Source organism: Schistocerca gregaria, unplaced genomic scaffold, assembly GCF_023897955.1.
Source record: "Schistocerca gregaria isolate iqSchGreg1 unplaced genomic scaffold, iqSchGreg1.2 ptg000066l, whole genome shotgun sequence".
Taxonomy (NCBI): domain Eukaryota; kingdom Metazoa; phylum Arthropoda; class Insecta; order Orthoptera; family Acrididae; genus Schistocerca; species Schistocerca gregaria.
The window spans coordinates 41,922-173,026 of record NW_026061707.1 but is presented as its reverse complement, the minus strand read 5'-3'; the positions used below and the strand labels follow the sequence as shown (position 1 = coordinate 173,026).

Below are 131,105 nucleotides of genomic sequence, written 5' to 3'. Positions count from 1 at the left end.
ACGTCCTCGACCCTATTGGCAGTGACCATCTCCCTGTCCTTCTTACCGTATCAGAAGGTCGTCGCCCCCGTCCCGATCCTCGCCTTGACCCTCCCCCCAAGTATGTCCATGATTACTCCCGCGCCGACTGGAATGCATACCGGGATACCCTTACTACCCGAGTCGATAGCCACCCCCTCACCTACCACCGCCCACATGACATAACCCATGCCACATCCTTTCTCCAGCAGACCTTGTCTGAGGCTGTGGAGGCCCACATCCCTACCGTCGCCATCCACCCGCACCGTCCCACTTTACCCCCACAGGCCGTCCTCCTCCTTCGAGAATCCCGTCGTCTCTACCGTGCCTTCCTCCACACGCGTGACTGGGACACACTACAACGCCACCGGCAACTCCAGAGACACATCCGGAACTTGCTCGCAGCTAAGAAACGCCGGGACTGGCGACAGACATGCACCCGTCTTAATGCTACCCTACCTATTAACTCGTCCAAATACTGGTCAGCCTTCCGCCGCCTTACTGGATCAAAACCCCCCCCTTACTATCCTCTCCTTCATAATGACAATCCCTTTCCTGACAACCTTAGTAAGGCCAACCATTTTGCCTCCTACCTCACCGATGTCTTTACCGTCCCTGACGATCCCCAGTTCGATTATTCCCTCTTCCCCGATGTCCGCGATCGAACTGACACCTCTATCCCTCCACTAGCTCCTGGCTTCCAGTACTTGGACAACATTACACACACTGAACTCAATAACCCTATAACTACTCAAGACATCATCGATATACTCCGCACCAAACGCAACACTGCTCCTGGTCGCGACCGTGTTACTTACCGTCACCTCCGTGAAGCTCCCGCCCCCTTCCTCTCCACCCTGGCCAGGCTGTACAATGTGGTCTTGTCCACCGGCTTCTACCCCGACCTGTGGAAAACCTCCCGGATCCTGATGTTCCTCAAACCCGATAAACCACCTTCCGCTGTCTCCTCCTACCGTCCTATAAGCCTTACCTCGGTCTTCAGCAAGGTCCTGGAATCCATTCTAACCCGCCGCATCCACCAGCATCTCCACCGGCACCGCTTCCTTCCCTCCACCCAATGTGGCTTTCGACCATCCTTCTCTGCCGATGACCTTCTCCTTCACCTCACTCACCTCCTCTCCGAACAACTCAACTCCCGTCGCTCTGCCATATTCCTCTCCCTTGACCTTGAACGCGCCTATGACCGTGTGTGGCATTCTGGTCTCCTCTTCAAGCTCCAAACCTTTGCTCTTCCTATTAACTACGTCCGTCTGATCGCCTCCTTCATTTCCCACCGCCCTTCCTATGTCACTATCCACAACACTGATTCCTACACCTTCTACCCCTCTGCTGGTGTGCCCCAAGGTTCCGTCCTTTCCCCTCTTCTTTACCTTCTTTATACGGCGGACATGCCTCCACCTGCACCCCCCCTTCACCTTCTCCAGTACGCCGATGACACCGCCTTCCTTGCCCTTGCCCCCACCCTGCTACGCTCCCAACACCTTCTCCAATCCCATCTTGACCGGTTCACCTCTTGGTGTAACCAGTGGTTGCTCAAGGTCAATCCTTCCAAGACCCAGGCAATCATCGTAGGCAAAACCACCCCTTCCTTCCGTCTCCTTGATTTCTATCTTACCATTTATGGCCGTCCTATTAACCTCACACCCACCCTCAAGTACCTTGGCGTCACCCTTGACCGTCGCCTCTCCTGGACCCCTCATCTCCGGACAATCCAAGCCAAGGCACGCTCCCGACTCCACCTCCTGAAGCTCCTTTCTGGCCGCACATGGGGTCTGGACCCCTCCACCGTCTTCCATACCTATAAATCTCTCATCCGCCCTATCCTCTGTTATGCCCACCCCGCCTGGATCTCTGCCCCGCCTACCTTTTACAAATCCCTTCAAATCCTTGAACGGCATGCACTCCGCCTCGCCTATCGCATCCGCCTCCCTTCCCCCACGCGGCTCCTCTATGACCTCATCCCCTTCCCACACCTCCTCCTCTTCCTCCAACGGATACGGATCCTCTACACCTCCCGCAAGCTTGATCCTCCCCACCCGCTTGTCTCTTCCATCCTCTCCCACCCCAACCCACTGCCGCGCCTGTACTCCTGTATCCCACCTGCTCTCCATCTTCTCACTCTCCACACCCTCTCCCAAGGTGGCTTCCGCCGACTCCCCCTCCCGGATGATGCCCTCCTCCCCTCCATCTACCCCTCCTACCAACTTTGAGCCTTGCCTTCCCCTCTCCTCTCATTTTCCTGTGGGCACCCTCTCTCCCTTCTCTCCCTCCCTCTCTCCCTCCTTCCATCCTTACCTCCCCTCCCCCTCTCCCTGGGCTTCCACCCCCCTCTTTTCGTTTTCTCCCCTCCTCCTCCCTGGCATCCTATCTCCCCCTCCCTCCTTCCCTCACCCTGTTTTTTCCCTTGGCAGGCCCCCAGCTTTTCAGTGTGGACAGTGCCCCTGCAAGCGCCGAAGCCCATCTCCGCAGTGTCCGTGTCTTTCGTCCCGTCTGTGCCTCGAGTGTTTCTTCGTTTTCTGCTCCACCGTTCACCTGTGCTAGTGTTCTCTGTTCCGTGCTGTGCTGCCCGTTTTTTTAAAACTGAAACAGTGCTGCGTTGGTGAACGACTTCAATTCTTTTTATTCTCTGTTGTCCTCCATGTCTGTGTTTTGAGATTATGTCTTCCTGTTTTTATCTCTTGTATGTTTCTTGTGGCCGAAGAGCGGCATATTAGGCCGCTGCCGGCCTACCTTTGTAGGTATAAAATGACAATAAAGGAAAAAAAAAAAGGTACAGCATAAGGTGGGACGAGGCAGTCTGAATTACATTTTATAGATGTATTTTTCACATATGTCAGAGCCTGTCGTCGTCGTCGTCGTCGTCGTCGCCGCTTCTGCTGAGTAGGATATGGCCATCGTTGAAATGTGGCGAGGGACGCCCTGCCTTCGATTCCGAATGCACAAAGTGTGTGGTCTGGTTTTCCAGTCTATATTTGGTCGGTCCCGTAAGAGGTTGAATGTAACGAACGGGTGGGAAAGAGCAAGGTGCAGCGGCTGTGTAGAACGGAAACACAAATCATCAGGGGTGTGAGCGTTTCGAGATGTGTCGTATACAAGTTGCACTTGGTCGTCAGTGACTGTGTGGCCTAATGGATAAGGCGTCGGTCTTCGGATCTGAAGATTACAGGTTCCAATGCTGTCACGCTCGTGTTTTTTCAGTTCTGAAAAAGAAACATACCGTTTTCATCTAGCAATTGAGCAGTACGAAACCGTCTCAATGTTGCTGTTAACCATTTTCTGCTCGGAGATGCTCTTAAGCTTGAAACACACACAACAAGACCGGTGTTAACTAGCGAAATGGTTGGCAGAGTGCCGTCACCGCGAGTATTTACTGGCACTTGCACATCTAAAACAACGTCGGAAAGTAACTCGTTCGCCTTTTGACGCCACTAGCTCTGCAGGTTGTCATGCAATTCCTTTACTTCTCAGAAATGATTATGAAATAAAAGTGTAGTACGTGACGAGTGTGACGTTAGGAAAACATTAGGCAGCATGGAGAGATTCTGTATGGGACCACCCAACCCAAACGAGTACTGTGTGACGTGCTACCCGGCAAGTATTCACCGAAGCAGCATGCCTAGCTCAGTCGGTAGAGCATGAGACTCTTAATCTCAGAGTCGTGGGTTCTAGACCTACGGTGGGCGGAACGGAACTTTGTTCCGCTGCAGATGTAAATTACCGTTTCTCTGATTAACGTGATGTAATGGAAATAGCAACTTTAAACTTTGCCTATGTCTCTGTCAGTCGCAAGGAAACTGTCTTTGAAGGTGAAGGTGATTTTGTAGACATGTGTGAAAGACATGTTCTGAAAAGCAAGTGTTGTTGTTTGGAGAGCACATCGGTTACGTGTCAGATGTGTAGCCGAGCAGTAATGGGTCGCCATAGATGCAAATATTAGTCGGTAATATGAAGTGTTGTCAGCTGAAGTCTGATGATCCAGACGACCGTAAGGACGAAGTACGCAAAAGTACCGCTAGGCCGCGCCTCTGTAGCTCAGGGTCGTGAATTCCATCCTCAAAGGAGGAAGTCGAATTTTGGAAATCAGTTGCGCGTGGTGGCGGTATAGCAAACAGTATCTGTGATGACCAACAATTAGCGACATGCCTTTTATTAAGAATTACCCTCAGATGTGATTAAGGCGAATGGCGCAGATAAAGCCTTTGCCAAAGTGGTACAGCATAAGGGGGGACGAGGCAGTCTGAATTACATTTTCTAGATGTATTTCTCACATATGTCAGAGCCTCTCGCGGTCGTCGCCGCCGACGCCGCTTCTGCAGAAGTAGCAAATGGCCATTATAGTAAATGCGGCGAGGGACGCCCAGCCTTCCATTCCGTATGCACAAAGTGTCTGGTCTTGTTTCCCAGTCTATATTTGGTCGGTCACGTAAGAGGTTGAATGTAAAGAATGGGTGGGAAAGAGCAAGGGGCAGCGGCTGTGTAGAACGAAAACACAAATCATCAGGGGTGTGAGCGTTTCGAGATGAGTCATATACAAGTTGCACTTGGCAGTCAGTGACCGTGTGGCCTAATGGTCAGTTCCGCTTCAGACGCCGTGCAGTGTGGACATTCCTACTCTTCCGCTCCGCCGTAGCGTTACGTATAGTGGGATATCGTTTGTTTACGTGTAGAGTTGTACCTTCTGTAAGTTTTTCTCCGTCGTTGTTTCGTTCCTTGTGTAACTTTCTGTGTGTATTTCAGTGTTTTTTGTGTAGCGGTTTAGACCGCGTAGTTTTTGAAAACTTCGTCTCAGGTTATTCCTCGTCAGGCTACAGTTAGTTTTGCTTTCGACAAGTCCACCCGCCATGTGCAACCTAGTTCCCTTGAGATTCATGATTGGTTAGTAGATACCTTTGGCATTAATTCGGATCAGGTGCACACTGCATATTTTGATATACAACTCTATGTTTTCTTTTTTAAATTTATTAACCCCCTTCAGGTTGATAAAATTATTTCCAAATTTGGTCATCAGGTTCTCTTTCGGCATCGGGATGATTCTGTCAGTACCGTACTGCTTTCAAATGCTTCCATTACGTACACCAGTGTTCGTGTTTACAACCTTCCGCCGGAGGTGGATAATGTGTATCTTAAGGAGGGTTTACTCAAGTATGGTGATGTTAAGAGTATTCGCCTTGAACGCTGGTCCAGCCAACATCGCCTGCAGTGTTACAGTGGCATTCGTTCTGTCGAAATGCACGTGAAGCAGAATATTCCCTCGCACCTGCAGATCGGTGGATATCGTGTCCATGTAACATATAGTGGTCAGGTTGGCACCTGTTTTTTGTGTAATGAGAGTGGCCACGTGCGTACCAACTGTCCGCGGAGGGTTTTTGTGTTAAAAAATTCTCTCCAACAGCGTCGCAAGTTAACGGTCGCTGACCTCGTTGCAGGTGGTTCTGCTCTTGGTGTCGAACAGTCCAGTGGTAGTAGCGCCCAGCCGCAGGTTGTGCATGCCCCTGACACAGAATTTCCTCTTTTACGTGCCAAATCTGATGTTGTTCAGTCGGTTCCTCAGGTGGGTGTGCCGCTTTTGAATAATAAACGGCGTCGCGCACAAGATGGAAATAGTACGGATGAGGATCTCCCCGAGATGCCCCAATCCGAGGGACCGACATCCTCCGAGCCACAGAGTAGTGTAGATGCTCCCTGTTCCCCAGAAGTAGCTGTAACGGTAGCGGCTGCTGACGCCCCTCCGGCTTCCGACACGGCTTCTCTCGAGTCGGCTCGTCGCTCGGGCCTATTGGCGCCGCCTTCCGAACCGACTTCGTTGTCACAACAATTTGAGTCGCAACAACTTCCTGCTTCGCTGCCCCACACCTCTGCCAGCGGAGCTGCTCCGCTTCCTTCCAACTTAGCAGTTTCTGAGCTTCCTGCTCACGTTTCGCCTCCGTGTAGTCCATGTTTGCCGGAAGCTAATACTGGTGTAGACCAGACCGTTTCGTCGGATGTCTCCCCCGCGACCCCGGACCCTGACTGTGGACCGGCGCGGGTGTTGTCAGATACAGAACTTGACCCTCCTACGTCATCGGCGGCTGCCGCTTCCTTGCCCGTCAGCCGACGCAAGTTGCGCGTTCAGCCGAACGTCAATGCTGTTCGTAAAAAACCGAAACGTAAGGGATCCGCGGAAGGGGGTAGCAGTCCCCCTCCCTCGGATGCCTCCGTCTCCCCTGCTATGGACTGTGATGTTGGTGCGTCGGTGTAGGTGATTTCTTCCCTCGCTTTTCTCTCCATGGTTCAAACATACACCTTTCTTACCTTAAATGTTAACCGTATTGAGTCCGATGTTCGCATGGCCTCTTTGCGGCAGTTTCTTTACGACTCCTGTGCGGACGTAGTATTTTTGCAGGAAGTATTGTTTTCTGATCTCTCTCTACCTGGATTTCAAACTGTTTTTAATGTCGCACCGGAGAATTCAACAGGAACTGCCCTTTTCTTTCGAGAAGGTATTCCTATTACTGACATTGAATTCCTTGACTCTGGCCGTGGGATTGATTGTCGTCTTTTTGATCTCTGCCTAGTTGTTTTGTATGCCCCCTCTGGTTCGGTTCGCACTGTGGCTCGATCGCGCTTTTATAAGGAAGAGCTTATTTATCTTTTGCGCAAGAGTCCTCGGAGTCTCCTGCTCGGAGGCGATTTTAATTGTGTTTTACGCCCTGAAGACCAGTCCCCCAATTTTAATTATTGCCGAGATTTACATGACTTGGTTCGTACGATGCACCTGCGTGATGTTTGGGAACACAAATATCCAACCCTGGTGAAATTTACGTATTTTACCGCGTCCTCATGCAGTAGACTCGACAGATTCTACTTCTCTGATTTTTTATGTGATAACATTCTTTCTGTCGATGTTATTCCTACTAGTTTTTCTGACCATTGTGCTTTTACTGCAACTGTAAATCTTAGTCACCAACCAGCAAAACTTTATCGTTCCCAGTGGATGTTAAATGTTTCCCACCTTGCCGACAGTGCCATTGATCAAGTTGCAAGTGCCGTGTGGGAGCGATGTCTTCGCTCTGTCCCGCGTTACCCCTCCTTGCTTGTTTGGTGGACTGCGTTTGCCAAGCCCAAGATTCGTCAGACTTTGATTTTTTACTGTGCCGCAAGGGCGCGTGATTTTAAGAACACGTATGAATTTTACTACTCTGTCCTGCGTGAACTGTATGACGCGGCGGGTCCTTCTCCTCTGCGGATCCATGATGGTCGTCGTATTAAAGCCAAGCTCTTGACCCTCAAACGACGACAGTTGGATGGTCTGCGAGTAAAGTCGAAACCTCACTCTCTTGTTGAAGGTGAACTGACTTCTTTGTACCACCTGCTGCGGCATCAGACTCGACGTCGTCGCTCCTTCATCTCTTCTCTTATGGTGGATGATGGACGACAGCTTATTGCACACGAGGAAATGACTCGTGCTCTTCATCAGTATTACGCTAGTCTCTATTCTGCCGATGATTCTGGTGCGTCACTTTCTGATGATGTCCTTGAGGATCTTCCTGCGACGATCACGCCTGACGCGAACGGCGACTTTCTCCGGGAGTTGCAGGTAGATGATGTTTTTGACTTTATTGCTCACTCTCCGTCCGGTAAATCGCTGGGTCCAGACTGCCTGCCTAAAGAATTTTATCTCCGTTTTTGGCCCCTTTTGGGTGGCATTTTTACGCAGATTTTAAATGAGATTGTCAGGGGGATGGATGTGCCTGCCGATTTTAAAGTAGGGAAAATTGTTTTAATTCCGAAGTCCACTGGTCGTTTATCTACTGCCAATCTTCGTCCGCTCACATTGCTGAACTATGATTACAAGACAGCTGCTAGAGCACTCAATAGTCGATTGTCTTCACTGCTTCGGGGTGTGATTGATGCACATCAATGTTGTTTTCCTGGTAGATCTATTCTGACCCCAGTAGCCGAATATCGGGATGTTGTCTCGGTTGCGGCGGTTACAAACGTTCATTGTGCCTTTGCTTTCCTCGATTTTTTAAGGCTTTTAATCACGTCAGTCATGTGTTTTTAGATCATGTTTTAGATACAATAGGTTTTAACGCTTCATCACGTGGTGTTCTTGGTAATTTGTATAGGGGAATAACTGCTCGGGTGTCAGTCAATGGGCAGCTGACGCCGCCCTTTGCTATCCGCCGAGGGGTACCTCAGGGTAGTCCGCTCTCTATGTCGCTATTCATATTGTCCCTGGAACCGCTGCTTCGGACTCTTGCTTTCAAGCTTCAGGGTATGACCCTCTCTGGTGGGAAGCTCACTGTTAAGGCGTACGCGGACGATGTCGTTGTTCTCCTCTGTCAACGTGATGATATCACATTGTTGAAAGGGGCAGTCGATGCATACTGTTGTGTCTCAGGAGCGCGTCTTATTCAGGGTAAGTGTAAGTTCCTTGATATTCGAGGGTTTCGTCATGCTGATGTTCCTTGGGCCACTTTTGTCCATCGCCATACGTCATTGGGGATTACCATTGATCGGTGTCCTATCAAAATGGCAGCTCTTAATTGGAAATCTGTCACCGAGAAGATACAGGGGGCTCTGATGGTCCATGAGCAGCGCTCTGCTACCATTTTGCAAAAAATCAAAATTTTAGTCACATACATGTTATGTAAAGCCTATTATGTTGCTAAGCTGTTCCCCCTTCCCATTATGGTGGCGAAACGGTTGCGCCAATTGTCTAGCAGGTTTATGTGGAAGGGTCATCTATTCAAGTTGCGTTACGAGGTTATGACGAAACCGCGTATCTCCGGAGGCTTGGGCCTCACTGACACTACTCGCAAGGCATCTGCCTTGTACGTTCGCCGTACGACTCTAATTGTTACGCAAGAAGTGACTTCAATTACATCCAGACTTTTTACTGTTATGCGTCCGAAGAGCCTTGCTCCACCTGTCGACGTCGGTCGCCTCAATTTTAAGTTGAAACACGTCCGGGAATTTTATATTGCGGTTAGTTACCTCGGTGACGTCTTCTTGCGACGACCGGTGCCAACGACCAAGAGCTGGATTGCCCGTTGGGAGGGGCTGGCCGGTCCCAATCCAATCGAACTGGCGTCTCCATCAGTGTCATGGAAGAACGTCTGGAAGAAAGTCTGCCGATCCACACTATGGCTGTGGCGTCCACGTGGTGTAGGGTAGTTAATGGTTTGGTCCCCACCAACGTACGACTGCACCGTATTGGTCTTTCTGACACGGACAACTGCACTCGGTGTGGTCTCCTGGACACACTTGAGCATCGATTCACCTGCAGTGGGCACCTTGCTAATTGGATTTGGCTCAGGAAACAACTGGCTTTTGTCACTAGGACTGCCGAAACCGCTTATACCATTGACATCATCGTACGGCCCGATTCTTCCTTTTATCCGCGAACGAAGCTCAATACCGTTATGTGGTTGATCGGACACTTCGTACATTTTGTTATTAGTTGTCATGAAGAGGATGAACACCTAACGTTTCGACAGTACATTCTTACTGCTTACTGGAACCGATTGCGCATGCCAGGACTCCGTGAAGATTTTGTAAATATGCTTAGCCTGACATTTGAAAGGGAGGGTGTTGGCTAAGGTCGCCTTCGTTAGCCGATTTCCTATATACTGTTTCTGGATTTGCCACCTTTCTGTAAACTACTTTTCTAAACCTGGACTGAAGTTTTCGTGGATATTTAGGACGAACAAGAAAAACAAACGTGAGACCAAGAACCGAGACAGTAGGGGAAAGTACGACGCCGTAGTACAGGTGCCATTCGGAAACAGGACGGTGGAGTCATCGTGGCCAGGCCTCGGGTTTCGACCCCTGCCCGCTTTGTTTCCGCAGGCCTGAATCTGAGTGTCACCCCTAAATTTTAAACTATGGCATATCAAGTAATACAAAAAAAAAAGAAAGGAAAAATAAAATGAAACAACATGCAAAACATGGAAGACAAAAAAAAAATGGATAAGGCGTCGGACTTCGGATCTGAAGATTACAGGTTCGAATGATGTCACGCTCGTGTTTTACCAGTTCTGAAAAAGAAACATACCGTTTTAATGTAGCAATTGAGCAGTACGAAACCGTCTGAATGTTGCTGTTGACCATTTTCTGCTTGGAGATGCTCTTGAGCTTGAAACACACACAACAAGACCGGTGTTAACCTGCGAAATGGTCGGCAGAGTGCCGTCACCGCGAGTTTTCACTGGCACTTGCACATCTAAAACAACGTCGGAAAGTAACTCATTCACCTTTTGAGTCACATCAAGTATGAGTGTTAATTTTGACGCCACTAGCTCTGCAAGTTGTCATGCAATTCCTTTACCTCTCAGAAATGATTATGAAATAAAAGTGAAGTACGTGACGTGTGTGACGTTAGGAAAACATTAGGCAGCATGGAGAGATTCTGTATGGGACCACCCAACCCAAACTAGTACTGTGTGACGTGCTACCCGGGAAGTATTTACCGAAACAGCCTGCCTAGCTCAGTCGGTAGAGCATGAAACTCTTAATCTCAGAGTCGTGGGTTCGAGCCCCACGCTGGGCGGAACGGAATTTTGTTCCGCTGCAGATGTAAATTACCGTTTCTCTGATTAACGTGATGTAATGGAAATAGCAACTTTAAACTTTGCCTATGTCTCTGTCAGTCGCAAGGAAACTGTATTTGAAGGTGAAGGTGATTTTGTAGACATGTGTGGAAGACATGTTCTGAAATGCAAGTGTTGTTGTTTGGAGAGCACATTGGTTACGTGTCAGATGTGTAGCCAAGCAGTAATGGGTCGCCATAGCTGCAAATATTAGTCGGTAATATGAAGTGTTGTCAGCTGAATTCTGATGATCCAGACGACCGTTAGGACGAAGTACGCAAAAGTACCGCTAGGCCGCGCCTCTTTAGCTCAGTCTCATTCTGGCTCTAGCTGCCGACGCGAACGGAAGTGTCACCGTTGCTGCGTGTAGTCAGTGTTTTGCCAGTGTTTACCATTGCGTTTCGGTGTTTTTGAGTTTTGTGATTTTCTTCGTGTGTAACTCGTGTTTTTTCTGCCTCCTTTGTTCTGTTTTTGTGTTTTTCTACCGACGATTATTTGTCGTTTGTGGAGTTTTAGGTAATTACCGGAATCTCCCCTTGATTACTTCATACCATGGCTACAACTGTGAGGAAGAATACGCTGGTTTTTGCCTTCGCTAAGGAAACACGACGTGTTCAGCCGACTCCTCTGGAAATTCATGATTGGCTTGATCAGGTACTTGGCATAAATTCTGATATGGTTCATACCACTCAGCTAGATACTGACAACGACTGTGTTTTCATAAAGTTTTTATATCCCGTTTCGGTCGATAAAATTATTGGAAAATTCGGGTATCATGTCGAATTTTTTCATAGAGACGGCACTACAAGTAAAGTGGCTATCAGGAGAGCTGATGCTCTTTATAGATCTGTGCGGGTGTTAAATTTACCTATCGAGATAGATAATGAGAAAATCAAGGTTGCCCTGTCTCAATATGGTGAGGTAAAGGATATAGTTAACGAACGTTGGTCGAAGCAATTTAAAATTCAGAGCTTCAATGGTATTCGTTCGGTAGAGATGGAAGTAAAGACGAATATCCCATCTCATATAACTGCTGACGGGCATAAAGCACACGTGATTTATAGTGGTCAAACCCCTACGTGCCATATATGCAATGAATCGGGTCATTTAAGGCAGGACTGTCCCCGTCGTGTCTTTGTACTAAAAACAAATTTAGTCCAACGCCGCAAGATGACCTTGAGCGAAGTTTTGGCAACCGATAACACGGCCAAACAGGGTGAGGGTTCGGATCCTGTACCTAGTATTGGCACTATTGCTGTTGATGGCAATGATTTTCCACCCCTGGTAACACGCTTCAATTGTGATTTCTCTGCCCGTGAGTTAGACGTACTAACCAAGAATCGACCACTTGAACATACAGATGATCATTCTGATGATGACACCTCCCGACAATCTCCTGCTGTACGTAAACAGAAAGCTGGCGAAGAAAATCTGCATGTGCCCCAAGACGGAATGCAAGTAGATTTAATTGCAGTTTCTGATACATCTCGCTCACTGCCAGAAAATGCAACGGCAGCTGCCGACAGCGAGAAAGTAGAAGTCCCCCAAGCAGTGACAACTTGCCCAGCTGTAAACAGCGATAATCAGCTGTTTACCGACGGGAAGTTCGCGGAAGCGGTAGAACAACAACACCGCGACACCGCAACAGCACAGCAACCGGCACCAGAGTGTAAACAAGTGAAAGTGTTTACTCCTGAACCGGAAAATAAGCAAACACCGTCGCAAGCGTCACAACAACCGAAGGTAGCATGTAAACAGCAGGCAGTGTTTACAAACCAGGTCTCTCTAGACACTGCTGCTGAAGCGGCCGCGTCGAGTGTTGCCACAACAAAATCAGGTCAGGGTTTTCAGGGCGTCCACCGCCGTACGCTAAAACCACAACCGAATCTTACTGTTTCTCGCACCCAAGCCAAACAAAAAGCGGACAAGTCGGACGTAAAATCACAGAAAAATATACGATATGAAATTGTCAGAGAAGGTGCTCCAGATGAGCCTCCTGACACACTCAATGTCGAACAGCCCCTCAGTACTAAGGTGCGTGATGACAATGGCAGACACACTAACGTTTAGCGACCGTGTTACTAGGACTGCTACCAAGATCTGAATGACTGTAGTTCTAAACCGGATTTCAGCATACCAAAAGTACAACAGTTTTTTTTTTTTTTTTTGACCAACTTTGTCCGTGGCCAATAGCAAGTTAGGGATGCAAGCATACTCTATCACAACGATCAATATAAATAAAATTCGAACCTCATTAAAGCTAGCTGCTCTCAAGGAATTTTTGTATGACTCTGGAACCGATATCGCTTTGCTACAGGAGGTTGTAACGACGGAATTTGTAATACCAGGATACACCGCAATTGTTAACGTATCTTGTGACACACATACAGGAACAGCGGTTCTGCTCAGGGAAGGGATTCCCGTATCTCAAGTGGAGCGGTTGGAATCTGGAAGGGCAATTAGTATTAACGTTTTAGGTACCACATTGATTAACTTATACGCGCCCTCAGGAAATAGTAATAGACAGGACAGGGCAGCATTTTATAAAGAGGAACTTATATATTTATTACGTCGAAACCCAAACAGTTTTATAATGGGCGGTGATTTTAACTGTGTGTTAAATCGTAAAGATCAACAACCACATTTTAACGGTTCTTTAGAACTTAAACGCCTAGTAACCGACCTAAAACTTAAGGACGCATGGGAACTAAAATATCCAACGAAGGTTGAATATTCGTATATAACACAGACTTCGCGTAGTAGAATAGACAGAATCTATGTTTCCCAAAACTTGGAAAGATGTCTACTAAATTCAGAAATTTTACCTGTATATTTTAGTGACCACTGCAGTATGAAGGCGTGCATTAATTTAGCTCCACAGCCGATTCAGATTTTTAGGAACCAGTGGCATCTAAATGTCTCTCTCTTAAAAGAGCAAGATTTGGCAGACGCGGTATCGGATGCGTGGACCTTATGTCTGCGATCGATCGAGAGGCACCCCACAGTATTAGACTGGTGGATTAAGGTTGCAAAGCCGAGACTGAGAAAAGTGTATATCAGATACAGCAGAGAAACAGCGTGGGAGTTAAAAAACAGTATGGAATTTTATTACAGTTTGTTGCGAGACCTCTATGAACAGGCAATCGTGTCAACCATTAGATTACAAGACATCAGACACACCAAAGCGAAATTACTCGCCATTAAAAGACAACAGATGGAAGGTTTAAAACTGAAGTCAAAGGCGAAGTCGGTGGTAGATGATGAAACAACATCCTTATATAATCTGCTTCGGCATGCAAAGAATAGGCGACGCAATGTTATTAGTGAACTTAAAACCCCCAATGGGACAACACTGACGTCTCAGAAGGAGATTCTAAATGCAGTATACCAGTACTACTATGCATTATATTCCTCCAGCCCACCTCACGAGGGGTCTCTGCAAGAGTTTTTCAGTGTTTTATCCCCACAATTGACAAGTTCTGAAAACGACGAAATCCTTTCTGAAGTCAGTAACGAAGAGGTTCGTGAGACAATAACCAAGTCCCCGGTGAATAAATGTGCTGGACCCGACGGACTCCCTGTAGAATTTTACAGAAAGTTCTGGTTTTTAATTGGTGACACGTTTACATGCATTGCAATGAGATTTTTAACGAGCAGACGATACCTGCAGATTTTAAAGACAGCAAAATTGTACTTCTACCGAAAAACAAAGGGACAAAAAGTTTAAACAATTACCGCCCTATTTCACTTTTAAACTCTGACTACAAAATACACTCCTGGAAATGGAAAAAAGAACACATTGATACCGGTGTGTCAGACCCACCATACTTGCTCCGGACACTGCGAGAGGGCTGTACAAGCAATGATCACACGCACGGCACAGCGGACACACCAGGAACCGCTGTGTTGGCCGTCGAATGGCGCTGGCTGCGCAGCATTTGTGCACCGCCGCCGTCAGTGTCAGCCAGTTTGCCGTGGCATACGGAGCTCCATCGCAGTCTTTAACACTGGTAGCATGCCGCGACAGCGTGGACGTGAACCGTATGTGCAGTTGACGGACTTTGAGCGAGGGCGTATAGTGGGCATGCGGGAGGCCGGGTGGACGTACCGCCGAATTGCTCAACACGTGGGGCGTGAGGTCTCCACAGTACATCGATGTTGTCGCCAGTGGTCGGCGGAAGGTGCACGTGCCCGTCGACCTGGGACCGGACCGCAGCGACGCACGGATGCACGCCAAGACCGTAGGATCCTACGCAGTGCCGTAGGGGACCGCACCGCCACTTCCCAGCAAATTAGGGACACTGTTGCTCCTGGGGTATCGGCGAGGACCATTCGCAACCGTCTCCATGAAGCTGGGCTACGGTCCCGCACATCGTTAGGCCGTCTTCCACTCACGCCCCAACATCGTGCAGCCCGCCTCCAGTGGTGTCGCGACAGGCGTGAATGGAGGGACGAATGGAGACGTGACGTCTTCAGCGACGAGAGTCGCTTCTGCCTTGGTGCCAATGATGGTCGTATGCGTGTTTGGCGCCGTGCAGGTGAGCGCCACAATCAGGACTGCATACGACCGAGGCACACAGGGCCAACACCCGGCATCATGGTGTGGGGAGCGATCTCCGACACTGGCCGTACACCTCTGGTGATCGTCGAGGGGACACTGAATAGTGCACGGTACATCCAAACCGTCATCGAACCCATCGTTCTACAATTCCTAGACCGGCAAGGGAACTTGCTGTTCCAACAGGACAATGCACGTCCGCATGTATCCCGTGCCACCCAACGTGCTCTAGAAGGTGTAAGTCAACTACCCTGGCCAGCAAGATCTCCGGATCGGTCCCCCATTGAGCATGTTTGGGACTGGATGAAGCGTCGTCTCACGCGGTCTGCACGTCCAGCACGAACGCTGGTCCAACTGAGGCGCCCGGTGGAAATGGCATGGCAAGCAGTTCCACAGGACTACATCCAGCATCTCTACGATCGTCTCCATGGGAGAATAGCAGCCTGCATTGCTGCGAAAGGTGGATATACACTGTACTAGTGCCGACATTGTGTATGCTCTGTTGCCTGTGTCTATGTGCCTGTGGTTCTTTCAGTGTGATCATGTGATGTATCTGACCCCAGGAATGCGTCAATAAAGTTTCCCCTTCCTGGGACAATGAATTCACGGTGTTCTTATTTCAATTTCCAGGAGTGTAGTATGCAGGATTTTAAAAAAGAGACTTTCCCCTCTGACCGACAAATTAATTAGTCAACATCAGTCATGTGCAGCAAATAGAAGTATTTTTAATACGATTTCTGAATATAGAGACATCATCGCCTTAGCATCGGTTTCCAATATCAAACGTGCTTTACTTTTTATAGATTTTACTAAGGCTTTCGACTCGGTGAATCACCGCTTCCTATTTGAGGTACTGACAAAAATGGGACTCGTCCACAAAACAGTTAATGTTATAAAAAACGTTGCTACTGGTCTGAACGCTAAATTAGCTGTCAACTGTCAGCTGACGCGGCAAATTCAAATAAACCGCGGCATCCCACAGGGAAGTCCATTATCTATGTTTTTGTTTGTTGTGTCGTTAGAGCCCTTTTTAAGAAGTGTTCATGAAAGTTTAAAGGGCATAACTATAACTGGCAGGAAAACTGTAGTTAGAGCCTATGCTGACGATGTTGGTGTCGTCATAAGAGGGCAAGATGATGTAATTCCACTAGGGGCCATTCTTCAAAACTACTGCCACGCATCGGGTGCGACAACAAACGAAAATAAAAGTACAATCCTGCGAATGCGGGGTCTTGAACGGATACAAATAGATTGGGCGAAGTCAGTTACCACACATAAAACCCTGGGGACAATCCTGACGGCATGTCCAATGAGGATGACAGCCCTCAATTGGAAAGAGGTTTTAACAAAGATTCAAGGGGGACTTATTGAGAACTCACAACGACTTATGAACCAGGTTCAGAGGGTCAGGTTCATTAACTTATGCATTCTCTCAAAGGCATTCTATATGGCACAAGTTTTTCCCTTGCCGAAGTTGATAGCTCAGAAAATAATGTCGAGGGTTGCAAATTTCTTATGGAAGCTGGAAATCTTCAGGGTTAACCTAAGAACTGCGACTTTACATCCTAGAAATGAAGGCCTCGGACTGGTAGACATACGCAATAAAGCTTCTGCGCTTTTCATAAAAAGGTCTTTAAACATATTTCACGCCAACCCCGGCAGTATTACTACACAATTGTTTAAATGTGTCCAACCAGAAAGCCTTCAACCACCGGCAGACGTACAAAAAATTAACCCCCGACTGCGATACGTTAGGATCTTGTACACAGAATTGAGCTATGTTAACGAGAAACTCAGAACTTCACTGCACATTACAGCCAGAGATATCATGAGACAAAGACAACAATATGAAGGACAAAATAAAATTGCCACGAAATATATGAGTCATAACTGGGATGCAATTTGGGAGAATATTAGTTTTAACGGGCTCAATTCAGATGTGGTAACGGCATGGTACAAAGCCGTCAATAATATTGTCAGCACCAACGAGCGGCTTTATAAAATTGGGAAAGCTGAAACCCCCTTATGTCAGAAATGTAAACTAGTTGACACTGTGATTCATAGATTTACGTGTGCTGGAAATCTCAACAATTGGCATTGGCTCAGGAAAAGTCTTGCACTACTGCAACGAACGTCACCCAATTCCATTACTCCTATGGTGCTTTTCGGACCTGAAACTAAATATTACCCGAAAACCAAAAATAATGCAATACACTGGTTAATGGGACAGTTTGTCCATTACATTATCAATAAAATAGGTGGTGACGACGAAACGGAATTCAAGCTTTTTATGCAAATGGAGTACAGCAACATTCAGCAATATGCAGACCACAGGAAAATGTATGGAAACATGTTGATCATTTTTTTCGAACGAATAGGTGTTGGTTAAAGCGCACAGTCTAACACTAAATGTACTATTTAGGGGTAATGAAGAAGTGAAGTATGAATCTACGTTCAAGATGAAGGAAATGCCTCTTCTTTTATCCATTCATGTTACGTCTGCCCCCCAATAAGTGTCTCATAAATGCTCGCTGTATATGGCAGTATAATCACATGTTTCTTACTCGAATGTCTGTTGACTGAAAACTCGAATGACGGCTTTGCAGTGGGATCTCACCCCCAGATGTCGTACAACCAGTGCTCCTTACCACAATAAAGAGAGCAGGCGAAAAATATACACGACTATACCCGCTTTTCTATAACAATTAAAATGCACTGAAGGAGCCATTCGGTAGCAGTGATGGTGGGGGCATCGTGGCCAGGCCTCGAGTTCTTTGACCCCTGCCCTCGTTGTCCCCGTCATGCGCCTACTGATATGCATCCTTATAAAAAACAATAAAAAGCGGTCCAAGGCGCCAGACTAAAGGAAAAGGGGCTAGGATACCTGGCTTTAAAAAAATGAGAAACAAAATTGGTTAAAAAAAAGTGGTAGGGGAAAAAAAACAGTGATTAAGGCGTCTGACTCGACATCAGATTCCCTCTGGGAGCGTAGGTTCGTATCCTACCGGCTTCGTGCGATTTTGCGTACAAACGAGCAGAAAGTTTCGCGCACATGTGACATGCATGGATGAATAAAATTAAAAATAAAAATAAAAAATAAGTCGGTAGAGCGTGAGACTCTTAATCCCAGGATTGTGGGTTCGAACCACACGCTGGGCGGAACGGAATTTTTCTTCCGCTGCAGATGTAAATTACAGTTTTTCTGATTAACATGATGTAATGTAAATAGCAACTTTAAACCTTGCCTACGTCTCTGTCAGTCGCAAGGAAACTGTAAAAAAAAAAAAATGGATAAGGCATCGGTCTCCTAAACCGGGGATTGTGGGTTAGAGAAAAAAAAAAGTGGTAGAGCGCTAGTCTAGTAAACTAAAGGTCGTGAGTTCCATCCTCAAAGGAGGAAATCGAATTTTGGAAATCAGTTGCGCGTCGTGGCCGTATAGCAAACACTATCTGTGATGACGAACAATTATCGACATGCCTTTTATTAAGAATTACTCTCAGATGTGATTAAGGCGAATGGCGCAGATAAAGCCTTTGCCAAAGCGGTACAGCATAAGGTGGGACGAGGCAGTCTGAATTACATTTTATAGATGTATTTCTCACATATGTCAGAGCCTCTCGTCGTCGTCGTCGTCGTCGGCGTCGTCGCCGCCGCTTCTGCAGAAGTAGCAAATGGCCATCGTAGCAAATGCAGCGAGGGACGCCCTGCCTTCGATTCCGTATGCACAAAGTGTGTGGTCTTGTTTCCCTGTCTATATTTGGTCAGTCACGTAAGAGGTTGAATGTAACGAATGGGTGGGAAAGAGCAAGGGGCAGCGGCTGTGTAGAACGAAAACACAAATCATCAGGGGTGTGAGCGTTTCGGAATGAGTCATATACAAGTTGCACTTGGTGGTCAGTGACCGTGTGGCCTAATGGATAAGGCGTCGTACTTCGTATCTGAAGATTACAGGTTCGAATGGTGTCACGCTCGTGTTTTATCAGTTCTGAAAAAGAAACATACCGTTTTAATGTATTGCGATTGAGCAGTACGAAACCGTCTGGATGTTGCTGTGGACCATTTTCGTGTCAGATGTGTAGCCGAGCAGTAATGGGTCGCCATAGATGCAAATATTAGTCGGTAATATGAAGTGTTGTCAGCCGAAGTCTGATGATCCAGACAACCGTAAGGACGAAGTACGCATAAGTACCGCTACTCCGCCCCTCTTTAGCTCAGTGAAGTTCCGCTTCAGACGCCGTGCAGTGTGGACGTGCCTAGTCTTCCGCTCCGCCGTAGCGTTACGTATAGTGGGATATCGTTTGTTTACGTGTAGTGTTGTACCTTCTGTAAGTTTTTCTCAGTCGTTGTTTCGTTCCTTGTGTTACTTTCTGTGTGTATTTCAGTGTTTTTTGTGTAGCGGTTTAGACGGTGTAGTTTTTGAAAATGTCGTCTCAGGTTATTCCTCGTCAGGCTGCAGTTAGTTTTGCTTTCGACAAGTCCACCCGCCATGTGCAACCTAGTTCCCTTGAGATTCATGATTGGTTAGTAGATACCCTTGGCATTAATTCGGATCAGGTGCACACTGCATATTTTGATATACAACTCTATGTTTTCTTTGTTAAATTTATGGACCCCCTTCAGGTTGATAAAATTAATTCCAAATTTGGTCATCAGGTTCTCTTTCGGCATCGGGATGATTCTGTCAGTACCGTACTGCTTTCAAATGCTTCCATTACGTACACCAGTGTTCGTGTTTACAACCTTCCGCCGGAGGTGGATAATGTGTATCTTAAGGTAGGTTTACTCAAGTATGGTGATGTTAAGAGTATTCGCCTTGAACGCTGGTCCCGCCAACATCGCCTGCAGTGTTACAGTGGCATTCGTTCCGTCGAAATGCACGTGAAGCAGAATATTCCCTCGCACCTGCAGATCGGTGGATATCGTGTCCATGTAACATATAGTGGTCAGGTTGGCACCTGTTTTTTGTGTAATGAGAGTGCCCATGTGCGTACCAACTGTCTGCGGAGGGTTTTTGTGTTAAAAAATTCTCTCCAACAGCGTCGCAAGTTAACGGTCGCTGACCTCGTTGCAGGTGGTTCTGCTCTTGGTGTCGAACAGTCCAGTGGTAGTAGCGCCAAGCCGCAGGTTGTGCACGCCCCTGACACAGAATTTCTTCCTTTACGTGCCAAATCTGATGTCGTTCAGTCGGTTCCTCAGGTGGGTGAGCCGCTTTTGAATAATAAACGGCGTCGCGCACAAGATGGAAATAGTACGGATGAGGATCTCCCCGAGATGCCCCAATCCGAGAGACCGACATCCCCCGAGCCACAGAGTAGTGTAGATGCTCCCGGTTCCCCAGAAGTAGCTGTTCCGGTAGCGGCTGCTGACGCCCCTCCGCCTTCCGACACGGCTTCTCTCGAGTCGGCTCGTCGGTCGGGCCTATTGGCGCCGCCTTCCGAACCGACTTCGTTGTCACAACAATTTGAGTCGCAACAACATCCTGCTTCGCTGCCCCACACCTCTGCCAGCGGAGCTGCTCCGCTTCCTTCCAAATTAGCAGTTTCTGAGCTTCCTCCTCACTTTTCGCCTCCGTGTAGTCCATGTTTGCCGGAAGCTAATACTGGTGTAGACCAGTCCGTTTCGTCGGATGTTTCCCCCGCGACCCCGGACCCTGACTGTGGACCGGCGCGGGTGTTGTCAGATACAGAACTTGACCCTCCTACGTCATCGGCGGCTGCCGCTTCCTTGCCCGTCAGCCGACGCAAATTGCGCGTTCAGCCGAACGTCAATGCTGTTCGTAAAAAACCGAAACGTAAGGGATCCGCGGAAGGCGGTAGCAGTCCCCCTCCCTCGGATGCCTCTGTCTCCCCTGCTATGGACTGTGATGTTGATGCGTCGGTGTAGGTGATTTCTTCTCTCGATTTTCTCTCCATGGTTCAAGCATACACCTTTCTTACCTTAAATGTTAACCGTATTGAGTCCGACGTTCGCATTGCCTCTTTGCGGCAGTTTTTCTACGACTCCTGTGCGGACGTAGTATTTTTGCAGGAAGTATTGCTTACTGATCTCTCTCTACCTGGATTTCAAACTGTTTTTAATGTCGCACCGGAAAATTCAACAGGAACTGCTCTTTTCTTTCGAGAAGGTATTCCTGTTACTGACATTGAATTCCTTGACTCTGGCCGTGGGATTGGTTGTCGTCTTTTTGATCTCTGCATAGTTGTTTTGTATGCCCCCTCTGGTTCGGGTCGCACTGTGGCTCGATCGCGCTTTTATAAGGAAGAGCTTATTTATCTTTTGCGCAAGAGTCCTCGGAGTCTCCTGCTCGGAGGCGATTTTAATTGTGTTTTACGCCCTGAAGACCAGTCCCCCAATTTTAACTATTGCCGAGATTTACATGACTTGGTTCGTACGATGCACCTGCGTGATGTTTGGGAACACAAATATCCAACCCTGGTGAAATTTACGTATTTTACCGCGTCCTCATGCAGTAGACTCGACAGATTCTACTTCTCTGATTTTTTATGTGATAACATTCTTTCTGTCGATGTTATTCCTACTAGTTTTTCTGACCATTGTGCTTTTACTGCAACTGTAAATCTTAGTCACCAACCAGCAAAACTTTATCGTTCCCAGTGGATGTTAAATGTTTCCCACCTTGCCGACAGTGCCATTGATGAGGTTGTAAGTGCCGCGTGGGAGCGATGTCTTCGCTCCGTCCCGCGTTACCCCTCCTTGCTTGTTTGGTGGACTGCGTTTGCCAAGCCCAAGATTCGTCAGACTTTGATTTTTTACTGTGCCGCAAGGGCGCGTGATTTTAAGAACACGTATGAATTTTACTACTCTGTCCTGCGTGAACTGTATGACGCGGCGGGTCCTTCTCCTATGCGGATCCATGATGTTCGTCGTATTAAAGCCAAGCTCTTGACCCTCAAACGACGACAGTTGGATGGTCTGCGAGTAAAGTCGAAACCTCACTTTCTTGTTGAAGGTGAACTCACTTCTTTGTACCACCTGTTGCGGCATCAGACTCGACGTCGTCGCTCCTTCATCTCTTCTCTTATGGTGGATGATGGACGACAGCTTATTGCACACGAGGAAATGACTCGTGCTCTTCATCAGTATTACGCTAGTCTCTATTCTGCCGATGATTCTGGTGCGTCACTTTCTGATGATGTCCTTGAGGATCTTCCTGCGACAATCACGCCTGACGCGAACGGCGACTTTCTCCGGGAGTTGCAGGTAGATGATGTTTTTGATTTTATTGCTCACTCTCCGTCTGGTAAATCGCCGGGTCCAGACGGCCTGCCTAAAGAATTTTATCTCCGTTTTTGGCCTCTTCTGGGTGGCACTTTTACGCAGATTTTAAATGAGATTGTCAGGGGGATGGATGTGCCTGCCGATTTTAAAGTAGGGAAAATTGTTTTAATTCCGAAGTCCACTGGTCGTTTATCTACTGCCAGTCTTCGTCCGCTCACATTGCTGAACTTTGATTACAAGACAGCTGCTAGAGCACTCAATAGTCGATTGTCTTCACTGCTTCGGGGTGTGATTGATGCACATCAATGTTGTTTTCCTGGTAGATCTATTCTGACCCCAGTAGCCGAATATCGGGATGTTGTCTCGGTTGCGGCGGTTACAAACGTTCATTGTGCCTTTGCTTTCCTCGGTAGATCTATTCTGACCCCAGTAGCCGAATATCGGGATGTTGTCTCGGTTGCGGCGGTTACAAACGTTCATTGTGCCTTTGCTTTCCTCGATTTTTATAAGGCTTTTGACCACGTCAGTCATGTGTTTTTAGATCATGTTTTAGATACAATAGGTTTTAACGCTTCATCACGTGGTGTTCTTGGTAATTTGTATAGGGGAATAACTGCTCGGGTGTCAGTCAATGGGCAGCTGACGCCGCCCTTTGCTATCCGCCGAGGGGTACCTCAGGGTAGTCCGCTCTCTATGTCGCTATTCATATTGTCCCTGGAACCGCTGCTTCGGACTCTTGCTTTCAAGCTTCAGGGTATGACCCTCTCTGGTGGGAAGCTCACTGTTAAGGCGTACGCGGACGATGTCGTTGTTCTCCTCCGTCAACGTGATGATATCACATTGTTGAAAGGGGCAGTCGATGCATACTGTTGTGTCTCAGGAGCGCGTCTTACTCAGGGTAAGTGTAAGTTCCTTGATATTCGAGGGTTTCGCCATGCTGATGTTCCTTGGGCCACTTTTGTCGATCGCCATACATCATTGGGGATTACCATTGATCGGTGTCCTATCAAAATGGCAGCTCTTAATTGGAAATCTGTCACCGAGAAGATACAGGGGGCTCTGATGGTCCATGAGCAGCGCTCTGCTACCATTTTGCAAAAAATCAGAATTTTAGACACATACGTGTTATGTAAAGCCTATTATGTTGCTCAGCTATTCCCCCTTCCCATTATGGTGGCGAAACGGTTGCGCCAATTGTCTAGCAGGTTTATATGGAAGGGTCATCTATTCAAGTTGCGTTACGAGGTTATGACGAAACCGCGTATCTCCGGAGGCTTGGGCCTCACTGACATTAGTCGCAAGGCATCTGCCTTGTACGTCTGCCGTACGACTCTAATTGTTACGCAAGAAGTGACTTCAATTACATCCAGACTTTTTACTGTTGTGCGTCCGAAGAGCCTTTCTCCACCTGTCGACGTCGGTCGCCTCAATTTTAAGTTGAAACACGTCCGGGAATTTTATATTGCGGTTAGTTACCTCGGTGACGTCTTCTTGCGACGACCGGTGCCAACGACCAAGAGCTGGATTGCCCGTTGGGAGGGGCTGGCCGGTCCCAATCCAATCGAACTGGCGTCTCCATCAGTGTCATGGAAGAACGTCTGGAAGAATGTTAGTCTGCCGATCCACACTATGGCTGTGGCGTCCACGTGGTGTAGGGTAGTTAATGGTTTGGTCACCACCAACGTACGACTGCACCGTATTGGTCTTTCTGACACGGACAACTGCACTCGGTGTGGTCTCCTGGACACACTTGAGCATCGATTCACCTGCAGTGGGCACCTTGCTAATTGGATTTGGCTCAGGAAACAACTAGCTTTTGTCACTAGGACTGCCGAAACCGCTTATACCATTGACATCATCGTACGGCCCGATTCTTCCTTTTATCCGCGAACGAAGCTCAATACCGCTATGTTGTTGCTTGGACACTTGGTACATTTTTTTATTAGTTGTCATGAAGAGGATGAACACCTAACGTTTCGACAGTACATTCTTACTGCTTACTGGAACCGATTGCGCATGCCAGGACTCCGTGAAGATTTTGTAAATATGCTTAGCCTGACATTTGAAAGGGAGGGTGTTGGCTAAGGTCGCCTGTGTTAGCCGATTTCCTATATACTGTTTCTGGATTGGCCACCTTTCTGTAAACTACTTTTCTAAACCTGGACTGAGGTTTTCGTGGATATTTAGGACGAACAAGAAAAACAAACGTGAGACCACGAACCGAGACAGTAGGGGAAAGTACGACGCCGTAGTACAGGTGCCATTAGAAGCAGGACGGTGGAGTCATCGTGGCCAGGCCTCGGGTTTCGACCCCTGCCCGCTTTCTTTCCGCAGGCCTGAATCCGAGTGTCACCCCTAAATTTTAAACTATGGCATATCAAGTAATACAAAAAAAAGAAAGGAAAAATAAAATGAAACAACAAGAAAAAGATGGTAAAGGTGAAGCAAAATTTTTAAAAAAATGGATGAGGCGTCGGACTTCGGATCTGAAGATTAGAGGTTCGAATGCTGTCACGCTCGTGTTTTTCCAGTTCTGAAAAAGAAACATAACGTTTTAATGCATCAAAAAAAAAAAAAAAAAAAAGTGGTAGAGAACTGATCTAGTAAACCAGGGGTCGTAAGTTCAATCCTCAGAGGAGGAAGACGAATTTTGGAAATCAGTTTCGCGTCGTGGCCGTATAGCAAACAGTATCTGTGATGACGAACAATTAGCGACAGGCGTTTTATTCAGAATTACTCTCAGATGGGATTAAGGCGAATAGCCCTGATAAAGCATTTGCCAAAGCGGTACAGCATAAGGTGGGACGAGGCAGTCTGAATTACATTTTATAGATGTATTTCTCACATATGTAAGAGCCTCTCGCGGTCGTCGTCGTCGTCGTCGTCGTCGTCGTCGTCGTCGCCGCCGCCGCCGCCGCCGCCGCCGCTTCTGCAGAAGTAGCAAATGGCCATCGTGGCAAATGCGGCGAGGCACGCCCTTGCCTTCGATTCCGTATGCACAAAGTGTGTGGTCTTGTTTCCCAGTCTATCTTCGGTCGGTCACGTAAGACGTTGAATGTAAAGAATGGGTGGGAAAGAGCAAGGGCAGCGGCTGTGTAGAACGAAAACACAAAATATCAGGGGTGTCAGCGTTTCGAGATGTGTCATATACAAGTTGCACTTGGTCGTCAGTGACTGTGTGGCCTGATGGATAGGGCGTCGGACTTCGGATCTGAAGATTACAGGTTCGAATGCTGTCACGGTCGTGTTTTATCAGTTCTGAAAAAGAGACATACCGTTTTAATGTAGCATTTGAGCAGTACGAAACCGTCTGAATGTTGCTGTTGACCATTTTCTGCTTGGAGATGCTCTTGAGCTTGAAACACACACTACAATACCGGTGTTAACTAGCGAAATGGTCGGCAGATTGCCGTCACCGCGAGTTTCCACTGGCACTTGCACATCTAAAACAACGTCGGAAAGTAACTCGTTCGCCTTTTGAGTCACATCATTTATGAGTGTTAATTTTGACGCCACTAGCTCTGCAGGTTGTCATGCAATTCCTTTACCTCTCAGAAATGATTATGAAATAAAAGTGAAGTACGTGACGAGTGTGACGTTAGGAAAACATTAGGCAGCATGGAGAGATTCTGTATGGGACCACCCAACCCAAACGAGTACTGTGTGACAAGCTACCTGGCAAGTATTCGCCGAAGCAGCCGGGCTAGCTCAGTCGGTAGAGCATGAGACTCTTAATTTCAGAGTCGTGGGTTCGAGCCCCACGCAGGGCACAACCGAATTTTGTTCCGCTGCAGATGTAAATTACCGTTTTCCTGATTAACGTGATGTAATGGAAATAGCAACTTTAAACTTTGCCCACGTCTCTGTCTGTCGCAAGGAACCTGTATTTGAAGGTGAAGGTGACTTTGTAGACATGTGTGAAAGACATGTTCTGAAATGCAAGTGTTGTTGTTCGGAGAGCACATCGGTTATGTGTCAGATGTGTAGCCAAGCATTAACGGGTCGCCATAGCTGCAAATATTAGTCGGTAATATGAAGTGTTGTCAGCTGAAGTCTGATGATCCAGACGACCGTAAGGACGAAGTACTCATAAGTACCGCTAGGAAGCGCCTCTTTAGCTCAGTGGTAGAGCACTGGACTAGTAAACCAATGGTCGTGAATTCCATCCTCAAAGGACGAAGTCGAATTTTGGAAATCAGTTGCGCGTCGTGGCCGTATAGCAAACAGTATCTGTGATGACGAACAATTAGCGACATGCCTTTTGTTAAGAATTACTCTCAGATGTGATTAAGGCGAATGGCGCAGATAAAGCCTTTGCCAAAGCGGTACAGCATAAGGTGGAACGAGGCAGTCTGAATTAGATTCTATAGATGTATTTCTCACATATGTCAGAGCCTCTCGCGGTCGTCGTCGTCGTCGTCGTCGTCGTCGTCGTCGTCGTCGTCGTCGCCGCCGCCGCTTCTGCAGAAGTAGCAAATGGCCATCATGGCAAATGCGGCGAGGCACGCCCTTGCCTTCGATTCCGTATGCACAAAGTGTGTGGTCTTGTTTCCCAGTCTATCTTTGGTCGGTCACGTGAGAGGTTGAATGTAACGAATGGGTGGGAAAGAGCAAGGGCAGCGGCTGTGTAGAACGAAAACACAAATTATCAGGGGTGTCAGCGTTTCGAGATGTGTCATATACAAGTTGCACTTGGTCGTCAGTTACTGTGTGGCCTGATGGATAGGGCGTCGGACTTCGGATCTGAAGATTACAGGTTCGAATGCTGTCACGGTCGTGTTTTATCAGTTCTGAAAAAGAGACATACCGTTTTAATGTAGCATTTGAGCAGTACGAAACCGTCTGAATGTTGCTGTTGACCATTTTCTGCTTGGAGATGCTCTTGAGCTTGAAACACACACTACAATACCGGTGTTAACTACCGAAATGGTCGGCAGATTGCCGTCACCGCGAGTTTCCACTGGCACTTGCACATCTAAAACAACGTCGGAAAGTAACTCGTTCGCCTTTTGAGTCACATCATGTATGAGTGTTAATTTTGACGCCACTAGCTCTGCAGGTTGTCATGCAATTCCTTTACCTCTCAGAAATGATTATGAAATAAAAGTGAAGTACGTGACGAGTGTGACGTTAGGAAAACATTAGGCAGCATGGAGAGATTCTGTATGGGACCACCCAACCCAAACGAGTACTGTGTGACAAGCTACCTGGCAAGTATTCACTGAAGCAGCCGGGTTAGCTCAGTCGGTAGAGCATGTGACTCTTAATTTCAGAGTCGTGGGTTCGAGCCCCACGCAGGGCAGAAACGAATTTTTTTTTCGCTGCAGATGTAAATTACCGTTTTCCTGATTAACGTGATGTAATGAAAACAGCAACTTTAAACTTTGCCCACGTCTCTGTCTGTCGCAAGGAACCTGTATTTGAAGGTGAAGGTGACTTTGTAGACATGTGTGAAAGACATGTTCTGAAATGCAAGTGTTGTTGTTCGGAGAGCACATCGGTTATGTGTCAGATGTGTAGCCAAGCAATAACGGGTCGCCATAGCTGCAAATATTAGTCGGTAATATGAAGTGTTGTCAGCTGAAGTCTGATGATCCAGACGACCGTAAGGACGAAGTACTCAAAAGTACCGCTAGGAAGCGCCTCTTTAGCTCAGTGGTAGAGCACTGGACTAGTAAACCAATGGTCGTGAATTCCATCCTCAAAGGAGGAAGTCGAATTTTGGAAATCAGTTGCGCGTCGTGGCCGTATAGCAAACAGTATCTGTGATGACGAACAATTAGCGACATGCCTTTTATTAAGAATTACTCTCAGATGTGATTAAGGCGAATGGCGCAGATAAAGCCTTTGCCAAAGCGGTACAGCATAAGGTGGAACGAGGCAGTCTGAATTAGATTCTATAGATGTATTTCTCACATATGTCAGAGCCTCTCGCGGTCGTCGTCGTCGTCGTCGTCGTCGTCGTCGTCGCCGCCGCCGCTTCTGCAGAAGTAGCAAATGGCCATCGTGGCAAATGCGGCGAGGCACGCCCTGCCTTCGATTCCGTTTGCACAAAGTGTGTGGTCTTGTTTCCCAGTCTATATTTGGTCGGTCACGTAAGAGGTTGAATGTAACGAATGGGTGGGAAAGAGCAAGGGCAGCGGCTGTGTAGAACGAAAACACAAATTATCAGGAGGTGTGAGCGTTTCGAGATGAGTCATATACAAGTTGCACTTGGTCGTCAGTGACTGTGTGGCCTAATGTATAAGGCGTCGGACTTCGGATCTAAAGATTACAGGTTCGAATGCTGTCACACTGGTGTTTTATCAGTTCTGAAAAAGAAACATACCGTTTTAATGTAGCATTTGAGCAGTACGAAACCGTCTGAATGTTGCTGTTGACCATTTTCTGCTTGGAGATGCTCTTGAGCTTGAAACACACACTACAAGACCGGTGTAAACTAGCGAAATGGTCGGCAGAGTGCCGTCACCGCGAGTTTCCACTGGCACTTGCTCATCTAAAACAACGTCGGAAAGTAACTCGTTCGCCTTTTGAGTCACATCAAGTATGAGTGTTAATTTTGACGCCACTAGCTCTGCAGGTTGTCATGCAATTCCTTTACCTCTCAGAAATGATTAAGAAATAAATGTGAAGTACGTGACGAGTGTGACGTTAGGAAGACATTAGGCAGCATGGAGAGATTCTTTATGGGACCACCCAACCCAAACGAGTACTGTGTGACAAGCTACCTGGCAAGTATTCACCGAAGCAGCTGGGCTAGTTCAGTCTGTAGAGCATGAGACTCTTAATCTCAGGGTCGTGGGTTCGAGCCCCACGGTGGGCGTAACGGAATTTTGTTCCGCTGCAGATGTAAATTACCGTTTTTCTGATTAACGTGATGTAATGGAAATAGCAACTTTAAACTTTGCCCACGTCTCTGTCAGTCGCAAGGAAACTGTATTTGAAGGTGAAGGTGATTTTGTAAACATGTGTGAAAGACATGTTCTGAAATGCAAGTGTTGTTGTTTGGAGAGCACATCGGTTATGTGTCAGATGTGTAGCCAAGCAGTAATGGGTCGCCATAGCTGCAAATATTAGTCGGTAATATGAAGTGTTGTCAGCTGAAGTCTGATGATCCCGACGACCGTAAGGACGAAGTACACAAAAGTACAGCTAGGCCGCGCCTCTTTAGCTCAGTGCTAGAGCACTGGACTAGTAAACCAAAGGTCGTGACTTCCATCCTCAAAGGAGGAAGTCGAATTTTGGAAATCAGTTGCGCGTCGTGGCCGTATAGCAAACAGTATCTGTGATGACGAACAATTAGCGACATGCCTTTTATTAAGAATTACTCTCAGATGTGATTAAGGCGAATGGAGCAGATAAAGCCCTTGCCAAAGCGGTACAGCATAAGGTGGGACGAGGCAGTCTGAATTACATTTTATAGATGTATTTCTCACATATGTAAGAGCCTCTCGCGGTCGTCGTCGTTGTCGTCGTCGTCGTCGTCGTCGTCGTCGTCGTCGTCGTCGCCGCCGCCGCCGCTTCTGCAGAAGTAGCAAATGGCCATCGTGGCAAATGCGGCGAGGCACGCCCTTGCCTTCGATTCCGTATGCACAAAGTGTGTGGTCTTGTTTCCCAGTCTATCTTCGGTCGGTCACGTAAGAGGTTGAATGTAAAGAATGGGTGGGAAAGAGCAAGGGCAGCGGCTGTGTAGAACGAAAACACAAATTATCAGGGGTGTCAGCGTTTCGAGATGTGACATATACATGTTGCACTTGGTCGTCAGTTACTGTGTGGCCTGATGGATAGGGCGTCGGACTTCGGATCTGAAGATTACAGGTTCGAATGCTGTCACGGTCGTGTTTTATCAGTTCTGAAAAAGAGACATACCGTTTTAATGTAGCATTTGAGCAGTACGAAACCGTCTGAATGTTGCTGTTGACCATTTTCTGCTTGGAGATGCTCTTGAGCTTGAAACACACACTACAATACCGGTTTTAACTACCGAAATGGTCGGCAGATTGCCGTCACCGCGAGTTTCCACTGGCACTTGCACATCTAAAACAACGTCGGAAAGTAACTCGTTCGCCTTTTGAGTCACATCATGTATGAGTGTTAATTTTGACGCCACTAGCTCTGCAGGTTGTCATGCAATTCCTTTACCTCTCAGAAATGATTATGAAATAAAAGTGAAGTACGTGACGAGTGTGACGTTAGGAAAACATTAGGCAGCATGGAGAGATTCTGTATGGGACCACCCAACCCAAACGAGTACTGTGTGACAAGCTACCTGGCAAGTGTTCACCGAAGCAGCCGGGTTAGCTCAGTCGGTAGAGCATGTGACTCTTAATTTCAGAGTCGTGGGTTCGACCCCCACGCAGGGCAGAACCGAATTTTTTTTCCGCTGCAGATGTAAATTACCGTTTTCCTGATTAACGTGATGTAATGGAAATAGCAACTTTAAACTTTGCCCACGTCTCTGTCTGTCGCAAGGAACCTGTATTTGAAGGTGAAGGTGACTTTGTAGACATGTGTGAAAGACATGTTCTGAAATGCAAGTGTTGTTGTTCGGAGAGCACATCGGTTATGTGTCAGATGTGTAGCCAAGCAATAACGGGTCGCCATAGCTGCAAATATTAGTCGGTAATATGAAGTGTTGTCAGCTGAAGTCTGATGATCCAGACGACCGTAAGGACGAAGTACTCAAAAGTACCGCTAGGAAGCGCCTCTTTAGCTCAGTGGTAGAGCACTGGACTAGTAAACCAATGGTCGTGAATTCCATCCTCAAAGGACGAAGTCGAATTTTGGAAATCAGTTGCGCGTCGTGGCCGTATAGCAAACAGTATCTGAGATGACGAACAATTAGCGACATGCATTTTATTAAGAATTACTCTCAGATGTGATTAAGGCGAATGGCGCAGATAAAGCCTTTGCCAAAGCGGTACAGCATAAGGTTGGACGAGGCAGTCTGAATTACATTTTATAGATGTATTTCTCACATATGTCAGAGCCTCTCGCGGTCGTCGTCGTCGTCGTCGTCGTCGTCGTCGTCGTCGTCGCCGCTTCTGCAGAAGTAGCAAATGGCCATCGTGGCAAATGCGGCGAGGCACGCCCTGCCTTCGATTCCGTATGCACAAAGTGTGTGGTCTTGTTTCCCAGTCTATATTTCGTCGGTCACGTAAGAGGTTGAATGTAACGAATGGGTGGGAAAGAGCAAGGGGCAGCGGCTGTGTAGAACGAAAACACAAATTATCAGGGATGTGAGCGTTTCGAGATGAGTCATACACAAGTTGCACTTGGTCGTCAGTGACTGTGTTGCCTAATGGATAAATCGTCGGACTTCGGATCTGAAAATTACAGGTTCGAATGCTGTCACGCTCGTGTTTTATCAATTCTGAAAAAGAAACATACCGTTTTAATGTAGCATTTGAGCAGTACGAAACCGTCTGAATGTTGCTGTTGACCATTTTCTGCTTGGAGATGCTCTTGAGCTTGAAACACACAATACAAGACCGGTGTTAACTAGCGAAATATTCGGCAGAGTGCCGTCACCGCGAGTTTCTACTGGCACCTGCACATCTAAAACAACGTCGGAAAGTAACTCGTTCGCCTTTTGAGTCACATCACGTATGAGTGTTAATTTTGACGCCACGAGCTCTGCAGGTTGTCATGCAATTCCTTTACCTCTCAGAAATGATTATGAAATAAAAGTGAAGTACGTGACGAGTGTGACGTTAGGAAAACATTAGGCAGCATGGAGAGATTGTGTATGGGACCACCCAACCCAAACGAGTACTGTGTGACGTGCTACACGGCAAGTATTCTCCGAAGCAGCCTGGCTAACTCAGTCGGTAGAGCATGAGACTCTTAATTTCAGAGTCGTGGGTTTAAGCCCCACGCTGGGCGGAACGGAATTTTGTTCCGCTGCAGATGTAAATTACCGTTTTTCTGATTAACGTGATGTAATGGAAATAGCAACTTTAAACTTTGCCCACGTCTCTGTCAGTCGCAAGGTAACTGTATTTGAAGGTGAAGGTGATTTTGTAGACATGTGTGAAAGACATGTTCTGAAATGCAAGTGTTGTTGTTTGGAGAGCACATCAGTTATGTGTCCGATGTGTGGCCAAGCAGTAATGGGTCGCCATAGCTGCAAATATTAGTCGGTAATATGAAGTGTTGTCAGCTGAAGTCTGATGATCCAGACGAGCGTAAGGACGAAGTACGCAAAAGTACCGCTACGCCGCGCCTATTTAGCGCAGTGGTAGAGCACTGGATTAGCAAACAAAGGGTCGTGAGTTCCATCCTCAAAAGAGGAGGCTGTATTTTGGAAATCAGTTGCGCGTCGTGGCCGTATAGCAAACAGTATCTGTGATGACGAACAATTAGCGACATGCCTTTTATTAAGAATTACTCTCAGATGTAATTAAGGCGAATGGCGCAGATAAAGCCTTTGCCAAAGCGGTACAGCATAAGGTGGGACGAGGCAGTCTGAATTACATTTTATAGATGTATTTCTCACATATGTAAGAGCCAGTCGAAGTCGTCGTCGTCGTCGTCGCCGCCGCCGTTTCTGCAGAAGTAGCAAATGGCCATCGTGGCAAATGCGGCGAGGCACGCCCTGCCTTCGATTCCGTATGCACAAAGTGTGTGGTCTTGTTTCCCAGTCTATATTTGGTCGGTCACGTAAGAGGTTGAATGTAACGAATGGGTGGGAAAGAGCAAGGGGCAGCGGCTGTGTAGAACGAAAACACAAATTATCAGGGGTGTGAGCGTTTCGAGATGAGTCATACACAAGTTGCACTTGGTCGTCCGTGACTGTGTTGCCTAATGGATAAAGCGTCGGACTTCGGATCTGATGATGACAGGTTCGAATGCAGTCACGCTCGTGTTTTATCAATTCTGAAAAAGAAACATACCGTTTTAATGTAGCATTTGAGCAGTACGTAACCGTCTGAATGTTGCTGTTGACCATTTTCTGCTTGGAGATGCTCTTGAGCTTGAAACACACACTACAAGACCGGTGTTAACTAGCGAAATGGTCGGCAGAGTGCCGTCACCGCGAGTTTCCACTGGCACCTGCATATCTAAAACAACGTCGGAAAGTAACTCGTTCGCCTTTTGAGTCACATCACGTATGAGTGTTAATTTTGACGCCGCTAGCTTTGCAGGTTGTCATGCAATTCCTTAACTCTCAGAAATGATTATGAAATAAAAGTGAAGTACGTGACGAGTGTGACGTTAGGAAAACATTAGGCAGCATGGAGAGATTCTGTATGGGACCACCCAACCCAAACGAGTACTGTGTGACCTGCTACCCGGCAATTATTCAGTGTAGCAGCCGGGCTAGCTCAGTCGGTAGAGCATGAGACTCTTAATGTCAGGGTCGTGGGTTCGAGCCCCACGCTGGGCGGAACGGAATTTTGTTCCGCTGCAGATGTAAATTACCGTTTTTCTGATTAACGTGATGTAATGGAAATAGCAACTTTAAACTTTGCCTACGTCTCTGTCAGTCGCAAAGGAACTGTATTTGAAGGTGAAGGTGATTTTGTAGACATGTGTGAAAGACATGTTCTGAAATGCAAGTGTTGTTGTTTGGAGAGCACATCGGTTATGTGTCAGATGTGTGGCCAAGCAGTAATGGGTCGCCATAGCTGCAAATATTAGTTGGTAATATTGAGTGTTGTCAGCTGAAGTCTGATGATCCAGACCACCGTAAGGACGAAGTACGCAAAAGTACCGCTAGGCCACGCCTGTTTAGCTCAGTTGTAGAGCACTGGACTAGTAAACCAAGGGTCGTGAGTTCCATCCTCAAAGGAGGAAGTCGTATTTTGGAAATCAGTTGCGCGTCGTGGCCGTATAGCAAACAGTATCTGTGATGACGAACAATTAGCGACATGCCTTTTATTAAGAATTACTCTCAGATGTGATTAAGGCGAATGGCGCAGATAAAGCCGTTGCCAAAGCGGTACAGTATACTCTCCCTCGGTGGCTTCCGTCAACTCCCCCTCCCTGATGATGCCCTCCTCCCCTCCATCTACCCCTCCTACCAACTTTGAGCCTTACCTTCCCTCTCCTCTCCTTTTCCTGTGGGCACCCTCTCTCCCTTCTCTCCCTCCCTCCCCTCCCCTTTCTCCTTGGGCTTCCACTCCCCCTACCCTCCCCCTTCTCCTCCATCCCTCTCCTCCACTGGCATCTTCCCCTCCCCCTCTCTCTCCTCTTCCCCACACCTTTTCCCCTTGGCAGGCCACGACTCTGCTGTCTTCCATCAGTTACTTTCATCGTCCTACGCCGAAGACCATCGCATGTGTTTGTGCCTCGACTCTCCTGCAGTGTGTTTGTGTTTCGTCGTTTGTGCTCCGCTGGTTCACGTGTGGCCATCTGCCATCTGCGTTTGTGCACCGTGTTTCTCCGCTTTTATCCATTGTGCTACGCACGTGACCGACTCCGTTTTAACTCTGTTTTGTCTACTGTTTGTACCCCGCCGTCTTGATTGTTTTTATATCTCACTCATCTCTGTTCTGTGTATACTCTGAGGCCGAAGAGCGGCATACTTGGTCCGCTGCCGGCCTACCTGTTTGTCACAGGTATTAAAATCACAATAAAGGAAAAAAAAAAAAAAAAAAAAAAAAAAAGGTACAGCATAAGGTGGGACGAGGCAGTCTGAATTACATTTTATAGATGTATTTCTCACATATGTCAGAGCCTCTCGCGGTCGTCGTCGTCGTCGTCGTCGTCGTCGTCGTCGTCGCCGCCACCGCTTCTGCAGAAGTCGCAAATGGCCATCGTGGCAAATGCGGCGAGGCACGCCCTGCCTTCGATTCCGTATGCACAAAGTGTGTGGTCTTGTTTCCCAGTCTATCTTTGGTCGGTCACGTAAGAGGTTGAATGTAACGAATGGGTGGGAAGAGCAAGGGCAGCAGCTATGTAGAACGATAACACAAATTATCAAGGGTGTGAGCGTTTCGAGATGAGTCATATACAAGTTGCACTTGGTGGTCAGTGACTGTGTGGCCTAATGGATGAGGCGTCGGACTTCGGATCTGAAGATTACAGGTTCGAATGCTGTCACGCTCGTGTTTTATCAGTTCTGAAAAAGAAACGTATCGTTTTAATGTAGCATTTGAGCAGTACGAAACCGTCTGAATGTTGCTGTTGACCATTTTCTGCTTGGAGATGCTCTTGAGCTTGAAACACACACTACAATACCGGTGTTAACTAGCGAAATGGTCGGCAGAGTGCCGTCACCCCGAGTTTCCACTGGCACTTGCACATCTAAAACAACGTCGGAAAGAAACTCGTTTGCCTTTTGAGTCACATGAAGTATGAGTGTTAATTTTGACGCCACCAGCTCTGCAGGTTGTCATGCAATTCCTTTACCTCTCAGAAATGATTATGAAATAAAAGTGAAGTACGTGACGAGTGTGACGTTAGGAAAACATTAGGCAGCATGGAGAGATTCTGTATGGGACCACCCAACCCAAACGAGTACTGTGTGACGTGCTACCCGGCAAGTATTCACCGAAGCAGGCGGTTTAGCTCAGTCTGTAGAGCATGAGACTCTTAATCTCAGGGTCGTGGGTTCGAGCCCCACGCTGGGCGGAACGGAATTTTGTTCCACTGCAGATGTAAACTACCGTTTTTCTGATTAACGTGATGCAATGGAAATAGCAACTTCAAACTTTGCCTACGTCTCTGTCAGTCGCAAAGAAACTGTATTTGAAGGTGAAGGTGATTTTGTAGACATGTGTGAAAGACTTGTTCTGAAATGCAAGTGTTGTTGTTTGGAGAGCACATGGGTTATGTGTCAGATGTGTGGCCAAGCAGTAATGGGTCGCCATAGCTGCAAATATTAGTCGGTAATATGGAGTGTTGTCAGCTGAAGTCTGATGATTCAGACGACCGTAGAACGAAGTACGCAAAAGTACCGCTAGGCCGCGCCTCTTTAGCTCAGTGGTAGAGCGCTGGACTAGTAAACCAAGGGTCGTGAGTTCCATCCTCAAAGGAGGAAGTCGTATTTTGGAAATCAGTTGCGCGTCGTGGCCGTATAGCAAACAGTATCTGTGATGACGAACAATTAGCGACATGCATTTTATTAAGAATTACTCTCAGATGTGATTATGGCGAATGGCGCAGATAAAGCCTTTTTTTTTTTTTTTTTTTTTTTTTAAAAAAATTCTTTATTTCCATAAACAATGTTAATTTTACATCTAGCCCACTGCCTTATTTGATTAGTGGGCCAAGTTAGTTATACAAGGGTGATTAGCAGCTAATTCTAAGTTCTATGTAGTAACTAGTTAGTATATAAGTGAACAGTAAGCAATGGGCAACATTATTGTTAGTCTACTGCAAACATTTAATCTTTAGACTAGTTACTAATCCTACAGCGTTACAGTTGTGTCAGCTAATTTATATAAACCTACTATAGAGCCTTGCTCATTGAGCTAACCCCAATGAGCGTGCCCCTGACACTGGGCAGGCCGAGATGGTGATCGCTGCAGGTTACTAATAATAATATCTAAAAACTAAGTCCTACAACTAACTTATCCTAATGTCAAGTCCGGTGCGTTGTCTGGTTTGGTAAGGCTGCACCCCACCCCCCCAGAATCCTGTGGCGCGGCGGATTCAGACTGAGGAAGTCGGCCTTTCCGCGCCCAGGCGGTTTGGGAGTAGGGTATCATACTCTATCTGTGTCCTGGTTTATCTCTTTTTGTGCTACTATAGGTCTTTCAGGTAGTCCTTTAGGACTTTCTGAGATACCGCGTTAGCCAGTTTGTTTACGATGTCGAAAGTGTCGCGATGTCTGATTAGTCTAAAAGTGTCGTTGTGTGGTAGTTGGTCCCGCAGTACTGAGGCCACATCATTGAAAAGGGGGCACTCGTAGACTACATGGTCAGGAGTACCCTCCGGAACACCACAGTCACACGCAGGTGTCGCCTTTTTACCAAATCGACATAGATATGTCGAGTACGGTCCATGTCCAGTGAGGAAGTGGATGAGTCCCCGGGATGGATCGAAATGTGACATTTCCATCCTTTCCCTAACATCTGGTAGGAGCTCAAAGGTACGACGCCCTGTTTCTTCGGTTTCCCACGAGAGTTGCCATAGCAGCTCCCCTTTTTTCCTAATTTCTACTTTATTTTCTGTCCTGCTGCCCAGAATTTCCTCGGTTTTTTCCAAATTCCCCTTTTTAGTCCAGTACCAAGCGGCCTGCTCCCGAATTTTGATATCCAGGGGGCAAAGCCCCATAATAACTAACAGGGCTCCTCCCGGTGTAGTTCTGTATGCCCCCACTGATCTCAGGATCATATTTCTCTGCACTCTCCTCACTGTCATGGCGGGCACCACCCTCGTGAGCCTGTGTGCCCAGACTCCGGATCCGTAACCCACTATGGATGTTAGTATACTGTTATGATAGAGTTTGATGAGATGTGGTGGAAGATGAAACCGCTTATGCCCAATGGAGATGAGGTTGTTGAGTACCTGTAAAGCTCTTTGAGTTACGGTTTCAATGTGTCTACTAAAAGTCCACCTTTCATCAATGATGATACCTAGATAGCGTGTCTCACGTCGCCGGAGAACTGGTGATCCATCTATCCTAACAGTTGGGTTACGAGCTAATTGTCCCTTTAGAAGAAGATAGGTAGACTTGGCCGGTGAAATTGTCATTTTTGTCTTGCGGCACCACAGTTGGAGTGTGTTTATTGCTCTCTCGATCTTAGGCTCTATGTCCTCTCGGCTACGGCCGCCGACCAGTAGGAGGAGATCATCTGCGTAGGCTATCACCTCCAGCACTTCGTCACTTTGTTGTAATGTATCTAGTAAGGGTTCCATGTGGATGTCCCAGAACAGCGGACCCAGTACGGAACCCTGGGGACATCCCTTGGTGATAGTTTTCCTTACTCTTGTGCTAGCAGATGATAGCCAGACCTCCCGATCTTCACAATAGCTCCTCAGACAGCCATATAGCGGCCCTGGACACTCCTTCTCCCTTAAGCAGGAGAAGAGCGAAGGCCACCACAGGTTGTCGAAGGCGCCACTTATATCCACCATGATGCCAACAACGTACTTGTACGGGGTAGAGCCGCAGACCTCGGCCGCCAGGGCGATTGCATCAGATGCCGATCGTCCAGACCTGAAGCCAAACTGCCTGTTGCTCATTCCGCACAGCACTCGGTGTGCCGCCAGTCTATCAGCCAGAAGTCTCTCCAGAATCTTCCCAAGCAGATCAAGCAGGCAGATAGGTCTATAAGATTTGGTTTCTGCTGGGTCTTTGTCAGCCCCTTTCTTTATAATTACCACATTTGCCCTCTTCCATATTCGAGGGAACTTTTTCTGCTTGAGGCATTCGTTATATAAATGAGTTAGAGGGGCGACTATCTGGGTGGCCAGGAATTGCACCACTTCCGCCACAATACCGTCTGGCCCGGGAGCTTTTCCTCTCTTCAGGGAATTTATGTGGCCAGCTACCTCTTCTTCTGAGAATGGGTAGACTGCCATATCATTTTCATACGCATTGTTGTTATTCTCCCGCAGCTGCCGTTGTTCATCTGTCTCATCCGCTGTATCATCAGGCAACAGGGAGTGGAGAAGGACCTCAGCAGTTTCCTGCCAAGACCCCGTCATCCGGTCCCCATGCCTGACGGTTGAAAGCTCCATCGGAGAACGGATCTTTTCCCGGACAAGCCTGTAGGGAACTCCCCATGGGTCTAATGCTAGTTGGTTCAGAACAAAGTGTTCCCAACTTTTTGTTCTAACTTCCCGTAGCTGTTTTTGGAAGTTATCTTTGGCTTCCCGGTAAAGCTGCAGCCATCTTTGTCTTTCTTGCCAGACGACACTGCGCTGGTAGTGCCTCCTGAGCCTTCTGACCGACCGGCGCATCTCCTCTAGTTCAGCAGACCATGGTGATGGAGAGGCCGCCATGGCCCTCCTCCTAGTAGGTACGGCTGCCTTGACTGCTCGAGTTATTACTGAGACCAGTTCTTCGGCTCTGTTGTCAACGTCAAAGTGTCTGTGGTCGTCACCTTCTGATATCGGAGGAATGTCGCACTCCCCAGCAAGTCTCTCCCAGTCGGCTCTATTGTAATTGTATTGTATTTCCCACCCCATGGCCCAGCGGCTCTCGCCATCTCCTATGTTGAAAGTAATGAGATTGTGGTCACTTGTAGTGGCATTCTCAACTACTTTCCATTGCTGGATTAGGTATGCTGCGTTTGGCGTAGCCAGGGTCACGTCGATGTTTGTGCCTTGGCCCCCTCCCGCCGCATAGGTCGGAGGGTTGCCTGGCTTGTTAGCCACTACAAGCTGCAAGGCCATGATGGCTTCTTCTGCCTTCTCTCCATTGGGATCCCTGGTGCCGCTGTACCATAAGGGGGATTTGGCATTCATATCGGCAGTCGCAAATGTTTTCCGCCCCCGCAACGCCGTGATAGCTGTGGTGAGATGAGCTAGGTGTCTTTCAATATCATCACCATATTGGAAGTACGTGTTGATCATAATAATAGCTCCTGCTGGAGATTGCAGCTCCACGACGTTGCAGTGGCTGGTTGTGAACTGCGTTAGAACTGTAGCCCTTATCAGTTTGTTAGTGATAATAATTGCCGCTTTTGGGTCTTCACCTCTGCAGACGACTTGCCAGGTCGCAGCTGTGAAAGCTATCTTCCCGTTTAGGGAGTACGGCTCCTGCAGGCAGACCACATCCAGTCTCCTCTCCTCCACTTCCCTTCGCAACTCCTGCATGACAAGTCTGCTGTTATGGGTGTTTAGTTGGCCAATGGTGATTTCCGTCATGTAGTTGTCTATGGAGTGTATGTGTGAATCCTGTCATGAGGCCATGTTTTGTTCCAGTCAAATGTGATACGTCCATTTGCCAGAACAGCTTGTCGATAAATTTCATTCAGGTCGAATTTTTCTCCACGTCTGTCAAAGACTTTCTTTAGTAGGTCACGCAGGGCTCCGAAGTCAGTGGGGAGATTCACTGACTTGAGTTGAATTCTGTCCACAGCCTCCATTACCGAGAAGGTGACTCTCTGTCTATATTCATGTCCCACCCGAACCACATGTCTCAAGGCAGTGGTCAGGGTAGTCGGCTGCTCCAGCCTCGCCAGTTGCATGGTGAGTTCCAGGTTTGGATAGACTCTGACTGGATCGACAGGTGGCAGTCTCACTACAGGATCTTTTATTGCATCTGGTTCACTTGAACTAGTTATTTTATTTTCTTGAACTGGTTGTTTTGTTGTTATATTTAATTCTGCTGAGACTGCCACCGTCTCTGGTACAGGATGCCGTTGCCGTAGGTGTTTAGTCGGCCTTGTTTCCCTGCTTGGGGAGGAGGGGAGCGTGACTGCCAGAGGCCTCGTTTGTGTCCCTCTATCCGTAGTGGTAGAGTCGGTTTGAGTGCTTTTATCTACGGTTCTGGTTGTGGTGCCCATGTGCAACCTCAAGAAAAGCTTGAAAGCACTCGCCCTCAGGGCATCCCTCCTCCTTTTGCTAGGGGATTTCCTTTTGGGCATCCTGTTGGCTTTGGTTTGATCAGCCATAGTCTATTCTTGAAATAAGCCTTTGTTCCAGAAGTCTGTAGGTGGGGCAGCTACGTCCCGTGGTACCACAGGGCTTTTTACCCCGTCTCTTGCAGGGGATACAAACCGCCGCAGCCCTACAGTCCTTCCTGACGTGGCCATCCTCGCCACATTTCGAGCAGGCCGACCCCCTGGTACAGTGCCTCAAAACGTGGTCGAGATCTCCACAATTGTGGCAACGCGGTACGACCAGAAAGTCGCGTGTATTAATGGCGTGAAAGCCGACATATAGTCTGCCCATTGCTGTAATTCTTTTCCACATGTGAGCGGAGACCTCGGCAACGTGATGGACCACATCACGGTCCCGAGGCCCGGTTTTGAATCTCAAATTGAAGTTTGCTTTAAATTCTTCTTCTGTCATATCATCAAAATTCTGAGCCTTTACAGATTTTTGCAGTCCTTCATTCGTCATGACTGTTGGTACATCATACAAGATGACCAATGGGTTTCTTTTCCTCGGTGGCTCGCATTTGACCACCGAGTTTAGTTTTGCATTACTTAACAGTTTCTCTTTGTCTTCTTCTGAAGCTACTTCAACAATGACAGAGTTTCTGCTGGGTTTTACCTTATTTATTTTAATTTTGTCTTTAGCTGGATTGATAGTTGTCGTAAGCAATTCCTGTATTCTTTATACGCTAGTGTCTTGACCTGGTAGGGTTCTTAGGAATACCGTTGTGTCAGATCTTTTAGTAACTTTTGCAATGGTATCCTTTGTAGTCTGCGGTTTTGGTGGCGCTTGTGCGACCACCGCCGCCCAGGTCTTTCCGGGTTGTTTCCTTAGTCTCTCATTTTCTTTTGTAAGTTCTTCCACTCGGCCCTCAACCTTGGCGTTTGCGATAGCCCACGCCGCCAGTTCATTTTTGATTATAGTCAGAGCCGCTTGACTAATTTTACCATTTTTAATATGTTGCTCGAGGAGCAATGATATTCTCGTGTGTCTTTGTAGAACGTTTTCCTCAGTTGCCTGTCCCGACTCGTCCTGAGGAGCGGGTTCAGACATCACGGAAGCTCGCGTTGGCGCACTCGAATCACTCTTTTCTGGTGTAGCCATGATGAACGAGTGATAAAAAAGGGGTGGGAGCCCGTCTCTTGCCCCGGACCGGCTCCTCTGGCATGGGGGGGGACTTCTGCAGCTCGCTCACCGACCTCGCCCCTAGGTCAAGAGCACTCCAGAGCTGCTGGGTTCAGCGCGCCGTTTCCAGCGCACTGGTCCCCCTCGGTGACTTCGTCATCGGCGATTTCACGCGACGCACCCCGGCAACTGCACCCCGCACTCCGGAGAGGCGGATGCACCTCTCGCCCTTCGCCGCCTACTTGCACGAGTTTCCACCTCTCGGCCAGGGACCCACTCCTACTCAGGTGGCGGGCCGGTCCCCCAGGCGTTCGGCGGTCTGGACCCATCTAACCTGGCCCAGGCGATGTTACCACCACCTGGGTTTGGCAGAACACGCCCCGGATACCCAGGGGCGCGGCGAAGCACCCTTGCCGACACGCGCCGCGATCCCACGCCGACAAACGAGATCGCCGGCATGCAGAGCACCTGTTGTTCTGTGCCCTGCGAAAAGAAGGGACTGATGTATGGTCCCTCGACACAGCTCCCCCTGTGCCATGCACCCTTCGCTTTCGCATCGGGTTGGGTCGCAGCTCTCCCTTTTGTCGCAAGGCAAAAAGCCAAGCTTAACGTCTGGCACCACGGGAAGGCGGAAAGAGCCACTTGGGAAGGAGAGGCTATAAGAGACGCGTCACTTCCCCTGTGAGGACTGCCGCGGCACGCCCGTCTGGAAGCGATACGCCCCAGTGCGAGCCTCCGTGCCTTACGGCGCGCCGGCTACGGGCGGGCCCGCGCCGAACGCGCCGTCGAGCGACCGACCTCACGCCAGACAGATAAAGCCTTTGCCAAAGCGGTACAGCATAAGGTGGGACGAGGCAGTCTGAATTACATTTTATAGATGTATTTCTCACATATGTCAGAGCCTCTCGCGGTCGTCGTCGTCGTCGTCGTCGTCGTCGTCGTCGTCGCCGCCGCCGCTTCTGCAGAAGTAGCAAATGGCCATCGTGGCAAATGCGGCGAGCCACGCCCTGCCTTCGATTCCGTATGCACAAAGTGTGTGGTCTTGTTTCCCAGTCAATCTTTGGTCGGTCACGTAAGAGGTTGAATGTAACGAATGGGTGGGAAAGAGCAAGGGCAGCGGCTGTGTAGAACGAAAACACAAATTATCAGGGGTGTGAGCGTTTCGAGATAAGTCATATACTAGTTGCACTTGGTCGTCAGTGACTGTGTGGCCTAATGGATAAGGCGTCGGACTTCGGATCTGAAGATTACAGGTTCGAATGCTGTCACGCTCGTCTTTTATCAGTTCTGAAAAAGAAACATACCGTTTTAATGTAGCATTTGAGCAGTACGAAACCGTCTGAATGTTGCTGTTGACCATTTTCTGCTTGGAGATGCTCTTGAGCTTGAAACACACACTACAATACTTGTGTTACCTAGCGAAATGGTCGGCAGAGTGCAGTCACCCCGAGTTTCCACTGGCACTTGCACATCTAAAACAACGTCGGAAAGTAACTCGTTCGCCTTTTGAGTCACATCAAGTATGAGTGTTAATTTTGACGCCACTAGCTCTGCAGGTTGTCATGCAATTCCTTTACCTCTCAGAAATGATTATGAAATAAAAGTGAAGTACGTGACGAGTGTGACGTTAGGAAAACGTTTGGCAGCATGGAGAGATTCTGTATGGGACCACCCAACCCAAACGAGTACTGTGTGACTTGCTACCCGGCAAGTATTCACCTAAGCAGGCGGGCTAGCTCAGTCTGTAAAGCATGAGACTCTTAATCTCAGGGTCGTGTGTTCGAGCCCCACACTGGGCGGAACGGAATTTTGTTCCGCTCCAGATGTAAATTACCGTTTTTCTGATTAACGTGATGTAATGGAAATAGCAACTTTAAACTTTGCCTACGTCTCTGTCAGTCGCAAAGAACCTGTATTTGAAGGTGAAGGTGATTTTGTAGACATGTGTGAAAGACATGTTCTGAAACGCAAGTGTTGTTGTTTGGAGAGCACATCGGTTATGTGTCAGATGTGTGGCCAAGCAGTAATGGGTCGCCATAGCTGCAAATATTAGTCGGTAATATGGAGTGTTGTCAGCTGAAGTCTGATGATCCAGACCACCGTAAGGACGAAGCACGCAAAAGTACCGCCAGGCCTCGCTTGTTTAGCTCAGTGGTAGAGCACTGGACCAGTAAACCAAAGGTCGTGAGTTCCATCCTCGAAGGAGGAAGTCGTAGTTTGGAAATCAGTTGCGCGTCGTGGCCGTATAGCAAACAGTATCTGTGATGACGAACAATTAGCGACATGCCTTTTATTTAGAATTACTCTCAGATGTGATTAAGGCGAATGGCGCAGATAAAGCCTTTGCCAAAGCGGTACAGCATAAGGTGGGACGAGGCAGTCTGAATTACATTTTATAGATGTATTTCTCACATATGTCAGAGCCTCTCGCGGTCGTCGTCGTCGTCGTCGTCGTCGTCGTCGTCGTCGTCGTCGTCGTCGCCGCCGCCGCTTCTGCAGAAGTAGCAAATGGCCATCGTGGCAAATGCGGCGAGGCACGCCCTGCCTTCGATTCCGTATGCACAAAGTGTGTGGTCTTGTTTCCCCGTCTATATTTCGTCGGTCACGTAAGAGGTTGAATGTAACGAATGGGTGGGAAAGAGCAAGGGCAGCGGCTGTGTAGAACGAAAACACAAATTATCAGGGGTGTGAGCGTTTCGAGATGAGTCATATACAAGTTGCACTTGGTCGTCAGTGACTGTGTGGCCTAATGGATAAGGCGTCGGACTTCGGATCTGAAGATTACAGGTTCGAATGCTGTCACGCTCGTGTTTTATTAGTTCTGAAAAAGAAACATACCGTTTTAATGTAGCATTTGAGCAGTACGAAACCGTCTGAATGTTGCTGTTGACCATTTTCTGCTTGGAGATGCTCTTGAGCTTGAAACACACACTACAAGACCGGTGTTAACTAGCGAAATGGTCGGCAGAGTGCCGTCACCGCGAGTTTCCACTGGCACTTGCACATCTAAAACAACGTCAGAAAGTAACTCGTTCGCCTTTTGAGTCACATCAAGTATGAGTGTTAATTTTGACGCCACTAGCTCTGCAGGTTGTCATGCAATTCCTTTACCTCTCAGAAATGATTATGAAATAAAAGTGAAGTACGTGACGAGTGGGACGTTAAGAAAACATTAGGCAGCATGGAGTGATTCTGTATGGGACCACCCAACCCAAACGAGTACTGTGTGACGTGCTGCCCGGCAAGTATTCTCCGAAGCAGCCCGGCTAGCTCAGTCGGTAGAGCATGAGACTCTTAATCTCAGCGTTGTGGGTTCGTGCCCCACGCTGGGAGGAACGGAATTTTCTTCCGCTGCAGATGTAAATTACCGTTTTTCTGATTAACGTGATGTAATGGAAATAGCAACTTTAAACTTTGCCTACGTCTCTGTCAGTCGCAAGGAAACTGTATTTGAAGGTGAAGGTGATTTTGTAGACATGTGTGAAAGACATGTTCTGAAATGCAAGTGTTGTTGTTTGGAGAGGACATCGGTTACGTGTCAGATGTGTAGCCAAGCAGTAATGGGTCGCCATAGCTGCAAATATTAGTCGGTAATATGAAGTGTTGTCAGCTGAAGTCTGATGATCCAGACGACCGTAAGGATAAAGTACGCAAAAGTACCTCTAGGCCGCGCCCCTTTATCTCAGTGGTAGAGCACTGGACTAGTAAACCAAGGGTCGTGAGTTCAACCTCAAAGGAAAAAGTCGAATTTTGGAAATCAGTTGCGCGTCGTGGCCGTATAGCAAACAGTATCTGTGATGACGAACAATTAGCGACATGCCTTTTATTAAGAATTACTCTCAGATGTGATTAAGGCGAATGGCGCAGATAAAGCCTTTGCCAAAGCGGTACAGCATAATGTGGGACGAGGCAGTCTGAATTACATTTTATAGATGTATTTCTCACATATGTCAGAGCCTCTCGCGGTCGTCGTCGTCGTCGCCGCCGCCGCTTCTGCAGAAGTAGCAAATGGCCATCGTGGCAAATGCGGCGAGCCACGCCCTGCCTTCGATTCCGTATGCACAAAGTGTGTGGTCTTGTTTCCCAGTCTATCTTTGGTCGGTCACGTAAGAGGTTGAATGTAACGAATGGATGGGAAAGAGCAAGGGCAGTGGCTGTGTAGAACGAAAACACAAATTATCAGGGGGTGTGAGCGTTTCGAGATGAGTCATATACAAGTTGCACTTGGTCGTCAGTGACTGTGTGGCCTAATGGATATGGCGTCGGACTTCGGATCTGAAGATTACAGGTTCGAATGCTGTCACGCTCGTGTTTTATCAGTTCTGAAAAAGAAACATACCGTTTTAATGTAGCATTTGAGCAGTACGAAACCGTCTGAATGTTGCTGTTGACCATTTTCTGCTTGGAGATGCCCTTGAGCTTGAAACACACACTACAAGACCGGTGTTAACTAGCGAAATGGTCGGCAGAGTGCCGTCACCGCGAGTTTCCACTGGCACTTGCACATCTAAAACAACGTCAGAAAGTAACTCGTTCGCCTTTTGAGTCACATCAAGTATGAGTGTTAATTTTGACGCCACTAGCTCTGCAGGTTGTCATGCAATTCCTTTACCTCTCAGAAATGATTATGAAATAAAAGTGAAGTACGTGACGAGTGGGACGTTAGGAAAACATTAGGCAGCATGGAGTGATTCTGTATGGGACCACCCAACCCAAACGAGTACTGTGTGACGTGCTGCCCGGCAAGTATTCTCCGAAGCAGCCCGGCTAGCTCAGTCGGTAGAGCATGAGACTCTTAATCTCAGCGTTGTGGGTTCGAGCACCACGCTGGGAGGAACGGAATTTTCTTCCGCTGCAGATGTAAATTACCGTTTTTCTGATTAACGTGATGTAATGGAAATAGCAACTTTAAACTTTGCCTACGTCTCTGTCAGTCGCAAGGAAACTGTATTTGAAGGTGAAGGTGATTTTGTAGACATGTGTGAAAGACATGTTCTGAAATGCAAGTGTTGTTGTTTGGAGAGGACATCGGTTACGTGTCAGATGTGTAGCCAAGCAGTAATGGGTCGCCATAGCTGCAAATATTAGTCGGTAATATGAAGTGTTGTCAGCTGAAGTCTGATGATCCAGACGACCGTAAGGACGAAGTACGCAAAAGTACCTCTAGCCCGCGCCCCTTTAGCTCAGTGGTAGAGCACTGGACTAGTAAACCAAGGGTCGTGAGTTCCATCCTCAAAGGAAGAGGTCGAATTTTGGAAATCAGTTGCGCGTCGTGGCCGTATAGCAAACAGTATCTGTGATGACGAACAATTAGCGACATGCCTTTTATTAAGAATTACTCTCAGATGTGATTAAGGCGAATGGCGCAGATAAAGCCTTTGCCAAAGCGGTACAGCATAAGGTGGGACGAGGCAGTCTGAATTACATTTTATAGATGTATTTCTCACATATGTCAGAGCCTCTCGCGGTCGTCGTCGTCGCCGCCGCCGCTTCTGCAGAAGTAGCAAATGGCCATCGTGGCAAATGCGGCGAGGCACGCCCTGCCTTCGATTCCGTATGCACAAAGTGTGTGGTCTTGTTTCCCCGTCTATATTTCGTCGGTCACGTAAGAGGTTGAATGTGACGAATGGGTGGGAAAGAGCAAGGGCAGCGGCTGTGTAGAACGAAAACACAAATTATCAGGGGTGTGAGCGTTTCGAGATGAGTCATATACAAGTTGCACTTGATCGTCAGTGACTGTGTGGCCTAATGGATAAGGCGTCGGACTTCGGATCTGAAGATTACAGGTTCGAATGCTGTCACGCTCGTCTTTTATCAGTTCTGAAAAAGAAACATACCGTTTTAATGTAGCATTTGAGCAGTACGAAACCGTCTGAATGTTGCTGTTGACCATTTTCTGCTTGGAGATGCTCTTGAGCTTGAAACACACACTACAATACTTGTGTTACCTAGCGAAATGGTCGGCAGAGTGCAGTCACCCCGAGTTTCCACTGGCACTTGCACATCTAAAACAACGTCGGAAAGTAACTCGTTCGCCTTTTGAGTCACATCAAGTATGAGTGTTAATTTTGACGCCACTAGCTCTGCAGGTTATCATGCAATTCCTTTACCTCTCAGAAATGATTATGAAATAAAAGTGAAGTACGTGACGAGTGTGACGTTAGGAAAACGTTTGCAGCATGGAGAGATTCTGTATGGGACCACCCAACCCAAACGAGTACTGTGTGACTTGCTACCCGGCAAGTATTCACCTAAGCAGGCGGGCTAGCTCAGTCTGTAAAGCATGAGACTCTTAATCTCAGGGTCGTGCGTTCGAGCCCCACACTGGGCGGAACGGAATTTTGTTCCGCTCCAGATGTAAATTACCGTTTTTCTGATTAACGTGATGTAATGGAAATAGCAACTTTAAACTTAGCCTACGTCTCTGTCAGTCGCAAAGAACCTGTATTTGAAGGTGAAGGTGATTTTGTAGACATGTGTGAAAGACATGTTCTGAAACGCAAGTGTTGTTGTTTGGAGAGCACATCGGTTATGTGTCAGATGTGTGGCCAAGCAGTAATGGGTCGCCATAGCTGCAAATATTAGTCGGTAATATGGAGTGTTGTCAGCTGAAGTCTGATGATCCAGACCACCGTAAGGACGAAGCACGCAAAAGTACCGCCAGGCCTCGCTTGTTTAGCTCAGTGGTAGAGCACTGGACCAGTAAACCAAAGGTCGTGAGTTCCATCCTCGAAGGAGGAAGTCGTAGTTTGGAAATCAGTTGCGCGTCGTGGCCGTATAGCAAACAGTATCTGTGATGACGAACAATTAGCGACATGCCTTTTATTTAGAATTACTCTCAGATGTGATTAAGGCGAATGGCGCAGATAAAGCCTTTGCCAAAGCGGTACAGCATAAGGTGGGACGAGGCAGTCTGAATTACATTTTATAGATGTATTTCTCACATATGTCAGAGCCTCTCGCAGTCGTCGTCGACGTCGTCGTCGTCGCCGTCGCCGCTTCTGCAGAAGTAGCAAATGGCCATCGTATCAAATGCGGCGAGGCACGCCCTGCCTTCGATTCCGTATGCACAAAGTGTGTGGTCTTGTTTCCCAGTCTATCTTTGGTCGGTCACGTAAGAGGTTGAATGTAACGAATGGGTGGGAAAGAGCAAGGGCAGCGGCTGTGTAGAACGAAAACACAAATTATCAGGGGTGTGAGCGTTTCGAGATGAGTCATATACAAGTTGCACTTGGTCGTCAGTGACTGTGTGGCCTAATGGATAAGGCGTCGGACTTCGGATCTGAAGATTACAGGTTCGAATGCTGTCACGCTCGTGTTTTATTAGTTCTGAAAAAGAAACATACCGTTTTAATGTAGCATTTGAGCAGTACGAAACCGTCTGAATGTTGCTGTTGACCATTTTCTGCTTGGAGATGCTCTTGAGCTTGAAACACACACTACAAGACCGGTGTTAACTAGCGAAATGGTCGGCAGAGTGCCGTCACCGCGAGTTTCCACTGGCACTTGCACATCTAAAACAACGTCAGAAAGTAACTCGTTCGCCTTTTGAGTCACATCAAGTATGAGTGTTAATTTTGACGCCACTAGCTCTGCAGGTTGTCATGCAATTCCTTTACCTCTCAGAAATGATTATGAAATAAAAGTGAAGTACGTGACGAGTGGGACGTTAAGAAAACATTAGGCAGCATGGAGTGATTCTGTATGGGACCACCCAACCCAAACGAGTACTGTGTGACGTGCTGCCCGGCAAATATTCTCCGAAGCAGCCCGGCTAGCTCAGTCGGTAGAGCATGAGACTCTTAATCTCAGCGTTGTGGGTTCGTGCCCCACGCTGGGAGGAACGGAATTTTCTTCCGCTGCAGATGTAAATTACCGTTTTTCTGATTAACGTGATGTAATGGAAATAGCAACTTTAAACTTTGCCTACGTCTCTGTCAGTCGCAAGGAAACTGTATTTGAAGGTGAAGGTGATTTTGTAGACATGTGTGAAAGACATGTTCTGAAATGCAAGTGTTGTTGTTTGGAGAGGACATCGGTTACGTGTCAGATGTGTAGCCAAGCAGTAATGGGTCGCCATAGCTGCAAATATTAGTCGGTAATATGAAGTGTTGTCAGCTGAAGTCTGATGATCCAGACGACCGTAAGGATAAAGTACGCAAAAGTACCTCTAGGCCGCGCCCCTTTATCTCAGTGGTAGAGCACTGGACTAGTAAACCAAGGGTCGTGAGTTCAACCTCAAAGGAAAAAGTCGAATTTTGGAAATCAGTTGCGCGTCGTGGCCGTATAGCAAACAGTATCTGTGATGACGAACAATTAGCGACATGCCTTTTATTAAGAATTACTCTCAGATGTGATTAAGGCGAATGGCGCAGATAAAGCCTTTGCCAAAGCGGTACAGCATAATGTGGGACGAGGCAGTCTGAATTACATTTTATAGATGTATTTCTCACATATGTCAGAGCCTCTCGCGGTCGTCGTCGTCGTCGCCGCCGCCGCTTCTGCAGAAGTAGCAAATGGCCATCGTGGCAAATGCGGCGAGCCACGCCCTGCCTTCGATTCCGTATGCACAAAGTGTGTGGTCTTGTTTCCCAGTCTATCTTTGGTCGGTCACGTAAGAGGTTGAATGTAACGAATGGATGGGAAAGAGCAAGGGCAGTGGCTGTGTAGAACGAAAACACAAATTATCAGGGGGTGTGAGCGTTTCGAGATGAGTCATATACAAGTTGCACTTGGTCGTCAGTGACTGTGTGGCCTAATGGATATGGCGTCGGACTTCGGATCTGAAGATTACAGGTTCGAATGCTGTCACGCTCGTGTTTTATCAGTTCTGAAAAAGAAACATACCGTTTTAATGTAGCATTTGAGCAGTACGAAACCGTCTGAATGTTGCTGTTGACCATTTTCTGCTTGGAGATGCCCTTGAGCTTGAAACACACACTACAAGACCGGTGTTAACTAGCGAAATGGTCGGCAGAGTGCCGTCACCGCGAGTTTCCACTGGCACTTGCACATCTAAAACAACGTCAGAAAGTAACTCGTTCGCCTTTTGAGTCACATCAAGTATGAGTGTTAATTTTGACGCCACTAGCTCTGCAGGTTGTCATGCAATTCCTTTACCTCTCAGAAATGATTATGAAATAAAAGTGAAGTACGTGACGAGTGGGACGTTAGGAAAACATTAGGCAGCATGGAGTGATTCTGTATGGGACCACCCAACCCAAAGGAGTACTGTGTGACGTGCTGCCCGGCAAGTATTCTCCGAAGCAGCCCGGCTAGTTCAGTCGGTAGAGCATGAGACTCTTAATCTCAGCGTTGTGGGTTCGAGCACCACGCTGGGAGGAACGGAATTTTCTTCCGCTGCAGATGTAAATTACCGTTTTTCTGATTAACGTGATGTAATGGAAATAGCAACTTTAAACTTTGCCTACGTCTCTGTCAGTCGCAAGGAAACTGTATTTGAAGGTGAAGGTGATTTTGTAGACATGTGTGAAAGACATGTTCTGAAATGCAAGTGTTGTTGTTTGGAGAGGACATCGGTTACGTGTCAGATGTGTAGCCAAGCAGTAATGGGTCGCCATAGCTGCAAATATTAGTCGGTAATATGAAGTGTTGTCAGCTGAAGTCTGATGATCCAGACGACCGTAAGGACGAAGTACGCAAAAGTACCGCTAGGCCGCGCCCCTTTAGCTCAGTGGTAGAGCACTGGACTAGTAAACCAAGGGTCGTGAGTTCCATCCTCAAAGGAAGAGGTCGAATTTTGGAAATCAGTTGCGCGTCGTGGCCGTATAGCAAACAGTATCTGTGATGACGAACAATTAGCGACATGCCTTTTATTAAGAATTACTCTCAGATGTGATTAAGGCGAATGGCGCAGATAAAGCCTTTGCCAAAGCGGTACAGCATAAGGTGGGACGAGGCAGTCTGAATTACATTTTATAGATGTATTTCTCACATATGTCAGAGCCTCTCGCGGTCGTCGTCGTCGTCGCCGCCGCCGCTTCTGCAGAAGTAGCAAATGGCCATCGTGGCAAATGCGGCGAGGCACGCCCTGCCTTCGATTCCGTATGCACAAAGTGTGTGGTCTTGTTTCCCCGTCTATATTTCGTCGGTCACGTAAGAGGTTGAATGTGACGAATGGGTGGGAAAGAGCAAGGGCAGCGGCTGTGTAGAACGAAAACACAAATTATCAGGGGTGTGAGCGTTTCGAGATGAGTCATATACAAGTTGCACTTGGTCGTCAGTGACTGTGTGGCCTAATGGATAAGGCGTCGGACTTCGGATCTGAAGATTACAGGTTCGAATGCTGTCACGCTCGTGTTTTAAACACTTCTGAAAAAGAAACATACCGTTTTAATGTAGCATTTGAGCAGTACGAAACCGTCTGAATGTTGCTGTTGACCATTTTCTGCTTGGAGATGCTCTTGAGCTTGAAACACACACTACAAGACCGGTGTTAACTAGCGAAATGGTCGGCAGAGTGCCGTCACCGCGAGTTTCCACTGGCACTTGCTCATCTAAAACAACGTCGGAAAGTAACTCGTTCGCCTTTTGAGTCACAACAAGTATGAGTGTTAATTTTGACGCCACTAGCTCTGCAGGTTGTCATGCAATTCCTTTACCTCTCAGAAATGATTATGAAATAAATGTGAAGTACGTGACGAGTTTGTCGTTAGGAAAACATTAGGCAGCATGGAGAGATTCTGTATGGGACCACCCAACCCAAACGAGTACTGTGCGACAAGCTACCTGGCAAGTATTCACCGAAGCAGCTGGGCTAGCTCAGTCGGTAGAGCATGAGACTCTTAATCCCAGGGTCGTGGGTTCCAGCCCCACGGTGGGCGGAATGGAATTATGTTCCGCTGCAGATGTAAATTACCGTTTTTCTGATTAACGTGATGTAATGGAAATAGCAACTTTAAACTTTGCCCACGTCTCTGTCAGTCGCAAGGAAACTGTATTTGAAGGTGAAGGTGATTTTGTAGACATGTGTGAAAGGCATGTTCTGAAATACAAGTGTTGTTGTTTGGAGAGCACATCGGTTATGTGTCAGATGTGTAGCCAAGCAGTAATGGGTCGCCATAGCTGCAAATATTAGTCGGTAATATGAAGTGTTGTCAGCTGAAGTCTGATGATCCAGACGACCGTAAGGACGAAGTACACAAAAGTACCGCTAGGCCGCGCCTCTTTAGCTCAGTGGTAGAGCACTGGACTAGTAAACCAAAGGTCGTGACTTCCATCCTCAAAGGAGGAAGTCGAATTTTGGAAATCAGTTGCGCGTCGTGGCCGTATAGCAAACAGTATCTGTGATGACGAACAATTAACGACATGCTTTTTATTTATAATTACTCTCAGATGTGATTAAGGCGAATGGCGCAGATAAAGACTTTGCCAAAGCGGTACAGCATAAGGTGGGACGAGGCAGTCTGAATTACATTTTATAGATGTATTTCTCACATATGTAAGAGCCAGTCGAAGTCGTCGTCGTCGTCGTCGTCGCCGCCGCCGCCGCCGCTTCTGCAGAAGTAGCAAATGGCCATCGTGGCAAATGCGGCGAGGCACGCCCTGCCTTCGATTCCGTATGCACAAAGTGTGTGGTCTTGTTTCCCAGTCTATATTTGGTCGGTCACGTAAGAGGTTGAATGTAACGAATGGGTGGGAAAGAGCAAGGGGCAGCGGCTGTGTAGAACGAAAACACAAATTATCATGGGTGTGAGCGTTTCGAGATGAGTCATACACAAGTTGCACTTGGTCGTCAGTGACTGTGTTGCCTAATGGATAAAGCGTCGGACTTCGGATCTGAAGATTACAGGTTCGAATGCTGTCACGCTCGTGTTTTATCAATTCTGAAAAAGAAACATACCGTTTTAATGTAGCATTTGAGCAGTACGAAACCGTCTGAATGTTGCTGTTGACCATTTTCTGCTTGGAGATGCTCTTGAGCTTGAAACACACAATACAAGACCGGTGTTAACTAGCGAAATATTCGGCAGAGTGCCGTCACCGCGAGTTTCCACTGGCACCTTCACATCTAAAACAACGTCGGAAAGTAAGTGGTTCGCCTTTTGAGTCACATCACGTATGAGTGTTAATTTTGACGCCACTAGCTCTGCAGGTTGTCATGCAATTCCTTTACCTCTCAGAAATGATTATGAAATAAAAGTGAAGTACGTGACGAGTGTGACGTTAGGAAAACATTAGGCAGCATGGAGAGATTCTGTATGGGACCACCCAACCCAAACGAGTACTGTGTGACGTGCTACACGGCAAGTATTCACCGAAGCAGCCTGGCTAGCTCAGTCGGTAGAGCATGAGACTCTTAATTTCAGAGTCGTGGGTTTAAGCACGACGCTGGGCGGAACGGAATTTTGTTCCGCTGCAGATGTAAATTACCGTTTTTCTGATTAACGTGATGTAATGGAAATAGCAACTTTAAACTTTGCCTACGTCTCTGTCAGTCGCAAAGAAACTGTATTTGAAGGTGAAGGTGATTTTGTAGACATGTGTGAAAGACATGTTCTGAAATGCAAGTGTTGTTGTTTGGAGAGCACATCGGTTATGTGTCAGATGTGTGGCCAAGCAGTAATGGGTCGCCATAGCTGCAAATATTAGTTGGTAATATTGAGTGTTGTCAGCTGAAGTCTGATGATCCAGACGACCGTAAGGACGAAGTACGCAAAAGTACCGCTAGGCCACGCCTGTTTAGCTCAGTGGTAGAGCACTGGACTAGTAAACCAAGGGTCGTGAGTTCCATCCTCAAAGGAGGAAGTCGTATTTTGGAAATCAGTTGCGCGTCGTGTCCGTATAGCAAACAGTATCTGTGATGACGAACAATTAGCGACATGCCTTTTATTAAGAATTACTCTCAGATGTGATTAAGGCGAATGGCGCAGATAAAGCCTTTGCCAAAGCGGTACAGCATAAGGTGGGACGAGGCAGTCTGAATTACATTTTATAGATGTATTTCTCACATATGTCAGAGCCTCTCGCGGTCGTCGTCGTCGTCGTCGTCGTCGTCGTCGCCGCCACCGCTTCTGCAGAAGTCGCAAATGGCCATCGTGGCAAATGCGGCGAGGCACGCCCTGCCTTCGATTCCGTATGCACAAAGTGTGTGGTCTTGTTTCCCAGTCTATCTTTGGTCGGTCACGTAAGAGGTTGAATGTAACGAATGGGTGGGAGGGTGGGAAAGAGCAAGGGCAGCAGCTATGTAGAACGATAACACAAATTATCAAGGGTGTGAGCGTTTCGAGATGAGTCATATACAAGTTGCACTTTGTGGTCAGTGACTGTGTGGCCTAATGGATGAGGCGTCGGACTTCGGATCTGAAGATTACAGGTTCGAATGCTGTCACGCTCGTGTTTTATCAGTTCTGAAAAAGAAACGTATCGTTTTAATGTAGCATTTGAGCAGTACGAAACCGTCTGAATGTTGCTGTTGACCATTTTCTGCTTGGAGATGCTCTTGAGCTTGAAACACACACTACAAGACCGGTGTTAACTAGCGAAATGGTCGGCAGAGTGCCGTCACCCCGAGTTTCCACTGGCACTTGCACATCTAAAACAACGTCGGAAAGAAACTCGTTTGCCTTTTGAGTCACATGAAGTATGAGTGTTAATTTTGACGCCACCAGCTCTGCAGGTTGTCATGCAATTCCTTTACCTCTCAGAAATGATTATGAAATAAATGTGAAGTACGTGACGAGTGTGACGTTAGGAAAACATTAGGCAGCATGGAGAGATTCTGTATGGGACCACCCAACCCAAACGAGTACTGTGTGACGTGCTACCCGGCAAGTATTCACCGAAGCAGGCGGTTTAGCTCAGTCTGTAGAGCATGAGACTCTTAATCTCAGGGTCGTGGGATCGAGCCCCACACTGGGCGGAACGGAATTTTGTTCCACTGCAGATGTAAACTACCTTTTTTCTGATTAACGTGATGCAATGGAAATAGCAACTTCAAACTTTGCCTACGTCTCTGTCAGTCGCAAAGAAACTGTATTTGAAGGTGAAGGTGATTTTGTAGACATGTGTGAAAGACTTGTTCTGAAATGCAAGTGTTGTTGTTTGGAGAGCACATGGGTTATGTGTCAGATGTGTGGCCAAGCAGTAATGGGTCGCCATAGCTGCAAATATTAGTCGGTAATATGGAGTGTTGTCAGCTGAAGTCTGATGATTCAGACGACCGTAGAACGAAGTACGCAAAAGTACCGCTAGGCCGCGCCTCTTTAGCTCAGTGGTAGAGCGCTGGACTAGTAAACCAAGGGTCGTGAGTTCCATCCTCAAAGGAGGAAGTCGTATTTTGGAAATCAGTTGCGCGTCGTGGCCGTATAGCAAACAGTATCTGTGATGACGAACAATTAGCGACATGCATTTTATTAAGAATTACTCTCAGATGTGATTATGGCGAATGGCGCAGATAAAGCCTTTGCCAAAGCGGTACAGCATAAGGTGGGACGAGGCAGTCTGAATTACATTTTATAGATGTATTTCTCACATATGTCAGAGCCTCTCGCGGTCGTCGTCGTCGTCGTCGTCGTCGTCGTCGCCGCCGCCGCTTCTGCAGAAGTAGCAAATGGCCATCGTGGCAAATGCGGCGAGCCACGCCCTGCCTTCGATTCCGTATGCACAAAGTGTGTGGTCTTGTTTCCCAGTCAATCTTTGGTCGGTCACGTAAGACGTTGAATGTAACGAATGGGTGGGAAAGAGCAAGGGCAGCGGCTGTGTAGAACGAAAACACAAATTATCAGGGGTGTGAGCGTTTCGAGATAAGTCATATACTAGTTGCACTTGGTCGTCAGTGACTGTGTGGCCTAATGGATAAGGCGTCGGACTTCGGATCTGAAGATTACAGGTTCTAATGCTGTCACGATCGTCTTTTATCAGTTCTGAAAAAGAAACATACCGTTTTAATGTAGCATTTGAGCAGTACGAAACCATCTGAATGTTGCTGTTGACCATTTTCTGCTTGGAGATGCTCTTGAGCTTGAAACACACACTACAATACTTGTGTTACCTAGCGAAATGGTCGGCAGAGTGCAGTCACCCCGAGTTTCCACTGGCACTTGCACATCTAAAACAACGTCGGAAAGTAACTCGTTCGCCTTTTGAGTCACATCAAGTATGAGTGTTAATTTTGACGCCACTAGCTCTGCAGGTTGTCATGCAATTCCTTTACCTCTCAGAAATGATTATGAAATAAAAGTGAAGTACGTGACGAGTGTGACGTTAGGAAAACGTTTGGCAGCATGGAGAGATTCTGTATGGGACCACCCAACCCAAACGAGTACTGTGTGACTTGCTACCCGGCAAGTATTCACCTAAGCAGGCGGGCTAGCTCAGTCTGTAAAGCATGAGACTCTTAATCTCAGGGTCGTGCGTTCGAGCCCCACACTGGGCGGAACGGAATTTTGTTCCGCTCCAGATGTAAATTACCGCTTTTCTGATTAACGTGATGTAATGGAAATAGCAACTTTAAACTTAGCCTACGTCTCTGTCAGTCGCAAAGAACCTGTATTTGAAGGTGAAGGTGATTTTGTAGACATGTGTGAAAGACATGTTCTGAAACGCAAGTGTTGTTGTTTGGAGAGCACATCGGTTATGTGTCAGATGTGTGGCCAAGCAGAAATGGGTCGCCATAGCTGCAAATATTAGTCGGTAATATGAAGTGTTGAAGGCTGAAGTCTGATGATCCAGACGACCGTAAGGACGAAGTACGCAAAATTACCGCTAGGCCACGCCACTTTAGCGCAGTGGTAGAGCACTGGACTAGTAAACCAAGGGTCGTGAGTTCCATCCTCAAAGGAGGAGGCCGTATTTTGGAAATTAATTGCGCGTCATGGCCGTATAGCAAACAGTATCTGTGATGACGAACAATTAGCGACATGCCTTTTATTAATAATTACTCTCAGATGTGATTAAGGCGAATGGCGCAGATAAAGCCTTTGCCAAAGCGGTACAGCATAAGGTAGGACGAGGCAGTCTGAATTACATTTTATAGATGTATTTCTCACATATGTCAGAGCCTCTCGCGGTCGTCGTCGTCGTCGTCGTCGTCGTCGTCGCCGCCGCCGCTTCTGCAGAAGTAGCAAATGGCCATCGTGGCAAATGCGGCGAGGCACGCCCTGCCTTCGATTCCGTATGCACAAAGTGTGTGTTCTTGTTTCCCAGTCTATCTTTGGTCGGTCACATAAGAGGTTGAATGTAACGAATGGGTGGGAAAGAGCAAGGGCAGCGGCTGTGTAGAACGAAAACACAAATTATCAGGGGTGTGAGCGTTTCGAGATGAGTCATATACAATTTTCACTTGGTCGTCAGTGACTGTGTGGCCTAATGGATAAGGCGTCGGACTTCGGATCTGAAGCTTACAGGTTCGAATGCTGTCACGCTCGTGTTTTATCAGTTCTGAAAAAGAAACGTACCGTTTTAATGTAGCATTTGAGCAGTACGAAACCGTCTGAATGTTGCTGTTGACCATTTTCTGCTTGGAGATGCTCTTGAGCTTGAAACACACACTACAAGACCGGTGTTAACTAGCGAAATGGTCGGCAGAGTGCCGTCACCCCGAGTTTCCACTGGCACTTGCACATCTAAAACAACGTCGGAAAGTAACTCGTTCGCCTTTTGAGTCACATCAAGTATGAGTGTTAATTTTGGCGCCACTAGCTCTGCAGGTTGTCATGCGATTCTTTTACCTCTCAGAAATGATTATGAAATAAAAGTGAAGTATGTAACGAGTGTGACGTTAGGAAAACTTTAGGCAGCATGGAGAGATTCTGTATGGGACCACCCAACCCAAACGAGTACTGTGTGACGTGCTACCCGGCAAATATTCACTGAAGCAGCCGGGCTAGCTCAGTCGGTAGAGCATGAGACTCTTAATCTCAGGGTCGTGGGTTCGAGCCCCACGCTGGTTGGAACGGAATTTTGTTCCGCTGCAGATGTAAATTACCGTTTTTCTGATTAACGTGATGTAATGGAAATAGCAACTTTAAACTTTGCCTACGTCTCTGTCAGTCGCAAAGAAACTGTATTTGAAGGTGAAGGTGATTTTGTAGACATGTGTGAAAGACATGTTCTGAAATGCAAGTGTTGTTGTTTGGAGAGCACATCGGTTATGTGTCAGATGTGTGGCCAAGCAGTAATGGGTCGCCATAGCTGCAAATATTAGTCGGTAATATGGAGTGTTGTCAGCTGAAGTCTGATGATCCAGACCACCGTAAGGACGAAGCACGCAAAAGTACCGCCAGGCCTCGCTTGTTTAGCTCAGTGGTAGAGCACTGGACCAGTAAACCAAAGGTCGTGAATTCCATCCTCAAAGGAGGAAGTAGTAGTTTGGAAATCAGTTGCGCGTCGTGGCCGTATAGCAAACAGTATCTGTTATGACGAACAATTAGCGACATGCCTTTTATTTACAATTACTCTCAGATGTGATTAAGGCGAATGGCGCAGATAAAGCCTTTGCCAAAGCGGTACAGCATAAGGTGGGACGAGGCAGTCTGAATTACATTTTATAGATGTATTTCTCACATATGTCAGAGCCTCTCGCAGTCGTCGTCGACGTCGTCGTCGTCGCCGTCGCCGCTTCTGCAGAAGTAGCAAATGGCCATCGTATCAAATGCGGCGAGGCACGCCCTGCCTTCGATTCCGTATGCACAAAGTGTGTGGTCTTGTTTCCCAGTCTATCTTTGGTCGGTCACGTAAGAGGTTGAATGTAACGAATGGGTGGGAAAGAGCAAGGGCAGCGGCTGTGTAGAACGAAAACACAAATTATCAGGGGTGTGAGCGTTTCGAGATAAGTCATATACTAGTTGCACTTGGTCGTCAGTGACTGTGTGGCCTAATGGATAAGGCGTTGGACTTCGGATCTGAAGATTACAGGTTCGAATGCTGTCACGCTCGTGTTTTATCAATTCTGAAAAAGAAACATACCGTTTTAATGTAGCATTTGAGCAGTACGAAACCGTCTGAATGTTGCTGTTGACCATTTTCTGCTTGGAGATGCTCTTGAGCTTGAAACACACACTACAATACTTGTGTTACCTAGCGAAATGGTCGGCAGAGTGCAGTCACCCCGAGTTTCCACTGGCACTTGCACATTTAAAACAACGTCGGAAAGTAACTCGTTCGCCTTTTGAGTCACATCAAGTATGAGTGTTAATTTTGACGCCACTAGCTCTGCAGGTTGTCATGCAATTCCTTTACCTCTCAGAAATGATTATGAAATAAAAGTGAAGTACGTGACGAGTGTGACGTTAGGAAAACATTTGGCAGCATGGAGAGATTCTGTATGGGACCACCCAACCCAAACGAGTACTGTGTGACGTGCTACCCGGCAAGTATTCACCGAAGCAGGCGGGCTAGCTCAGTCTGTAAAGCATGAGACTCTTAATCTCAGGGTCGTGGGTTAGAGCCCCATGCTGGGCGGAACGGAATTTTGTTCCGCTGCAGATGTAAATTACCGTTTTTCTGATTAACGTGATGTAATGGAAACAGCAACTTTAAACTTTGCCTACGTCTCTGTCAGTCGCAAAGAAACTGTATTTGAAGGTGAAGGTGATTTTGTAGACATGTGTGAAAGACATGTTCTGAAATGCAAGTGTTGTTGTTTGGAGAGCACATCGGTTATGTGTCAGATGTGTGGCCAAGCAGTAATGGGTCGCCATAGCTGCAAATATTAGTCGGTAATATGGAGTGTTGTCAGCTGAAGTCTGATGATCCAGACGACCGTAAGGACGAAGTACGCAAAAGTACCGCTAGGCCGCGCCTCTTTAGCGCAGTGGTAGAGCACTGGACTAGTAAACCAAGGGTCGTGAGTTCCATCCTCAAAGGAGGAGGCCGTATTTTGGAAATCAATTGCGCGTCGTGGCCGAATAGCAAACAGTAACTGTGATGACGAACAATTAGCGACATGCCTTTTATTAATAATTACTCTCAGATGTGATTAAGGCGAATGGCGCAGATAAAGCCTTTGCCAAAGCGGTACAGCATAAGGTGGGACGAGGCAGTCTGAATTACATTCGTCGCCGCCGCCGCCGCTTCTGCAGAAGTAGCAAATGGCCATCGTGGCAAATGCGGCGAGGCACGCCCTGCCTTCGATTCCGTATGCACAAAGTGTGTGTTCTTGTTTCCCAGTCTATCTTTGGTCGGTCACGTAAGAGGTTGAATGTAACGAATGGGTGGGAAAGAGCAAGGGCAGCGGCTGTGTAGAACGAAAACACAAATTATCAGGGGTGTGAGCGTTTCGAGATGAGTCATATACAAGTTTCACTTGGTCGTCAGTGACTGTGTGGCCTAATGGATAAGGCGTCGGACTTCGGATCTGAAGATTACAGGTTCGAATGCTGTCACGCTCGTGTTTTATCAGTTCTGAAAAAGAAACGTACCGTTTTAATGTAGCATTTGAGCAGTACGAAACCGTCTGAATGTTGCTGTTGACCATTTTCTGCTTGGAGATGCTCTTGAGCTTGAAACACACACTACAAGACCGGTGTTAACTAGCGAAATGGTCCCCAGAGTGCCCTCACCGCGAGTTTCCACTGGCACTTGCACATCTAAAACTACGTCGGAAAGTAACTCGTTCGCCTTTTGAGTCACATCAAGTATGAGTGTTAATTTTGACGCCACTAGCTCTGCAGGTTGTCATGCAATTCCTTTACCTCTCAGAAATGATTATGAAATAAAAGTGAAGTACGTGACGAGTGTGACGTTAGGAAAACATTAGGCAGCATGGTGAGATTCTGTATGGGACCACCTAACCCAAACGAGTACTGTGTGACGTACTTCCCGGCAAATATTCGCTGAAGCGGCCGGGCTAGCTCAGTCGGTAGAGCATGAGACTTTTAATCTCAGGGTCGTGGGTTCGAGCCCCACACTGGGCGGAACTGAATTTTGTTCCGCTGCAGATGTAAATTACCGTTTTCCTAATTAACGTGATGTAATGGAAATAGCAACTTTAAACTTTGCCTACGTCTCTGTCAGTCGCAAAGAAACTGTATTTGAAGGTGAAGGTGATTTTGTAGACATGTGTGAAAGACATGTTCTGAAACGCAAGTGTTGTTGTTTGGAGAGCACATCGGTTATGTGTCAGATGTGTGGCCAAGCAGTAATGGGTCGCCATAGCTGCAAATATTAGTCGGTAATATGAAGTGTTGAAGGCTGAAGTCTGATGATCCAGACGACCGTAAGGACGAAGTACGCAAAAGTACCGCTAGGCCACGCCTCTTTAGCGCAGTGGTAGAGCACAGGACTAGTAAACCAAGGGTCGTGAGTTCCATCCTCAAAGGAGGAGGCCGTATTTTGGAAATCATTTGCGCGTCGTGGCCGTATAGCAAACAGTATCTGTGATGACGAACAATTAGCGACATGCCTTTTATTAATAATTACTCTCAGATGTGATTAAGGCGAATGGCGCAGATAAAGCCTTTGCCAAAGCGGTACAGCATAAGGTGGGACGAGGCAGTCTGAATTACATTTTATAGATGTATTTCTCACATATGTCAGAGCCTCTCGCGGTCGTCGTCGTCGTCGTCGTCGTCGTCGCCGCCGCCGCTTCTGCAGAAGTAGCAAATGGCCATCGTGGCAAATGCGGCGAGGCACGCCCTGCCTTCGATTCCGTATGCACAAAGTGTGTGGTCTTGTTTCCCCGTCTATATTTCGTCGGTCACGTAAGAGGTTGAATGTAACGAATGGGTGGGAAAGAGCAAGGGCAGCGGCTGTGTAGAACGAAAACACAAATTATCAGGGGTGTGAGCGTTTCGAGATGAGTCATATACAAGTTGCACTTGATCGTCAGTGACTGTGTGGCCTAATGGATAAGGCGTCGGACTTCGGATCTGAAGATTACAGGTTCGAATGCTGTCACGCTCGTGTTTTATTAGTTCTGAAAAACAAACATACCGTTTTAATGTAGCATTTGAGCAGTACGAAACCGTCTGAATGTTGCTGTTGACCATTTTCTGCTTGGAGATGCTCTTGAGCTTGAAACACACACTACAAGACCGGTGTTAACTAGCGAAATGGTCGGCAGAGTGCCGTCACCGCGAGTTTCCACTGGCACTTGCACATCTAAAACAACGTCAGAAAGTAACTCGTTCGCCTTTTGAGTCACATCAAGTATGAGTGTTAATTTTGACGCCACTAGCTCTGCAGGTTGTCATGCAATTCCTTTACCTCTCAGAAATGATTATGAAATAAAAGTGAAGTACGTGACGAGTGGGACGTTAAGAAAACATTAGGCAGCATGGAGTGATTCTGTATGGGACCACCCAACCCAAACGAGTACTGTGTGACGTGCTGCCCGGCAAGTATTCTCCGAAGCAGCCCGGCTAGCTCAGTCGGTAGAGCATGAGACTCTTAATCTCAGCGTTGTGGGTTCGTGCCCCACGCTGGGAGGAACGGAATTTTGTTCCGCTGCAGATGTAAATTACCGTTTTTCTGATTAACGTGATGTAATGGAAATAGCAACTTTAAACTTTGCCTACGTCTCTGTCAGTCGCAAGGAAACTGTATTTGAAGGTGAAGGTGATTTTGTAGACATGTGTGAAAGACATGTTCTGAAATGCAAGTGTTGTTGTTTGGAGAGGACATCGGTTACGTGTCAGATGTGTAGCCAAGCAGTAATGGGTCGCCATAGCTGCAAATATTAGTCGGTAATATGAAGTGTTGTCAGCTGAAGTCTGATGATCCAGACGACCGTAAGGACGAAGTACGCAAAAGTACCGCTAGGACGCGCCTCTTTAGCTCTGTGGTAGAGCACTGGATTAGTAACCAAGGGTCGTGAGTTCCATCCTAAAAGGAAGGAGTCGAATTTTGGAAATCAGTTGCGCGTCGTGGCCGTATAGCAAACAGTATCTGTGATGACGAACAATTAGCGACATGCCTTTTATTAAGAATTACTCTCAGATGTGATTAAGGCGAATGGCGCAGATAAAGCCTTTGCCAAAGCGGTATAGCATAAGGTGGGACGAGGCAGTCTAAATTACATTTTATAGATGTATTTCTCACATATGTCAGAGCCTCTCGCGGTCGTCGTCGTCGTCGTCGTCGTCGTCGTCGCCGCCGCCGCTTCTGCAGAAGTAGCAAATGGCCATCGTGGCAAATGCGGCGAGCCACGCCCTGCCTTCGATTCCGTATGCACAAAGTGTGTGGTCTTGTTTCCCCGTCTATATTTCGTCGGTCACGTAAGAGGTTGAATGTAACGAATGGGTGGGAAAGAGCAAGGGCAGCGGCTGTGTAGAACGAAAACAAATTATCAGGGGTGTGAGCGTTTCGAAATGAGTCATATACAAGTTGCACTTGGTCGTCAGTGACTGTGTGGCCTAATGGATAAGGCGTCGGAATTCGGATCTGAAGATTACAGGTTCGAATGCTGTCACGCTCGTGTTTTAAACAGTTCTGAAAAAGAAACATACCGTTTTAATGTAGCATTTGAGCAGTACGAAACCGTCTGAATGTTGCTGTTGACCATTTTCTGCTTGGAGATGCTCTTGAGCTTGAAACACACACTACAAGACCGGTGTTAACTAGCGAAATGGTCGGCAGAGTGCCGTCACCGCGAGTTTCCACTGGCACTTGCACATCTAAAACAACGTCAGAAAGTAACTCGTTCGCCTTTTGAGTCACATCAAGTATGAGTGTTAATTTTGACGCCACTAGCTCTGCAGGTTGTCATGCAATTCCTTTACCTCTCAGAAATGATTATGAAATAAAAGTGAAGTACGTGACGAGTGGGACGTTAGGAAAACATTAGGCAGCATGGAGTGATTCTGTATGGGACCACCCAACCCAAACGAGTACTGTGTGACGTGCTGCCCGGCAAGTATTCTCCTAAGCAGCCCGGCTAGCTCAGTCGGTAGAGCATGAGACTCTTAATCTCAGCGTCGTGGGTTCGAGCCCCACGCTGGGAGGAACGGAATTTTCTTCCGCTGCAGATGTAAATTACCGTTTTTCTGATTAACGTGATGTAATGGAAATAGCAACTTTAAACTTTGCCTACGTCTCTGTCAGTCGCAAGGCAACTGTATTTGAAGGCGAAGGTGATTTTGTAGACATGTGTGAAAGACATGTTCTGAAATGCAAGTGTTGTTGTTTGGAGAGGACATCGGTTACGTGTCAGATGTGTAGCCAAGCAGTAATGGGTCGCCATAGCTGCAAATATTAGTCGGTAATATGAAGTGTTGTCAGCTGAAGTCTGATGATCCAGACGACCGTAAGGACGAAGTACGCAAAAGTACCTCTAGGCCGCGCCCCTTTAGCTCAGTGGTAGAGCACTGGACTAGTAAACCAAAGGTCGTGAGTTCCATCCTCAAAGGAGGAAGTCGTAGTTTGGAAATCAGTTGCGCGTCGTGGCCGTATAGCAAACAGTATCTGTGATGACGAACAATTAGCGACATGCCTTTTATTTAGAATTACTCTCAGATGTGATTAAGGCGAATGGCGCAGATAAAGCCTTTGCCAAAGCGGTACAGCATAAGGTGGGACGAGGCAGTCTGAATTACATTTTATAGATGTATTTCTCACATATGTCAGAGCCTCTCGCAGTCGTCGTCGACGTCGTCGTCGTCGCCGTCGCCGATTCTGCAGAAGTAGCAAATGGCCATCGTATCAAATGCGGCGAGGCACGCCCTGCCTTCGATTCCGTATGCACAAAGTGTGTGGTCTTGTTTCCCAGTCTATCTTTGGTCGGTCACGTAAGAGGTTGAATGTAACGAATGGGTGGGAAAGAGCAAGGGCAGCGGCTGTGTAGAACGAAAACACAAATTATCAGGGGTGTGAGCGTTTCGAGATAAGTCATATACTAGTTGCACTTGGTCGTCAGTGACTGTGTGGCCTAATGGATAAGGCGTTGGACTTCGGATCTGAAGATTACAGGTTCGAATGCTGTCACGCTCGTCTTTTATCAGTTCTGAAAAAGAAACATACCGTTTTAATGTAGCATTTGAGCAGTACGAAACCGTCTGAATGTTGCTGTTGACCATTTTCTGCTTGGAGATGCTCTTGAGCTTGAAACACACACTACAATACTTGTGTTACCTAGCGAAATGGTCGGCAGAGTGCAGTCACCCCGAGTTTCCACTGGCACTTGCACATTTAAAACAACGTCGGAAAGTAACTCGTTCGCCTTTTGAGTCACATCAAGTATGAGTGTTAATTTTGACGCCACTAGCTCTGCAGGTTGTCATGCAATTCCTTTACCTCTCAGAAATGATTATGAAATAAAAGTGAAGTACGTGACGAGTGTGACGTTAGGAAAACATTTGGCAGCATGGAGAGATTCTGTATGGGACCACCCAACCCAAACGAGTACTGTGTGACGTGCTACCCGGCAAGTATTCACCGAAGCAGGCGGGCTAGCTCAGTCTCTAAAGCATGAGACTCTTAATCTCAGGGTCGTGGGTTAGAGCCCCATGCTGGGCGGAACGGAATTTTGTTCCGCTGCAGATGTAAATTACCGTTTTTCTGATTAACGTGATGTAATGGAAACAGCAACTTTAAACTTTGCCTACGTCTCTGTCAGTCGCAAAGAAACTGTATTTGAAGGTGAAGGTGATTTTGTAGACATGTGTGAAAGACATGTTCTGAAATGCAAGTGTTGTTGTTTGGAGAGCACATCGGTTATGTGTCAGATGTGTGGCCAAGCAGTAATGGGTCGCCATAGCTGCAAATATTAGTCGGTAATATGGAGTGTTGTCAGCTGAAGTCTGATGATCCAGACGACCGTAAGGACGAAGTACGCAAAAGTACCGCTAGGCCGCGCCTCTTTAGCGCAGTGGTAGAGCACTGGACTAGTAAACCAAGGGTCGTGAGTTCCATCCTCAAAGAAGGAGGCCGTATTTTGGAAATCAATTGCGCGTCGTGGCCGAATAGCAAACAGTATCTGTGATGACGAACAATTAGCGACATGCCTTTTATTAATAATTACTCTCAGATGTGATTAAGGCGAATGGCGCAGATAAAGCCTTTGCCAAAGCGGTACAGCATAAGGTGGGACGAGGCAGTCTGAATTACATTTTATAGATGTATTTCTCACATATGTCAGAGCCTCTCGCGGTCGTCGTCGTCGTCGTCGTCGTCGCCGCCGCCGCCGCTTCTGCAGAAGTAGCAAATGGCCATCGTGGCAAATGCGGCGAGGCACGCCCTGCCTTCGATTCCGTATGCACAAAGTGTGTGTTCTTGTTTCCCAGTCTATCTTTGGTCGGTCACGTAAGAGGTTGAATGTAACGAATGGGTGGGAAAGAGCAAGGGCAGCGGCTGTGTAGAACGAAAACACAAATTATCAGGGGTGTGGGCGTTTCGAGATGAGTCATATACAAGTTTCACTTGGTCGTCAGTGACTGTGTGGCCTAATGGATAAGGCGTCGTACTTCGGATCTGAAGCTTACAGGTTCGAATGCTGTCACGCTCGTGTTTTATCAGTACTGAAAAAGAAACCTACCGTTTTAATGTAGCATTTGAGCAGTACGAAACCGTCTGAATGTTGCTGTTGACCATTTTCTGCTTGGAGATGCTCTTGAGCTTGAAACACACACTACAAGACCGGTGTTAACTAGCGAAATGGTCCCCAGAGTGCCCTCACCGCGAGTTTCCACTGGCACTTGCACATCTAAAACAACGTCGGAAAGTAACTCGTTCGCCTTTTGAGTCACATCAAGTATGAGTGTTAATTTTGACGCCACTAGCTCTGCAGGTTGTCATGCAATTCCTTTACCTCTCAGAAATGATTATGAAATAAAAGTGAAGTACGTGACGAGTGTGACGTTAGGAAAACATTAGGCAGCATGGTGAGATTCTGTATGGGACCACCTAACCCAAACGAGTACTGTGTGACGTGCTTCCCGGCAAATATTCGCTGAAGCGGCCGGGCTAGCTCAGTCGGTAGAGCATGAGACTCTTAATCTCAGGGTCGTGGGTTCGAGCCCCACACTGGGCGGAACTGAATTTTGTTCCGCTCCAGATGTAAATTACCGTTTTCCTAATTAACGTGATGTAATGGAAATAGCAACTTTAAACTTTGCCTACGTCTCTGTCAGTCGCAAAGAAACTGTATTTGAAGGTGAAGGTGATTTTGTAGACATGTGTGAAAGACATGTTCTGAAACGCAAGTGTTGTTGTTTGGAGAGCACATCGGTTATGTGTCAGATGTGTGGCCAAGCAGTAATGGGTCGCCATAGCTGCAAATATTAGTCGGTAATATGAAGTGTTGAAGGCTGAAGTCTGATGATCCAGACGACCGTAAGGACGAAGTACGCAAAAGTACCGCTAGGCCACGCCTCTTTAGCGCAGTGGTAGAGCACAGGACTAGTAAACCAAGGGTCGTGAGTTCCATCCTCAAAGGAGGAGGCCGTATTTTGGAAATCATTTGCGCGTCGTGGCCGTATAGCAAACAGTATCTGTGATGACGAACAATTAGCGACATGCCTTTTATTAATAATTACTCTCAGATGTGATTAAGGCGAATGGCGCAGATAAAGCCTTTGCCAAAGCGGTACAGCATAAGGTGGGACGAGGCAGTCTGAATTACATTTTATAGATGTATTTCTCACATATGTCAGAGCCTCTCGCGGTCGTCGTCGTCGTCGTCGTCGTCGTCGTCGTCGTCGTCGTCGCCGCCGCCGCCGCTTCTGCAGAAGTAGCAAATGGCCATCGTGGCAAATGCGGCGAGGCACGCCCTGCCTTCGATTCCGTATGCACAAAGTGTGTGGTCTTGTTTCCCCGTCTATATTTCGTCGGTCACGTAAGAGGTTGAATGTAACGAATGGGTGGGAAAGAGCAAGGGCAGCGGCTGTGTAGAACGAAAACACAAATTATCAGGGGTGTGAGCGTTTCGAGATGAGTCATATACAAGTTGCACTTGGTCGTCAGTGACTGTGTGGCCTAATGGATAAGGCGCCGGCTTCGGATCTGAAGATTACAGGTTCGAATGCTGTCACGCTCGTGTTTTATTAGTTCTGAAAAAGAAACATACCGTTTTAATGTAGCATTTGAGCAGTACGAAACCGTCTGAATGTTGCTGTTGACCATATTCTGCTTGGAGATGCTCTTGAGCTTGAAACACACACTACAAGACCGGTGTTAACTAGCGAAATGGTCGGCAGAGTGCCGTCACCGCGAGTTTCCACTGGCACTTGCACATCTAAAACAACGTCAGAAAGTAACTCGTTCGCCTTTTGAGTCACATCAAGTATGAGTGTTAATTTTGACGCCACTAGCTCTGCAGGTTGTCATGCAATTCCTTTACCTCTCAGAAATGATTATGAAATAAAAGTGAAGTACGTGACGAGTGGGACGTTAAGAAAACATTAGGCAGCATGGAGTGATTCTGTATGGGACCACCCAACCCAAAGGAGTACTGTGTGACGTGCTGCCCGGCAAGTATTCTCCGAAGCAGCCCGGCTAGCTCAGTCGGTAGAGCATGAGACTCTTAATCTCAGCGTTGTGGGTTCGTGCCCCACGCTGGGAGGAACGGAATTTTCTTCCGCTGCAGATGTAAATTACCGTTTTTCTGATTAACGTGATGTAATGGAAATAGCAACTTTAAACTTTGCCTACGTCTCTGTCAGTCGCAAGGAAACTGTATTTGAAGGTGAAGGTGATTTTGTAGACATGTGTGAAAGACATGTTCTGAAATGCAAGTGTTGTTGTTTGGAGAGGACATCGGTTACGTGTCAGATGTGTAGCCAAGCAGTAATGGGTCGCCATAGCTGCAAATATTAGTCGGTAATATGAAGTGTTGTCAGCTGAAGTCTGATGATCCAGACGACCGTAAGGACGAAGTACGCAAAAGTACCGCTAGGACGCGCCTCTTTAGCTCTGTGGTAGAGCACTGGATTAGTAAACCAAGGGTCGTGAGTTCCATCCTCAAAGGAAGGAGTCGAATTTTGGAAATCAGTTGCGCGTCGTGGCCGTATAGCAAACAGTATCTGTGATGACGAACAATTAGCGACATGCCTTTTATTAAGAATTACTCTCAGATGTGATTAAGGCGAATGGCGCAGATAAAGCCTTTGCCAAAGCGGTACAGCATAAGGTGGGACGAGGCAGTCTGAATTACATTTTATAGATGTATTTCTCACATATGTCAGAGCCTCTCGCGGTCGTCGTCGCCGTCGCCGCCGCCGCTTCTGCAGAAGTAGCAAATGGCCATCGTGGCAAATGCGGCGAGGCACGCCCTGCCTTCGATTCCGTATGCACAAAGTGTGTGGTCTTGTTTCCCCGTCTATATTTCGTCGGTCACGTAAGAGGTTGAATGTAACGAATGGGTGGGAAAGAGCAAGGGCAGCGGCTGTGTAGAACGAAAACACAAATTATCAGGGGTGTGAGCGTTTCGAGATGAGTCATATACAAGTTGCACTTGGTCGTCAGTGACTGTGTGGCCTAATGGATAAGGCGTCGGACTTCGGATCTGAAGATTACAGGTTCGAATGCTGTCACGCTCGTGTTTTAAACAGTTCTGAAAAAGAAACATACCGTTTTAATGTAGCATTTGAGCAGTACGAAACCGTCTGAATGTTGCTGTTGACCATTTTCTGCTTGGAGATGCTCTTGAGCTTGAAACACACACTACAAGACCGGTGTTAACTAGCGAAATGGTCGGCAGAGTGCCGTCACCCCGAGTTTCCACTGGCACTTGCACATCTAAAACAACGTCGGAAAGTAACTCGTTCGCCTTTTGAGTCACATCAAGTATGAGTGTTAATTTTGACGCCACTAGCTCTGCAGGTTGTCATGCGATTCTTTTACCTCTCAGAAATGATTATGAAATAAAAGTGAAGTATGTAACGAGTGTGACGTTAGGAAAACTTTAGGCAGCATGGAGAGATTCTGTATGGGACCACCCAACCCAAACGAGTACTGTGTGACGTGCTACCCGGCAAGTATTCACTGAAGCAGCCGGGCTAGCTCAGTCGGTAGAGCATGAGACTCTTAATCTCAGGGTCGTGGGTTCGAGCCCCACGCTGGGCGGAACGGAATTTTGTTCCGCTGCAGATGTAAATTACCGTTTTTCTGATTAACGTGATGTAATGGAAATAGCAACTTTAAACTTTGCCTACGTCTCTGTCAGTCGCAAAGAAACTGTATTTGAAGGTGAAGGTGATTTTGTAGACATGTGTGAAAGACATGTTCTGAAATGCAAGTGTTGTTGTTTGGAGAGCACATCGGTTATGTGTCAGATGTGTGGCCAAGCAGTAATGGGTCGCCATAGCTGCAAATATTAGTCGGTAATATGGAGTGTTGTCAGCTGAAGTCTGATGATCCAGACCACCGTAAGGACGAAGCACGCAAAAGTACCGCCAGGCCTCGCTTGTTTAGCTCAGTGGTAGAGCACTGGACCAGTAAACCAAAGGTCGTGAGTTCCATCCTCAAAGGAGGAAGTCGTAGTTTGGAAATCAGTTGCGCGTCGTGGCCGTATAGCAAACAGTATCTGTGATGACGAACAATTAGCGACATGCCTTTTATTTAGAATTACTCTCAGATGTGATTAAGGCGAATGGCGCAGATAAAGCCTTTGCCAAAGCGGTACAGCATAAGGTGGGACGAGGCAGTCTGAATTACATTTTATAGATGTATTTCTCACATATGTCAGAGCCTCTCGCAGTCGTCGTCGACGTCGTCGTCGTCGCCGTCGCCGATTCTGCAGAAGTAGCAAATGGCCATCGTATCAAATGCGGCGAGGCACGCCCTGCCTTCGATTCCGTATGCACAAAGTGTGTGGTCTTGTTTCCCAGTCTATCTTTGGTCGGTCACGTAAGAGGTTGAATGTAACGAATGGGTGGGAAAGAGCAAGGGCAGCGGCTGTGTAGAACGAAAACACAAATTAACAGGGGTGTGAGCGTTTCGAGATAAGTCATATACTAGTTGCACTTGGTCGTCAGTGACTGTGTGGCCTAATGGATAAGGCGTTGGACTTCGGATCTGAAGATTACAGGTTCGAATGCTGTCACGCTCGTCTTTTATCAGTTCTGAAAAAGAAACATACCGTTTTAATGTAGCATTTGAGCAGTACGAAACCGTCTGAATGTTGCTGTTGACCATTTTCTGCTTGGAGATGCTCTTGAGCTTGAAACACACACTACAATACTTGTGTTACCTAGCGAAATGGTCGGCAGAGTGCAGTCACCCCGAGTTTCCACTGGCACTTGCACATTTAAAACAACGTCGGAAAGTAACTCGTTCGCCTTTTGAGTCACATCAAGTATGAGTGTTAATTTTGACGCCACTAGCTCTGCAGGTTGTCATGCAATTCCTTTACCTCTCAGAAATGATTATGAAATAAAAGTGAAGTACGTGACGAGTGTGACGTTAGGAAAACATTTGGCAGCATGGAGAGATTCTGTATGGGACCACCCAACCCAAACGAGTACTGTGTGACGTGCTACCCGGCAAGTATTCACCGAAGCAGGCGGGCTAGCTCAGTCTGTAAAGCATGAGACTCTTAATCTCAGGGTCGTGGGTTAGAGCCCCATGCTGGGCGGAACGGAATTTTGTTCCGCTGCAGATGTAAATTACCGTTTTTCTGATTAACGTGATGTAATGGAAACAGCAACTTTAAACTTTGCCTACGTCTCTGTCAGTCGCAAAGAAACTCTATTTGAAGGTGAAGGTGATTTTGTAGACATGTGTGAAAGACATGTTCTGAAATGCAAGTGTTGTTGTTTGGAGAGCACATCGGTTATGTGTCAGATGTGTGGCCAAGCAGTAATGGGTCGCCATAGCTGCAAATATTAGTCGGTAATATGGAGTGTTGTCAGCTGAAGTCTGATGATCCAGACGACCGTAAGGACGAAGTACGCAAAAGTACCGCTAGGCCGCGCCTCTTTAGCGCAGTGGTAGAGCACTGGACTAGTAAACCAAGGGTCGTGAGTTCCATCCTCAAAGAAGGAGGCCGTATTTTGGAAATCAATTGCGCGTCGTGGCCGAATAGCAAACAGTATCTGTGATGACGAACAATTAGCGACATGCCTTTTATTAATAATTACTCTCAGATGTGATTAAGGCGAATGGCGCAGATAAAGCCTTTGCCAAAGCGGTACAGCATAAGGTGGGACGAGGCAGTCTGAATTACATTTTATAGATGTATTTCTCACATATGTCAGAGCCTCTCGCGGTCGTCGTCGTCGTCGTCGTCGTCGTCGTCGTCGTCGCCGCCGCCGCCGCTTCTGCAGAAGTAGCAAATGGCCATCGTGGCAAATGCGGCGAGGCACGCCCTGCCTTCGATTCCGTATGCACAAAGTGTGTGTTCTTGTTTCCCAGTCTATCTTTGGTCGGTCACGTAAGAGGTTGAATGTAACGAATGGGTGGGAAAGAGCAAGGGCAGCGGCTGTGTAGAACGAAAACACAAATTATCAGGGGTGTGGGCGTTTCGAGATGAGTCATATACAAGTTTCACTTGGTCGTCAGTGACTGTGTGGCCTAATGGATAAGGCGTCGTACTTCGGATCTGAAGCTTACAGGTTCGAATGCTGTCACGCTCGTGTTTTATCAGTTCTGAAAAAGAAACCTACCGTTTTAATGTAGCATTTGAGCAGTACGAAACCGTCTGAATGTTGCTGTTGACCATTTTCTGCTTGGAGATGCTCTTGAGCTTGAAACACACACTACAAGACCGGTGTTAACTAGCGAAATGGTCCCCAGAGTGCCCTCACCGCGAGTTTCCACTGGCACTTGCACATCTAAAACAACGTCGGAAAGTAACTCGTTCGCCTTTTGAGTCACATCAAGTATGAGTGTTAATTTTGACGCCACTAGCTCTGCAGGTTGTCATGCAATTCCTTTACCTCTCAGAAATGATTATGAAATAAAAGTGAAGTACGTGACGAGTGTGACGTTAGGAAAACATTAGGCAGCATGGTGAGATTCTGTATGGGACCACCTAACCCAAACGAGTACTGTGTGACGTGCTTCCCGGCAAATATTCGCTGAAGCGGCCGGGCTAGCTCAGTCGGTAGAGCATGAGACTCTTAATCTCAGGGTCGTGGGTTCGAGCCCCACACTGGGCGGAACTGAATTTTGTTCCGCTCCAGATGTAAATTACCGTTTTCCTAATTAACGTGATGTAATGGAAATAGCAACTTTAAACTTTGCCTACGTCTCTGTCAGTCGCAAAGAAACTGTATTTGAAGGTGAAGGTGATTTTGTAGACATGTGTGAAAGACATGTTCTGAAACGCAAGTGTTGTTGTTTGGAGAGCACATCGGTTATGTGTCAGATGTGTGGCCAAGCAGTAATGGGTCGCCATAGCTGCAAATATTAGTCGGTAATATGAAGTGTTGAAGGCTGAAGTCTGATGATCCAGACGACCGTAAGGACGAAGTACGCAAAAGTACCGCTAGGCCACGCCTCTTTAGCGCAGTGGTAGAGCACAGGACTAGTAAACCAAGGGTCGTGAGTTCCATCCTCAAAGGAGGAGGCCGTATTTTGGAAATCATTTGCGCGTCGTGGCCGTATAGCAAACAGTATCTGTGATGACGAACAATTAGCGACATGCCTTTTATTAATAATTACTCTCAGATGTGATTAAGGCGAATGGCGCAGATAAAGCCTTTGCCAAAGCGATACAGCATAAGGTGGGACGAGGCAGTCTGAATTACATTTTATAGATGTATTTCTCACATATGTCAGAGCCTCTCGCGGTCGTCGTCGTCGTCGTCGTCGTCGTCGTCGTCGTCGTCGCCGCCGCCGCCGCTTCTGCAGAAGTAGCAAATGGCCATCGTGGCAAATGCGGCGAGGCACGCCCTGCCTTCGATTCCGTATGCACAAAGTGTGTGGTCTTGTTTCCCCGTCTATATTTCGTCGGTCACGTAAGAGGTTGAATGTAACGAATGGGTGGGAAAGAGCAAGGGCAGCGGCTGTGTAGAACGAAAACACAAATTATCAGGGGTGTGAGCGTTTCGAGATGAGTCTTATACAAGTTGCACTTGGTCGTCAGTGACTGTGTGGCCTAATGGATAAGGCGTCGGACTTCGGATCTGAAGATTACAGGTTCGAATGCAGTCACGCTCGTGTTTTAAACAGTTCTGAAAAAGAAACATACCGTTTTAATGTAGCATTTGAGCAGTACGAAACCGTCTGAATGTTGCTGTTGACCATTTTCTGCTTGGAGATGCTCTTGAGCTTGAAACACACACTACAAGACCGGTGTTAACTAGCGAAATGGTCGGCAGAGTGCCGTCACCGCGAGTTTCCACTGGCACTTGCACATCTAAAACAACGTCAGAAAGTAACTCGTTCGCCTTTTGAGTCACATCAAGTATGAGTGTTAATTTTGACGCCACTAGCTCTGCAGGTTGTCATGCAATTCCTTTACCTCTCAGAAATGATTATGAAATAAAAGTGAAGTACGTGACGAGTGGGACGTTAGGAAAACATTAGGCAGCATGGAGTGATTCTGTATGGGACCACCCAACCCAAACGAGTACTGTGTGACGTGCTGCCCGGCAAGAATTCTCCTAAGCAGCCCGGCTAGCTCAGTCGGTAGAGCATGAGACTCTTAATCTCAGCGTCGTGGGTTCGAGCCCCACGCTGGGAGGAACGGAATTTTCTTCCGCTGCAGATGTAAATTACCGTTTTTCTGATTAACGTGATGTAATGGAAATAGCAACTTTAAACTTTGCCTACGTCTCTGTCAGTCGCAAGGCAACTGTATTTGAAGGTGAAGGTGATTTTGTAGACATGTGTGAAAGACATGTTCTGAAATGCAAGTGTTGTTGTTTGGAGAGGACATCGGTTACGTGTCAGATGTGTAGCCAAGCAGTAATGGGTCGCCATAGCTGCAAATATTAGTCGGTAATATGAAGTGTTGTCAGCTGAAGTCTGATGATCCAGACGACCGTAAGGATGAAGTACGCAAAAGTACCTCTAGGCCGCGCCCCTTTATCTCAGTGGTAGAGCACTGGACTAGTAAACCAAGGGTCGTGAGTTCCATCCTCAAAGGAAAAAGTCGAATTTTGGAAATCAGTTGCGCGTCGTGGCCGTATAGCAAACAGTATCTGTGATGACGAACAATTAGCGACATGCCTTTTATTAAGAATTACTCTCAGATGTGATTAAGGCGAATGGCGCAGATAAAGCCTTTGCCAAAGCGGTACAGCATAATGTGGGACGAGGCAGTCTGAATTACATTTTATAGATGTATTTCTCACATATGTCAGAGCCTCTCGCGGTCGTCGTCGTCGTCGCCGCCGCCGCTTCTGCAGAAGTAGCAAATGACCATCGTGGCAAATGCGGCGAGCCACGCCCTGCCTTCGATTCCGTATGCACAAAGTGTGTGGTCTTGTTTCCCAGTCTATCTTTGGTCGGTCACGTAAGAGGTTGAATGTAACGAATGGATGGGAAAGAGCAAGGGCAGTGGCTGTGTAGAACGAAAACACAAATTATCAGGGGGTGTGAGCGTTTCGAGATGAGTCATATACAAGTTGCACTTGGTCGTCAGTGACTGTGTGGCCTAATGGATATGGCGTCGGACTTCGGATCTGAAGATTACAGGTTCGAATGCTGTCACGCTCGTGTTTTATCAGTTCTGAAAAAGAAACATACCGTTTTAATGTAGCATTTGAGCAGTACGAAACCGTCTGAATGTTGCTGTTGACCATTTTCTGCTTGGAGATGCTCTTGAGCTTGAAACACACACTACAAGACCGGTGTTAACTAGCGAAATGGTCGGCAGAGTGCCGTCACCGGGAGTTTCCACTGGCACTTGCACATCTAAAACAACGTCAGAAAGTAACTCGTTCGCCTTTTGAGTCACATCAAGTATGAGTGTTAATTTTGACGCCACTAGCTCTGCAGGTTGTCATGCAATTCCTTTACCTCTCAGAAATGATTATGAAATAAAAGTGAAGTACGTGACGAGTGGGACGTTAGGAAAACATTAGGCAGCATGGAGTGATTCTGTATGGGACCACCCAACCCAAACGAGTACTGTGTGACGTGCTGCCCGGCAAGTATTCTCCGAAGCAGCCCGGCTAGCTCAGTCGGTAGAGCATGAGACTCTTAATCTCAGCGTTGTGGGTTCGAGCCCCACGCTGGGAGGAACGGAATTTTCTTCCGCTGCAGATGTAAATTACCGTTTTTCTGACTAACGTGATGTAATGGAAATAGCAACTTTAAACTTTGCCTACGTCTCTGTCAGTCGCAAGGCAACTGTATTTGAAGGTGAAGGTGATTTTGTAGACATGTGTGAAAGACATGTTCTGAAATGCAAGTGTTGTTGTTTGGAGAGGACATCGGTTACGTGTCAGATGTGTAGCCAAGCAGTAATGGGTCGCCATAGCTGCAAATATTAGTCGGTAATATGAAGTGTTGTCAGCTGAAGTCTGATGATCCAGACGACCGTAAGGACGAAGTACGCAAAAGTACCTCTAGGCCGCGCCCCTTTAGCTCAGTGGTAGAGCACTGGACTAGTATACCAAGGGTCGTGAGTTCCATCCTCAAAGGAAGAGGTCGAATTTTGGAAATCAGTTGCGCGTCGTGGTCGTATAGCAAACAGTATCTGTGATGACGAACAATTAGCGACATGCCTTTTATTAAGAATTACTCTCAGATGTGATTAAGGCGAATGGCGCAGATAAAGCCTTTGCCAAAGCGGTTCAGCATAAGGTGGGACGAGGCAGTCTGAACTACATTTTATAGATGTATTTCTCACATATGTCAGAGCCTCTCGCGGTCGTCGTCGTCGTCGTCGTCGTCGTCGCCGCCGCCGCTTCTGCAGAAGTAGCAAATGGCCATTGTGGCAAATGCGGCGAGCCACGCCCTGCCTTCGATTCCGTATGCACAAAGTGTGTGGTCTTGTTTCCCCGTCTATATTTCGTCGGTCACGTAAGAGGTTGAATGTAACGAATGGGTGGGAAAGAGCAAGGGCAGCGGCTGTGTAGAACGAAAACACAAATTATCAGGGGTGTGAGCGTTTCGAGATGAGTCATATACAAGTTGCACTTGGTCGTCAGTGACTGTGTGGCCTAATGGATAAGGCGTCGGACTTCGGATCTGAAGATTACAGGTTCGAATGCTGTCACGCTCGTGTTTTATCAGTTCTGAAAAAGAAACATACCGTTTTAATGTAGCATTTGAGCAGTACGAAACCGTCTGAATGTTGCTGTCGACCATTTTCTGCTTGGAGATGCTCTTGAGCTTGAAACACACACTACAAGACTGGTGTTAACTAGCGAAATGTTCGGCAGAGTGCCATCACCGCGAGTTTCCACTGGCACTTGCACATCTAAAACAACGTCAGAAAGTAACTCGTTCGCCTTTTGAGTCACATCAGGTATGAGTGTTAATTTTGACGCCACTAGCTCTGCAGGTTGTCATGCAATTCCTTTACCTCTCAGAAATGATTATGAAATAAAAGTGAAGTACGTGACGAGTGGGACGTTAGGAAAACATTAGGCAGCATGGAGTGATTCTGTATGGGACCACCCAACCCAAACGAGTACTGTGTGACGTGCTGCCCGGCAAGAATTCTCCTAAGCAGCCCGGCTAGCTCAGTCGGTAGAGCATGAGACTCTTAATCTCAGCGTCGTGGGTTCGAGCACCACGCTTTGCGGAACGGAATTTTGTTCCGCTGCAGATGTAAATTACCGTTTTTCTGATTAACGTGATTTAATGGAAATAGCAACTTTAAACTTTGCCTACGTCTCTGTCAGTCGCAAGGAAACTGTATTAGAAGGTGAAGGTGATTTTGTAGTCATGTGTGAAGGACATGTTCTGAAATGCAAGTGTTGTTGTTTGGAGAGGACATCGGTTACGTGTCAGATGTGTAGCCAAGCAGTAATGGGTCGCCATAGCTGCAAATATTAGTCGGTAATATGATGTGTTGTCAGCTGAAGTCTGATGATCCAGACGACTGTATGGACGAAGTACGCAAAAATAACGCTAGGCCGCGCCCCTTTAGCTCAGTGGTAGAGCACTGGACTAGTAAACCAAGGGTCGTGAGTTCCATCCTCAAAGGAAGAAGTCGAATTTTGGAAATCAGTTGCGCGTCGTGGCCGTACAGCAAACAGTATCTGTGATGACGAACAATTAGCGACATGCCTTTTATTAAGAATTACTCTCAGATGTGATTAAGGCGAATGGCGCAGATAAAGCCTTTGCCAAAAGCGGTACAGCATAAGGCGGGGCGAAGCAGCCTGAATTACATTTTATAGATGTAATTCTCACATATGTCAGAGCCTCTCGCGGTCGTCGTCGTCCCCGCCGCCGCTTCTGCAGAAGTAGCAAGTGGCCATCGTGGCAAATGCGGCGAGGCACGCCCTGCCGTCGATTCCGTATGCACAAAGTGTGTGGTCTTGTTTCGCAGTCTATATTTGGTCGGTCACGTAAGAGGTTGAATGTAACGAATGGGTGGGAAAGAGCAAGGGTAGCGGCTGTGTAGAACGAAAACACAAATTATCAGGGGTGTGAGCGTTTCGAGATGAGTCATATACAAGTTGCACTTGGTCGTCAGTGACTGTGTGGCCTAATGGATAAGGCGTCGGACTTCGGATCTGAAGATTACAGGTTCGAATGCTGTCACGCTCGTGTTTTATCAGTTCTGAAAAAGAAACATACCGTTTTAATGTAGCATTTGAGCAGTACGAAACCGTCTGAATGTTGCTGTTGACCATTTTCTGCTTGGAGATGCTCTTGCGCTTGAAACACACACTACAAGACCGGCGTTAACTAGCGAAATGGTCGGCAGAGTGCCGTCACCGCGAGTTTCCACTGGCACTTGCACATCTAAAACAACGTCGGAAAGTAACTCGTTCGCCTTTTGAGTCACATCAAGTATGAGTGTTAATTTTGACGCCACTAGCTCTGCAGGTTGTCATGCAAATCCTTTACCTCTCAGAAATGATTATGAAATAAAAGTGAAGTACGTGACGAGTGTGACGTTAGGAAAACATTAGGCAGCATGGAGAGATTCTGTATGGGACCACCCAACCCAAACGAGTACTGTGTGACGTGCTGCACGGCAAGTGTTCACCGAAGCACCCCGGCTAGTTCAGTCGGTAGACCATGAGACTCTTAATCTCAGGGTCGTGGGTTCGAGCCCCACGCTGGGCGGAACGGAATTTTGTTCCGCTGCAGAAGTAAATTACCGTTTTTCTGATTAACGTGATGTAATGGAAATAGCAACTTTAAACTTTGCCTACGTCTCTGTCAGTCGCAAGGAAACTGTATTTGAAGGTGAAGGTCATTTTGTAGACATGTGTGAAAGACATGTTCTGAAATGCAAGTGTTGTTGTTTGGAGAGGACATCGGTTGCGTGTCAGATGTGTAGCCAAGCAGTAATGGGTCGCCATAGCTGCAAATATTAGTCGGTAATATGAAGTGTTGTCAGCTGAAGTCTGATGATCCAGACGACCGTAAGGACGAAGTACGCAAAAGTACCGCTAGGACGCGCCTCTTTATCTCTGTGGTAGAGCACTGGACTAGTAAACCAAGGGTCGTGAGTTCCATCCTCAAAGGAAGAGGTCGAATTTTGGAAATCAGTTGCGCGTCGTGGCCGTATAGCAAACAGTATCTGTGATGACGAACAATTAGCGACATGCCTTTTATTAAGAATTACTCTCAGATGTGATTAAGGCGAATGGCGCAGATAAAGCCTTTGCCAAAGCGGTACAGCATAAGGTGGGACGAAGCAGTCTGAATTACATTTTATAGATGTATTTCTCACATATGTCAGAGCCTCTCGCGGTCGTCGTCGTCGTCGTCGTCGTCGTCGCCGCCGCCGGCGCCGCTTCTGCAGAAGTAGCAAATGGCCATCGTGGCAAATGCGGCGAGGCACGCCCTGCCTTCGATTCCGTATGCACAAAGTGTGTGGTCTTGTTTCCCAGTCTATATTTAGTCGGTCACGTAAGAGGTTGAATGTAACGAATGGGTGGGAAAGAGCAAGGGCAGCGGCTGTGTAGAACGAAAACACTAATTATCAGGGGTGTGAGCGTTTCGAGATGAGTCATATACTAGTTGCACTTGGTCGTCAGTGACTGTGTGGCCTAATGGATAAGGCGTCGGACTTCGGATCTGAAGATTACAGGTTCGAATGCTGTCACGCTCGTGTTTTATCAGTTCTGAAAAAGAAACATACCGTTTTAATGTAGCATTTGAGCAGTACGAAACCGTCTGAATGTTGCTGTTGACCATTTTATGCTTGGAGATGCTCTTGAGCGTGAAACACACACTACAAGACCGGTGTTAACTAGCGAAATGGTCGGCAGAGTGCCGTCGCCGCGAGTTCCCACTGGCACTTGCACATCTAAAACAACGTCGGAAAGTAACTCGTTCGCCTTTTGAGTCACATCAAGTATGAGTGTTAATCTTGACGCCACTAGCTCTGCAGGTTGTCATGCAATTCCTTTACCTCTCAGAAATGATTATGAAATAAAAGTGAAGTACGTGACGAGTGTGACGTTAGGAAAACATTAGGCAGCATGGAGAGATTCTGTATGGGACCACCCAACCCAAACGAGTACTGTGTGACGTGCTGCCCGGCAAGTATTCACCGAAGCAGCCAGGCTAGCTCAGTCGGTAGAGCATGAGACTCTTAATCGCAGGGTCGTGTGTTCGAGCCCCACGCTGGGCGGAACGGAATTTTGTTCCGCTGCAGATGTAAATTACCGTTTTTCTGATTAACGTGATGTAATGGAAATAGCAACTTTAAACTTTGCCTACGTCTCTGTCAGTCGCAAGGAATCTGTATTTGAAGGTGAAGGTGATTTTGTAGACATGTGTGAAAGACATGTTCTGAAATGCAAGTGTTGTTGTTTGGAGAGGACATCGGTTACGTGTCAGATGTGTAGCCAAGCAGTAATGGGTCGCCATAGCTGCAAATATTAGTCGGTGATATGAAGTGTTGTCAGCTGAAGTCTGATGATCCAGACGACCGTAAGGACGAAGTACGCAAAAGTACCACTAGGACGCGCCTCTTTAGCTCTGTGGTGGAGCACTGGACTAGTGAACCAAGGGTCGTGAGTTCCATCCTCAAAGGAAGAAGTCGAATTTTGGAAATCAGTTGCGCGTCGTGGCCGTATAGCAAACAGTATCTGTGATGACGAACAATTAGCGACATGCCTTTTATTAAGAATTACTCTCAGAAGTGATTAAGGCGAATGGCGCAGATAAAGCATTTGCCAAAACGGTACAGCATAAGGTGGGACGAGGCAGTCTGAATTACATTTTACAGATGTATTTCTCACATATCTCAGAGCCTCTCGCGGTCGTCGTCGTCGTCGTCGTCGTCGTCGTCGTCGTCGTCGTCGTCGTCGTCGCCGCCGCCGCTTCTGCAAAGTAGCAAATGGCCATCGTAGCAAATGCGGCGAGGGACGCCCTGCCTTCGATTCCGAATGAACAAAGTGTGTGGTCTTCTTTCTCAATCTATATTTGATCGGTCTCGTAAGAGGTTGAATGTAACGAATGGGTGGGAAAGAGCAAGGGCAGCGGCTGTGTAGAACGAAAACACTAATTATCAGGGGTGTGAGCGTTTCGAGATGAGTCATATACAAGTTGCACTTGGTCGTCAGTGACTGTGTGGCCTATTGGATAAGGCGTCGGACTTCGGATCTGAAGATTACAGGTTCGAATGCTGTCACGCTCGTGTTTTATCAGTTCTGAAAAAGAAACGTACCGTTTTAATGTAGCATTTGAGCAGTACGAAACCGTCTGAATGTTGCTGTTGACCATTTTCTGCTTGGAGATGCTCTTGAGCTTGAAACACACACTACAAGACCGGTGTTAACTAGCGAAATGGTCGGCAGAGTGCCGTCACCGCGAGTTTCCACTGGCACTTGCACATCTGAAACAACGTCGGAAAGTAACTCGTTCGCCTTTTGAGTCACATCAAGTATGAGTGTTAATTTTGACGCCACTAGCTCTGCAGGTTTTCATGCAATTCCTTTACCTCTCAGAAATGATTATGAAATAAAAGTGAAGTACGTGACGAGTGTGACGTTAGGAAAACATTAGGCAGCATAGAGAGATTCTGTATGGGACCACCCAACCCAAACGAGTACTGTGTGACGTGCTGCCCGGCAAGTATTCACCGAAGCAGCCCAGCTAGCTCAGTCGGTAGAGCATGAGACTCCTAATGTCAGGGTCGTTGGTTCGAGCCCCACGCAGGGCGGAACGGAATCTTGTTACGCTGCAGATGTAAATTACCGTTTTTCTGATTAACGTGATGTAATGGAAATAGCAACTTTAAACTTTGCCTACGTCTCTGTCAGTCGCAAGGAAACTGTATTTGAAGGTGAAGGTGATTTTGTAGACATGTGTGAAAGACATGTTCTGAAATGCAAGTGTTGTTGTTTGGAGAGGACATCGGTTACGTGTCAGATGTGAAGCCAAGCAGTAATGGGTCGCCATAGCTGCAAATATTAGTCGGTAATATGAAGTGTTGTCAGCTGAAGTCTGATGACCCAGACGACCGTACGGACGAAGTACGCAAAAGTACCGCTAGGCCGCGCCCCTCTAGCTCAGTGGTAGAGCACTGGACTAGTAAACCAAGGGTCGTGAGTTCCATCCTCAAAGGAAGAAGTCGAATTTTGGAAATCAGTTGCGCGTCGTGGCCGTATAGCAAACAGTATCTGTCATGACGAATAATTAGCGACAATCCTTTTATTAAGAATCACTCTCAGATGTGATTAAGGCGAATGGCGCAGATAAAGCCTTTGCCAAAGTGGTACAGCATAAGGTGGGACGAGGCAGTCTGAATTACATTTTATAGATGTATTTCTCACATATGTCAGAGCCTCTCGCGGTCGTCGTCGTCGTCTCCGCCGCCGTTGCTGCAGAAGTAGCAAATGGCCATCGTGGCAAATGCGGCGATGCACGCCCTGCCTTCGATTCCGTATGCACAAAGTGTGTGGTCTTGTTTCCCAGTCTATATTTGGTCGGTCACGTAAGAGGTTGAATGTAACGAATGGGTGGGAAAGAGCAAGGGCAGCGGCTGTGTAGAACGAAAACACAAATTATCAGGGGTGTGAGCGTTTCGAGATGAGTCATATACTAGTTGCACTTGGTCGTCAGTGACTGTGTGGCCTAACGGATAAGGCGTCAGACTTCGGATCTGAAGATTACAGGTTCGAATGCTGTCACGCTGGTGGTTTATCACTTCTGAAAAAGAAACATACCGTTTTAATGTAGCATTTGAGCAGTACGAAACCGTCTGAATGTTGCTGTTGACCATTTTCTGCTTGGAGATGCTCTTGAGCTTGAAACACACACTACAAGACCGGTGTTAACTAGCGAAATGGTCGGCAGAGTGCCGTCGCCGCGAGTTCCCACTGGCACTTGCACATCTAAAACAACGTCGGAAAGTAACTCGTTCGCCTTTTGAGTCACATCAAGTATGAGTGTTAATCTTGACGCCACTAGCTCTGCAGGTTGTCATGCAATTCCTTTACCTCTCAGAAATGATTATGAAATAAAAGTGAAGTACGTGACGAGTGTGACGTTAGGAAAACATTAGGCAGCATGGAGAGATTCTGTATGGGACCACCCAACCCAGACGAGTACTGTGTGACGTTATGCCCGGCAAGTAATCACCCAAGCAGCCGGCTAACTCAGTCGGTAGAGCATGAGACTCTTAATCTCAGGGTCGTGGGTTCGAGCCCCACGCTGGGCGGAACGGAATTTTGTTCCGCTGCAGAAGTAAATTACCGTTTTTCTGATTAACGTGATGTAATGGAAATAGCAACTTTAAACTTTGCCTACGTCTCTGTCAGTCGCAAGGAAACTGTATTTGAAGGTGAAGGTCATTTTGTAGACATGTGTGAAAGACATGTTCTGAAATGCAAGTGTTGTTGTTTGGAGAGGACATCGGTTACGTGTCAGATGTGTAGCCAAGCAGTAATGGGTCGCCATAGCTGCAAATATTAGTCGGTAATATGAAGTGTTGTCAGCTGAAGTCTGATGATCCAGACGACCGTAAGGACGAAGTACGCAAAAGTACCGCTAGGACGCGCCTCTTTAGCTCAGTGGTAGAGCACTGGACTAGTAAACCAAGGGTCGTGAGTTCCATCCTCAAAGGAAGAAGTCGAATTTTGGAAATCAGTTGCGCGTCGTGGCCGTATAGCAAACAGTATCTGTGATGACGAACAATTAGCGACATGCCTTTTATTAAGAATTACTCTCAGATGTGATTAAGGCGAATGGCGCAGATAAAGCCTTTGCCAAAGCGGTAAAGCATAAGGTGGGACGAGGCAGTCTGAATTACATTTTATAGATGTATTTCTCACATATGTCAGAGCCTCTCGCGGTCGTCGTCGTCGTCGTCGTCGTCGTCGTCGTCGTCGTCGTCGCCGCCGCCGGCGCCGCTTCTGCAGAAGTAGCAAATGGCCATCGTGGCAAATGCGGCGAGGCACGCCCTGCCTTCGATTCCGTATGCACAAAGTGTGTGGTCTTGTTTCCCAGTCTATATTTAGTCGGTCACGTAAGAGGTTGAATGTAACGAATGGGTGGGAAAGAGCAAGGGCAGCGGCTGTGTAGAACGAAAACACTAATTATCAGGGGTGTGAGCGTTTCGAGATGAGTCATATACTAGTTGCACTTGGTCGTCAGTGACTGTGTGGCCTAATGGATAAGGCGTAGGACTTCGGATCTGAAGCTTACAGGTTCGAATGCTGTCACACTCGTGTTTTATCAGTTCTGAAAAAGAAACATACCGTTTTAATGTAGCATTTGAGCAGTACGAAACCGTCTGAATGTTGCTGTTGACCATTTTCTGCTTGGAGATGATCTTGAGCTTGAAACACACACTACTAGACCGGTGTTAACTAGCGAAATGGTCGGCAGAGTGCCGTCACCGCGAGTTTCCACTGGCACTTGCACATCTGAAACAACGTCGGAAAGTAACTCGTTCGCCTTTTGAGTCACATCAAGTATGAGTGTTAATTTTGACGCCACTAGCTCTGCAGGTTTTCATGCAATTCCTTTACCTCTCAGAAATGATTATGAAATAAAAGTGAAGTACGTGACGAGTGTGACGTTAGGAAAACATTAGGCAGCATAGAGAGATTCTGTATGGGACCACCCAACCCAAACGAGTACTGTGTGACGTGCTGCCCGGCAAGTATTCACCGAAGCAGCCCAGCTAGCTCAGTCGGTAGAGCATGAGACTCCTAATGTCAGGGTCGTTGGTTCGAGCCCCACGCTGGGCGGAACGGAATCTTGTTCCGCTGCAGATGTAAATTACCGTTTTTCTGATTAACGTGATGTAATGGAAATAGCAACTTTAAACTTTGCCTACGTCTCTGTCAGTCGCAAGGAAACTGTATTTGAAGGTGAAGGTGATTTTGTAGACATGTGTGAAAGACATGTTCTGAAATGCAAGTGTTGTTGTTTGGAGAGGACATCGGTTACGTGTCAGATGTGAAGCCAAGCAGTAATGGGTCGCCATAGCTGCAAATATTAGTCGGTAATATGAAGTGTTGTCAGCTGAAGTCTGATGACCCAGACGACCGTACGGACGAAGTACGCAAAAGTACCGCTAGGCCGCGCCCCTTTAGCTCAGTGGTAGAGCACTGGACTAGTAAACCAAGGGTCGTGAGTTCCATCCTCAAAGGAAGAAGTCGAATTTTGGAAATCAGTTGCGCGTCGTGGCCGTATAGCAAACAGTATCTGTCATGACGAATAATTAGCGACAATCCTTTTATTAAGAATTACTCTCAGATGTGATTAAGGCGAATGGCGCAGATAAAGCCTTTGCCAAAGCGGTACAGCATAAGGTGGGACGAGGCAGTCTGAATTACATTTTATAGATGTATTTCTCACATATGTCAGAGCCTCTCGCGGTCGTCGTCGTCGTCTCCGCCGCCGTTGCTGCAGAAGTAGCAAATGGCCATCGTGGCAAATGCGGCGATGCACGCCCTGCCTTCGATTCCGTATGCACAAAGTGTGTGGTCTTGTTTCCCAGTCTATATTTGGTCGGTCACGTAAGAGGTTGAATGTAACGAATGGGTGGGAAAGAGCAAGGGCAGCGGCTGTGTAGAACGAAAACACAAATTATCAGGGGTGTGAGCGTTTCGAGATGAGTCATATACAAGTTGCACTTGGTCGTCAGTGACTGTGTGGCCTAACGGATAAGGCGTCAGACTTCGGATCTGAAGATTACAGGTTCGAATGCTGTCACGCTGGTGGTTTATCACTTCTGAAAAAGAAACATAACGTTTTAATGTAGCATTTGAGCAGTACGAAACCGTCTGAATGTTGCTGTTGACCATTTTCTGCTTGGAGATGCTCTTGAGCTTGAAACACACACTACAAGACCGGTGTTAACTAGCGAAATGGTCGGCAGAGTGCCGTCGCCGCGAGTTCCCACTGGCACTTGCACATCTAAAACAACGTCGGAAAGTAACTCGTTCGCCTTTTGAGTCACATCAAGTATGAGTGTTAATCTTGACGCCACTAGCTCTGCAGGTTGTCATGCAATTCCTTTACCTCTCAGAAATGATTATGAAATAAAAGTGAAGTACGTGACGAGTGTGACGTTAGGAAAACATTAGGCAGCATGGAGAGATTCTGTATGGGACCACCCAACCCAGACGAGTACTGTGTGACGTTATGCCCGGCAAGTAATCACCCAAGCAGCCGGCTAACTCAGTCGGTAGAGCATGAGACTCTTAATCTCAGGGTCGTGGGTTCGAGCCCCACGCTGGGCGGAACGGAATTTTGTTCCGCTGCAGAAGTAAATTACCGTTTTTCTGATTAACGTGATGTAATGGAAATAGCAACTTTAAACTTTGCCTACGTCTCTGTCAGTCGCAAGGAAACTGTATTTGAAGGTGAAGGTCATTTTGTAGACATGTGTGAAAGACATGTTCTGAAATGCAAGTGTTGTTGTTTGGAGAGGACATCGGTTACGTGTCAGATGTGTAGCCAAGCAGTAATGGGTCGCCATAGCTGCAAATATTAGTCGGTAATATGAAGTGTTGTCAGCTGAAGTCTGATGATCCAGACGACCGTAAGGACGAAGTACGCAAAAGTACCGCTAGGACGCGCCTCTTTAGCTCAGTGGTAGAGCACTGGACTAGTAAACCAAGGGTCGTGAGTTCCATCCTCAAAGGAAGAAGTCGAATTTTGGAAATCAGTTGCGCGTCGTGGCCGTATAGCAAACAGTATCTGTGATGACGAACAATTAGCGACATGCCTTTTATTAAGAATTACTCTCAGATGTGATTAAGGCGAATGGCGCAGATAAAGCCTTTGCCAAAGCGGTAAAGCATAAGGTGGGACGAGGCAGTCTGAATTACATTTTATAGATGTATTTCTCACATATGTCAGAGCCTCTCGCGGTCGTCGTCGTCGTCGTCGTCGTCGTCGTCGTCGTCGTCGTCGTCGTCGCCGCCGCCGGCGCCGCTTCTGCAGAAGTAGCAAATGGCCATCGTGGCAAATGCGGCGAGGCACGCCCTGCCTTCGATTCCGTATGCACAAAGTGTGTGGTCTTGTTTCCCAGTCTATATTTAGTCGGTCACGTAAGAGGTTGAATGTAACGAATGGGTGGGAAAGAGCAAGGGCAGCGGCTGTGTAGAACGAAAACACTAATTATCAGGGGTGTGAGCGTTTCGAGATGAGTCATATACTAGTTGCACTTGGTCGTCAGTGACTGTGTGGCCTAATGGATAAGGCGTAGGACTTCGGATCTGAAGCTTACAGGTTCGAATGCTGTCACACTCGTGTTTTATCAGTTCTGAAAAAGAAACATACCGTTTTAATGTAGCATTTGAGCAGTACGAAACCGTCTGAATGTTGCTGTTGACCATTTTCTGCTTGGAGATGATCTTGAGCTTGAAACACACACTACTAGACCGGTGTTAACTAGCGAAATGGTCGGCAGAGTGCCGTCGCCGCGAGTTCCCACTGGCACTTGCACATCTAAAACAACGTCGGAAAGTAACTCGTTCGCCTTTTGAGTCACATCAAGTATGAGTGTTAATCTTGACGCCACTAGCTCTGCAGGTTGTCATGCAATTCCTTTACCTCTCAGAAATGATTATGAAATAAAAGTGAAGTACGTGACGAGTGTGACGTTAGGAAAACATTAGGCAGCATGGAGAGATTCTGTATGGGACCACCCAACCCAGACGAGTACTGTGTGACGTTATGCCCGGCAAGTAATCACCCAAGCAGCCGGCTAACTCAGTCGGTAGAGCATGAGACTCTTGATCGCAGGGTCGTGGGTTCGAGCCCCACGCTGGGCGGAACGGAATTTTGTTCCGCTGCAGATGTAAATTACCGTTTTTCTGATTAACGTTATGTAATGGAAATAGCAACTTTAAACTTTGCCTACGTCTCTGTCAGTCGCAAGGAAACTGTATTTGAAGGTGAAGGTCATTTTGTAGACATGTGTGAAAGACATGTTCTGAAATGCAAGTGTTGTTGTTTGGAGAGGACATCGGTTACGTGTCAGATGTGTAGCCAAGCAGTAATGGGTCGCCATAGCTGCAAATATTAGTCGGTAATATGAAGTGTTGTCAGCTGAAGTCTGATGATCCAGACGACTGTATGGACGAAGTACGCAAAAATAACGCTAGGCCGCGCACCTTTAGTTCAGTGGTAGAGCACTGGACTAGTAAACCAAGGGTCGTGAGTTCCATCCTCAAAGGAAGAAGTCGAATTTTGGAAATCAGTTGCGCGTCGTGGCCGTACAGCAAACAGTATCTGTGATGACGAACAATTAGCGACATGCCTTTTATTAAGAATTACTCTCAGATGTGATTAAGGCGAATGGCGCAGATAAAGCCTTTGCCAAAGCGGTTCAGCATAAGGTGGGACGAGGCAGTCTGAACTACATTTTATAGATGTATTTCTCACATATGTCAGAGCCTCTCGCGGTCGTCGTCGTCGTCGTCGTCGTCGCCGCCGCCGCTTCTGCAGAAGTAGCAAATGGCCATTGTGGCAAATGCGGCGAGCCACGCCCTGCCTTCGATTCCGTATGCACAAAGTGTGTGGTCTTGTTTCCCCGTCTATATTTCGTCGGTCACGTAAGAGGTTGAATGTAACGAATGGGTGGGAAAGAGCAAGGGCAGCGGCTGTGTAGAACGAAAACACAAATTATCAGGGGTGTGAGCGTTTCGAGATGAGTCATATACAAGTTGCACTTGGTCGTCAGTGACTGTGTGGCCTAATGGATAAGGCGTCGGACTTCGGATCTGAAGATTACAGGTTCGAATGCTGTCACGCTCGTGTTTTATCAGTTCTGAAAAAGAAACATACCGTTTTAATGTAGCATTTGAGCAGTACGAAACCGTCTGAATGTTGCTGTTGACCATTTTCTGCTTGGAGATGCTCTTGAGCTTGAAACACACACTACAAGACCGGTGTTAACTAGCGAAATGGTCGGCAGAGTGCCGTCGCCGCGAGTTCCCACTGGCACTTGCACATCTAAAACAACGTCGGAAAGTAACTCGTTCGCCTTTTGAGTCACATCAAGTATGAGTGTTAATCTTGACGCCACTAGCTCTGCAGGTTGTCATGCAATTCCTTTACCTCTCAGAAATGATTATGAAATAAAAGTGAAGTACGTGACGAGTGTGACGTTAGGAAAACATTAGGCAGCATGGAGAGATTCTGTATGGGACCACCCAACCCAGACGAGTACTGTGTGACGTTATGCCCGGCAAGTAATCTCTCAAGCAGCCGGCTAACTCAGTCGGTAGAGCATGAGACTCTTAATCTCAGGGTCGTGGGTTCGAGCCCCACGCTGGGCGGAACGGAATTTTGTTCCGCTGCAGAAGTAAATTACCGTTTTTCTGATTAACGTGATGTAATGGAAATAGCAACTTTAAACTTTGCCTACGTCTCTGTCAGTCGCAAGGAAACTGTATTTGAAGGTGAAGGTCATTTTGTAGACATGTGTGAAAGACATGTTCTGAAATGCAAGTGTTGTTGTTTGGAGAGGACATCGGTTACGTGTCAGATGTGTAGCCAAGCAGTAATGGGTCGCCATAGCTGCAAATATTAGTCGGTAATATGAAGTGTTGTCAGCTGAAGTCTGATGATCCAGACGACCGTAAGGACGAAGTACGCAAAAGTACCGCTCGGACGCGCCTCTTTAGCTCTGTGGTAGAGCACTGGACTAGTAAACCAAGGGTCGTGAGTTCCATCCTCAAAGGAAGAAGTCGAATTTTGGAAATCAGTTGCGCGTCGTGGCCGTATAGCAAACAGTATCTGTGATGACGAACAATTAGCGACATGCCTTTTATTAAGAATTACTCTCAGATGTGATTAAGGCGAATGGCGCAGATAAAGCCTTTGCCAAAGCGGTACAGCATAAGGTGGGACGAGGCAGTCTGAATTACATTTTATAGATGTATTTCTCACATATGTCAGAGCCTCTCGCGGTCGTCGTCGTCGTCGTCGTCGTCGCCGCCGCCGCTTCTGCAGAAGTAGCAAATGGCCATCGTGGCAAATGCGGCGAGGCACGCCCTGCCTTCGATTCCGTATGCACAAAGTGTGTGGTCTTGTTTCCCAGTCTATATTTAGTCGGTCACGTAAGAGGTTGAATGTAACGAATGGGTGGGAAAGAGCAAGGGCAGCGGCTGTGTAGAACGAAAACACTAATTATCAGGGGTGTGAGCGTTTCGAGATGAGTCATATACTAGTTGCACTTGGTCGTCAGTGACTGTGTGGCCTAATGGATAAGGCGTCGGACTTCGGATCTGAAGCTTACAGGTTCGAATGCTGTCACGCTCGTGTTTTATCAGTTCTGAAAAAGAAACATACCGTTTTAATGTAGCATTTGAGCAGTACGAAACCGTCTGAATGTTGCTGTTGACCATTTTTTGCTTGGAGGTGCTCTTGAGCTTGAAACACACACAACAAGACCGGTGTTAACTAGCGAAATGGTCGGCAGAGTGCCGACACCGCGAGTTTTGACTGGCACTTGCACATATAAAACAAGGTCGTAAAGTAACTCGTTTGGCTTTTGAGTCACATAAAGTATGTGTGTTAATTTTGACGCCACTAGCTCTGCATGTTGTCATGCAATTTCTTTACCTCACAGAAATGATTATGACATAAAAGTGAAGTACGTGACGAGTGTGACGTTAGGAAAACATTAGGCTGCATGGGGAGAAACTGTATGGGACCACCCAACCGAAACGAGTTCTGTGTGACGTGCTACACGGCAGGTATTCACCGCGGTAGCCGGCTAGCTCAGTTAGCCGGCACGGTAGCTCAGCGTGTTCGGTCAGAGGGTTACGCGCCCTCTGTAATAAAAAAACTGAGTCACTCGATCAAAAAAAAAAAAAAAAAAAAAAACGAACATAAATGGATGTCTTACGACGTCCGCCCAGAACAGATGCAACGAACAAAAGCGAACAAAATGAGATTTAAAAAAAAAAAAAAAAAAAAAAAGAAGTCGGTAGAGCGTCGGACTCTAAATCCCAGAGTCGTTGGTTCGAGCCACACGCGGGGCGGAATTGAATTTTGTTCCGCTGCAGATGCAAATTACCGTGTTTCTGATTAACGTGATGTAATGGAAATAGGAACTACGTCTCTGTCAGTCGCAAGGGAACTGTATTTGAAGGTGAAGGTCATTTTGTAGACATGTGTGAAAGACATGTTCTGAAATGCAAGTGTTGTTGTTTGGAGAGGACATAGGTTACGTGTCAGATGTGTAGCCAAGCAGTAATGGGTCGCCATAGCTGCAAATATTAGTCGGTAATATGAAGTGTTGTCAGCTGAAGTCTGATGATCCAGACGACCGTAAGGACGAAGTACGCAAAAGTACCGCTAGGACGCGGCCCTTTAGCTCAGTGGTAGAGCACTGGACTAGTAAACCAAGGGTCGTGAGTTCCATCCTCAAAGGAAGAAGACGAATTTTGGAAATCAGTTGCGCGTCGTGGCCGTATGGCAAACAGTATCTGTGATGACGAACAATTAGCGACAATCCTTTTATTAAGAATTACTCTCTGATGTGATTAAGGCGAATGGCGCAGATAAAGCCTTTGCCAAAGCGGTTCAGCATAAGGTGGGACGAGGTAGTCTGAATTACATTTTATAGATGTATTTCTCACATATGTCAGAGCCTCTCGCGGTCGTCGTCGTCGTCGTCGTCGTCGCCGCCGCCGCTTCTGCAGAAGTAGCAAATGGCCATCGTGGCAAATGCGGCGATGCACGCCCTGCCTTCGATTCCGTATGCACAAAGTGTGTGGTCTTGTTTCCCAGTCTATATTTGGTCGGTCACGTAAGAGGTTGAATGTAACGAATGGGTGGGAAAGAGCAAGGGCAGCGGCTGTGTAGAACGAAAACACAAATTATCAGGGGTGTGAGCGTTTCGAGATGAGTCATATACAAGTTGCGCTTGGTCGTCAGTGACTGTGTGGCCTAACGGATAAGGCGTCAGACTTCGGATCTGAAGATTATAGGTTCGAATGCTGTCACGCTGGTGTTTTATCACTTCTGAAAAACAAACATACCGTTTTAATGTAGCATTTGAGCAGTACGAAACCGTCTGAATGTTGCTGTTGACCAATTTTTGCTTGGAGGTGCTCTTGAGCTTGAAACACACACAACAAGACCGGTGTTAACTAGCGAAATGGTCGGCAGAGTGCCGACACCGCGAGTTTTGACTGGCACTTGCACATATAAAACAAGGTCGTAAAGTAACTCGTTTGGCTTTTGAGTCACATAAAGTATGTGTGTTAATTTTGACGCCAGTAGCTCTGCATGTTGTCATGCAATTTCTTTACCTCTCAGAAATGATTATGACATAAAAGTGAAGTACGTGACGAGTGTGACGTTAGGAAAACATTAGGCTGCATGGGGAGAAACTGTATGGGACCACCCAACCGAAACGAGTACTGTGTGACGTGCTACCCGCCAGGTACTCACCGCTGCAGCCGGCTAGCTCAGTCGGTAGAGCGTCAGACTCTAAATCCCAGGGTCGTTGGTTCGAGCCACACGCGGGGCGGAATGGAACTTTGTTCCGCTGCAGATGTATATTACTGTTTTTCTGATTAACAATATTTAATGCAAATAGCAACTTTTAACTTTGCCTACGTCTCTGTCAGTCGCAAGGAATCTGTATTTCAAGGTGAAGGTGATTTTGTAGACATGTGTGTAAGACATGTTCTGAAATGCAAGTGTTGTTGTTTGGAGAGCACATCGGTTTCGTGTCAGATGTGTAGCCAAGCAGTAATGGGTCGCCATAGCTGCAAATATTAGCCTGTAATATGAAGTGTTGTCAGCTGAAGTCTGATGATGCAGACGACCGTAAGGACGAAGTACCCAAGAGTACCGCTAGGCGGCGCCTTTTAGCTCAGTGGTAGAGCACTGGTCTAACAAACCAGGGGTCGTAAGTTTCATCCTCACGGGAGAAAGTTGAATTTTGGAAATCAGTTGCACGTCGTGGCTGTATAGCAAACAGTATCTGTGATGACGAACAATTAACAACAGGCGTTCATTTAAGAATTACTCTCAGAAGTGATTAAGGCGAATGGCGCAGATAAAGCCTTTGCCAAAGCGGTACAGCATAGGGTGGGACGAGGCAGTCTGAATTACATTTTATAGATGTATTTCTCACATATGTCAGAGCCTCTCGCGGTCGTCGTCGTCGTCGTCGTCGTCGTCGTCGCCGCCGCCGTTGCTGCAGAAGTAGCAAATGGCCATCGTGGCAAATGCGGCGATGCACGCCCTGCCTTCGATTCCGTATGCACAAAGTGTGTGGTCTTGTTTCCCAGTCTGTATTTGGTCGGTCACGTAAGAGGTTGAATGTAACGAATGGGTGGGAAAGAGCAAGGGCAGCGGCTGTGTAGAACGAAAACACAAATTATCAGGGTGTGAGCGTTTCGAGATGAGTCGTATACAAGTTGCACTTGGTCGTCAGTGACTGTGTGGCCTAACAGATAAAGCGTCAGACTTCGGATCTGAAGATTACAGGTTCTAATGCTGTCACGCTCGTGTTTTATCACTTCTGAAAAAGAAACATACCGTTTTAATGTAGCATTTGAGCAGTACGAAACCGTCTGAATGTTGCTGTTGACCATTTTCTGCTTGGAGATGCTCTTGAGCTTGAAACACACACTACAAGACCGGTGTTAACTAGCGAAATGGTCGGCAGAGTGCCGTCACCGCGAGTTTCCACTGGCACTTGCACATCTAAAACAACGTCGGAAAGTAACTCGTTCGCCTTTTGAGTCACATCAAGTATGAGTGTTAATTTTGACGCCACTAGCTCTGCAGGTTGTCATGCAATTCCTTTACCTCTCAGAAATGATTATGAAATAAAAGTGAAGTACGTGACGAGTGTGACGTTAGGAAAACATTAGGCAGCGTAGAGAGATTCTGTATGGGACCACCCAACCCAGACGAGTACTGTGTGACGTGCTTCCCGGCAAGTATGCAACGAAGCAGCCCGGCTAGCTCAGTCGATAGAGCATGAGACTCTTAATCTCAGGTTCGTGGGTTCGAGCCCCACGCTGGGAGGAACGGAATTTTTTCCGCTGCAGATGTAAATTACCGTTTTTCTGATTAATGTGATGTAATGGAAGTAGCAACTTTAAACTTTGCCTACGTCTCTGTCAGTCGCAAGGAAACTGTATTTGAAGGTTAAGGTGATTTTGTAGACATGTGTGAAAGACATGTTCTGAAATGCAAGTGTTGTTGTTTGGAGAGGACATCGGTTACGTGTCAGATGTGAAGCCAAGCAGTAATGGGTCGCCATAGCTGCAAATATTAGTCGGTAATATGAAGTGATGTCAGCTGAAGTCTGATGATCCAGACGACCGTACGGACGAAGTACGCAAAACTACCACTAGGCCGCGCCCCTTTAGCTCAGTGGTAGAGCACTGGGCTAGTAAACCAAAGGTGGTGAGTTCCATCCTCAAAGGAAGAAGTCGAATTTTGGAAATCAGTTGCGCGTCGTGGCCGTATAGCAAACAGTATCTGTGATGACGAACAATTAGCGACATGCCTTTTATTAAGAATTACTCTCAGATGTGATTAAGGCGAATGGCGCAGATAAAGCCTTTGCCAAAGCGGTACAGCAAAAGGTGGGACGAGGCAGTCTGAATTACATTTTATAGATGTATTTCTCACATATGTCAGAGCCTCTCGCGGTCGTCGTCGTCGTCGCCGCCGCCGTTGCTGCAGAAGTAGCAAATGGCCATCGTGGCAAATGCGGCGATGCACGCCCTGCCTTCGATTCCGTATGCAAAAAGTGTGTGGTCTTGTTTCCCAGTCTATATTTGGTCGGTCACGTAAGAGGTTGAATGTAACGAATGGATGGGAAAGAGGAAGGGCTGCGGCTGTGTAGAACGAAAACACAAATTATCAGGGGTGTGAGCGTTTCGAGATGAGTCATATACAAGTTGCACTTGGTCGTCAGTGACTGTGTGGCCTAACGGATAAGGCGTCAGACTTCGGATCTGAAGATTACAGGTTCGAATGCTGTCACGCTCATGTTTTATCACTTCTGAAAAAGAAACATACCGTTTTAATGTAGCATTTGAGCAGTACGAAACCGTCTGAATGTTGCTGTTGACCATTTTCTGCTTGGAGATGCTCTTGAGCTTGAAACACACACTACAAGGCCGGTGTTAACTAGCGAAATGGTCGGCAGAGTGCCGACACCGCGAGTTTCCACTGGCACTTGCACATCTAAAACAACGTCGGAAAGTAACTCGTTCGCCTTTTGAGTCACATCAAGTATGAGTGTTAATTTTGACGCCACTAGCTCTGCACGTTGTCATGCAATTCCTTTACCTCTCAGAAATGATTATAAAATAAAAGTGAAGTACGTGACGAGTGTGACGTTAGGAAAACATTAGGCAGCATGGAGAGATTCTGTATGGGACCACCCAACCCAAACGAGTACTGTGTGACGTGCTGCCCGGCAAGTAATCACCCAAGCAGCCCGGCTAGCTCAGTCGTTAGAGCATGAGACTCTTAATCTCAGGGTCGTTGGTTCGAGCAACACGCTGGGCGGAACGGAATTTTGTTCCGCTGCAGAAGTAAATTACCGTTTTTCTGATTAACGTGATGTAATGGAAATAGCAACTTTAAACATTGCCTACGTCTCTGTCAGTTGCAATTAAACTGTATTTGAAGGTGAAGGTGATTTTGTAGACATGTGTGAAAGACATGTTCTGAAATGCAAGTGTTGTTGTTTGGAGAGGACATCGGTTACGTGTCAGATGTGTAGCCAAGCAGTAATGGGTCGCCATAGCTGCAAATATTAGTCGGTAATATGAAGTGTTGTCAGCTGAAGTCTGATGATCCAGATGACCGTAAGGACGAAGTACGCATAAGTACCGCTAGGCCGCGCCTCTTTAGCTCAGTGGTAGAGCACTGGACTAGTAAACCAAGGGTCGTGAGTTCCATCCTCAAAGGAAGAAGTCGAATTTTGGAAATCAGTTGCGCGTCGTGGCCGTATAGCTAACAGTATCTGTGATGACGAACAATTAGCGACATGCCTTTTATTAAGAATTACTCTCAGATGTGATTAAGGCGAATGGCGCAGATAAAGCCTTTGCCAAAGCGGTACAGCTTAAGGTGGGACGAGGCAGTCTGAATTACATTTTATAGATGTATTTCTCACATATGTCAGAGCCTCTCGCGGTCGTCGTCGTCGTCGTCGTCGTCGTCGTCGCCGCCGCCGCCGCCGCCACCGCCGCCGCCGCCGCCGCCGCCGCCGCTTCTGCAGAAGTAGCAAATGGCCATCGTAGCAAATGCAGCGTGGTACGCCCTGCCTTCGATTCCGTATGCACAAAGTGTGTGGTCTTGTTTCCCAGTCTATATTTCGTCGGTCACGTAAGAGGTTGAATGCAACGAATGGGTGGGAAATAGCAAGGGGCAGCGGCTGTGTAGAACGAAAACACAAATCATTCGGGGTGTGGGCGTTTCGAGATGAGTCATATACCAGTTGCACCTGGTCGTCAGTGACCGTGTGGCCCATTGGATAGGTTCCGCTTGAGACGCGACAGCGATCGGACGTGCTGTGTATTCGATCCGCCGTTACCCTCGGATTGTGAATATTTACCTTCTGTGTGTGAGGTTTCTTTGTCTTCTTTTTTTCGTTGTTTCTTTGCCTGAGTGTTTGTTTTGTGTCTTGCGTTGTATTGCGGCTTTTGCAGCATTAATTAAGTGTTATGGCTTCCCGGTTGTTTCCGCGGAAGTGTACTCTCAGTTTTCAGTTTAACAAGGCTACCAGGAATGTCCAACCGACATCGTTGGAAATTCACGAATGGATTGTGGACACGATTGGCATTACATCGGACCAGGTACATACGGCGTATTTTGATACAGAATTACACTGCTTTTTTGTGAAATTGTTGAACCCGGTTTTGCTGGATAAGATATTACTTAAACATGGTGAGCAAGTGTCGTTCCGTCATAGGGATGGTTCTGTTAGCAGTGTTACTGTCTCAAATGCTGAAATTACGTATACCACAGTTCGGGTTTATAATTCACCTCCTGAAGTTGACAACAGCTATCTTAAGGAAGCTTTGCTTCGTTATGGTACTGTTCGGTCAATTCGAAATGAACGTTGGTCTGCACAACATAAGCTGCAATGTTATAATGGTGTCAGATCAGTTGAAATGCATATTAAGTCTAATATACCGTCCCATCTGGTTGTATGCGGTTATCGTGTACATCTTACATATGAGGGACAGCTTGGTACATGTTTCCTATGTAATGAACATGGTCATGTTCGAGCTAATTGCCCTAAGCGGGTATTTGTGCTTAAAAATGGCCTAGCACAGCGCCGCAAATTAACGGTTGCCGATCTTGTGCCAGCAGCTTCCTCCACTGTTTCCTATCTGCCTCCTGCAGTAGCTTCTTCACAACAGGTGTCACCCTCCCCTGATGCAGGTTTTCCTCCGCTACCCACTCGCCCAGACGTATCGGCTGCTCCTATACCGATTCCGTCTGTTACCAACAACAAACGCCGTCGTGCTAGTGATACCGGTAGCACTGATGACGAAGCTGCTGTTTCGCAGCCGGTTTGCGAATCTGATGAGAGAATTCCAGAATCTCCCATGCCTGTTTCGGATTCTGTTCCCGCTGTGCCTCCTGCTTTGCCTGATGACGTCGAACTTGCTGCCAGGCCGTCGGCGCAAGAGCCACAACATTCGGTCGAGGTGTTGTTGACATCCCCACCGCCACAGGCATCACAACATGTTGACGACACTTCGGTGGAGACGGCTGTTTGTCGGAAAACCGCTCCTAGAACTGCGCACTCCGCATTAGCAGACTCCAAACCTATCTTACCACCTCCTACACTTCCAATACCTACACATTCTGAAACCGGTGCCGATGTTCCTGATGCAGTTTTCCCTTGATGGCTCCTCCTTCTGACTCCTCTCGCCCTGCTAATCCTTCGGACGCTTTGGTTGACGTGCCTGATCTCGACCCCCCACTCCGCCTGCTCTTGAATCTGGTGTGCATCAGATACGTCGTCGGGTGAAAGTGCCCTCCAATCTCCACGCAGTGCGGAAGAAACATAAGCATGCGAAAGACGACTCTGATTCCGTTGATTCTGGACAATCACCCTCTGCCATGTCTGATGTTGATGATATGGATGTAGTTGCTTCTAGTGTGGTGTAATTTGGGTTCATTTCTCATTTTTTGGTTGATGTTGCAGGCGTACACGTTTATTACCTTAAATATAAATGGCATTCAATCTGCTCTGAAGTTAGCGTCTCTGCAGCAGTTTATTTATGACTCTGCAGCTGATATTGTTTTCCTGCAGGAAGTCTCCGTTGCACACCTGTTTGTTCCTGGTTTTCGTACTATTATAAATTTTGCACCTGAGTTTTCTGCAGGTACTGCTTTCCTAATTCGTGACGGTATCCCCGTTACCGAAATTGAGCTTTTAGACTCGGGACGGGGCATTGGTTGTCGGTTATTTGACACGACCTTGGTTAACATTTACGCCCCCTCTGGTTCTAGCAAGCGGCAGGAAAGGTCTCGTTTTTATAAAGAGGATCTGATTTACCTTCTACGAAAAAATCCTGCGACCTTGATATTGGGGGGCGATTTTAATTGTGTGTTACAAGCTAAAGACCAATCCCCTCATTTTAATTATTGTTTCGAGCTACATTCTCTTGTACGTCAATTACGACTACGCGATGCGTGGGAGGTTAAACACCCCACTTTAGTTAAATTTACATTTTTTACTGCCACCTCAAGTAGTCGACTTGACCGATTGTATATTTCTGATCCCCTTAGTGTTTCTGTTTTAGATGTAGATGTTATTCCAGCCAGTTTTACGGATCATTGTGCCCTTGCTGTTATAATTAATTTGGAGCGTCAACCTCTTAAACTTTATAGGCCGCTGTGGAAATTAAATGTCTCCTTGCTCGATGACCCTGACATCGAACCTCTAATACAGACGGCGTGGGACATTTGATTACGTTCTCTGCGATACTATCCGTCTAAGCTTCATTGGTGGATCCACTGTGTGAAGCCAAAACTACGTCGCACTTTAATGTCCTACAGTTATAATAGAGCGCGAGATCTGAAACTGACTTTTGAGTATTACTATTCGGTGCTTCGCGAACTTTATGATAATTCTACAATGACATGTGCCCACCTTTCTGAGATTCGGAAAATTAAGGCCAAGCTTCTTAGTATTAAGCGGCTTCAGATGGAAGGATTGAAGATTAAATCCAAACCACCGTCCACGTTAGCACATGAAATGACTTCTATGTACCATCTGTTTCGTCACCACAAGAACCGTCGACGTGTATTGATTGACGGCCTTATGGCAGCTGATGGTCGCCAGCTTACCTTACAGAATCAAATAACCCATGAACTTACCTGCTACTATGAGACGTTATATACTGCGGCTGATTCTGATCCGATTGATGTTGACGAGATTTTAACTGCTATCCCATCAGTTTTAACAGAGGACCATAATGCGAAATTTTTAGCTCCTTTTACTGCAGACGAAATTTCAGCTTTCATTGCTTGTTCAGCATCTCACAAATCTCCTGGTCCTGATGGCCTACCTAAGGAGTTTTTTGTTAGTTTTGGCCTATTATAGGGCCTGTTTTTACGGATATTGTGAATGAAATCTTGAATGGTGGCACAATTCCAGCCAATTTCAAGAGAGGTACGGTTGTCCTGATACCAAAATCTGCTGGTTTGAAGACAGCTAGTGACTTTCGTCCTTTAACCCTTTTAAATTTTGACTATAAGACGGCCGCTAGGGCTGTTAATGCACGTCTATCCCTCTTGCTTACACCTGTGATACCTCCTTGTCAAAGCTGCTTTCCAGGGCGCTCCATATTGACGTCTCTGGCGGGGTATCGTGATGTCGTGTCGATTGTCGCTGTCACCAATATTTCCTGTGCGCTTTTATTTGTTGATTTTAGTAAGGCCTTTGATCGTGTGTCCCATTCGTTTTTAGAGCTTCTGCTGCACCGGCTCGGTTTTAATGAACAGGCGCTGCTGGTACTTAAGAATATGACGACTGGCATTTCTGCTAAGATTGACATTAATGGCCAGCTAACAAAGGTCATTGATATTCAACGTGGCTTCCCGCAAGGTAGTCCTTTATCCATGACCCTTTATGCTCTCTCCCTTCAACCACTCCTCACACGTCTCAACTCGACACTTCGTGGTCTTACGATCTCTGGGGTTAACCAGACGGCAACGGCTTATGCTGATGATTTGGTTGTTTTGCTTCGTTCCACCGCAGAAGTGCCGCAGTTGAAAATGGAACACGATAAATTTTCTGTGGCCTCAGGTTCTCGTATCAATCCCCGTAAAAGCAAGCTCCTGAATTTGCGGGGCTTTGAACGTGTGGTTGCTACGTGGGTTACAGCTGTTGAACACTATACACATTTAGGTATCTATCTTGAACGTTGTCCTCTCCGGATGGCTGCAAAAAATTGGCAAGTGGCCATTTCCAAGCTGCAAGGTGTTTTATTGGAACACTCATGGCGTTCGATACCGCTACTGCAAAAAAAGCGTGTATGAGACACTTATGTTTTATGTAAAGTATATTATATTGCTCAGCTGTTTCCGCTTCACCGAATGCAGGGTGCAAAAATGGTCCAGCTTATTAACAGATATATTTGGCGGGGGCATATTTTTAAATTACGTTGTGATGTTCTTACGAAGCCGCGTCTTGAGGGCGGCTTGTCGTTCACCGATGTCCGTCTCAAGGCTGCTGCCCTTTATGTTAAGCGAACCCTCCATCTTTTATTATCTGAGTCCCCGACTGTTACTTCGCAATTATTCCATGTCGTTCGTCCTGCGAGCTTGTCACCGCCCATTAACGTTGGGCCTCTAAATGCGAAGCTACGGCATGTTCGGGACTTCTACATTGAGATTAGTTACCTAGACCTCCACTTACAACGTCGTCCTGTTATTACTACGCTAACCCTGCTTGACAAATGGCACCGGTCTTCTTCTTCCAACCCGATTGTTTTGCATTATACCAGTTTTAATTGGCGTAACATATGGACGAATATTAGCTTACCCGTTCATTCAACAGCTGTTGCGTCCCTATGGTATAAGGTAGTTAATCAGCTGATTCCTACGAACGAACGCCTTCATCGTATAGGTTTATGTGTCTCTCCGATTTGTCAAACGTGTGGTTGTGTTGATACACCCCAACACCGATTTACCTGCGCTGACCGTCATCGCATGTGGCACTGGCTTTACTCACCAGGAGCTCAGAATCGGCATTTAAGACTGATATTCTCTGCTGGCCGGACACGGTTTTTTATCCACGGACCAAGAACAACACCGTTATGTGGCTTCTTGGCCGTTACATTTTTGCAGTGGTTGATGATCATGGTATTACCGATTTTATTTCGTTTACTGGTTACATGCTTCATGAGTACTGGACGCAAAAGTCTTTCCCACACCTTAAGAGGGACTTTGCGAATATGCTTACTATTGTTTTCGAAAAGCAGGGAGTTGGTTAAGTTTCAATTTCTATTGATCGCTCCTGCGCCTGAATCATTAATGGAACCGGTATAGGGGCATACTGAGCTAACTTCATGACAGGGAAGACATTCTCGCTAGTTCTTAGGTACAATCTTGGCAGGAAGGCAAAATAACTCTTTGAATAGACAACGCTTAATAAGTCCCGTGTTCACATATAAGTATCATAAGGCGTCGGACTTCGGATCTGAAGATTACAGGTTCGAATGCTGTCACGCTCGTGTTTTATCACTTCTGAAAAAGAAACATACCGTTTTAACGTAACAATTGAGCAGTTCGAAACCGTCTGAATGTTGCTGTTGACCATTTTCTGCTTGGACATGCTCTTGAGCTTGAAACCCACACTACAAGACCGGTGTTAACTAGAGAAATGGTCGGCAGAGTGCCGCCACCGCGAGTTTCCACTGGCACTTGCACATCTAAAACAACGTCGGAAAGTAACTCGTTCGCCTTTTGAGTCACATCAAGTATGAGTGTTAATTTTGACGCCACTAGCTCTGCAGGTTGTCATGCAATTCCTTACCTCTCAGAAATGATTATGAAATAAAAGTGAAGTACGTGACGAGTGTGGCGTTAGGAAAACATTCGGCAGCATGGAGAGATTCTGTATGGGACCACCCAACCCAAACGAGTACTATGTGACGTGCTACCCTGCAAGTATTTACCGGAGCAGCCGCTCTAGCTCAGTCAGTAGAGCATGAGACTCTTAATCTCAGGGTCGTGGGTTCGAGCCCCACGCTGTGCGGAACGGAATTTTGTTCCGCTGCAGGTGTATATTACCGTTTTTCTGATTAACGTGATGTAATGGAAATAGCAACTTTAAACTTTGCCTACGTCTCTATCAGTCGCAAGGAAACTGTATTTGAAGGTGAAGGTGATTTTGTAGACATGTGTGAAAGACATGTTCTGAAATGCAAGTGTTGTTGTTTGGAGAGCACATCGGTTACGTGTCAGATGTGTAGCCAAGCAGTAATGGGTCGCCATTGCTGCAAATATTAGTCGGTAATATGAAGTGTTGTCAGCTGAAGTCTGATGATCCAGACGATCGTAAGGACGAAGTACGCAAAAGTACCGCTAGGCCGCGCCTCTTTAGCTCAGTGGTAGAGCACTGGTATAGTAAACAAAGGGTCGTGAGTTCCATCCTCAAAACAATTAGCGACATGCCTTTTATTAAGAATTACTCTCAGATGTGATTAAGGCGAATGGAGCAGATAAAGCCTTTGCCAAAGCGGTACACCATAAGGTGGGACGAGGCAGTCTGAATTACATTTTATAGATGTATTTCTCACATATGTCAGAGTCTCTCGCGGTCCTCGTCGTCGTCGTCGTCGTCGTCGTCGCCGCCGCCGCCGCCGCTTCTGCAGAAGTAGCAAATGGCCACCATAGCAAATGCGGCGAGGGACGCCCTGCCTTCGATTCCGTATGCACAAAGTGTGTGGTCTTGTTTCCCAGTCTATATTTGGTCGGTCACGTAAGAGGTTGAATGTAACGAATGGGTGGGAAATAGCAAGGGGCAGCGGCTGTGTAGATCGAAAACACATATCATCAGGGGTGTGAGCGTTTCGAGATGAGTCATAACAAAGTTTGCACTTGGTCGTCAGTGACTGTGTGTGGCCAAATGGATAAGGCGTCGGACTTCGGATCTAAAGATTACAGGTTCGAATGCTGTCACGCTCGTGTTTTATCAGTTCTGAAAAAGAAACATATCGTTTTAATGTAGCAATTGAGCAGTACGAAACCGTCTGAATGTTGCTGTTGACCATTTTCTGCTTGGAGATGCTCTTGAGCTTGAAACACACACAACAAGACCGGTGAAAACTAGCGAAATGGTCGGCAGAGTGCCGTCACCGCGAGTTTTCACTGGCACTTGCACATCTATAACAACGTCGGAGAGTAACTCGTTCGCCTTTTGAGTCACATCAAGTATGAGTGTTAATTTTGACGCCACTAGCTCTGCAGGTTGTCATGCAATTCCTTTACCTCTCAGAAAAGATTATGAAATAAAAGTGAAGTACGTGACGAGTGTGGCGTTAGGAAAACATTAGGCAGCATGGAGAGATTCTGCATGGGACCACCCAACCCAAACGAGTAATGTGTGACGTGCTACCAGGCAAGTATTTCCCGAAGCAGCCCAGCTAGCTCAGTCAGTAGAGCATGAGACTCTTAATCTCACGGTCGTGGGTTCGAGCCCCACGCTGGGCGGAACGGAATTTTGTTCCGCTGCAGATGTAAATAACCGTTTTTCTGATTAACGTGATGTAATGGAAATAGCAACTTTAAACTTTGCCTACGTCTCTATCCGTCGCAAGGAAACTGTATTTGAAGGTGAAGGTGATTTTGTAGACATGTGTGAAAGACATGTTCTGAAATGCAAGTGTTGTTGTTTGGAGAGCACATCGGTTACGTGCCAGATGTGTAGCCAAGCAGTAATGGGTCGCCATAGCTGCAAATATTAGTCGGTAATCTGAAGTGTTGTCAGCTGAAGTCTGATGATCCAGACGACCGTAAGGACGAAGTACGCATAAGTACCACTAGGCCGCGACTCTTTAGCTCTGTGGTCAGTCTGCCTGCGGCAGCGGTGGTGAACGGACCTCCAGGGCCAGCGCGCTGTGGCAGGAAGTGTTTACGTCAGGCGGTGAGTCGCGTGCTTACAGCGTCTGCTTATTAGTATTCGTTCCGTTCTGTAGGATCTGATATGGAATTATGAATCCGACTAACAGGGAAGATATCTTGAAGTTTACCTTTGATAGGAACTTTTCGAAACCAAATTCGTTTGAAGTTGAAGCAGGGTTAGAGGAAACAGCTAAGATTACTTTTGATGACTTTGTAGGGGTAAATTTCTCTATCGTGACTAGTGTTGTTTATGTGAAATTAACGTCCTCTGAAATGTGTGATAGAATTGTGGAGTCCAGTGGAGGTGTACTGAAGTTTAAACATAGAGATGGTACCGTCAGTGACGTCAGCATTACGCATGCTGGACTGGGCATCCGAACGGCACGTATTTTCGAACTCCCGTTTGAAATATCAGCCGCGCAAATAAATTCTGCATTAACACCTTACGGGAGGGTCATTAACCATTTTGCGGAGCGTAGGTCCAAAGCCCACAAATTTCCGGTGCTTAACGGCATCAGGCAGGTTAAGATCGATCTACAAAAGCACATACCTTCATATATTTACGTAGGTGGACATCGCGGAATTGTCATATATGATGGGCAGCCAAAAACGTGTGCCGGCTGTGGTGCGCCCGGCCACGTGCGCTCTGAATTTATACAAAGACGCGTGACGCAGATACCTGTCGGTGAAGCCGCTAGCCCCCCTGTGACGACGGCACTGCCACTGACATACGTTGCCGCGGCTTCTGGTCTACCACCAGCGACCCCGCCTGTAGATGCCCCTCGTTTGAATGATGTTTTGGCCGATAACGTCAAAGAACCGAGTGCTGACCCGGCACCGCCGCTACCACACTCAGAGATGGAGGTAACGACGGATGGCTCCCCAGTGGTTGATGCCACTGGTACTGAGGATGAAGCAGACGCTGTGTTCCCGGCCTGATCAACCCCAGTCAACAGTCCACTTCGGATGTTGATGATACCGCGAACCCTAACAGGAAGCCTTCCAAAAAGAAGCGGAGACTTGCACATCAAGGAGCCAATCAGCTCGCCCCACAGCTCCGCGAAAAAGCGAAACGAATAAGCAGCCAAATGAGTCAGAACACTTCTGAACCCTCTGAAGTTGGTCTCCCTGCGTCTGGTCGAATGGACATTGATCCTGTAGTGTCTCCCCCTGTGAATCCACGACGGGTGGAAGATAGTGATACCTCGAGTAGAGTCGTTTTGCCGGATACCCACGCTCAAGGAAACGCAGGATCGCTTTTGTCAGAGGCCACTCTCACTGGGAATTGGGCACAGGAAATGGAAGTCTTGGATGCGAGCAATGATGCGGCTGTCATGCGGACCATTGAGACGGAATCTTCGGCACCCCCCACAGAGCAGCATACACCAACCGTACCGGGAACTACAGGAACTCCGACTGACGCGCTTGACCTCAATTTCGGTAGCCATCCTTCTAAGACTGTCTAATTAATAGTATGTGCCTTCTCCCTTGAACGAGCCCCAGGCCTATAAAATTGCCACGTTAAACATCAATAAGATACAGTCGTACTGGCGGCTCCGTAATTTACAAGATTTTGTATACGCAGCGGATATCGATATTCTGTTACTTCAAGAAGTCGCTGCGATTGAACTTGACCGAATAACTGGTTATACTACTCTCTCCAATTCCGGGAGCGGTGCGAATTTAGGGACATCGATTCTGTTAAAAGAAGGGATTGTAGCGACCGACGCTGAAAAACTGCCTGATCATAGAGGGATCGCTGTCACTTTCCATCGGGCACGCATAATCAATGTTTACGCCCCGTCCGGCAGTAGCAATAGGCGTGCTAGGGCTGAGTTCTTCACAAGCGCCATAGTCCCACTTTGTAGGGGAACCTACGATCGTATAATTTTTGCGGGTGACTTCAATTGTGTCTTAAGTCCAAAAGACCAGACGCCTAATTTTAACAAATCTGGAGAACTAGAACGTATCGTCCAAGAAATGAACCTCATTGACACATGGGAGCATACGCACAGAGCGGCACCTGGGTTCACCCATGTCACGAACCACTCTGCAAGCCGGCTAGACAGAATCTATGTATCGGCGTGTATGAAGACTCAAGTCCTCCATTCCGAAGTTTGGCCCACAATTTTTTCCGATCATGCCGCATATATTTGTACTGTTAACATGGTCAAGCAAGGCACATTTCGCGGCAGAGGTTTCTGGAAACTTAACAATGCTCTCCTTAACGATGTTGACTGTCACCGTGTCTTTAACGAAACATGGGAGGCATGTGAACGACGGGTTGCACAGTATGCCTCCGTTACTGAATGGTGGATAACAAATGCCAAACCAACTTTATCAAAAATGTTTAAACGCTACGCTCGGGACAAATCCTGGTGGCAACGGCAAACATCTGAGTTTTATTTTACTTGTCTCAGGGAGCTCTACCAGTCCGATGTGACTGTACCTGAAAATTTTATGCAGATTAAAAAAATTAAGGCAAAATTATTAAAACTTCAGCGGCAGCAGGCAGAAGGCTTTCAAATAAGGTCCAGGCCCCAGAATGTGATAGACGACGAAATGACATCCATGTTTCACGTCATTCGTGAAAATAAGAGGGGGCGGCGGAGATTAATAACTCGTCTTCAGTTGAGTGAAGGCGTTGCGCTCACGCGGCAACAAGACATACGGACCGCACTTCGCAATCACCTGGCAGATCTGCTGGCAACGACACATACCGACGATGGAACTCACGATGAATTACTCAATAACTTGCAAAGGACTTTGGGTGCTGCTGAAGTCGAAACTCTCATGCTAGAAATTGATGAAGACGAATTGGATTCTGCGCTATCACGAAGTCCGAAAAATAAATCGCCGGGACCCGACGGTCTCACTGCCGAATTTTATCTTACTTTCCGCGACAAATTAAAGCCCAAGTTGTTGAGTATGTTTAATGAAATTTTACGGCCTGATTTTAATGTTCCTCAGGCTCTCGTGGAAGGCATCATGGTTTTAATCCCTAAACGCCCAATGTGCAGTTCTGTTGATGATTTTCGGCCGCTTACCTTACTGAACAGTGACTACAAAATTTTAGTACGTATTATTTCTAATAGATTGAAAATGTTGATGAATACTGTCATTGGTCAGTACCAGACCAGTGGAGGTGTCGGTAGGACGATCTTCCAAAATTTGTCTCAATACAGGGACGTCATAGCCATTGCAGATGCGTGCAAGATACGGTGTGCGCTAGTTTCCCTTGACTTTTCAAAGGCATTCAACAGAGTAAACCATCAGTTTCTCATCCGGACGATGCATGCCATGGGATTTCCACTACGTTTTATCAATCTTATATATGAGCTCCTTCGTAAAGGAGTAACTCGACTCATGGTGAATGGCCAGCTGAGCGCATCGATTAATATTACTAATTCAGTGCGACAGGGATGCCCTATGTCAATGGCCTTGTTTGCCATTGCCATTGAGCCTTTGCTTGTCACCTTGACACAGCGTCTACAAGGATTAACCATCCACGGCTTTAAGATTGTTTGTACTGCATATGCGGATGACGTCGGATTTTTGGTCATGGACGAAGGTGAAGTCGAGGAAGCCCTTCAGATCGTCAAAAACTACGAACTTGTTGCGGGTGCGAAGTTGAATGGCAGGAAATCTGGCATTATGAACATAGGACGCGGCATCTCGCTGCACCATCACGGTCAGTTGCAACTACTTTCTAAAATGAAATGCCTTGGTATTGAGTACAGGAGCAACATACAGCACACAATTGCGGTGAACTATAGGAATCTCTTGGCAAGTATGCGTGCTTGCATGCAGACCCACTACCTAAGGAGCCTTGATGAACTGCAGAAAGTCACCTTCGCTAATGTCTACCTCACCTCAAAGATTAACTACGTTGCACAAGTACTGCCCATGCCACAGGAGACAGCGAAGCGTATGATGTCCGCTCTAGGCCATTTTGTCACACGTGGACACATTTTTAAAGTCAAGTACGATACGCTCACTCCCTCCACGACCGATGGAGGCTTAAATTTAACAGATGTTCGTTCCAAGTCACGAGCTTTGTACGTATGCACCACCTACAAACGGTGGAGGTCGTTACCGAACAGTCTAACGGCTCACTTGTTAACCGAAATAGCGCCGGCCTGCCTGCAGCCTCCCGTCTCTGTTCAACATATTCCGCCTGCGCTGACTCACTTTAAGAGCTTTTTCATTGAGTTCAGTTACGTACGGTCAACTCTCCCAGAAAATGAGCTTTCCGTGGTGAAGTTAGTTTATAATAAACTACTGGCAACCAAGAACAGGAACAACATCGAACACAAATACCCCAATCATCGCTGGCCAGTAATATGGAAAAACATACATAGCCGTGATTTACCAACGTCAGTGAAAGCCTCTTGGTACAGGGTCGTGAACCGTAAAATAAGTACCAATTCACGACTTCATGCTCTACATTTGGCTGACTCACCTTTGTGCCTTACGTGCAACTTGCCTGATACTGATGAACATCGTTTTCTGTGCACCACTGTCCAAGCAGTTTGGCCATGCATTCGCCGAAAACTGGCTACGATTATGAGGACTTCCCAGCTTTGTATTAAACCTGAAGATTTCCTGTATCCGGATTCAGTGCCGTACCCGAACACCAAACGGAACTCTGTCAATTGGTTGAAGGGTCATTATGTTCATTATTTACAGACGCAAGGACCCAAGAGTGAGGCGGCGTTCTGTCTTTACCTGGCATTACAGTTTCACATACTTTCACAGACGAGACATTACAGGAAACGATATGCGAATTTCTTTGAAGTCGTTCTTCGATGAAAGAAGTATTTTTTTTCTTTCCTTCATTCTACATTGCTTTGTTTTTTTTTCTTTTCTTCTTCAAATGTCACAGTGACAAATACTGAACAGTGTTACGACAAGGACTATTTTATTTTCTTCTGTTTCTCTAGAGGACCAGAGTTCCTTGTTTCATTTTCTATTAAAAAACAAAAACAAAAAAAATAAAGATCAATAAATAAATTATAATAAAAAATAAACAATTATAAAAGTTGATAAACAAACCAACAACACAACGAAAGCACTAAAAAGAACAACAAACAACAGAAAGAGTGTTGCAGACCAGAAGTAGGGGATTGCTGCCTGGGGTGAAGTACGGTGGGGCCTTCGTGGGCCCTCTCGCCGCTACGGTAGCCGTGAAGGCCCAGGACAAATCTCTGAACATGAAATACAACACACGCACAAAAAAAAAAAAAAGTGGTAGAGCACTGATCTAGTAAACCAAGGGTCATGAGTTCCATCCTCAAAGGAGGAAGTCGAATTTTGGAAATCAGTTGCACCTCGTGGCCGTATAGCAAACAGTATCTGTGATGACGAGCAATTAGCGACATGCTTTTTATTAAGAATTACTCTCAGATGTGATTAAGGCGAATGGCGCAGATAAAGCCTTTGCAAAGCAGTACAGCATAAGGTGGGACGAGGCAGTCTGAATTACATTTTATAGATGTATTTCTCACATATGTCAGAGCCTCTCGCCGTCGTCGTCGTCGTCGTCGTCGCCGCTTCTGCAGAAGTAGGGTATGGCCATCGTAGCAAATGCGGCGAGGGACGCCCTGCCTTCGATTCCGAATGCACAAAGTGTGTGGTCTTGTTTCCCAGTCTATATTTGGTCGGTCACGTTAGAGGTTGAATGTAACGAATGGGTGGGAAAGAGCAAGGGCAGCGGCTGTGTAGAACGAAAACACAAATTATCAGGGGTGTGAGCGTTTCGAGATGAGTCATATACAAGTTGCACTTGGTCGTCAGTGACTGTGTGGCCTAATGGATAAGGCGTCGGACTTCGGATCTGAAGATTAGAGGTTCGAATGCTGTCACGCTCGTGTTTTATCAGTTCTGAAAAAGAAACATACCGTTTTAATGTAGCATTTGAGCAGTACGAAACCGTCTGAATGTTGCTGTTGACCATTTTCTGCTTGGAGATGCTCTTGAGCTTGAAACACACACTACAAGACCGGTGTTAACTAGCGAAATGGTCGGCAGAGTGCCGTCACCGCGAGTTTCCACTGGCACTTGCACATCTAAAACAACGTCGGAAAGTAACTCGTTCGCCTTTTGAGTAACATCAAGTATGAGTGTTAATTTTGACGCCACTAGCTCTGCTGGATGTCATGCAATTCCTTTACCTCTCAGAAATGATTATGAAATAAAAGTGAAGTACGTGACGAGTGTGACGTTAGGTAAACATTAGGCAGCATGGAGAGATTCTGTATGGGACCACCCAACCCAAACGAGTACTGTGTGACGTGCTGCCCGGCAAGTATTCACCAAAGCAGCCCGGCTAGCTCAGTCGGTAGAGCATGAGACTCTTAATCTCAGGGTCGTGGGTTCGAGCCCCACGCTGGGCGGAACGGAATTTTGTTCCGCTGCAGATGTAAATTACCGTTTTTCTGATTAACGTGATGTAATGGAAATAGCAACTTTAAAATTTGCCTACGTCTCTGTCAGTCGCAAGGAAACTGTATTAGAAGGTGAAGGTGATTTTGTAGACATGTGTGAAAGACATGTTCTGAAATGGAAGTGTTGTTGTTTGGAGAGGACATCGGTTACGTGTCAGATGTGTAGCCAAGCAGTAATGGGTCGCCATAGCTGCAAATATTAGTCGGTAATATGAAGTGTTGTCAGCTGAAGTCTGATGATCCAGACGACCGTAAGGACGAAGTACGCAAAAGTACCTCTAGGCCGCGCCCCTTGAGCTCAGTGGTAGAGCACTGGACTAGTAAACCAAGGGTCGTGAGTTCCATCCTCAAAGAAAGAAGTCGAATTTAGGAAATCAGTTGCGCGTCGTGGCCGTATAGCAAACAGTATCTGTGATGACGAACAATTAGCGACATGCCTTTTATTAAGAATTACTCTCAGATGTGATTAAGGCGAATGGCGCAGATAAAGCCTTTGCCAAAGCTGGTACAGCATGAGGTGGGACGAGGCAGTCTGAATTACATTTTATAGATGTATTTCTCACATATGTCAGAGCCTCTCGCGGTCGTCGTCGTCGTCGTCGTCGTCGTCGTCGCCGTCGTCGTATTCGTCGTCGTCGTCGCCGCCGCCGTTTCTGCAGAAGTAGCAAATGGCCATCGTGGCAAATGCGGCGAGGCACGCCCTGCCTTCGATTCCGTATGCACAAAGTGTGTGCTCTTGGTTCCCAGTCTATATTTGGTCGGTCACGTTAGAGGTTGAATGTAACGAATGGGTGGGAAAGAGCAAGGGCAGCGGCTGTGTAGAACGAAAACACAAATTATCAGGGGTGTGAGCGTTTCGAGATGAGTCATATACAAGTTGCACTTGGTCGTCAGTGACTGTGTCGCCTAATGGATAAGGCGTCGGACTTCGGATCTGAAGATTACAGGTTCGAATGCTGTCACGCTCGTGTTTTATCAGTTCTGAAAAAGAAACATACCGTTTTAATGTAGCATTTGAGCAGTACGAAACCGTCTGAATGTTGCTGTTGACCATTTTCTGCTTGGAGATGCTCTTGAGCTTGAAACACACACTACAAGACCGGTGTTAACTAGCGAAATGGTCGGCGGAGTGCCGTCACCGCGAGTTTCCACTGGCACTTGCACATCTAAAACAACGTCGGAAAGTAACTCGTTCGCCTTTTGAGTCACATCAAGTATGAGTGTTAATTTTGACGCCACTAGCTCTGCAGGTTGTCATGCAAATCCTTTACCTCTCAGAAATGATTATGAAATAAAAGTGAAGTACGTGACGAGTGTGACGTTAGGAAAACATTAGGCAGCTTGGAGAGATTCTGTATGGGACCACCCAACGCAAACGAGTACTGTGTGACGTGCTTCCCGGCAAGTATTCACCGAAGCAGCCCGGCTAGCTCAGTCGGTAGAGCATGGGACTCTTAATCTCAGGGTCGTGGCTTCGAGCCCCACGCTGGCGGAACGGAATTTTGTTCCGCTGCAGATGTAAATTACCGTTTTTCTGATTAACGTGATGTAATGGAAATAGCAACTTTAAACTTTGCCTACGTCTCTGTCAGTCGCAAGGAAACTGTATTTGAAGGTGAAGGTGATTTTGGAGACATGTGTGAAAGACATGTTCTGAAATGCAAGTGTTGTTGTTTGGAGAGGACATCGGTTACGTGTCAGATGTGTAGCCAAGCAGTAATGGGTCGCCATAGCTGCAAATATTAGTCGGTAATATGAAGTGTTGTCAGCTGAGGTCTGATGATCCAGACGACCGTATGGACGAAATACGCAAAAGTACTGCTAGGCCGCGCCCATTTAGCTCATTGGTAGAGCACTGGACTAGTAAACCAAGGGTCGTGAGTTCCATCCTCAAAGGAAGAAGTCGAATTTTGGAAATCAGTTGCGCGTCGTGGCCGTATAGCTAACAGTATCAGTGATGACGAACAATTAGCGACATGCCTTTTATTAAGAATTACTCTCAGATGTGATTAAGGCGAATGGCGCAGATAAAGCCTTTGCCAAAGCGGTACAGCATAAGGTGGGACGAGGCAGTCTGAATTACATTTTATAGATGTATTTCTCACATATGTCAGAGCCTCTCGCGGTCGTCGTCGTCGTCGTCGTCGCCGCCGCCGCTTCTGCAGAAGTAGCAAATGGCCATCGTGGCAAATGCGGCGAGGCACGCCCTGCCTTCTATTCCGTATGCACAAAGTGTGTGGTCTTGGTTCCCAGTCTATATTTGGTCGGTCACGTAAGAGGTTGAATGTAACGAATGGGTGGGAAAGAGCAAGGGCAGCGGCTGTGTAGAACGAAAACACAAATTATCAGGGGTGTGAGCGTTTCGAGGTGAGTCATATACAAGTTGCACTTGGTCGTCAGTGACTGTGTGGCCTAATGGATAAGGCGTCGGACTTCGGATATGAAGATTACAGGTTCGAATGCTGTCACGTTCGTGTTTTATCAGTTCTGAAAAAGAAACATACCGTTTTAATGTAGCATTTGAGCAGTACGAAACCGTCTGAATGTTGCTGTTGACCATTCTCTGCTTGGAGATGCTCTTGAGCTTGAAACACACACTACAAGACCGGTGTTAACTAGGGAAATGGTCGGCGGAGTGCCGTCACCGCGAGTTTCCACTGGCACTTGCACATCTAAAACAACGTCGGAAAGTAACTCGTTCGCCTTTTGAGTCACATCAAGTATGAGTGTTAATTTTGACGCCACTAGCTCTGCAGGTTGTCATGCAATTCCTTTACCTCTCAGAAATGATTATGAAATAAAAGTGAAGTACGTGACGAGTGTGACGTTAGGAAAACATTAGGCAGCATGGAGAGATTCTGTATGGGACCACCCAACCCAAACGAGTACTGTGTGACGTGCTGCCCGGCAAGCATTCACCTAAGAAGCCCGGCTAGCTCTGTTGGTAGAGCATGAGACTCTTAATCTCAGGGTCGTGGGTTCGAGCCCCACGCTGGGCGGAACGGAATTTTGTTCCGCTGCAGATGTAAATTACTGTTTATCTGATTAACGTGATGTAATGGAAATAGCAACTTTAAACTTTGCCTACGTCTCTGTCAGTCGCAAGGAAACTGTATTTGAATGTGAAGGTGATTTTGTAGACATGTGTGAAAGACATGTTCTGAAATGCAAGTGTTGTTGTTTGGAGAGGATATCGGTTACGTGTCAGATGTGTAGCCAAGCAGTAATGGGTTGCCATAGCTGCTAATATTAGTCGGTAATATGAAGTGTTGTCAGCTGAAGTCTGATGATCCAGACGACCGTAACGACGAAGTACGCGAAAGTGCCGCTAGGCCGCGCCTCTTTAGCTCAGTGGTAGAGCACTGGACTAGTAAACCAAGGGTCGTGAGTTCCATCCTCAAAGGAAAAAGTCGAATTTTGGAAATCAGTTGCGCGTCGTGGCCGTATAGCAAACAGTATCTGTGTTGACGATCAATTAGCGACATGCCTTTTATTAAGAATTACTCTCAGATGTGATTAAGGCGAATGGCGCAGATAAAGCCTTTGCCAAAGCGGTACAGCATAAGGTGGGACGAGGCAGTCTGAATTACATTTTAAAGATGTATTTCTCACATATGTCAGAGCCTCTCGCGGTCGTCGTCGTCGTCGCCGCCGCCGTATCTGCAGAAGTAGCAAATGGCCATCGTGGCAAATGCGGCGAGGCACGCCCTGCCTTCGATTCCGTATGCACAAAGTGTGTGCTCTTGGTTCCCAGTCTATATTTGGTCGGTCACGTTAGAGGTTGAATGTAACGAATGGGTGGGAAAGAGCAAGGGCAGCGGCTGTGTAGAACGAAAACACAAATTATCAGGGGTGTGAGCGTTTCGAGATGAGTCATATACAAGTTGCACTTGGTCGTCAGTGACTGTGTCGCCTAATGGATAAGGCGTCGGACTTCGGATCTGAAGATTACAGGTTCGAATGCTGTCACGCTCGTGTTTTATCAGTTCTGAAAAAGAAACATACCGTTTTAATGTAGCATTTGAGCAGTACGAAACCGTCTGAATGTTGCTGTTGACCATTTTCTGCTTGGAGATGCTCTTGAGCTTGAAACACACACTACAAGACCGGTGTTAACTAGCGAAATGGTCGGCGGAGTGCCGTCACCGCGAGTTTCCACTGGCACTTGCACATCTAAAACAACGTCGGAAAGTAACTCGTTCGCCTTTTGAGTCACATCAAGTATGAGTGTTAATTTTGACGCCACTAGCTCTGCAGGTTGTCATGCAAATCCTTTACCTCTCAGAAATGATTATGAAATAAAAGTGAAGTACGTGACGAGTGTGACGTTAGGAAAACATTAGGCAGCTTGGAGAGATTCTGTATGGGACCACCCAACGCAAACGAGTACTGTGTGACGTGCTGCCCGGCAAGTATTCACCGAAGCAGCCCGGCTAGCTCAGTCGGTAGAGCATGGGACTCTTAATCTCAGGGTCGTGGCTTCGAGCCCCACGCTGGCGGAACGGAATTTTGTTCCGCTGCAGATGTAAATTACCGTTTTTCTGATTAACGTGATGTAATGGAAATAGCAACTTTAAACTTTGCCTACGTCTCTGTCAGTCGCAAGGAAACTGTATTTGAAGGTGAAGGTGATTTTGGAGACATGTGTGAAAGACATGTTCTGAAATGCAAGTGTTGTTGTTTGGAGAGGACATCGGTTACGTGTCAGATGTGTAGCCAAGCAGTAATGGGTCGCCATAGCTGCAAATATTAGTCGGTAATATGAAGTGTTGTCAGCTGAGGTCTGATGATCCAGACGACCGTATGGACGAAATACGCAAAAGTACCGCTAGGCCGCGCCCATTTAGCTCATTGGTAGAGCACTGGACTAGTAAACCAAGGGTCGTGAGTTCCATCCTCAAAGGAAGAAGTCGAATTTTGGAAATCAGTTGCGCGTCGTGGCCGTATAGCTAACAGTATCAGTGATGACGAACAATTAGCGACATGCCTTTTATTAAGAATTACTCTCAGATGTGATTAAGGCGAATGGCGCAGATAAAGCCTTTGCCAAAGCGGTACAGCATAAGGTGGGACGAGGCAGTCTGAATTACATTTTATAGATGTATTTCTCACATATGTCAGAGCCTCTCGCGGTCGTCGTCGTCGTCGTCGCCGCCGCCGCTTCTGCAGAAGTAGCAAATGGCCATCGTGGCAAATGCGGCGAGGCACGCCCTGCCTTCTATTCCGTATGCACAAAGTGTGTGGTCTTGGTTCCCAGTCTATATTTGGTCGGTCACGTAAGAGGTTGAATGTAACGAATGGGTGGGAAAGAGCAAGGGCAGCGGCTGTGTAGAACGAAAACACAAATTATCAGGGGTGTGAGCGTTTCGAGGTGAGTCATATACAAGTTGCACTTGGTCGTCAGTGACTGTGTGGCCTAATGGATAAGGCGTCGGACTTCGGATATGAAGATTACAGGTTCGAATGCTGTCACGTTCGTGTTTTATCAGTTCTGAAAAAGAAACATACCGTTTTAATGTAGCATTTGAGCAGTACGAAACCGTCTGAATGTTGCTGTTGACCATTCTCTGCTTGGAGATGCTCTTGAGCTTGAAACACACACTACAAGACCGGTGTTAACTAGGGAAATGGTCGGCGGAGTGCCGTCACCGCGAGTTTCCACTGGCACTTGCACATCTAAAACAACGTCGGAAAGTAACTCGTTCGCCTTTTGAGTCACATCAAGTATGAGTGTTAATTTTGACGCCACTAGCTCTGCAGGTTGTCATGCAATTCCTTTACCTCTCAGAAATGATTATGAAATAAAAGTGAAGTACGTGACGAGTGTGACGTTAGGAAAACATTAGGCAGCATGGAGAGATTCTGTATGGGACCACCCAACCCAAACGAGTACTGTGTGACGTGCTGCCCGGCAAGCATTCACCCAAGAAGCCCGGCTAGCTCTGTTGGTAGAGCCTGAGACTCTTAATCTCAGGGTCGTGGGTTCGAGCCCCACGCTGGGCGGAACGGAATTTTGTTCCGCTGCAGATGTAAATTACTGTTTATCTGATTAACGTGATGTAATGGAAATAGCAACTTTAAACTTTGCCTACGTCTCTGTCAGTCGCAAGGAAACTGTATTTGAATGTGAAGGTGATTTTGTAGACATGTGTGAAAGACATGTTCTGAAATGCAAGTGTTGTTGTTTGGAGAGGATATCGGTTACGTGTCAGATGTGTAGCCAAGCAGTAATGGGTTGCCATAGCTGCTAATATTAGTCGGTAATATGAAGTGTTGTCAGCTGAAGTCTGATGATCCAGACGACCGTAACGACGAAGTACGCGAAAGTGCCGCTAGGCCGCGCCTCTTTAGCTCAGTGGTAGAGCACTGGACTAGTAAACCAAGGGTCGTGAGTTCCATCCTCAAAGGAAAAAGTCGAATTTTGGAAATCAGTTGCGCGTCGTGGCCGTATAGCAAACAGTATCTGTGATGACGAACAATTAGCGACATGCCTTTTATTAAGAATTACTCTCAGATGTGATTAAGGTGAATGGCGCAGATAAAGCCTTTTTTTTTTTTTTTAAAAAAAACTTTATTTCAACTACAATAATAGTTATACTTAATAACCCACTCCCTTAGTTGATTAGTGGGCCTGTATTATTATACAATGATTGTTACAAATATGCAGCTCTTAATTCTAACTTGTAAGTGAGCTACAGGTGTTACACAATGATTGGCATTACTAATATTATTGTCTATACCTACAATTAAATACCACTTCTTATCTCTGAGTTCTAACATCTGCAGCGTCACATATATGCCAGCAGAGAGTATAAACCTACTGATAATTGCCTTGCTCTTCGAGCTAAACCCGAAGAGCATGCCCTGGCACTGGGCAGGCCAAGATGTTATTTCGCTGCAGTTTCCTAAACGTAAATATCCTAGTCTAATTCCTACAAACTAGGCTTATCCTAAGTCAAATCCGGTGCTTTCCATTTTGGTAAAGTTGACCCCTACTCCCCCTATTCCTGCACGCGGCGGATCCCAACTATGGTGGATAGTCGGCCAGTCCGCGCACAGGCGGTATGGGAACAGGGATCTAGACGAAATCGGTGTATATTTCTGAGTTTATGTTAATTCATGTCCCTCAGATATTCCATCAACACCTTACGTGATACCTCGTTTGCCAGAGTGTTAAGCAGTTGAAAGGTATCTTCGCGTCTCAGAAGTTGGTATGTGTCTTGGTTTGGTAGTCTATCTCGGAGTGTGGCTGCAACATCATTGAAGAGAGGACACTCGTAGATCACATGTTCAGGAGTACCTTCCGGGAAGCCACAGTCTCACGCGGGCGTTGCCTTCTTCCCAAACCGACATAGGTATGTCGGGTAGGGTCCATGTCCAGTGAGAAAGTGGAACAATCCCCTTGTTGGCTCAAAATACTTCATTTGCAAGCGTTCCCTCACGTCCGGAATGAACTGAAAAGTTCTACGTCCGGTTTCCTCCGTTTCCCAAGTCCCCTGCCATAATTCTTCTCCCCTTTTCATAATTTCCGTCTTATTTGCCACCCTCACCCCCATAATCTCTTCAATTTTACCTAGATTCCCCTTTTTTGCCCAATACCAGGCTGCTTGCTCCCTTATCTTTATATCTAGTGGGCAGAGCCCCGTTATGACTAACAGGCCCCCCCCTGGAGACGTTCTATAAGCCCCCACAGATCGTAATATCATACTTCTTTGCACCCTTCTCACTGCCATGGCAGGCACAACCCTCGTGAGTCTGTGCGCCCAGACTCCCGAGCCGTAACCCACCACTGAGGTTAAGATACTATTATGATATAGTTTAATGAGGTGTGGAGGGAGGTGAAATCTTTTATGTCCTATGGAAATGAGGTTATTTAGAATTTGTAGGGCCTTTTGGGTTACGGTTTCAATGTGCCTCCCGAAGTTCCATTTCTCATCAATGATGACTCCTAAGTATCGTGTGTCACGTCTTCGTAATACTGGTGAACCGTCGATTCTGACTGTCGGGTTCCTGGTTAGTTGTCCTTTCAGCAGTAAGTAAGTTGTCTTACTTGGTGAGACTGTCATTTTGGTGGTGTGGCACCACTGTTGAAGTTTGTCTATGGCCCTTTCTATCTTAGGTTCAATGTCTTCTCGGCTCCGGCCACCGACCAACAGGAGGAGGTCATCTGCGTAGGCTATCACCTCTAGCACATCCTCGCATTGTTGTAGATTGTCCAATAAAGGCTCCATATGGATGTCCCAAAAAAGCGGTCCAAGGACCGATCCCTGGGGACATCCTTTCGTGATCACTTTACTAACTCTCTCGCTAGAGGATGATAGCCAGACCTTTCGTTCCTCGCAATAGCTCCTCAGGCAACCATATAGCGGCCCTGGACACTCTTTCTCCCGCAAGCAGGAGAAGAGCGAAGGCCACCACAGGTTGTCAAAGGCGCCACTGATGTCCACCATGATGCCCACCAAGTATTTATGCGGGGTTGAGCCGCAGACCTCGGCTGCTAGGGCGATTGCATCAGATGCCGATCGCCCCGGCCTGAAACCGAATTGCCTGCTGCTCATCCCGCACAAAACTCTGTGTGCCGCCAGTCTGTCAGCCAGCAACTTCTCTAATATTTTACCAAGCAAGTCCAACAGGCAGATTGGCCTGTATGACTTCACTTCCGCTGGATCTTTATCTTGTCCTTTCTTTATAATGACAACATTTGCCTTTTTCCATCTCCTTGGGAACTGTTGTTGCCTTAGGCATTCATTGTATAAATGCGTTAATGGCGCAACCAGCTGGGGGGCCAGGAATTGCACCACCTCCGCCACAATGCCATCTGGCCCAGGAGCTTTCCCTCTTTTGAGAGATTTTATGTGGGCCGCCACCTCCTCTTCCCAGAAGGGGTAGACCGCTGCATCGTTGTTATATTGCACTTGATCCTCCTCTCGCAGTTGCCGCTGTGCTTCAGTTTCCCCGTCCGCATAGTCATCAGGCAACAGGGACTGGAGGAGGAACCCAGCAGTTTCCTGCCAGGACTCCGTCATCCCGCCCCCGTGCCTGACAGTTGATAGCTCCATAGGAGAGCGGATCTTTTCCCTCACTAACTTGTAGGGAAGCCCCCATGGATCCAGCACAAGTTGACTGAGCACATAGCATTCCCAGCTCCGTGTCCTGACCTCGCGTAGTTCCTTTTGGAACTGTTGCTTGGCCTCCCTATACCGCAACTGCCATCTTTGTTTCTCCTGCCGGACGACACTGCGCTGGTAGTACCTCCTAAGCCTTCTGACAGACTGACGCAATTCCTCTAGTTCAGGCGTCCATGGTGACGTAGAGGCCGCCATGGCCCTCCTCCTGGTTGGTACAGCAGCCCTCACCGCTCTAGTTATGGCGGTCACTATGTCGTCAGTTCTGTCGTTTACGTCTATATCTTGTTGTGCGTCCCCTCCCGGTATAGGAGGAATGTCGCACTCCCTCGCTAGCCGCTCCCAATCTGCTCTATTAAAGTTATATTGCAATTCCCACCCCATGGCCCAGCGGCACTCTCTATCCCCTATGGTGAAAGTTGTTAAGTTATGGTCGCTTGTGGTGGCATTCCCTATTACCTTCCAATTTTGGAGTATGTTTGTAACATTCGGTGTTGTTAGAGTTATGTCAATATTTGTCCCTTGTCTTCCTCCCGCCGTGTAGGTAGGAGGATTGCCCGGCCTATTAGCCACCACAAGTTGTGTTGCCATAATAAATTCTTCTACCTTCTCACCATTTGCATCTCGTGTGCCACTGTACCACAGGGGGGATTTGGCATTTATGTCAGCTGCAATTATCAACTTTCTCCCCCGCAACGCCGTGGTCACTCTCGTTAGGTGATCTAAGTGTGTTTCAATATTATCACTGTACTGAAAGTACATGTTTATTATGAAGACGATTCCAGTTGGGGATTGCAACTCCACGACGTTGCAGTGGGTAGTTGTGAATTGAGAGAGCGTGGTGACTCTCAGGAGCTTATTTGTTATTATTATCGCCGCTTTCGGGACTTTTCCTTTACTAATTATCTGCCATGTTGCGGCAGCAAAAGCGACCTTTCCAGCTTGGGAGTACGGCTCCTGTAGACAGAGCACATCCAATCTCCTCTCCTCCACCTCCCTTCGGAGTTCCTGCATTACGAGTCGGCTGTTATGTGTATTTAGTTGTCCTATGTTAAGCTTTGTCATCAAGGGAAGTATGTATGTATGCGGTCATTTGGCCAGGTTTTAGACCAGTCAAATGCAATTCTTCCATTGGCTAGAACTGCCTGCTCGTAAATGTCGTCTAAGTTGAATTTCTCCCCTCTCCTTTCGAAGACTTTTCGTAGCAGGTCCCGCAGGGCTCCGAAGTCGGTGGGGAGATTCACTGATTTTAGTTGGATTCTGTCAACAGCCTCCATCACCGAGAAGGTTACCCTTCTTCCTTCTTCATGTCCTACACGAACCACATGTCTCAGGGCTGTGGTCAGGGTAGCCGGCTGTTCAAGTCTTGCTAGCTGCATAGTATATTCTAAATTAGGGTAGACCCTCACAGGATCCACAGGTGGCAATCTGACCACTCGAGTACTCTGTTCAGTGGAATTTATGCTGGAGCTAGTTACTTCATTTTCTTGAATCCGTTTCTCATGCTTGTTCTGTTTCTTTTCAGAGACTGTTATGGCCGCAGGATGCCCTTGCCGTTTCTGATGTTTTATCGGCTCTGCTCCTCGGCTTTCAGAGGAGGGAGCTGCTGCTATAGGGAGATCTGTTTGTATTGCTATGTTCACCCATTGAGGCTCAGTTTGAATGGCTATATCTGTTGTTTTAGGTTTTCCGGCGCCCGTAAGCGACCTCAGAAATAACTTGAATTTACTTGCCCTCATAGCGTCCCTCCTCCTCTTGCTCGGGGATTTATGCTTCGGCATCCTGTTCGGTATGCCGAGTTCAGCCATAATCAGTTCTGGAGATTAATCTTTGTTCCAACATTCTGTATGTTGGGCAATTCCGACCTACAGCTCCGCAAGACTTCTTCCCTCTGCTTTTGCATGGTATGCAGATTTGTGTACCTTTACAGTCCTTGTGATTATGGCCACTTTCTCCGCACTTGGTGCACGCCGGCTCCCTGGTGCACAGCCTGAGAATGTGGTCCAGGTCACCACAGTTGTGGCAACGAGGTACCACGACATAGTCTCTGGTGTTGATGGCATGGAAGCCAACATAGATCCTGCCCATTGTTGTGATGTTCTTCCTCATCTGTGCTGTCACTTCAGCGACATGATGTACAACATCACGACCTCGTGGACCCGTTTTAAATCTAAGTTTAAAACAATTATTAAATTCGTCAACGCTTAGATGCTCAAAATTTTGTGCTCTGATTGTCTCTGACAGCTCTTCGTTCGTCATAATAGATGGCACGTCATAAAGTATGACGAGAGGATTTCTTTTTCTTGGTGGCTCACATTTCACCACTGAGTTCAGCTTTTGGTTCTTCAACAGCTTTTCTTTATCCTCTTCCGAGGCAACTTCTACGATGACTGAGTTCCTACTCGGTTTGATTCTCTTTATCTTTCTTTTTTCCTTCACAGGGTCCACGGTTTTCGTGAATAACTCCTGTATTTTCTTTATGCTTGTGTCTTCTCCAGGAAGTGTTCTCAAAAAGACTGACGTATCTGGCCTCTTAATTACCTTATTTATTGTCTCTCTGGTGGTGTTGGGCTTGGTGGGAGCTTGCGCTGCCACTGCCGCCCAAGTTTTCACTGGCTGCTTTCTTAGTCTATTGTTTTCTTTTACTAGTTCTTCTAGCCTACCTTCTAGTTTTGCATGGACAATGGCCCAAGCTGCCAATTCATTTTTAATGGCTGACATTCCGGCTTGGCTGATCTTGCCATTTTTTTCAGATTGCTCCATGAGCGTAGTTATTCTGGCAAGTCTTTGCATAACTGACTCATTCTCGACCTGTCCCAGCTCGTCCTGAGGAGAGGGATCAGGCGCAGTAGACGCACGTGGAGGCGCACTCGAATCACTCGTATCTGTCGTCGCCATGATTTACGAGTGATATAAAAAAGGTGGGAGCTCGTCTCTTACCCCGGACCGGCTCCTCTGGCATGGGGGGGGGGGGACTTCTTGCAGCTCGCCCACCGACCTCGCCCCAAGGTCAAGGGCCCTCTCGAACTGCCGGGTTCAGCGCGCCGTTGCCAGCGCACTGGTCCCCATCGATGGCTCCGTCATCGGCGATTTCACGCGACGCTCCTCGGCAACTGCAACCCGCACTCCGGAGAGGCGGATGCACCTCTCGCCCTTCGCCGCCTACTAGCGCGAGTTTCCACCCTTCAGCCAAGGACCCACTCCTACTCCGGTGGCGGGCCGGTCCCCCAGACGTTCGGCGGTCTGGACCCAGTTAACCTGGCCCAGGCAGTGTCACCACCTCCTGGGTTTGGCAGAACACACCCCGGTTACCCAGGGGCGCGGCGAAGCGCCCTTGCCGACTAGCGCCGCGATCCCACGCCGACGAGCGAAGTCGCCGGCATGCAGGGCTCCTGCTGGTCTGGGCCCTGCGAACAGAAAGGGACAGATGTTCGTCCCTCGACACAGCTCCCCCTGTGCCACGCACCCTTCGCTTTCGCATCGGGTTGGGTCGCTTTGCCAAAGCGGTACAGCATAAGGTGGGACGAGGCAGTCTGAATTACATTTTATAGATGTATTTCTCACATATGTCAGAGCCTCTCGCGGTCATCGTCGTCGTCGCCGCCGCCGCTTCTGCAGAAGTAGCAAATGGCCATCGTGGCAAATGCGGCGAGGCACGCCCTGCCTTCGATTCCGTATGCACAGAGTGTGTGGTCTTGTTTCCCAGTCTATATTTGGTCGGTCACGTAAGAGGTTGAATGTAACGAATGTGTGGGAAAGAGCAAGGGCAGCGGCTGTGCAGAACGAAAACACAAATTATCAGGGGTGTGAGCGTTTCGAGATGAGTCATGTACAAGTTGCACTTGGTCGTCAGTGACTGTGTGGCCTAATGGATAAGGCGTCGGACTTCGGATCTGAAGATTACAGGTTCGAATGCTGTCACGCTCGTGTTTTATCAGTTCTGAAAAAGAAACATACCGTTTTAATGTAGCATTTGAGCAGTACGAAACCGTCTGAATGTTGCTGTTGACCATTTTCTGCTTGGAGATGCTCTTGAGCTTGAAACACACACTACAAGACCGGTGTTAGCTAGCGAAATGGTCGGCAGAGTGCAATCACCGCGAGTTTCCACTGGCACTTGCACATCTAAAACAACGTCGGAAAGTAACTCGTTCGCCTTTTGAGTCACATCAAGTATGAGTGTTAATTTTGACGCCACTAGCTCTGCAGGTTGTCATGAATTCCTTTACCTCTCAGAAATGATTATGAAATAAAAGTGAAGTACGTGACGAGTGTGACGTTAGGAAAACATTAGGCAGCATGGAGAGATTCTGTATGGGACCACCCAACCCAAACGAGTACTGTGTGACGTGCTGCCCGGCAAGTATTCACCGCAGCAGCCCGGCTAGCTCAGTCAGTAGAGTATGAGACTCTAAATCGCAGGGTCGTGGGATCGAGCCCCACGCTGGGCATAACGGAATTTTGTTCCGCTGCAGATGTAAATTACCGTTTTTCTGATTAACGTGATGTAATGGAAATAGCAACTATAAAATTTGCCTACGTCTCTGTCAGTCGCAAGGAAACTGTATTTGAAGGTGAAGGTGATTTTGGAGACATGTGTGAAAGACATGTTCTGAAATACAAGTGTTGTTGTTTGGAGAGGACATCGGTTACGTGTCAGATGTGTAGCCAAGCAGTAATGGGTCGCCATAGCTGCAAATATTAGTCGGTAATATGAAGTGTTGTCAGCTGAAGTCTGATGATCCAGACGACCGCAAGGACGAAGTACGCAAAAGTACCGCTAGGCCGCGCCCCTTTAGCTCAGTGGTAGAGCACTGGACTAGTAAACCAAGGGTCGTGAGTTCCATCCTCAAAGGAAAAAGTCCAATTTTGGAAAACAGTTGCGCGTCCTGGCCGTATAGCTAACAGTATCTGTGATGACGAACATTTAGCGACATGCCTTTTATTAAGAACTACTCTCAGATGTGATTAAGGCGAATGGCGCAGATAAAGCCTTTGCCAAAGCGGTACAGCATAAGGTGGGACGAGGCTGTCTGAATTACATTTTATAGATGTATTCCTCACATATGTCAGAGCCTCTCGCGGTCGTCGTCGTCGTCGTCGTCGCCGGCGCCGCTTCTGCAGAAGTAGCAAATGGCCATCGTGGCAAATGCGGCGAGGCACGCCCTGCCTTCGATTCCGTATGCACAAAGTGTGTGGTCTTGTTTCGCGGTCTATATCTGGTCGGTCACGTAAGAGGTTGAATGTAACGAATGGGTGGGAAAGAGCAAGGGCAGCGGCTGTGTAGAACGAAAACACAAATTATCAGGGGTGTGAGCGTTTCGAAATGAGTCATATACAAGTTGCACTTGGTCGTCAGTGACTGTGTGGGCTAATGGATAAGGCGTCGGACTTCGGATCTGAAGATTACAGGTTCGAATGCTGTCACGCTCGTGTTTTATCAGTTCTGAAAAAGAAACATACTGTTTTAATGTAGCATTTGAGCAGTACGAAACCGTCTGAATGTTGCTGTTGACCATTTTCTGCTTGGAGATGCTCTTGAGCTTGAAACACACACTACAAGACCGGTGTTAACTAGCGAAATGGTCGGCAGAGTGCCGTCACCGCGAGTTTCCACTGGCACTTGCACATCTAAAACAACGTCGGAAAGTAACTCGTTCGCCTTTTGAGTCACATCAAGTATGAGTGTTAATTTTGACGCCACTAGCTCTGCAGGTTGTCATGCAATTCCTTTACCTCTCAGAAATGATTATGAAATAAAAGTGAAGTACGTGACGAGTGTGACGTTAGGAAAACATTAGGCAGCATGGAGGGATTCTGTATGGGACCACCCAACCCAAACGAGTACTGTGTGACGTGCTGCCCGGCAAGTATCCACCGAAGAAGCCCGGCTACCTCAGTTGGTAGAGCATCAGACTCTTGATCTCAGGGTCATGTGTTCGAGCCCCACGCCGGGCCTAACGGAATTTTGTTCTGCTGCAGATGTAAATTACCGTTTTTCTGATTAACGTGATGTAATGGAAATAGCAACTTTAAACTTTGCCTACGTCTCTGTCAGTCGCAAGGAAACTGTATTTGAAGGTGAAGGTGATTTTGTAGACATGTGTGAAAGACATGTTCTGAAATGCAAGTGTTGTTGTTTGGAGAGGACATCGGTTACGTGTCAGATGTGTAGCCAAGCAGTAATGGGTCGCCATAGCTGCAAATATTAGTCGGTAATATGAAGCGTTGTCAGCTGATGTCTGATGATCCAGACGACCGTAAGGACGAAGTACGCAAAAGTACCGCTAGGCCGCGCCCATTTAGCTCAGTGGTAGAACACTGGACTAGCAAACCACTGGTCGTGCGTTCTTTTCTCAAAGGAAGAAGTCGAATTGTGGAAATCAGTTGCGCGTCGTGGCCGTATAGCTAACAGTATCTGTGATGACGAACAATTAGCGACATGCCTTTTATTAAGAATTACTCTCAGATGTGATTAAGGCAAATAGCGCAGATAAAGCCTTTGCCAAAGCGGTACAGCTTAAGGTGGGACGAGGCAGTCTGAATTACATTTTATAGATGTATTTATCACATATGTAAGAGCCTCTCGCGGTCGTCGTCGTCGTCGTCGTCGTCGTCGTCGCCGCCGCTTCTGCAGAAGTAGCAAATGGCCATCGTGGCAAATGCGGCGAGGCACGCCCTGCCTTCGATTCCGTATGCACAAAGTGTGTGGTCTTGTTTCGCAGTCTATATCTGGTCGGGCACGTAAGAGGTTGAATGTAACGAATGGGTGGGAAAGAGCAAGGGCAGCGGCTGTGTAGAACGAAAACACAAATTATCAGGGGTGTGAGCGTTTCGAAATGAGTCATATACAAGTTGCACTTGGTCGTCAGTGACTGTGTGGGCTAATGGATAAGGCGTCGGACTTCGGATCTGAAGATTACAGGTTCGAATGCTGTCACGCTCGTGTTTTATCAGTTCTGAAAAAGAAACATACCGTTTTAATGTAGCATTTGAGCAGTACGAAACCGTCTGAATGTTGCTGTTGACCATTTTTTGCTTGGAGATGCTCTTGAGCTTGAAACACACACTACAAGACCGGTGTTAACTAGCGAAATGGTCGGCAGAGTGCCGTCACCGCGAGTTTCCACTGGCACTTGCACATCTAAAACAACGTCGGAAAGTAACTCGTTCGCCTTTTGAGTCACATCAAGTATGAGTGTTAATTTTGACGCCACTAGCTCTGCAGGTTGTCATGCAAATCCTTTACCTCTCAGAAATGATTATGAAATAAAAGTGAAGTACGTGACGAGTGTGACGTTAGGAAAACATTAGGCAGCATGGAGAGATTCTGTATGGGACCACCCAACCCAAACGAGTACTGTGTGACGTGCTGTCCGGCAAGTATTCACCGAAGCAGCCCAGTTAGCTCAGTCAGTAGAGTATGAGACTCTAAATCGCAGGGTCGTGGGATCGAGCCCCACGCTGGGCATAACGGAATTTTGTTCCGCTGCAGATGTAAATTACCGTTTTTCTGATTAACGTGATGTAATGGAAATAGCAACTATAAAATTTGCCTACGTCTCTGTCAGTCGCAAGGAAACTGTATTTGAAGGTGAAGGTGATTTTGGAGACATGTGTGAAAGACATGTTCTGAAATACAAGTGTTGTTGTTTGGAGAGGACATCGGTTACGTGTCAGATGTGTAGCCAAGCAGTAATGGGTCGCCATAGCTGCAAATATTAGTCGGTAATATGAAGTGTTGTCAGCTGAAGTCTGATGATCCAGACGACCGCAAGGACGAAGTACGCAAAAGTACCGCTAGGCCGCGCCCCTTTAGCTCAGTGGTAGAGCACTGGACTAGTAAACCAAGGGTCGTGAGTTCCATCCTCAAAGGAAAAAGTCCAATTTTGGAAAACAGTTGCGCGTCCTGGCCGTATAGCTAACAGTATCTGTGATGACGAACATTTAGCGACATGCCTTTTATTAAGAACTACTCTCAGATGTGATTAAGGCGAATGGCGCAGATAAAGCCTTTGCCAAAGCGGTACAGCATAAGGTGGGACGAGGCTGTCTGAATTACATTTTATAGATGTATTCCTCACATATGTCAGAGCCTCTCGCGGTCGTCGTCGTCGTCGTCGTCGCCGGCGCCGCTTCTGCAGAAGTAGCAAATGGCCATCGTGGCAAATGCGGCGAGGCACGCCCTGCCTTCGATTCCGTATGCACAAAGTGTGTGGTCTTGTTTCGCGGTCTATATCTGGTCGGTCACGTAAGAGGTTGAATGTAACGAATGGGTGGGAAAGAGCAAGGGCAGCGGCTGTGTAGAACGAAAACACAAATTATCAGGGGTGTGAGCGTTTCGAAATGAGTCATATACAAGTTGCACTTGGTCGTCAGTGACTGTGTGGGCTAATGGATAAGGCGTCGGACTTCGGATCTGAAGATTACAGGTTCGAATGCTGTCACGCTCGTGTTTTATCAGTTCTGAAAAAGAAACATACTGTTTTAATGTAGCATTTGAGCAGTACGAAACCGTCTGAATGTTGCTGTTGACCATTTTCTGCTTGGAGATGCTCTTGAGCTTGAAACACACACTACAAGACCGGTGTTAACTAGCGAAATGGTCGGCAGAGTGCCGTCACCGCGAGTTTCCACTGGCACTTGCACATCTAAAACAACGTCGGAAAGTAACTCGTTCGCCTTTTGAGTCACATCAAGTATGAGTGTTAATTTTGACGCCACTAGCTCTGCAGGTTGTCATGCAATTCCTTTACCTCTCAGAAATGATTATGAAATAAAAGTGAAGTACGTGACGAGTGTGACGTTAGGAAAACATTAGGCAGCATGGAGGGATTCTGTATGGGACCACCCAACCCAAACGAGTACTGTGTGACGTGCTGCCCGGCAAGTATCCACCGAAGAAGCCCGGCTACCTCAGTTGGTAGAGCATCAGACTCTTGATCTCAGGGTCATGTGTTCGAGCCCCACGCCGGGCCTAACGGAATTTTGTTCTGCTGCAGATGTAAATTACCGTTTTTCTGATTAACGTGATGTAATGGAAATAGCAACTTTAAACTTTGCCTACGTCTCTGTCAGTCGCAAGGAAACTGTATTTGAAGGTGAAGGTGATTTTGTAGACATGTGTGAAAGACATGTTCTGAAATGCAAGTGTTGTTGTTTGGAGAGGACATCGGTTACGTGTCAGATGTGTAGCCAAGCAGTAATGGGTCGCCATAGCTGCAAATATTAGTCGGTAATATGAAGCGTTGTCAGCTGATGTCTGATGATCCAGACGACCGTAAGGACGAAGTACGCAAAAGTACCGCTAGGCCGCGCCCATTTAGCTCAGTGGTAGAACACTGGACTAGCAAACCACTGGTCGTGCGTTCTTTTCTCAAAGGAAGAAGTCGAATTGTGGAAATCAGTTGCGCGTCGTGGCCGTATAGCTAACAGTATCTGTGATGACGAACAATTAGCGACATGCCTTTTATTAAGAATTACTCTCAGATGTGATTAAGGCAAATAGCGCAGATAAAGCCTTTGCCAAAGCGGTACAGCTTAAGGTGGGACGAGGCAGTCTGAATTACATTTTATAGATGTATTTATCACATATGTAAGAGCCTCTCGCGGTCGTCGTCGTCGTCGTCGTCGTCGTCGTCGCCGCCGCTTCTGCAGAAGTAGCAAATGGCCATCGTGGCAAATGCGGCGAGGCACGCCCTGCCTTCGATTCCGTATGCACAAAGTGTGTGGTCTTGTTTCGCAGTCTATATCTGGTCGGGCACGTAAGAGGTTGAATGTAACGAATGGGTGGGAAAGAGCAAGGGCAGCGGCTGTGTAGAACGAAAACACAAATTATCAGGGGTGTGAGCGTTTCGAAATGAGTCATATACAAGTTGCACTTGGTCGTCAGTGACTGTGTGGGCTAATGGATAAGGCGTCGGACTTCGGATCTGAAGATTACAGGTTCGAATGCTGTCACGCTCGTGTTTTATCAGTTCTGAAAAAGAAACATACCGTTTTAATGTAGCATTT

The 131,105-nt window shown here is 47.1% G+C and overlaps 37 non-coding genes across 37 annotated transcripts; all 37 read left to right on the top strand.

The window, feature by feature from the left end:
- The first annotated feature begins 10,500 nt into the window (after window positions 1-10,500).
- Trnak-cuu (transfer RNA lysine (anticodon CUU)) lies at window positions 10,501-10,573 on the top strand. Its single transcript has one exon. It is a non-coding gene; the product is annotated as a tRNA-Lys (tRNA).
- Window positions 10,574-26,108: 15,535 nt separating this feature from the next.
- Window positions 26,109-26,181, top strand: Trnak-cuu (transfer RNA lysine (anticodon CUU)). Its single transcript has one exon. It is a non-coding gene; the product is annotated as a tRNA-Lys (tRNA).
- A 1,459-nt stretch (window positions 26,182-27,640) lies between these two features.
- Window positions 27,641-27,713, top strand: Trnak-cuu (transfer RNA lysine (anticodon CUU)). Its single transcript has one exon. It is a non-coding gene; the product is annotated as a tRNA-Lys (tRNA).
- Window positions 27,714-29,161: 1,448 nt separating this feature from the next.
- On the top strand, window positions 29,162-29,234 carry Trnak-cuu (transfer RNA lysine (anticodon CUU)). The gene has a single exon. It is a non-coding gene; the product is annotated as a tRNA-Lys (tRNA).
- A 2,989-nt stretch (window positions 29,235-32,223) lies between these two features.
- On the top strand, window positions 32,224-32,296 carry Trnak-cuu (transfer RNA lysine (anticodon CUU)). Its single transcript has one exon. It is a non-coding gene; the product is annotated as a tRNA-Lys (tRNA).
- A 1,431-nt stretch (window positions 32,297-33,727) lies between these two features.
- Trnak-cuu (transfer RNA lysine (anticodon CUU)) lies at window positions 33,728-33,800 on the top strand. Its single transcript has one exon. It is a non-coding gene; the product is annotated as a tRNA-Lys (tRNA).
- Window positions 33,801-45,297: 11,497 nt separating this feature from the next.
- Window positions 45,298-45,370, top strand: Trnak-cuu (transfer RNA lysine (anticodon CUU)). The gene has a single exon. It is a non-coding gene; the product is annotated as a tRNA-Lys (tRNA).
- A 1,428-nt stretch (window positions 45,371-46,798) lies between these two features.
- Trnak-cuu (transfer RNA lysine (anticodon CUU)) lies at window positions 46,799-46,871 on the top strand. The gene has a single exon. It is a non-coding gene; the product is annotated as a tRNA-Lys (tRNA).
- A 2,934-nt stretch (window positions 46,872-49,805) lies between these two features.
- Window positions 49,806-49,878, top strand: Trnak-cuu (transfer RNA lysine (anticodon CUU)). Its single transcript has one exon. It is a non-coding gene; the product is annotated as a tRNA-Lys (tRNA).
- Window positions 49,879-51,306: 1,428 nt separating this feature from the next.
- On the top strand, window positions 51,307-51,379 carry Trnak-cuu (transfer RNA lysine (anticodon CUU)). Its single transcript has one exon. It is a non-coding gene; the product is annotated as a tRNA-Lys (tRNA).
- A 1,429-nt stretch (window positions 51,380-52,808) lies between these two features.
- On the top strand, window positions 52,809-52,881 carry Trnak-cuu (transfer RNA lysine (anticodon CUU)). The gene has a single exon. It is a non-coding gene; the product is annotated as a tRNA-Lys (tRNA).
- Window positions 52,882-58,876: 5,995 nt separating this feature from the next.
- Window positions 58,877-58,950, top strand: Trnak-cuu (transfer RNA lysine (anticodon CUU)). Its single transcript has one exon. It is a non-coding gene; the product is annotated as a tRNA-Lys (tRNA).
- Window positions 58,951-61,841: 2,891 nt separating this feature from the next.
- Trnak-uuu (transfer RNA lysine (anticodon UUU)) lies at window positions 61,842-61,914 on the top strand. Its single transcript has one exon. It is a non-coding gene; the product is annotated as a tRNA-Lys (tRNA).
- Window positions 61,915-63,354: 1,440 nt separating this feature from the next.
- Window positions 63,355-63,427, top strand: Trnak-cuu (transfer RNA lysine (anticodon CUU)). Its single transcript has one exon. It is a non-coding gene; the product is annotated as a tRNA-Lys (tRNA).
- Window positions 63,428-64,868: 1,441 nt separating this feature from the next.
- On the top strand, window positions 64,869-64,941 carry Trnak-cuu (transfer RNA lysine (anticodon CUU)). The gene has a single exon. It is a non-coding gene; the product is annotated as a tRNA-Lys (tRNA).
- A 2,950-nt stretch (window positions 64,942-67,891) lies between these two features.
- On the top strand, window positions 67,892-67,964 carry Trnak-cuu (transfer RNA lysine (anticodon CUU)). The gene has a single exon. It is a non-coding gene; the product is annotated as a tRNA-Lys (tRNA).
- Window positions 67,965-69,421: 1,457 nt separating this feature from the next.
- On the top strand, window positions 69,422-69,494 carry Trnak-cuu (transfer RNA lysine (anticodon CUU)). Its single transcript has one exon. It is a non-coding gene; the product is annotated as a tRNA-Lys (tRNA).
- A 1,429-nt stretch (window positions 69,495-70,923) lies between these two features.
- On the top strand, window positions 70,924-70,996 carry Trnak-cuu (transfer RNA lysine (anticodon CUU)). Its single transcript has one exon. It is a non-coding gene; the product is annotated as a tRNA-Lys (tRNA).
- Window positions 70,997-73,958: 2,962 nt separating this feature from the next.
- On the top strand, window positions 73,959-74,031 carry Trnak-cuu (transfer RNA lysine (anticodon CUU)). The gene has a single exon. It is a non-coding gene; the product is annotated as a tRNA-Lys (tRNA).
- A 1,456-nt stretch (window positions 74,032-75,487) lies between these two features.
- Window positions 75,488-75,560, top strand: Trnak-cuu (transfer RNA lysine (anticodon CUU)). Its single transcript has one exon. It is a non-coding gene; the product is annotated as a tRNA-Lys (tRNA).
- Window positions 75,561-76,989: 1,429 nt separating this feature from the next.
- On the top strand, window positions 76,990-77,062 carry Trnak-cuu (transfer RNA lysine (anticodon CUU)). The gene has a single exon. It is a non-coding gene; the product is annotated as a tRNA-Lys (tRNA).
- A 1,437-nt stretch (window positions 77,063-78,499) lies between these two features.
- Window positions 78,500-78,575, top strand: Trnak-cuu (transfer RNA lysine (anticodon CUU)). The gene has a single exon. It is a non-coding gene; the product is annotated as a tRNA-Lys (tRNA).
- A 1,426-nt stretch (window positions 78,576-80,001) lies between these two features.
- Window positions 80,002-80,074, top strand: Trnak-cuu (transfer RNA lysine (anticodon CUU)). The gene has a single exon. It is a non-coding gene; the product is annotated as a tRNA-Lys (tRNA).
- A 1,446-nt stretch (window positions 80,075-81,520) lies between these two features.
- Trnak-cuu (transfer RNA lysine (anticodon CUU)) lies at window positions 81,521-81,593 on the top strand. Its single transcript has one exon. It is a non-coding gene; the product is annotated as a tRNA-Lys (tRNA).
- Window positions 81,594-83,056: 1,463 nt separating this feature from the next.
- Window positions 83,057-83,129, top strand: Trnar-ccu (transfer RNA arginine (anticodon CCU)). Its single transcript has one exon. It is a non-coding gene; the product is annotated as a tRNA-Arg (tRNA).
- A 1,427-nt stretch (window positions 83,130-84,556) lies between these two features.
- Window positions 84,557-84,629, top strand: Trnak-cuu (transfer RNA lysine (anticodon CUU)). Its single transcript has one exon. It is a non-coding gene; the product is annotated as a tRNA-Lys (tRNA).
- A 1,461-nt stretch (window positions 84,630-86,090) lies between these two features.
- On the top strand, window positions 86,091-86,163 carry Trnar-ccu (transfer RNA arginine (anticodon CCU)). Its single transcript has one exon. It is a non-coding gene; the product is annotated as a tRNA-Arg (tRNA).
- Window positions 86,164-87,590: 1,427 nt separating this feature from the next.
- Window positions 87,591-87,663, top strand: Trnak-cuu (transfer RNA lysine (anticodon CUU)). The gene has a single exon. It is a non-coding gene; the product is annotated as a tRNA-Lys (tRNA).
- Window positions 87,664-90,638: 2,975 nt separating this feature from the next.
- Window positions 90,639-90,711, top strand: Trnak-cuu (transfer RNA lysine (anticodon CUU)). Its single transcript has one exon. It is a non-coding gene; the product is annotated as a tRNA-Lys (tRNA).
- A 4,647-nt stretch (window positions 90,712-95,358) lies between these two features.
- Trnak-cuu (transfer RNA lysine (anticodon CUU)) lies at window positions 95,359-95,431 on the top strand. The gene has a single exon. It is a non-coding gene; the product is annotated as a tRNA-Lys (tRNA).
- Window positions 95,432-103,579: 8,148 nt separating this feature from the next.
- Trnak-cuu (transfer RNA lysine (anticodon CUU)) lies at window positions 103,580-103,655 on the top strand. Its single transcript has one exon. It is a non-coding gene; the product is annotated as a tRNA-Lys (tRNA).
- A 1,381-nt stretch (window positions 103,656-105,036) lies between these two features.
- On the top strand, window positions 105,037-105,109 carry Trnak-cuu (transfer RNA lysine (anticodon CUU)). The gene has a single exon. It is a non-coding gene; the product is annotated as a tRNA-Lys (tRNA).
- Window positions 105,110-111,842: 6,733 nt separating this feature from the next.
- Window positions 111,843-111,915, top strand: Trnak-cuu (transfer RNA lysine (anticodon CUU)). The gene has a single exon. It is a non-coding gene; the product is annotated as a tRNA-Lys (tRNA).
- A 1,471-nt stretch (window positions 111,916-113,386) lies between these two features.
- Trnak-cuu (transfer RNA lysine (anticodon CUU)) lies at window positions 113,387-113,463 on the top strand. The gene has a single exon. It is a non-coding gene; the product is annotated as a tRNA-Lys (tRNA).
- A 1,429-nt stretch (window positions 113,464-114,892) lies between these two features.
- On the top strand, window positions 114,893-114,965 carry Trnak-cuu (transfer RNA lysine (anticodon CUU)). Its single transcript has one exon. It is a non-coding gene; the product is annotated as a tRNA-Lys (tRNA).
- A 1,428-nt stretch (window positions 114,966-116,393) lies between these two features.
- Window positions 116,394-116,470, top strand: Trnak-cuu (transfer RNA lysine (anticodon CUU)). The gene has a single exon. It is a non-coding gene; the product is annotated as a tRNA-Lys (tRNA).
- A 1,426-nt stretch (window positions 116,471-117,896) lies between these two features.
- Trnak-cuu (transfer RNA lysine (anticodon CUU)) lies at window positions 117,897-117,969 on the top strand. The gene has a single exon. It is a non-coding gene; the product is annotated as a tRNA-Lys (tRNA).
- The last annotated feature ends 13,136 nt before the right edge of the window (window positions 117,970-131,105 follow it).